We start from the raw sequence: 143,184 nt of genomic DNA, 5'->3' as shown, positions 1-143,184 counted from the left end.
TAAATTTCTGCCATGTGATTGGTCGTATGTGTATCTATACATCATCAAACTAGCATTACTTCCAGCTAGTCCTTAAGTAAAAGTTATTTATTTTAGTATGATTACATAAAAACTTATCAATACAGAATAGGCTTAAATAACACAAACTGTATTGTAAGAAACATGTTCAAAGAAACTGAATAAACAACTTCCAGCAATTTAAAGCAAGCAAGTTTCACTTTACGCAAATGCAGGCAACTGCACTTAAGAAAGAAGCTTGTATCTACTGCGTCATCCCTTAATGCAGCATATTTCAGTTGAACCAAATGTGACATCTCACTTCACCAAAAAAAAACTTTGCATCACTTGAACAGCTTCACCTAAAAAGTATAATTTGTTGGTTCACCCATAAGCAGAATGTCACTTTGCCTCATTAATATATGTCCCTTCACCCAGATATGGTATGTGTTATATCACCCAAAAGCAGAATGTGCCACTTAACCAAAAAGTACCATGTGCCAGTTCACACTAAAGCGGGATGTAACTTCACCCAAAAGCGGGATGTCGCTTAACCAAAAAAAGGGATGTCGCTTAACCCAAAAAGCAGAATGTGCCACTGCACTGCCCACTAACTTAAAAGTACCATGTGCCAGTTCACCCTAAAGCTGGATGTAACTTTGCCATAAAATGGGATGTTGCTTAACCCACTAGCTTGATGTCAGATGGGTATCTTAACCCAAAAGCGGAACAAGCCCGTTAACCCAAAAGTACCATGTGCCAGTTCATCCAAAAGTGGGATGTCGCTTAACCCAAAAGCAGAACAAGCCCATTAACCTAAAAATACCATGTGCCAGTTCACCCTAAAGCAAGATGTAACTTCACCCAAAAGTGGGATGTCGCTTAACCCAAAAGCGGAATGTGCCACTTAACCCAAAAGTGTTATGAGTAGGTTCACCCAAAAGCTGGATGCTACCCAACTGAAAGCAGAATGTGCCACCATAAGTTCTTTGCATCAGTTCACATAAAGCTGTCAGAAGCTTATCTGTAAAATTTAATTGATACATATCTTCTAAACATCTTGAGTACACTATGTACAATTCATGGCAGTAGGTAGTTATGTTATATTCTGTTATATTTGGCATTCATTTATCGCACGCAGCTGGCTCTGGTAACCAGATAAGGTTATTAGGTACCTACTACCTATATCGCCTGTATCTAGGTAGTTGTAACATGTACATACCTTTGCAGCCCTGGAAGTGAAACGGCAGCTTTTCCTGTAGCCAACCTGTAGCAGTTCGTCACTTGCAATATAAATCAAAAGCAGTAATCTAATCAAAGAATTGCGAGATCACACAACCTATCGCATCCCAACCGAAAGGCCTTGATTTTGTATACGATAGACAGCCTTACTACTGTGCGCCAGAAATTGTATTAAGAGCGCAAGTATGTGTTTTGCGCCAAATCCTTCGATCCGGGGTTCTGATTGGTCGACAAATATCAGGAACTTACTAAAAAGAATTATCAAGAACTATACTTCATAAATGTACCGTCCCGTGCAAATGGCCACGGACAAGTGGGACCAAGCTCATGATAAATGGTCTTCAGGAAATCAGATAGTAGGCGTAGGAACGCTCGGAGGCGATGCAATGTTTAAATTGGGTATTCATGTCTTAGCCGAAATACTTTTTAACAATAACAATCTTTTGGATCAGCCATGAGAGGCTCCATAGTGAAAAGTTTTCTCGTTTTGTTCGAAGCAATACGTGACCTAATACTTTTCCCGCTAGAGGGCAGCAAAGTTCCAGCGACAGATTCGCCGGACCCCTAGGATTCCGCTGAAAATCCCTACATAGGGGTAACTTGGGGCGTAGAGTCGCGTGGTGCAATCCGTTAAACCCTACACCTAATACGTTTCCCGCTAGAGGGCAGCAAACTTCCAGCGACAGATTCGCCGGACCCCTAGGAATCCGCTGAAAATCCCTATATAGGGGTAACTTGGGGCGTAGAGTCGCGTGGTGCAATCCGTTAAACCCTACACCTAATACTTTTCCCGCTAGGAGGCAGCAAAGTTCTTGCGACCGATTCGCCGGACCCCTAGGATTCCGCTGAAAATCCCTACATAGGGGTAACTTGGGGCGTAGAGTCGCGTGGTGCAATCCGTTAAACCCTAAACCTAATACCTTTCCCGCTAGAGGGCAGCAAAGTTCCAGCGACAGATTCGCCGGACCCCTAGGAATCCGCTGAAAATCCCTATATAGGGGTAACTTGGGGCGTCGAGTCGCGTGGTGCAATCCGTTAAACCCTACACCTAATACTTTTCCCGCTAGAGGGCAGCAAAGTTCCAGCGACAGATTCGCCGGACCCCTAGGATTCCGCTGAAAATCCCTACATAAGGGTAACTTGGGGCGTAGAGTCGCGTGGTGCAATCCGTTAAACCCTACACCTAATACGTTTCCCGCTAGAGGGCAGCAATCTTCCAGCGACAGATTCGCCGGACCCCTAGGATTCCGCTGAAAATCCCTACATAGGGGTAACTTTGGGCGTAGAGTCGCGTGGTGCAATCCGTTAAACCCTACACCTAATACTTTTCCCGCTAGAGGGCAGCAAAGTTCCAGCGACAGATTCGCCGGACCCCTAGGAATCCGCTGAAATTCCCTATATAGGGGTAACTTGGGGCGTAGAGTCGCGTGGTGCAATCCGTTAAACCATACACCTAATGCTTTTCCCGCTTGAGGGCAGCAAAGTTCCAGCGACAGATTCGCCGGACCCCTAGGAATCCGCTGAAAATCACTATATAGGGGTAACTTGGGGCGTAGAGTCGCGTGGTGCAATCCGTTAAACCCTACACCTAATAGTTTTTCAGCTAGAGGGCAGCAAAGTTCCAGCGACAGATTCGCCGGACCCCTAGGATTCCGCTGAAAATCACTATACAGGGGTATCTTGGGGCGTAGAGTCGCGTTGTGCAATCCGTTAAACCCTACACCTAATACTTTTCCCGCTAGAGGGCAGCAAAGTTCCAGCGACAGATTCGCAGATTCCTAGGGGCCCGGCGAATCTGTCGCTGGAACTTTGCTACCCTCTAGCGGGAAAAGTATTAGGTGTAGGGTTTAACGGATTGCATCACGCGACTCTACGCCCCAAGTTACCCCTATATAGGGATTTTCAGCGGATTCCTAGGGGTCCGCCGAATCTGTCGCTGGAACTTTGCTGCCCTCTAGCGGGAAAAGTATTAAGTGTAGGGTTTAACGGATTGCAACACGCGACTCTACGCCCCAAGTTACCCTTATCTAGGGATTTTTAGAGGAATCTTAGGGGCCGGTGACCAAGTTACCCCTATTTCAGCGGAATCCTAGGGGTCCGGCGATTCTGTCGCTGGAACTTTGCTGCCCTCTAGCGGGAAAAGTATTGGGTGTAGGGTTTAACGGATTGCACCACGCGACTCTACGCCCCAAGTTACCTCTATGTAGTGATTTTCAGCGGAATCCCAGGGGTCCGGCGACCAAGTTACCCCTATTTCAGCGGAATCCTAGTGGTCCGGCGAATCTGTCGCTGGAACTTTGCTGCCATCTAGCGGGAAAAGTATAAGGTGTAGGGTTTAACGCATTGCACCACGCGACTCAACGCCCCAAGTTACCACTGTGTAGTGATTTTCAGCGGAATCCTAGGGGTCCGGCGAATCTGTCGCTGGAACTTTGCTGCCCTCTAGCGGGAAAATTATTAGGTGTAGGGTTTAACGGATTGCACCACGCGACTCTACGCCCCAAGTTATCCCTATATAGGGATTTTCAGCGGATTCCTAGGGGTCCGGCGAATCTGTCGCTGGAACTTTGCTGCCCTCTAGCGGGAAAAGTATTAGGTGTAGGGTTTAACGGATTGCAACACGCCACTCTACGCCCCAAGTTACCCCTATGTAGGGATTTTCAGCGGAATCCTAGGGGTCCGGCGAATCGGTCGCTGGAACTTTGCTGCCCTCTAGCGGGAAAAGTATAAGGTGTAGGGTTTAACGGATTGCACCACGCGACTCTACGCCCCAAGTTACCCCTATGTAGGGATTTTCAGCGGAATCCTAGGGGTCCGGCGAATCTGTCGCTGGAACTTTGCTTCCCCCTAGCGGGAAAAGTATTAGGTGTAGGGTTTAACGGATTGCAACACGCCACTCTACGCCCCAAGTTACCCCTATGTAGGGATTTTCAGCGGAATCCTAGGGGTCCGGCGAATCTGTCGCTGGAACTTTGCTGCCCTCTAGCGGGAAAAGTATTAGGTGTAGGGTTTAACGGATTGCACCACGCGACTCTACGCCCCAAGTTACCCCTATGTAGGGATTTTCAGCGGAATCCTAGGGGTCCGGCGAATCTGTCGCTGGAACTTTGCTGCCCTCTAGCGGGAAAAGTATTAGGTGTAGGGTTTAACGGATTGCACCACGCGACTCTACGCCCCAAGTTACCCCTATATAGGGATTTTCAGTGGATTCCTAGGGGTCCGGCGAATCTTTCGCTGGAACTTTGCTGCCCTCTAGCGGGAAAAGTATTAGGTGTAGGGTTTAACGGATTGCACCACGCGACTCTGCGCCCCAATTTACCCCTATATAGGGATTTTCAGCGGATTCCTAGGGGTCCGGCGAATCTGTCGCTGGAAATTTGCTGCCCTCTAGCGGGAAAAGTATTAGGTGTAGGGTTTAACGGATTGCACCACGCGACTCTACGCCCCAAGTTACCCCTATATAGGGATTTTCAGCGGATTCCTAGGGGTCCGCCGAATCTGTCGCTGGAACTTTGCTGCCCTCTAGCGGGAAAAGTATTAGGTGTAGGGTTTAACGGATTGAACCACGCGACTCTACGCCCCAAGTTACCCCTATGTAGGGATTTTCAGAGGAATCTTAGCTGCCGGTGACCAAGTTACCCCTATTTCAGCGGAATCCTAGGGGTCCGGCGATTCTGTCGCTGGAACTTTGCTGCACTCTAGCGGGAAAAGTATTGGGTGTAGGGTTTAACGGATTGCACCACGCAACTCTACGCCCCAAGTTACCTCTATGTAGGGATTTTCAGCGGAATCCTAGGGGTCCGGCGAATCTGTCGCTGGAACTTTGCTGCCCTCTAGTGGGAAAAGTATTAGGTGTAGGGTTTAACGGATTGCACCACGCGACTCTAGCCCCAAGTTACCCCTATGTAGGGATTTTCAGCGGAATCCTAGGGGTCCGGCGAATCTGTCGCTGGAACTTTGCTGCCCTCTAGCGGGAAAAGTATTAGGTGTAGGGTTTAACGGATTGCACCACGCGACTCTACGCCCCAAGTTACCGCTATGTAGGGATTTTCAGCGGAATCCTAGGGGTCCGACGAATCTGTCGCTGGAACTTTGCTGCCCTCTAGCGGCAAAAGTATAAGGTGTAGGGTTTAACGGATTGCACCACGCGACTCTACGCCCCAAGTTACCCCTATGTAGTGATTTTCAGCGGAATCCCAGGGGTCCAGCGACCAAGTTACCCCTATTTCAGCGATATCCTAGTGGTCCGGCGAATCTGTCGCTGGAATTTTGCTGCCCTCTAGCGGGAAAAGTATTAGGTGTAGGGTTTAACGGATTGCACCACGCTACTCTACGCCCCATGGTGTGTCAAAAGTGGAAATAGCCGCCCGGCTTTAGTTCGCCAGCCTTGTCAATAGATGGCAGTACCACAACATGGACAGCGGATCGTGCAATTGACGTCAAATTTTCGTTATCTGCTAAGAATTGAATGGCGGATCTTTTCATGCAAGAATCATGTAAATCGGTCCACAACTTTTCTTGCAACAGAGATATGAAGTCAAGCACCCTGCCAGAGCGGCGGCGCGCGGCCGGCGGCGGCCGTTACGCGCCGCCTGGGACACTGGCGGCGCTGAACGGTTCCGACTTGGCACTGCACTAAAACCTGTTAACTGCTTGGAATGGTTATTATAGCAAAATTTTCACTTAGGTGAGGGATAACCAAGGGCAGGAAGTATGTATGCTTGTGTGCGTACTGTGTAAGCTAAGAAACTGCATTAGCAGATACTCGCTAATATTAGATCCAGCCAAGTCCAAACGCATTCCAGGGGATGTGTTCCTGATGGGTCAACAATATTTATCGTTCGAGGGCGGATACAGTTTTAGCAATACAAAAAATATTTTTGCACAACTCTATTCCTTGAATAATTCTCTTCAACGCCTCATTCCTAGTTAAGCGAATTAGCCCACTCTGGTTGAATAAATAAGGCGATTTCGCCACAAGGTCGCGGAAAACCGACCGAAAACGGCCGCGCTCAGCGTTAATTTGGGCATGCAGACTCTTAAATACTCGCATTGGGCGGGTAGAGTTTCCCAGGTATTGGCTCCAAAACACCGTATTCGGCTCCCGAATACGTCCAAGTGACCCGCCTCGTTCCTAGTTAAGCTCTAATTAGATCAAGTGACTCTTAAGGAGCGAAAAAAGCGACAAAAAGCATGAATTTCCCTATGGCGGCGGGCTCCCGGGTTGCCAGACGGCGCACCGGCTATTTCCACTTTTGACACACCATGCCAAGTTACCCCTGTGTAGTGATTTTCAGCGGAATCCTAGGGGTCCGGCGAATCTGTTGCTGGAACTTTGCTGCCCTCTAGCGGGAAAATTATTAGGTGTAGGGTTTAACGGATTGCACCACGCGACTCTACGCCCCAAGTTACCCCTATATAGGGATTTTCAGCAGATTCCTAGGGGTCCGGCGAATCTGTCGCTGGAACTTTGCTGCCCTCTAGCGGGAAAAGTATTAGGTGTAGGGTTTAACGGATTGCAACACGCCACTCTACGCCCCAAGTTACCCCTATGTAGGGATTTTTAGCGGAATCCTAGGGGTCCGGCGAATCTGTCGCTGGAACTTTGCTGCCCTCTAGCGGGAAAAGTATTAGGTGTAGGGTTTAACGGATTGCACCACGCGACTTTACGCCCCAAGTTACCCCTATGTAGGGATTTTCAGCGGAATCCTAGGGTTCCGGCGAATCTGTCGCTGGAACTTTGCTGCCCTCTAGCGGGAAAAGTATTAGGTGTAGGGTTTAACGGATTGCACCACGCGACTCTACGCCCCAAGTTACCCCTATATAGGGATTTTCAGCGGATTCCTAGGGGTCCGCCGAATCTGTCGCTGGAACTTTGCTGCCCTCTAGCGGGAAAAGTATTAGGTGTAGGGTTTAACGGATTGCACCACGCGACTCTACGCCCCAAGTTACCGCTATGAAGGGATTTTCAGAGGAATCTTAGGGGCCGGTGACCAAGTTACCCCTATTTCAGCGGAATCCTAAGGGTCCGGCGATTCTGTCGCTGGAACTTTGCTGCCCTCTAGCGCGAAAAGTATTGGGTGTAGGGTTTAACGGATTGCACCACGCGACTCTACGCCCCAAGTTACCTATATGTAGGGATTTTCAGCGGAATCCTAGGGGTCCGGCGAATCTGTCGCTGGACCTTTGCTGCCCTCTAGCGGGAAAAGTATTAGGTGTAGGGTTTAACGGATTGCACCACGCGACTCTAGCCCCAAGTTACCCCTATGTAGGGATTTTCAGCGGAATCCTAGGGGTCCGGCGAATCTGTCGCTGGAAGTTTGCTGCCCTCTAGCGGGAAAAGTATTTGGTGTAGGGTTTAACGGATTGCACCACGCGACTCTACGCCCCAAGTTACCCCTATGTAGGGATTTTCAGCGGAATCCTAGGGGTCCGGCGAATCTGTCGCTGGAACTTTGCTGCCCTCTAGCGGCAAAAGTATAAGGTGTAGGGTTTAACGGATTGCGCCACGCGACTCTACGCCCCAAGTTACCCCTATGTAGTGATTTTCAGCGGAATCCCAGGGGTCCGGCGACCAAGTTACCCCTATTTCAGCGGAATCCTAGTGGTCCGGCGAATCTGTCGCTGGAACTTTGCTGCCCTCTAGCGGGAAAAGTATTAGGTGTAGGGTTTAACGGATTGCACCACGCGACTCTACGCCCCAAGTTACCCCTGTGTAGTGATTTTCAGCGGAATCCTAGGGGTCCGGCGAATCTGTCGCTGGAACTTTGCTGCCCTCTAGCGGGAAAATTATTAGGTGTAGGGTTTAACAGATTGCACCACGCGACTCTACGCCCCAAGTTACCCCTATATAGGGATTTTCAGCGGATTCCTAGGGGTCCGGCGAATCTGTCGCTGGAACTTTGCTGCCCTCTAGCGGGAAAAGTATTAGGTGTAGGGTTTAACGGATTGCAACACGCCACTCTACGCCCCAAGTTACCCCTATGTAGGGATTTTCAGCGGAATCCTAGGGGTCCGGCGAATCTGTCGCTGGAACTTTGCTGCTCTCTAGCGGGAAAAATATTGGGTGTAGGGTTTGACGGATTGCACCACGCGACTCTACGCCCCAAGTTACCCCTATATAGGGATTTTCAGCGGATTCCTAGGGGTCCGGCGAATCTGTCGCTGGAACTTTGCTGCCCTCTAGCGGGAAAAGTATTAGGTGTAGGGTTTAACGGATTGCACCACGCGACTCTACGCCCCAAGTTACCCCTATATAGGGATTTTCAGCGGATTCCTAGGGGTCCGCGAATCTGTCGCTGAACGTCAATGTCAATAATTCGCTAAGTATACAGACGTCCTCCCGTAATCACACAATTGGTGATGAGCCCCGACCGCCGGGCGCCGACGTCTCCCCGCCAGACTGCTGTAAAGTCCAGTGTCGACAACGGCAGACGGGTCACATCAAACGCACGGAGACAGTACGAGAACGGCAGACAGGCAATGGAAGATAAATGCCACCAATCATCGGACGTGACCGAACATAGAGACGGTGGAGGCGACTGGTCAGAGGATGCCGCCAAGCCGGGGTCGGGTGCAAGCCACGGGGAGAGGGCAGGGCGGACGTGCAGACGTGACCCACTGGACACCAAGTTAGATCACTTAGAGTTAGTGGTGCTACCAGCGGGAGCCGGTGACCGGCGACCAGGCACGTCCCGGCCGTTTGGTGCCCGCAGTGGACAGATGGTCACCTGACCTGACCTGTGACCTCGCCATGGGAGACATGGCTGGGTCGAGTAAGGGTCGCTGGGGGGGGGGGGGGGGGGGCGTGCAGTGACGAATGGAAAACATAACTGGGCGAGGCTTGACTGCAGCGTTACGCAATGCATGCTCACTTGTTTAAAAAGTCATTTGCTATAGCTGCCTTCTTGCATGGCAATATCAGCTGGTTTCGATCACCAGCTCCCGTGCTTGTGATATGCAGTGTCCATGCGACTTGTCCGAATCGAATCGTCGAAATGACGAGTGTTCCATGGATATAAAATTCATCTACATTCAACGAAATATACCTACCTATGCACAAATACAATGCATGACAGCAAAAAGATATGGCATAAATAGTAGCGACCGAAAATAAACTCCAGGATTGGGAGCGGAGAAACTTCAGATATCATGTATGTAGGTACCTAAAAAAAAAAAAAACTAGGGGCACCTCACACCGACCAACTATCGACCACCAGACCGTTCCGTGATGCGTCGAACCTCGAAATCCGTAACGAGTGAATCGGTAATACATTCCATTTTTACGGACACAACGCTTCTTGATAGTTCGCATGTCTTGTCCATCTGACGAAAATCCCGGAAATCACATCACGATGCGTAAAGAAGATGCCAAATGCCGATCCTTTCGGCTGTGAAATCCTCTAACCGTTTTAGCTCCTGTCATAAAGGCTGACGTCACCGCCACCCCGGGAGCAGATTTTGTCAGCGTGCGGCCGGCCCAACCCACCAACACACTGCATATTCACAGCACGGGTTACAACTCAGCGGCCCTCCGTTAAAAATCGACAGGCCCACACTATTGGCTGAGCCCATTACCATTGCTGATCGCGAAGGTCGTCAGCGGCGCGCCGCCAGCGCCATCGCTGCGCCACAAACGCCGGCGTCTGTAGCTGCCTTCCGCCGTGTATTTCCAGAGGGCACCGATAGCACATGACGGAATGGCCACAGTACAAACACAGGCGCCGCGGCCGACGGACGAGAAAAGTCGCCCGACGGACGAGAAAAGTCGTCCGACGGACGAAAAAGTCGCCCGTCACTTGCCGCGCCGCGAGACGCTCTACATCGGCAACAAGACTCAACACTGGCGATAGACTGATTCAGCACAAAATGCCACCGTCACAAGGGACAGGAGCTCTCACGAGTACGGCGGCCTGTCGTCGAATTATCACTGGAGCGGCGCCATGCGGCCAGCGCCACCTACGGTGAGCAGTGGCGATACCTTACGACCCGATTGTAGCGCCATTCTCAATCTCGTCCGCCGGAGTCGCAGCTCGGGAACGAGCAATGAATGACTGACTTGGTACGACATCCTGAGCCTGAAAATGAAGCTCGGGCACGCGACTACTAGCGTCGCAAAAGGCTTGACGTCCATCCTCTCTTCTTGAGGAGCGCTCCTTTGCTCTCCTCCTCATCTCTTTGTCGTTGCATGGCTTCTTCTTGCTCCTGAAACGAAGAAATCGACAACATAGGTACTTGACAAAACCTTACTGCACTTCGCACAATAAACCCTTAACAGTCGTAACGCTCCCCAAGTATCCAGACCTTATCATCACTCATTTAGCACAGTTATACCACAAAGACTGACCTGAAGTCGTCGCTGGTTCTCACGGAAGGCCTCCAGCGGGTCATCGAACTGCCGGTAGTGGTCCATGACTTCCCGCACATCCGCCACGCCCGAGCTGGCCACCGCTGTATAGATGTAACGAGGGACGAGGTCAGAAGTTAGGTCACGGCAATTAAGGAGAGTCAGTCAGAGTCTGAAGTCTGTCAGTCACCACTGCGATGGGCCGTCGGCTTCAAAAATTGACCGACAATAGTTCGACATGGACAAAAGTGGTGGCTCATAGTGAGAAGAAAAAGAGTGGATTCGTTATCGGAAGCCAATGTGGTCTGCTAAAACGGCTTTCCACTGATCAAATGCATTCAATTATTCATGCCCTAGCCGCCGTCTTTGGATCGTCAAATGAGCAGCATTTTCTACAAAGGAAACCAATCTCAAACCATCTTTTCCGACTTACTCCGTAAAACGCTTACGCTGCGACACACATCAGTCATCACTGACACTTGACTGACAAGAAAGGGATCTGAGTGACCCTGTGTAACCTCTGATGACTGACCTTTGAGCAGCAGCGCCAGGTCGATCAGGCTGCGGTCGTCGTCATTGCCGGTCCACTTCTTCACTTTGAGGATGTTCCGCGGGTTCAGCTGAACAGACTTCTCGTTAAAGTCCACCATGATCACCTGGTAGAAAAAAGAGGAGCGTTTGAAAACGAGTAAATCACGGTGACGTGACCTGAAGACTGGTCTGGGACCGATCATTGTTAATGTCAAAAACTACATTGTTATGACCATGACCGAAATTTTGACGTTAGCTATCAACATGAGGTAGCCAAATTCCACGTACAAAATCGATGGAGCTTGCACTCATCAAAAGTTCGCGAAAGCAGTCAGCAGATCGGCTTAGGCTTTCCGAATTACGCGCATTGAGCGCACTCGCCACGGCTTATATTCGTATTACCTACCTTGCTGAGGTCCCTGTTGAGGCAGTTCAGGTCTTTGACGTGGTGGCTGTCCAGGTAGCGTGTCGAGTCCTTGAACAGGCGGTACATGATGTAGCCCTGCGGGTCCAGCGCGTCGATGATCGGAGAGGCCGTCTGCCGGAGAGTGGTGAGGATCAAATCAGTAAAGCTGTCCAGCACAACGAACTGATTTTTTCGTGAAGGTAACCACGCCTAGATATTTCCCGTCATGACGTCCGGTATCAATAAATTAGAGAGTCGTCGTTATGGGACACCAGAAGCGCTTGCTCCTTTCAGCCGGTGGAATCAAGTTACTACGGTTCGGTTACTAGCGATCCGCCCTTCCCATTTACTCACGAATCCCTGTTCGGCAGTGTAGATGACCACCTCGAAGAGGGGCGGTCCGACCTGCTGCAGGAAAAAGTCAATACCGGGCCGCTTCTTGAAGCGCCAGCCGGTCTTGTAGGTCCAGTCGGGGTGGACCAGGACGCCCGTCATCTCGAGGACCAGGGTGTAGGGCGGCTGCATGTACGGATACTGCAACGGGTCCGGCAGCAGCTGGTCCCGAGACGGGTCCTTGATCATCTGTGGCACAAGACGGGACGGTTAGAAACGAATCGTCGGACAAGAGACGGGAAATGATGGTTGTAGCGTGCTGCTATTTCTGCTCGAAACAACTTACTGCAATGGATGAATGGCCAAAAATCGTTACTGTTTCGGGAACACACAACCCGCTCAAACATTTGCTTTAACAAAAGCTTACGTTAAAAAGTAACGTAGCAAGATTGTAATAATATAACCGCACTTGTCGCCGACCGTTCTGTAATCGAACCTTGTTGTAGAGTTTGATTTCCTTCCACGTCCTGGCCAGGTACTGCGTCACTATGGACATGTCGGAAAACTCGTCCGGCATCTCATTCCCATCGGGGTCCTTAGGTGGCGCTCCTGTAAATAAAACAGAACAGGAGATCACACAGCAGGAACGTGAAAAATGAAATATCAATAAAGCCATCACTACATATATTCTAATGCCATTTTGAAAACCAAAACCAATAAATGTCGCGATTGTAGGTAAGAGATCGATACCCTAGCAACTGAAATATACGCCCTAAATTGGTATAAAGCACCAGTATAACGCCTTATGGGGCGACTAACGGAGCGAGCGAGAGGGTGCGCCTTGCACGTGCGAAATTTCGAGGTGGTACCTCCAACTGACTTGTGCACGGCACCCTACTAACCGGTCTCTAGCGATGTGCCAAATTTGAGCACAATCGGCCCAGCCGTTCTCGAGATCTGGAAGCGGCACCCTGCACGTGCGCACGTGCAAAATGGGTCCCAACTGACTTGTGCACGGCACCCTACTAACTGGTCCCTAACCGTGTACCAAATTTGAGCGCCATCGGTCCAGCCGTTCTCGAGATCTGGAAACGACCCCTGCACGTGCGCACGTGCAGCAGCACCCCGACCTTAACACATGCAGATGAATTATCTGATGGAGACCTAACTGTGTACCAAGTTTCAATTCAATCGGCCCAACCGTTGTGCCGTTATTGAGGTTGCAATTTTGGGGGTTCTTAAAAAATGTCCAACTTCACCACGCGCCACGTGCGGTGGTTGGCAAGAACGCATGGTGGCCATCACACCACAGAACTTTTACGTCCAAGTGACATTCAGTAAAGAAGACCGCTTGTCAATCGGATGTCCCGTTCCTAAGATATTAGCTTTTGAAGAGCGTCCCCACGGCCGGCCGGCCGGCCGGCCGCTCATACTCAGAAATTTCCGTTAATCTAAGGAAAGACTCCGCTCGCTTCGCTCGCTCCGTAATAACCAGTAAAACGCCTTTTGGGCGACCAACGGAGCGAGCGAGAGGATGGGCCTTGCACGTGCGAAATTGCGAGGGGGCACCTCCAACTAACTTGTGCACTGCACCCTACTAACCGGTCTTAAAGGGACCGTCCCACCTTCAAAAAAGTTTATGAATTGGCATGAAAGTGATGTCGCTCGGTTCAGAAAGAGCGAAAACGAATATCTACCAAATTTCACCGAAAAATATTCACCGGTTTTCAAGATATTAGACTTTTACTTTTGTTTACTTTTTGGGATCTCCGCTGTTTCTAGCGACTTTATTTTAGAAGTGCGGCGTTTGCGGCAGATGTTGCGCGCAAATAGCATATACCACCGCGTGCTACAAAACGTTTTAGTCAAACATTTAAAAATCGTTAGATATCTGCGCTGACGTCACACATTCAGAGGGGTATTCCTCAGCATTAGCCCCTCTGAATCAAAATGCTGCAATTTTGAAATTCAATATTTCCGATTTAAGGCATTTCTCGATGTTGTGAGTGCCGAAACCGGTAATTGTGAGCCAGGGACCCCATTTTGGCTATCTCAACTCAAATCTAATGTTAAGGTGGGAGGGTCCCTTTAAGCGATGTGCCAAATTTCAGCGCAATCGGCCTCGCCGTTCTCGAGATCTGGAAGCGGCACTCTGCACGTGCGCACGTGCAAGCGGGGTCCAAACTGACTTTTGCACGGCACCCTACTAACTGGTCCCCAACCGTGTACCAAATTTGAGCGCAATCGGCCCAGCCGTTCTCGAGATCTGGGAGCGCCCCCTGCACGTGCGCACGTGCTGTAGCACCCCAACCTTAAAGGGACCCTCCCACCTTCAAAAAAGTTAATGAATTGGCATGAAAGTGATGTCGCTCGGTTCAGAAAGAGCAAAAACGAATATCTACCAAATTTCATCAAAAAATATTCACCGGTTTTCAAGATATTAGACTTTTACTTTTGTTTACTTTTTGGGATCTCCGCTGTTCCTAGCGACTTTATTTGAAAGTGCGGCATTTGTTGCGCGCAAAGCAGCATATACCACCGCGTGCTACAAAACATTTTAGTCAAACATTTAACGGACGTTTGAAAGCCTGATGACGTCATCAGATTCCCGTAATGGTTAAGAGATAGGGACCACGCTGGTCCCACCCTGCAAGTAAAGGGAAGACATTTCTTGAACACCATAAAGCTGCGGGGGTTGCGACCAGGATAAATGGTGGTTTCTGAGCCTGGCCGCAAACTTGGCTATCTCAACTCAAAACTAATGTTAAGGTGGGAGGGTCCCTTTAACCCTATTCCTGGCGGGCTCCGCCGGGACAAGAAACTGGCGGGGGGGGCCGATTCGGCCCCCCCCCTGAGATCTCGAGAACGAAGCAAGATAGCGACAAGCGGTAAACGGCATCGGATACGCACGGCCAAGATCTACAATTTTTACTAAGGTCATTTTCAGGTCAGGTCAAAGATGACGTCACAGGGGTCGAAAAAGTCAAAATGGCGGCACTAGATATGGAGAGAGTTTTTCTCGAATAACTTTCGAATTAGTCAAGATAGGAACAAACTAAGGGCATCATCGTGATCCTCTCGTCAATCCGCATCGAATGATATATATGTTGACCTCGAAAGGTCAAGGTCAAAGGTTGACCTCAGGTCACGTGACCTCGAGGTCATCATGTATATCATTCGATGCGTCTTGACGAGCTGAACACAATGAGACCATCCACGCGTCTGTATCTTGTTCCTGTACGGAGTTATTGGCCAAAAACCTTTGGTGACCTTTGATGACGTCACATGACCTCACAGCTGCCCAACAGCAAAACAGACCTCAAGGTAGTGAAGGTTGATCGTATATGAAGTCATGTATGGTATATGGGGCCATTCCGACCCGTTTTAGTGGTAAAAACAGGGAGTTGATTTTTCCCCCATTGACTTACAATGGGGAGGTCGCGAAATTGACCTGACCTTAGGTCACCGATATCAAAATTCCGAGATATACAAATTGCACATACTGGTACTCTAACTAAACCCTGAAGAGAAGAAAGTGATCGGTCAAAAACTCTAGCTCTGGCGTGATTGCAAACTTTTCTGAGGTAGCGTCACCAAACCGCCTCTGGTGACCTGACCTGAGGTCAGATCAACTCAAAATTTTCAGACATGTTGCGTAGAAGCCTTTTAGGAAAAGTCAGAAAATTTGAGCTTCCTAGCTCAACGCGTTTGGGAGATATAACCAAAAAACCTCAGGGGGGGGGGCTCCTGAGGCCCCCCCCCCGCCAGGAATAGGGTTAACACATGCAGATGAATTATCTGATGGAGACCTAACTGTGTACCGAGTTTCAATTCAATCGGCCCAACCGTTATGCTGTTATTGGGGTTGCAATTTTGGGGGTTCTTAACCCGCGCACCGACGGGGGTCTGCGCCAACTTCGCACCGACGGGGGGGGGGGCGGATGACCGCCCCCCCCTGAGATCTCGAGAACGAAGCAAGATAGCGACAAGCGGTAAACGGCATCGGATACGCACGGCCAAGATCTACAATTTTTACAAAGATCATTTTCAGGTCAGGTCAAAGATGACGTCACAGGGGTCGAAAAAGTCAAAATGGCGGCGCTAGATATGGAGTTTTTCTCGAATAACTTTCGAATTAGTCAAGATAGGAACAAACTAAGGGCATCATCGTGATCCTCTTGTCAATCCGCATCGAATGATATATATGTTGACCTCGAAAGGTCAAGGTCAAAGGTTGACCTCAGGTCACGTGACCTCGAGGTCATCATGTATATCATTCGATGCGTCTTGACGAGCTGAACACAATGAGACCATCCACGCGTCTGTATCTTGTTCCTGTACGGAGTTATTGGCCAAAAACCTTTGGTGACCTTTGATGACGTCACATGACCTCACAGCTGCCCAACAGCAAAACAGACCTCAAGGTAGTGAAGGTTGATCGTATATGAAGTCATGTATGGTATATGGGGCCATTCCGACCGGTTTTAGTGGTAAAAACAGGGAGTTGATTTTTCCCCCATTGACTTATAATGGGGAGGTCGCGAAATTGACCTGACCTTAGGTCACCGATATCAAAATTCCGAGATATACAAATTGTAGCTACTAATGACCTAATAATATCCTGCGACTTTCAAAGGCCTCCGACATCTACTGTAGCTCTGGCACGGTGACAAAGTTGCAAAAAAGTGACTTGAGGTTGGGTCATTCAAAGTGACCTGGTGGCCTGACCTTAAAAGGTAAGAGGTTCAAACTTGCACACCATGTGTAAAATTGATGAGGTTATAGTCATACCAAATTTCGCGGCGCGTAGCGCCGCGGTTTTCCCGCTATTCGCGAAAAACCTCAGGGGGGGGGGGCGGATATCCGCCCCCCCCCCGTCGGTGCGCGGGTTAAAAAATGTCCAACTTTAACACGCGCCACGTGCGGTGGTTGGGAAGAACGCATGGTGGCCATCACACCACAGAACTTTTACGTCCAAGTGACATTCAGTAAAGAAGACCGCTTGTCAATCGGATGTCCCGTTCCTAAGATACCTATTAGCTTTTGAAGAGCGTTCCCACGGCCGGCCGGCCGCTCATACTCAGGATTTTCCCTTAATTCAGTATGAGACTCCGCTCGCTTCGCTCGCTCCGTAACAAACTTTCCTAGTTCAGTGGAGCACTCACCGAATACTGCGATTGTCCATCCGCCGAAGCCGGCGCACATGACACCAAACAGGCCGAACGACAGTTTCATGGCGCGCCAGGACGCCTCCTTCCTCCGCTCCTCTTCCCGCTCCTCCTCACTCTTCCCTCCGTCACTCTGTTTCCCGTCTCCTCGCGTCTTCCCCGCGTCCTCCCCGCCGCTCTCGGCCTTCACCTTGGCGCTGAGGATCTGGTCGGCCAGACCGGACCCGGACGAGGGCGCCGACGTGAAGCTGGTGGTGGGCTTGCTGCCCTGCTCGCCGCCCTTCCCGGTAGAGTAGAGCGCCACAGAGGAGGCTTTGACGAGGGTCGGACCGAGCCGCTGCAGCAGCGGTCGGCGCTCGAGGCGGGGCAGCGCGGCGGCGTGACACATCCTCTGCTGTGAGAGCCGCGACACGCTCGGGAGGCCGGAGAGGCCCGGCAGACCGGAGAGGCCGGACGCCAGACGGATGCAGCGCGCGGCTGCCATCGCCGCCGTCAGTCGGTGATGGTGATGGAAGGGTAATTTACTGAGCCTCAGAGCCAGGAGTCAGTCCGAGCTGGAGTCAGTTAGAGCTGCCAGCAGTAGCTACTGGCCAAGTTAACTTGCAGTCCTCTAGTAAATTGCTTGCTAATAACAATATGTCCTCTAGCAAGGTGGCTAAGTGCTCTGGAAGATAAAATGGGTCAATATAATCCATAAATGATTGCACATAATAAATGGAAGGAAAATTATATAAACTGCTCATGGATGGATTTATAAAAATGTATTGTACACTATAAAGGATGCTTAGCTGAGTGGTGACATTCAACATAGTTCAGTACCATAGTTAGCATAGCTTAGATAATAATATCATCTGTGGTCAATAATATAATTCTGTCAATGTTAAAAGAGCATTAGGCCATTAGCCTACAATCAGCCAAATATACCCACTCAATGATTGACCTCACTTACTATTTACTAAGCTCATTAGGCCCTAACATTCAAGGCAGCCAATGTTATACACATGCATTATGTTTTATCCTAGTGGGTTGCAATGGAGTTAAAAGACGCCCTAAATGTGTTCTTATCATTTCCTACCAAGATTAATATCCAACTGAAGAAATCATTGCCTATGACATGGGTCTCTCTTTGTCAAAAATATTGTTAAAATTTTGTAAGTTCTTGTTTTCATATGCAGATCATTATAAACCTATAGCACAAGAAGAGGAATATTGTGAACTCCAAGATAAGAATTTCTAGCATTCAGTAATACGAAAAGCATGAGAATCTCATAGTAACTTGTTTATGGTTCATATTTCATAGGATGATTAGGTTAGGCTATATTGTTATAAATTTGTAAGTTCTTATTTTCATATGCAGATCAATTTAAACCTATAACACAAGAAGAGGAATATTGTGAACTCAAAGATAAGTATTTCTAGCATTCAGTAAAATGAAAAACATAAATTTTAAGGTGACTTGTTGATGGTTCATAGGATGATTACGCTACTGCTAGTAAAACACTCATATTGCTTCAATGGAAAATTGTGGTCCATGAAATGAAGTTAAAGGATGTCCCTGGTTATCAATATTTCTGTACACAACAATGAACATTTCTGCACATGATTTAGAACTGTGAAGGTAGGTGGGCACCAGCACAGGGCATGCCTGTAAACCCACGTGTCCCTGTTGACTCTCTTATTGTGATTGTATCCTACATTATTTTTAAAAAAAAATTCATGAATCAAAGCTGACTAGCCTAGCTTAACTTTACATGTTTTTACTTCGTTGAAGCAGAAAAAAAGACAAAATCGAGCAGTTATCATCTGATTTTGTTGGTGGCAAAGATAACCATTAGTTGCACCTCAATTATGATTTGTTGAGATACACACGAGAGCGACAGCTTGCAAAATTCGCACTCATATGTATGGAAATGGCAAAACGCTCATTTTTTTCCAATAAAGGTTTCATCTTAAAACCATTATTTCTTCAAAAAATACAAAAGTAAAAATTCAACCCTCAGCAATCGCGGCACGAGATGAAATGGTATATAGGGCCTTGATGAAATGAAACTTCTGCGCCATGTTCGGAACCCTATTTGCTGCCATATCGAAAGTTTCGGATTTGGTATTCTTTTCTTTTGCCAGAAACGCAGAATACTTTTACCCCGAAACAGCCTATATAATGTATTAGGCACTTTTTTGTTGCCGATAAAGTTTGGATACTGTTTTGATCTATTTATATAAAAATTGGAATATATTTTATCGCACAAAAGTAATAACGCTCATCATAGATATCATAATAGATATGTTCATTGCTCATGCAGTGCCGAAGTGATTTACATGGGAGAGGTTCCGTTTAAAATTCCTTCACTTTATAGGATACCGAAAAAGGCGTGCATGTGGGGATTGATGTTGGGGCATGTGTATTTTTTTGACGGACGGAAATTGGACGGACGGACTGACGGATGTTCACAAGAGACATAAAATAAGGTGAGTGTTTTATATACCTTGCGGTGAGATAGGTGAGTATTTCATGAACTCAAATTTTATGCATTCATCTACCTTAGGGCTTAGATGTATGAAATGCAGAATGAGGAGCATATAGCAATCCATGTCAGACTCGACCCATTTTAATTTCAGATGTGTAGGTAGATGCCGGTCCCGTAGCTCAGTTGGCAGAGCGTTGGACTCCATGCGGTGAGAGCACACATTCCCGGTTACCAGACTGGAAATAATACACGTTATGCCGAATATGTCCGGCGTAGTGGCAGGATTGTGCCAAAAATTTCAGCGCATGTGCGGCGTAACTTCGCATGCGCCGAATTCACGCATGGCGGCGGAATAATTTTTCGGTGCAGGGCAGTCGCGTAATTTTTTTGGCAAAAGACGGTCACCGAATTCAGTAGGCGGAACTATGGTCATGAGTACCCAAATATAGGAACGTTCCCATTTTTGGGAACGGAGTTCCCAAATATGGGAACGGGCGTTCCCATTTATGAGAACGGAAGGCAATTTTTCGGCCGTTCGCCCACTAAAACTCAAAAGTGCATCACGTCTCAAAAAAGTGCACGCTGATTTAAGTATCTACTAAATCTCCATAAAGTTATCTTTAATCTGACCGTGGAACAAGGAAATTGACCGTGGAATGATATTTTTAATGATTTTTTAAAAATGACAGAATGGTGGAAATATGGGTTATACGACATTTAACATGCAAGTTTAAGGAAAATGAAGCATTTTTTACATTTTGAGGTCAAGTATAATAATTTTCGCCTGGTTATGAAGTTTCATTCTAGCGACACCAGATGATGACATATGCAAGCGAACACGCGGACAGTCCCGAGGTAATATTGTTGACATTTGGTGTCGGGGCGATCGACCGCGTGGAACGTCAGTGATTTTACCGAACTACTGTTGTAAACTCAGTTTCAGTGGTTTAAAATCATTCAGCTGTATTTTATCAGCCCTGAAAGACATATTTTATTTGGATGCTAGCTGTTTAGCGTTGTTTTATAAGCAGTGTCATGAGCGTGGTTTTTGTCTTCGGCGTTTCTAAGCATGATCGGTTGGGGGAATTTCTCTGATATAGGTCGCTCTGTGTGGCTTATTTATAATTTTTATGCTGATTTCGATCATACGTCGTGCCCATCCTACCAGGCCTTTTGCCACTTACACTCATTAAGAAAGGAAAAAACTAGATTTTCATTGGGACTAGGTGTTTTGAGGGTGTAACATATTCAGCGTTCCCATTTTTGGATACTTCTTGTGCTCGTCAACTCTCGGTGATTAGCAGACAGGTGCTTGACATGTCTCCACCCTCGGCGCGGACGGTGGATATAGGTATGGAAGACCTTGTTGAACATCGCTGAGCGTTGTGGATTACGTAATCCTGCAGAGGGGGGCGTGCCCGCTGCGAGATCGACGGGAATAAAAGCGCAGAAGACCGGGCGAAACATGCAACGGTCTTGCCGGAAAGGTCATCTGATGATTGTTGCGTTAACAATAATTTGCGGCGTTGGACGTGATGCTTGTTAATGAAAAGAGCCCCTGAAAGGCGTCGGTGAAATCGTTCCCAATTTTGGGTACGCCGTTCCCATAATAAGGAACGCTTGCAGCGCCAGTGTACGACAGCGTTCCCAAATTTGGGCTCGCGGCCCGGGTGATGGACTGCTTTAGAAATAGGGGAACGATTTGAAACTACGATGGGCCTTACAATATCAAACTCTTTCCCAACAATATTGAGACAACTATCAGGCGGTTCACGATCGTTTTATATTTTTTGGACGTCATTTAACAGTTCTTTTTCTTGTTTTAAATAATGCCTACATGGCGTTCCCATATTTGGGTTTATCGTTCCCAAACATGGGAACGAAAATGCGTTCCCGAAAATGGGTACGCTTGACCATAGTTCCGCCTACTGAATTTATGCGGTACACTGGTCAATCTAGCAGCAGATTCGCCCCGCGGGCGGCTCTGGAGAGGTTTCGGGACGAGACCTCCCCGCCCCGGTCATCGCGTGCTCGAACTGGTGAGCCGTTCCAACCAGTGTCCCAAAATTTGTAGATGTGGGTGGGAAACGACATCCAAATGCAAATCATTTTCCACTCTCACCTCCAGTTTTCAAGCCCAATTTTCCACTCCCAATTCCACCGAGAAGGAGCAATTGCGGGAATGATTGTTTTACATCTGTCACACTTGTAGATAGATTCATGTTTTTGATCATTTTCCCACTCTTTTTGGGCCTTACCTGACCGACAATTTTTCACTCTCATCCTTTTTTTTGGTCTGCAATTTTCCCCTCTGACACCCAAGCAAAAATATGATTTTGGTACACTGGTTCCAACTCAGCGGAGAAGCGGCTGCCCAGGGAGGCCTCAACCCTCGGTGTGGAGATAGGTATGGAAGACCTTGTTGAACATCGCCAAACGTCGTGCAGTGGGTTCCTGCAGTGGGTTCCTGCCCACTGCGGTATCGAGGGGAATGAGAGCGCGGACGACCTGGCAAAACAGGCGGCCGCCCTGCCCTCAAACGCCCACTCGCTGACCAGGGCGGTTCACTGTGCGGCCTCGCATCAATGGCGCGGCAACTGCTCAGAATCACTATTCAAGCCACTCCTAGGGAGCACGCCGTCGCTCCCTATCCCCGGAGAGGACCGAGAGGACGCCGTTTCGGTGCACCAGATGAGGGCGGGCCACTGGGGCCGCTCGCTCCAGTATGTGCACCGAATCGGCTGTCTCCACTCTGCAGCTTGCCAGCAGTGCCCAGACAAGCGGTGCCCCGCGGCGTTCTGCGCCGTGTGCCGATAAGAGGGTGATGTGCCAGAGCATATGCTGCTCCGCTGCCCGGCCCTCGCTGCCACTCCCACCAGCCTCGAACACACTGCTCCGCCGGCACAAATTTGTGGCCCCAGAACCCACGGCTCCAGCTTTGTTTCACGGCATGAAGCTAGAGTGCGCTAAGACTATTGAGGTATTGGGTTTCTGTGGAAATGAAAAACTCATTTGGACGCTCAAACATGGGAGAGCATACAAGGCCCCCGAACACTCTGTCTGGTTCATATAGCCTTGATCGGTACTCGGTAGATGACGTGCACATGTGCTTTATATAAAAAGGGCTTAATTTTCGCACAAATAGGCACCTAATTTTTGGCGCAAATCACACAGAAATTTCAGCGCAAAATTGCGTGCGCCGAATTTCGGCGCAAGAGGGTCTCACGGGCGTCCGGCGTAGTGTATGGATGTTTTCCAGTCTGGCCCGGTTATAACACCTGTAAGCCTCACAGGCTTAGGGGTGATGTACCAAAGATATGTTTAATTAAATTGACATAGGTCAGTACCTGACTTTATTTAGCCTTACAGTATTGAGTAATGAGCAATCGATGTTGATTTTGACAAATGTATTCATTTGATCCATCTAACAACACATAGTTATTTTTCAGGTGCTGAAGTGTCCTAGGCTTGACATTTTCTCAAGATGGATGCAGAAACACAAGCCAGCATTTATGAAAAGTTCCAGAAGGCTATGCACCTTCTTGAGGTGGAGAGCCCAAAGGACCCTGAAGAAGAACCATACAAGTCCAAATATGCTGCCAGGGACCTGCTGAATGAGATCAAGTTCCAGCTGGAACGTCACATCGAGCAGAGTGGTAAGTGCTCCATCATCTGTTACCTACTTGTTCTTTGTCAGGTAATACTTTTTAACTGTTTACATCATCTACAAATTACTACGATTTTTCAGCAGTGAAAATGTCACTGTTTTCCTATATGCTCATCATCATATCGCGGTGTCTTGGTACGGTGTGCATTACTGCCTCCCAGAGAAGCTGTGAATAGTCCTCTGAACTAGCCCCCCCCCCCCCCCCAGACGTGATCACTGAGGCAGGCCACCAGCTGGCGGCCGTGCTGTTCTACCTCGGCTACATCAGCGTGGAGACGGACGAGCCCTCGGCCGGCGAGCAGCTACTGGAGGAGGCCGTGCGCGCTGCGCCCGCGCTCGGCCCCTGCACCGTGCTGAGCACGCTGAACGCGCTCAACCAGCTGGGTCTGGTGTGGAGCCGACGCGGCGAGCACAACCGGAGCCAGCACTACCTGCAGACGGCAGAGACCGTGTACCAGAAGTACAAGGAGCAGGTCACGCTCAAGGTACGGTGACGATGTCCGGAGGCAACGGGGGCGGGAGTTAGTAATGGAAGTGGTCAGCTAGAAAGAGACTTGATGCATGATTTGCATGTCGTTTTTTCATTGGATATTGAGGTTTTAACGTTCCATTGTCACACACCTGATCACTGCTAGGGAGCTTCATGTGACATGTACCCACAACAGCTTTAGCCCCGATCCCAGCATAGCAACTGATCCCTACAGCCTGTGACCTCCGTTGCCCCTGCTACCTCTGCTGACCTCTCTGTGACCCTCTGCTGACCCCTGTGACCCGCTCCGTTCAGCCGGTGGACCTGCCGGACCTGTTCCGTCCGTCCCGCTCGGATGGCGAGGAGAAGACGGACGACTCGAAGGAGGGCCGCAGCGGGCTGACCAAGCTGGAGGAGCTGCACACCCTGACACTCTACTACCTGGCGCAGGTCAGAAACTAGACAGTATAGTGCGCACGCTGACCGTCTACGTACGTAGGTCAGGAAGACGTGGCTGGTGCAGCGTTATGATCCACTCCACACTGTTGATTTTTGAGGCTGTGTCTTGTCCACTAGGTGGACAAGTCTAAGACGTGATGACACCAGCACATTTACTGTATCATATAACCTCTTTTCGGACCTACGATACTTGAAGTCACAATTCTCATTTTGATGCAAGTACTTTTACTGTATTGCTGTCGTGTCAAAACGATCAATCAGGTAACGTTGTAATGTTTCTCCCCTCAGGCGTTCAACAACGTGGGCGAGCCGGTGAAGGCGGCGCTGTACTGCCACAACACGCTGTCCCGGCAGCTGGACAGCAGCTCCTTCGACAGGGTCGAGTGGGCGCTCAACTCGGCCACCCTGTCGCAGTTCTACCTGCCCAAACAGATGTTCAGGTCAGTGGCTTTAATGTGTTAAGGTTAGAGTTGAACTAAGGTTAGAGTTAGAGTTGCAGGTTGAGCTTAGCTAGTTGGTGGTCAGCATAGGCGTCAAATGAAGACTTGCTATGATCATAGTGATGGTTGATGTAGGTTTTATGACGAAGGTTTTACGACGAAGGCAGGACAGAAAGTAAAACTTTTGTAACATAAACCGGCACCTCGGTGTCTGCACTCCATGCAGTCACCACGCATCTCAGCTGACCTGCACCAGCCCGCCCTACTGTGTGCTTAACTGTGCAGCGGCCAATCATGGTAGTTTGGTGTCTGACATGCCTCTATCCCAAGGATGCCCGACACCGCCTAGCGGTGGACACTCGCCACTGTGACTGACTACAGACTCCCGTAATTCCAGGAACGCTCGACACCACCTGGCAGCCGCCATCCAGGTCCTGAACCAGTACTCGGAGGAGCTGGATGCGGCGCCCGACAAGACCTCCGAACAGCACCTGGCAAAGTAGGAATACAGCGCCCTCTGGGAGTGTTGTGGTGGCTTTTCTCAGGGGAGAGCATGAACTGGTTATGTGTTGCGGATTGATGTTTGTTTGGATGCTTTTTTATATGCTATACTCTGTTCCGTTTCAAGTTTGCAGCCGAAGTGCCCTGCTGAAAGCAGTGCGTGATTTCTGTATATACAGCTCTTACATTTTAGACGCAAATTCTGGAGCGGAGGAGCGATCTGCCGAAGAAACTCCGACTGCAAGCTTTATATGGAACAGACTATAGTGCTTTGTTTCTGCAGACGCCCTATGTGGAAGATGTTCATTGTTGATTGTGAATTTTTCGTTTTCAAAGCCTCTGATTGGGTGGACGCAACGGTCTCGCCATGTATCTTACCTATCATCTAGATACCTATTACCTATGTCATACAGTTTCCTTTAAACACTGCCTCTGTGAATTGACATCCCTTACAGAGTAACGTTAGATAACCTCCTTTCCCTCCCGTCCCAGCGTGGAGCGGTTCCGTCACCGCGAGGCGGACGTGGCTCGCTGCTGGGCCAAACTGGGCCAGGTGCTGCTGCAGTGCTCGGCAGAGCGGCTGGTCACCTCGAGTCCGTCGCCGCCGGCCGAGCCCAGCACTGGGCAGCTGTTCTTCCGGCAGCTGGAGCTCGGAGAACTCGAGAAACAGGTGGGTAGGCCGGTGGGAGAGAGGGACCAGATGGGGCGATAGACCGGTCAGACAGGGTGGGAGGCGGGTCAGACGGAGGGAAGCGATTGACGAGATGCAGGTCAGGCCAGTGATCAGACAGGACGGAATACTGGTCAAACGTGACACGAGGATGGGGGACGGGTTGCGAAGGGCCTAAGAACTGAGACGGAGGGCGGAGGACAGGTGTTGAAAGGTCGGACGGTGGACGGAGGAGGTGGAAGGTATTGAGGGTTCGGTCGTAGTTCGACGATAAAGCTCCTGTTCCCGGGGGCTCCTTCCGGCCCGCTCTAATAACTCATCGTCTTTTCCTCTCGGCAGATGACGGACACGCCAGTGCGCGACTTTGAGGAGGCGCGCAAGGTGTTTCTGTGTGCCCAGCGCTGGATCCAGAAGGCCAAACAGTACTACACCCTGGAGGAACACGCGTCGGATCATGTGGAGGTCGTGCGGGAGCACAGCCAGCTCTTCAAGGCGCTCATCTTCTTCGAGAGTGATCTGGACAGGTCAGTAGCAGCCGAAGGGTGCCAAGTGCTGTTCTGCTTTGTTTTGCGCATTTTATTGCTTATGTTTTAGTGTGTATTAAATGTGTTAGCATTGGGTCGATAACTTTGCCTTTATCAGGACTACGCGATGAAAAAGTAATGTATTTCCACTTGATACATCAGTCAATTGTCCTCATAAGTAGGTGCTTGCTCCCGTGTCGCACCTACGATGCCTTTACCCACTGTCCCACCTCAGGCAGTGTAAGATGTACAAGCGTCGCGTGGACCTGCTGGAGCCACTGCTGGCCGAGCTGAACCCCACCTACTACCTGATGGTGATACGGCAGCTGCAGTACGAGCTGGCAGAGATCTACAGCGACATCGCTCAGTGCAAAGTCGAGGTGAGCTATTGGGGGAGGGTGGGAGTTGGAGGGAGATGGCTGACTTTAGATGTGTCGGTATTTAGTAGTGGCCGACTGGAGGAATCATAGACTGGGTTTTGAATATTGTTATGAAATAGCGGACATTTGACAACGCCGCGCAGCGTCAAAGCAGCATAAAACTAAGCGCTGGGAGATGTTGAATTGATGTACAAATATGAGCCATGAGGTGTTCTAGAACTCTTTCATTATGTAGGCTGAATGGTTCTGTAGAAGCATAGAGTATCGAGTTGAACCTTTCTGCTAGCTTTTAGGCGTAGGTATGTATTCGTCAGTCAGTATTTGGCTTTGTTCCGACACCCACTCACGTGTCCTCTCTCCCTGTTACAGCTTCAGAGGGACCGCGACAAGCGCGGACAGCACGTCACGGCGCACGTGGTACAGAAAATCAACCACCTGGCCCACCAGAGCATCAAGTACTTTGACCTCTTCCTCAACACACTCAAAGACAGGTGGGTCATCTCTGTCTGTTTCATCGTCGAGAGCGGGGATGAGAAATGCGTTATGCTGATTGTTACTGCATGCAGCGTCCCGGGTAGAAAAGTTACAACGCGATCCAGTATAACGTTGGGCGATATGGACTAAGCATCAAGGAGTAAAGTGAATATGAAATCCAATGCGTTATTAATCAACTAAAATATGTGGTGTTTTAACGAGGTTGAAGATTATCTCCAGTGTTTTCCGGGTACTTCCCCTAGCCTGCTGACCGTCGGCCATCCTCCCCCTCTCCCCAGCGAGGGTCACTACCCGGACAAGTTCGAGGAGGACCTGACGCGTCCGGTGCTGATCGCCTACTTCCACCTGGGCCACCTCTACAACCGACTGATGGAGATCGAACTGAAGCCCAAGCTGGCCAACGTCCAGAAGTCGATAGCCGCTTACCAGGTGGGTGAGCGCCGCGCGTGCCGGTGGACGCGGTGGGTGCGGGCCAGGTCAGACAGAGTACGCTCGTTTTAGTACCGTCCTTAATTAAATTAATTATTACACAGGAAGTAATACAGAAGAAGAGTTATGTAGCCGATCGTCGTAAAATAAGTTAACTCGTAAGCTGAGCGCATCCTGACATAAAACGTTGTACTTTTTGGTGTATTTGCTGAAGTTTTTTTTTTAGATCTTCCTGTTTTGTCTGAATGGTCCTCGGGGAGCGCCAGTCAAGCGATTCGGACCCCTTTATAATATTGCCGAACAACTGTCAAATAAAAACAAAGAAATGATCCCGGACATTGGACACCGATCACTGTCGCTCTGTATAGTTATTAGTAAGATGCTCATAATGCTGCGCATTCGAGATCTCTATTTTGATTCAGCTTTCATTCTACCTACAAGAGTGTATGACTCAGTATGTACGAGGTCATGTGCTGCTGTTTGTTTTATGTAGTAATTTCTGTCCCGATGACTAACCTTTGGGCCAATTTATTACTGCGTAATTTCTACTTATCTGGGATATTACAGGGCGTCCATTTTGTTCAATCTGTTGATGTATCTTCAGGTACTGTACTGTCCGACGGCGCAGGGTTTCCCGGCCCATGTCAACAGTTTTCCTGCACGCTGCAATGCATGATCTTTATCGTGATACAATTATGACGAAAGCTTTTACAGTCAGCTAGGCTATCGTTTATCGGTCTGGCGGTGCAGCTCGCCCAAAACTAGTTTGGTGGCCTGTTCCGCGAACTGCTATCTGACGACGTCTGTTTATTTAGCAATTGTTGCATAATGCGTTACAGTATGTACAGAGGGCGAGTGCAACATTGCGCGCCGTGCGGTGGACAGAAAGGCTTTTACATGACTGGATCTCCGATTCTTTTGCTTTCGTAGTTTTCACGTTCGCAATTGGCTCACAGTCATCTCGTTAAAATGCCGCTTTGCGCATTCATGACGAACGTTTCAGCTGTTTGTTATTACGTAGTAAGCCTCGCATTAGCAGAGCGGGCTATCCCCGCCTTTTCCTGTCGCCGCTGCCGGTCGAGTCCCACATTTTCCCGTACGTGACCGTCTTTTCCCGTCGCCCGTTTCAGTTCATCATCGACTACTGCGACCGGGTACCTCTGGGTGCGGAGAAAATGGCCGAGGAGCTGTCTGCGTGTCGGGAGATGGCCCGCCTGCTGCCCACCAAGATGGACCGGATACGCAACGCCATCAACGACGGCGGCACCGTCACCACTGACCTCACCGTCTAGGTCAACGACCTCACCGCGTAGGTCACCGACCTCACCGCATAGGTCACCGACTTCTCCGTCTAGCCCGCCGACCTCAGCGTATAAACCTTCGGCTTCTTGGTATTCAAGCGACCTCAGCGACAACCTCACGGTCAGGACTGCGTTTTAGACGCCTCACCATTCACCCAACGTCTGGATACATTAGGAATACCTCCGTGAAAGGCGTGACGGCTGGTCACCCGTCACAGTGATCGGTGAAGTGTCGACGACTGGACACGGGCTGTGGTGGCTATTTCAAGACGTTGTCCGCAGCGGTCATGGGATGGGATAGGACGAGCGATCGTGGTCAGTGACAAAAACGATTGGCGAGTTGCGAGCCCGGCGCGTTGTGATGTGATATTTCTGGAGACGGGATTAGGTGACGCTGGCGCTGCCTGGCCAATAGAAGGTTTTGTGGAAGCCGCTGTGCAGCCTCCGATGTTTCCAGGCCAGTCCAGGCTCGATCACTGGTATCTCCGCACCAGCGGTCGATTTGCAGTCGTTTCCATGACAGCCCGGCGTTCCTTTGTTGTGTATTGTTTGTTTGAGCACAGAGTGTGTTATTCGATTGTGCCCAGCATGTGGATTTCGTTTGTGTAAGTCACATTTTGGTTCATATGAGCATTTGACGTCAGTTATGCACTCCTGCAGGATTTGTATGCGTTATCCAGTAATCTCGTCGGTTACGCCTTGTGCGCGGCCGAGCCCAGCCCGGCAAACTGCCTTCTATTCTCGTGTGTAACGCGGCGGCTGGGAGCGACACTGCCTGAGTCGCTGGTGCTCGCCTGCCCCCGTCGGCACGGACGCGCCGTGCCGGATGACCCGGAGCCGAGTATCGACCCGCGACGGGCGTGGGCAGGCAGTGCGACGCGCTCTGCCCGGCGCTTTCGGCCACTGTAGACCGTGAGCTTGAAAACCGAGGTCTGATGACGTACCCGTGCGTGTTGCGGTCGCGCTGTGGCCGTGCGCTTCAATGCTACGCGCAGAGGTAACTCGAGTCAATCTGCTTGTGTTCCTACCATTGTTTTGAAATGAAGAGCAAGCATTGCTTTGTCGGCTAAATCGAGTTTTACGCGACACTGGCATCGCCCGCCGATGCGTGCCAGACGCTATATGGATAAATCTAGTCCAGCCGCTCGTGACGTAACACCAACAGAGAGCCGGCTCGCACTGGCTGAGGCGGACGGAAAATACGGGCGATCCGGTACAACTAGTTTGTGATGCTCCCCGGACGACGTCTGGGATTGGATCCCATCCGGCAATGATCTGCATCCAGGCCCTAGGGAGCAGCGTCATGAATTCAAACACCGGCGGTTCAATTTGATCGGGAGATCGCCATCTGTACGGACCGAATTGTCACGTCCCAATAGGTTTCAGAGGGTTATTATAACGCCAGGTCATGATCGACCCGGTCCCCTCCGCCAATGAATTCGCTGACGCGGCTGTGACGCGTGGCGAATCGTTGTATCAATGGCTTAGTCATGGTAACGATTCTATACACGAAAGTAGCAATTCTAGGAACTACCCAGATTATCGGCCGAAACTGTGCTATCTCCACATCCCGAACGATAGCAGATGAATCAGGTCCGTCTGTGTGTAATCTCGTGCACGGTCGAAGATTCTGGGTTCCCCAAACCCAGTTCCCGCTCTTAGCCCTTAGGACTGAGGAAGGGGAGGAAAACGAGTCCCGAGACGCCGCTACCACTCAACACATCAGCCGAGCATCGTGAGCTTCGGCCATGGGGATGGGCGACTCCTGGGAACTGCGCCCCCGTCCGGAAACCGCCGGCCTTTCATACCGCCGCGGCGCAGACTTGTGATCAGCTCAGTTGAGCCGGCTCAAAAATCAGCTCAGCTCATGAGCCGGCTCAACATTTTGCCAAATTGCTGAGCTGTGAGCTGAGCCGGCTCAGTAATGCATTGAGCTGAGCTGCTGTCTGAGCTGAGCTGAATGAGCTTGAGCTGAGCTGAGCTGAATGAGCTTGAGCTGAGCTGAGCTGAGCTGAGCTGATTGAGCTGAGCTGAGCTGATTGAGCTGAGCTGAGCTGAGCGAGCTGAGCTGAGCTGAGCTGATTGAGCTGAGCGAGCTGAGCTGATTGAGCTGAGCTGAGCTGATTGAGCTGAGCTGAGCTGAGCTGAGCTGAGCGAGCTCAGCTCAGCTCAGCTAAGCTGTGCTCAGCTGTGCTCACTGGAGCCAGCTGATAAGACGGGTTCCTCTGCGGGTGAATTTTATGTGATATTTAGCCAAGAACAGCACATGTTTCCATTGATGTTCGTCAAGTGCCATGCCAGTCGTGAGTCCACTGCGATGATTTTCGCGAGTGCGCCCTGGAGCCACCTGAGAAGACGGGCTCCTCTGCGCGTAAATTTTATGTGATAGTTACTCATAAACAGAACGTGTTTCCATTGATGTTCGTCAAGACTCAAGAGCCAGTCGTGAGTCCACTGTGATGATTTTCATGCGCACTGGAGCCAGCGGATAAGACGGGCTCCTCTGCGGGTGAATTTTCTGTGATATTAAGCCATGAACAGCAGGGCTGCGGAGTCGGAGTCGGAGTCGGAGTCGGTCGGAGTCGACAGTTGTGACCGGAGTCGGAGTCGGAGTCGATTTTAGAAACCCGAGCCGGAGTCGGAGTCGGAGTCACCGAAAATCTGTCGACTCCGCAGCCCTGCTAGGTCTGCGGAGTCGGAGTCGGTCGGAGTCGACAATCCCGCCCGGAGTCGGAGTCGGAGTCGGAGCTGGTTTTTGAAAGCCGGAGTCGGAGTCGGAGTCCCCGAAAATCCATCGACTCCGCAGCCCTGATGAACAGAACATGTTTCTATTGATGCTCGTCATGTGCCAGTCGTGAGTGCACTGCGGTGATTGTCGCGGGTGCACACTGTGATAACATGTGATAACACTGCCAAGAACAGTCCATTTCATGTAGTCTGAGTCCAAGTAGACGCACGACTCGCAAAGTCTCAAGGTCTTAATGAGCTTATCTCTTTTGCCCATTGTGTAAGTTGCCTCGCTCCTTGTTAGAGCCTAGAGGAGACTTACTTATGTGCCAAGAGTCGGTCTGTTTTTTACCCTTCCAGGCGGTGGGGGGGGGGAATTTTTTGCCCCCCCCCCTTAGTTTTTTTCGATATATCTCGAGAACCGCTGCACCGATCGTCACCAAATTTTCGGTACCCTCCCGTGTACAGCTACTGCACATTGTGACTAAAATTTTTCCAAAGGCTATGATAGGTTGGACGCTAATGACGTCAGAGTGACGTCATTTCTGCCATTTTCGACCTCAAAAAAGGTTTCGCGAGAAGAGCTGTCAGGCCTACAGCTTTAGAGATACAGAAAAATATTCAGACATGAAAAGTGTAGAATTCAAAGGGCTACAAAACTGCAATCTCGGATTTTTGAAATTTTTGGATTTTGACCCCCAAAAATCAAAAATTAGATTTTTTAAATATAATAGCCGAAAAATCCAAAAAGTTTTTTGAATTTCGAAAAAAAACCGTAAGATATGTGATAGTCCCTACGGCCTGCTATCTACATACCAAATTTGAGATCGACACCTCTTTTTTTTGGCCAAGTTATAGCGAAAAAACTTCAAAATTGATGACGTCAAATTTTCAAACTAAATTTTTAGCAATTCTAGACCTCGTAGCGCAAAACAAAGACCACCATTAGACTCCCCGTGACAAGCTGCATCGAATCCATACCCATTTTATGCAGAAATATCAACTTTGAAATTTGACTTTTTTTACCTGACCTTGACCTGACCTCCACCAGAAAGTGACCTAAACCGTACCTGATGGTCTTATAACCAACACCATTGAGTTGGAAATGAAAAACTGGCCATAAAACATGCATCGCACAACCTTGGTAAAGTTGGGTTCATGTGGTGACCCTTGGTGACCTCTGGTAACCTGACCTGTGACCTGACCTGGTATGACCAGTGACCTCTTATAGCAACATATGTACTAGACAACTGACACCCTATCGCTGATTTTCGACAAAGTGCGTTTTACTCGGTGTTATAGCGCGAAGCCCCGTGACCGGTGAAACATTTTATCTTTGACCTGACCTGTGACGTCATCGGTGACCCCGAGGTCAATGAAATTTGGTTTCCTTCAACAAATTTGACAGGGCTATCGAACGCCGTTTGAATTTTCCGGATCTGTCCAGTAGTTTTGGAGATACGGGGGAGGGGGGCAAAAAATGCCCCCCCCCCCCCCCCACCGCGCGGAAGGTGGCCGGGAGGCCCACCGCCTGCCGGGTTAAGCATGTCCGATTTAAAAAGAACGACTGAACGATCTGAGCGTGAATTGAACTGAGCGGAAACTGAGCTGAGCTGAATTGAGCGGAAACTGAGCTGAGCTGAAGGGGAACTGAGTTGAGCTGAGCTGAGCTGAGCTGAGCGGAAACTGAGCTGAGCTGAGCTGAGCTGAGCGGAAACTGAGCTGAGCTGAGCGGAAACTGAGCTGAGCGGAAACTGAACTGAGCTGAGCGGAACCTGAGCTGAGCTGAGCGGAAACTGAGCTGAGCTGAGCTGAGCGGAAACTGAGCTGAGCTGAGCTGAGCGTGAGCGGAGCGCAGCCGGTTTGAGCGGAACGTAAGCTGAGCTGAGCCGCGTTAAACTGAGCGGGAGCTGAGCGGGAGCGGATAAGACGGAGTTGAGCTGAGCGAGCTCACTTTTTTCTTGAGCTGTCACAAGTCTGCCGCGGCGGCTGGGAACTACTGTGGGCGTCCCCGTCAGCGCAACAGGAGCGCTATATGGCCAGGAGCGAGCAGCTGGCTATTCTCAGATGGTGCCGCTGTCTGGAAGATATCGATTTTCGCAATTAATTCCCAGAACGTGACCAATTTGGGTGTAACGGTGCCTCGGTGCACAAAAAGACCGACAGAATTTGACATTGAATTGACTGATAAGTTCTGATAAAACTTTCAAATTGGATGTGAAGCAAACAGCTAACACCTGGCCCTGTGTCACATTTGTTAAATTGTTATGACCAACAGTACCTGGCTGAAAGAATGAAATGAAAGTGTCTGAAAAAGACTTCACTGTAGTGTACTCAGGATCCACTAGTATAAAAAGTTGCATTCATGAAAGTTGTCTTGCATCCAATGTACATTTATTAACAGCTACTAACATTGACCACACAATGTCTGGCTATGTGCCATGATGGTGAGGCTCTCCAGGCCTCTGGGTAAGCATACATGAACACAATCCAGCGAGTGGTGACAAATTTTTAGGGCAAGACTACTGTGGATAGCATTGAAGATGTCACAAAAATATGGTCAACATAAGGCAAACACAGACAACTGATCATAAGCTTAAGGCAAATAAAACTGCCTATAAGAGGCACATTGACAACACGGCAGCAGTATTCAATAAGTTTTAACTTTTAACCTTTGGACCAGAATGCTTCCATGTCGGCCATCACTGTACCTACCAGCATACTCCTGGGGGGTGTTCACGGGCACCGCACACTGCTGCGTGCGGTGTGTGCGGTGCGTCCAGCAGGCGTGGGGGTAGGGGATGGGTAGGCGGCTCTGACGTCACGGCTGCGTGCGGTGGACGGTCCGCTGTGGCCAGTCCCGACCGGCCACAGCGGTCGCTGTGTGCGGTGACGGAAGGCTGACGTAGGGACGCAGTGGGCGGAGCTTGGAGGCTGTGTGCGGTCCGACCGCACACAGGGTCCGTGAACAGCCCTCTGGAATGGAATAAACTGAAACTTCTCATAAACAATGCTTCAAAATACACAGACACATGTGACACATTTATAATGCACACATGATACCATTTCATCGCAGGCTCTTCATATCTATCCCAGATTACAGCAAGAGTTGGTTTTTCTTGCAGTTTTGTAGAAGGTCTTAGACTGTAGACTGAGATCTTCTGACTTAGAAACCAGATCATCTAGCTTCTCCCCTCTCTCCAGAACACTCTGGATTGTATTGTGCAGGATAATCTTTGTCTCATCCAGTTCACTCTGGATCTTGGTCATTGCATCAGCTTCTTTGGGGTTCTGATATCGAGCCAGCATAGCTTCAAGGCCAGTAAAGTTGATGGTTTCTGGAGTGCCTGTAGGCCAGCTCTGTGGTGGAACATTTTCCGTGAAGTCATCCAGGATCTTTGTGATCAGGGTGTGAGCAACACGCTGTGGATACTCATGGTCTGAGATGACGACTCCTGCCAGGTTATCAGACCTCACGTACACATGACACATGTACTCTTGCTCCCTCACAGACTGCCGAGAAGACTGCTGCGATCGTTCTACAAGAATCTTGCTTGTAAATGTCATGAACTCTTGGACACTACCTCTCTGAAAGAAGCCAAAACTTTGCAAATCCTGAGCTGCCTTCAGGGTCTGAGCGACATGAGGGTTTTTGTACAACACAGATACGCTGTAAAGCTTCATGCTTCCACTCCTTCAGTGAGGTTAAATAGTTTGTAAATAAATGCTTCGAAAAGTTAGCAGCGAAATTTTGCCACTTTTTCGCCGTGCAATGAAGATTGTGCAACAAGTTGGAGTCGTTTCTTGAGCCTGTCGGCTGTCTCAGTCTCTGCTCTTCGTTTGTCAGTTCAAATCGCCTTTCGCTGCCAGTTCCTTGACATCATCGAACTGCAACTGCTTCAGTTAATTATTTCTTGACCTTTGAGCCAGTTGAAACCCCAAAGCTTCAAATCAAAACAAGAAAATGCGAAATTCAACCACTAACAACAGCTGCAAACCAACACGGAATGACACGGAAGCAGTCCGAGCACAAACTGGCACAAACTGACTCATATCTGCGTCTTTTTTGTACGCACATGAATGCTTCCATATATCACCTCGATAGCTTCCAAATCCTCTAGCAAAGGGAAACCTGCGAAGGTCAAAGGTGCGGATTGCAAACTCTCGCTCGCTAACGATTCTACTGAAATGTTCTGGGCCCTGCTTCACCGGTGATAGCAGCACGCCGATTTTACGACTTGTCAAATTGGGTTTCCATGGAGACATCAACAGGCCCATTGCTCCAACACTACCACAAGTGTGACGTCAGCTCGCGCAATTTGATAGCAGCGTGATAGCAGCAGCCCGTGAAACACCGCCCTGATTTCTGACCAGATTAGTCCTTCTGGATCGGTAAATAGTGACATGGATTACCTACTACCTGGATCGGCAACTCCGCGGAATTCCCATTGTATTGCGCGACCGCCCGAAAGTGCTGCCATCTATCGAGCAGACTGATCCCTGCTAAGGACAGCCCGCCGCCGCCGCCCAGTCAGACAGCGGCCGATACCAGCAAAGTCCGAAAATGACCGGCAAGTTACATGGCCTGAACCAGCCGCGGCTAAGTTTGGCATAGGCCAACAGTGTCGGGTTCCGGAAGAGCGGTCCAGGGCGGTTCCATAGACTATGTATCGTTTTGGAAAGAATGGTGTGGTGGGTCGTTTACCGAGCGCGACTGGCCGATTTTACCTCAGCACGTCGTATTGTTAGCTCTCATGGCCAGGCCAGGCGCCTTCTGCCAGCTGCCTGAAAATACCTTCGATCAAACGACTTTGTCTATCACTCGGGTTGCCCCTGATCAGCTTGAGCATTCCAACTCAGTCGTCGGTAGACCGCAGAGGAAATGTGCCGTCCGCCGTGAAACATCCAAATCATTGCTACAGCCATTTTGACTGACTTATAAAGATCAAGACAAATGCTGTCATATCGATTAACGAATATCTGCACCACTGACAATTTCTATCAAGAAGCATTCCAGGATTATAAGCTTACCATACACCGTTTCGTTAAAAAACTGTTTCCATATTGAACTTATATTTGCCGTCGCATGAGCGAATTGCCCACTGAGTACAGGCTGAAACCGATTCTTTCCGCAGTCAGAAATCATGTGCGAGACCGAGAGCCTATTCAAATAAACCCCGGTCGCACTCGCATCCATAACACGCACCTCCTTGCGTGCGATTGATGCTATTGCAACTTAATGGATTTGAACAGGTTCTCGTGTGCGATTTCCTGACTGTGGAAATAGTCTGTCTCGGCCTGAAGTTCAGAATTTAACACAGGTTCAATGACAACTAAGGTGAACGATGACACACAATGTATACAATGCATATTATTGCATAGACTGATAGGTAGGTTTCGAGAAACGACGTGCCACATGCCTACTAAACGGTGTCGTAGCACCAAGCTGGTTTCCAATTCACACCTACCACCAGAGTATATCGGGAATAAATGCAAACACGATGCACACGAACGCATTATCCGCTCAATGGGTATGCCCGTAGTGGGTATGTTAGTCAGTTACAAACGCTGTGATACCTTAAACATTTTCGGCCGAGCCAGTTCACAGTTCACACCCCGGCTGCCTGCTGCCGTCACGTCACACGTGTCCGCAGTGGGCGTGCACCTGCGAGTGCGTGCATCATAATTCACATCACAAATCACAGGATGCCAATTCAAGTCAGCACACCGTGGGAACTGAACCCATCTCTTTGATCTGAAACGAAGAGTGAGAGAGGGAAATTAGATACCTGAGCATACCGTAATGAAATGGAGAGTGAGGGCATTCCAAGGCAAACTGTTTCCCCACAACATCACAAAAAGTATTTTACATTGCGATGATGTTGGCAAAAAATAAAATAAATAATACCTTGACAAGATACTCCCAAACAAAAGTACCCAAAAGCTTAACACCTTATCTGCTAGGCTTACATAGTTTAAAATGGCTTTATCTTACTTAAATCTATCTGCTATCTACACACAGTTTGGCTAGCACTCGTTCTAAAAAGGTGATTGTTATATATCATTCAATAGAGGGAAACTCACAAACTTCTTCGTACTACTCTGGACCTTTTGGCTTTGAGAAAAGAAGGAAGCTGATGTCAGGGACCAGGGTCGGCACTCTTTTGTCATTTGTGGTTGACAATGGCACTGGCTGCCATTAGGCTTTCTTTTTACTGTCAAATGGTTCAGTTTTTCAGGCTGAGAACATGATTTATTTAAATGTGTTTTTTTATTCAATATCATTCAACTATTTATGAAATCAGGGCATTGGCAAGCAGGTTATAAAAATTAGCTGAAATGACATGATGCCAGTCAACTGCTCCTGAGTCCTGAAGTGTGTTGCACTCTAGTCAGCCGTTCAGAGAAATACGTAGGAAACTGATATGGGTGAGCAGTGAGTCTGAACAGTGAGCAGTTGACCAATTTATAGGTAGGTAGGTATTGGCACTACACAATATAAAACAGAAACCATTTTCAATAGTTGAACAAATATTGAGTTAAAAAATAATGGCACACTAACTGATTTTGCTAAACTAAAAACTTAACAAAAACTTAAGCAATTCACAACTAACAATGCATCATCCACCACCTATCATGCGCTGCCAAGACCGAAATTGTATCACAAGCAAAACCATGGCTATATCAGCGGCATGTATAAGCTTGAGATATGATGTGTCAAACATATAACAAACATATAGAAACATAAAATTAAACATATAGATAAGTGTAACATTCAATTACGGAAATTATACGATTTTTAACGACATATGGCGAGAAGCAATGTGCGCCAGCATCGTCAACAGCCGCTCTTTACAGTCATATTTTAGGCCACTCAGACCCTCCAACCACAAAAAACCTTACCAATCTTACCTTGCCATCTTCCTCCATCTTCTGAAACCTTCCAATCTGCTCCAAAGGGGCTTAACTTTTCAAAAAACAAGGCAAACGATCCTACGACGCGACGCCGACCATTGTTTTGAATAGCCTCCCCCGCGTCCTTAGCGCTCGACACCACTGCCACCTAGCGGTGGTCACAAACATCGAGGAGTTGCCGATCCAGGTACTACTTCATCCATGATAGTGATACATTAACCCTCGCCGGACCTATTGGTTTTCTACATATGCGCCGGCCGAGGGGGGGGGGGGAGCGGGTACGACCCCCCCCTCGCCGTTTCGCCCCTGGTGGAGCTAGCGCGTCGCGGAAAAAACGAGCGTGTGCGCCGTTACGAGACGCAGAGATTGGTACCCGATTTTGAGGTCCTAGGTCAACCGGTGACCTCTGAGGTCAGGTCAAGTGCCCCAAGGTACGGTTCAGTTTTTGGTGAATAACTTCGCAAAAAACGGCCGCAGAGCGCCGATTTTGGCAGCATCGTGTTCGTCTCGCTCAGGCGCGTCGAATGGTATACTTTTTGTCCGGGTCAGGTCAACTTGGGGTGTTGACCTCAGGTCAAGGTCAGGTCAGCACCCCCAGGTCACGAAGTTGGTCGAAAGAGGTCATCTCGCATATCATTCGATTCGGCAGGTCTTCCTGAGTCCATTGGTGGCTTTTCCGACTCGCTAGCTCAATTTGATCAAGAGTTATTGACGAAAAACTAATATGACCTTGATGACGTCATAATTGACGTCACGCAAGGTCAACATTGCAAAAGTGACGCATCTAACCTTGCAAGGAGTGCATAAAATCACGATTCTGTGTGCTTGAGATAGTTGGAGATCGTTCCCGGCGCCAGAATAGCAGTTTTCATTTTTCCCCATTGACTTATAATGGTGAGGTCACGAAAATGACCTGACCTCATATGACCTTTAGGAAAAATCCGAGATATACAAGTTGTGGGACTCATAATTGATACTAGATCCTGCAAGTTTCATTTCCCTGTGACATCTCCTCTGGCAGTGAGGGCGTTGCGAAGTTGCGACATCTGAAGACCGTGCAGAGGTTCACTTATGACGTCATAGGTCAGTGACCTGACCTGACCCAAAAATGCGGTTGGTGTCAAAAGATGCGGCTTGGATCAAAGGTCAGGTATGCCAAGTTTCAGCTCTCTATCGCCAGCGTGTTCGGAGCTATCGCGAAAAAACCCTATGGGGGGGGGGGCGGCACCCGCCCCCCCCCCTCGGCCGGCGAGGGTTAACCTCTTTTTTCACCGAATTAAAGTAGAGGAACATTATACCGTAGTCATTCCCAGAGGCGGTTTCGACTGAGTGGACACTCCAATTTGACCTTGGATGTGGGAGACAGACTACGAAGACGATGGGGATTGGGGAACAGGGGTTCACTGCAATGCGCTGACTGAAATTACCCCTGAACACCAGTTTACGATACACGGAATCAGTTAATTTTGTCAAACCTAAGGTTCACTGAGGCGCATTATTTTTCCAAATCTCGCAGGGTTTCCGAGACGTGACCCACTCTTCATGTGATACGGTACCATGCCTATGTACTATGTACAAACGACGGACATGTCAACATGACTCCCATCATTTATTTGTTTTCTAAACAATACACATCCGGTCACCACCGACATTCATACTAAACGCCTGCAAGACAGCAACTGAACCAGCCATAGACATTAGACAACCCGACTGTTGCCACAATTCAGGCTTCCGGCGCATCGCTATCGACTATCGTCCAAATGGTACAGTGGTACGGTACCCAACTAAGACTGTGATTCTTGTCGACCTAAAGGTAAACCCTTTGCATCACAGCCGCACACATTTCATCACGTATTCCATCACTAAAAACTCTGACATTATTCAGGCAACCACTGCATCCACTCGCTCCCTGCACATTCAGTCTGACATTGTAGACCTCCTAGAGACTTCAGCTTTGTGGCAAGACCTTCATTCAATCCCTTTCCTGACGTAAAATGCTTTCTAATCGTCAATGTGCCCTTTACACCAATAGATAACTAAATATCTGATGATTGGATATCGATTCGCTTATAACAGCTCGAACCTCTCACAAGGCAAGATAAACCTATCATAGCACTCGTATGAATATAATTACCGTGTTAGTATAGTTACGGACAGATCTGACCAATGGATGAACTACTTGGTTTCAACGGTGTGCTCAAAATTGCTTTCATATATCAATGTTCGATCTGAGACGACAGGCAATCAAAGGATTCCTTCCATGATATCTCAGTCGCACTGCAGTATCCCAACTGTAACATCCCTACTTCCCTATTATTTACTTAGTGTGGTGCCTACACCTATTCAGTACACAAAAATAACAATATTTTCACCGTAGCAAAGACATTTCACGAATGCCTTTAGGCTTTAACCTAATCAAGATCATATGAGCATATTACTCAACAGCATCTGCCTTTAAAGACTTAAGGAAACTTTCGACCTTGGTTTTATCCTTGGGATCCATTGCCTTGCTCTTGGCGTCTGAGTAAGTAGCGTAGATGCGTCGATTTTTCTCATCGATGTACGCCATCGCACTCTGGTGGGAGGCTCTGAAAACAGCACAAAATAATGCTGAGTTCATTATGGTACAAAATTGCCCGAATGAAAAGCCTAAAGCTATTCACATTCTGTTTCAACTCACTTGTATGAAAATACGCATGAATTTCATCGGATCGTTAAAAAAAAACGCAATCACTGCCGCATTATTTTATCAGTCACTTCATAGAATATAATGTCATTATACTTATTTTACGTCTTCAGCCACTCATTCAAGCATTTTTTCGCCGATTTTTGATGGATCATCACATCAAACCGAACACCCCATCACCTCACTAACATAGGAAATTTGCATCTGATCACAATATGCCCCGCGGTCTCAGCCACTGACCTGATTGCCGTCACGTGTATGAAGATGCCCAGCACCATGAAGAGCAGGCAGAACACGGCGATGGGACCGTTGGAGAGCCGCTTCACCCCGCGGATGCCGTAATAGGGCTTGTCGCTGAACTCGCTGTCCTTGCTGCGGTCCCTCATGCCCCAGATGGTGTCGTCAGTGAACCTGGCGAGGCAGCAGAACCCGGTAAGCAGCCTGATACAACACTGTTTCAAAGACTTCCTAAGCAAATATGTTTTCACCAGGATGTCAGACGATGTAATGGATATACCCAAAACTTCCAAAATCAGCAATTAACATACAAAAGTGCGAGCTCGGGCTAGCTTGATACGCCCATTATTTTTACGCGTAACCGACCAGCTCTGACACTCAGTTCAGACATACACTCCAGCCTGATAAATGGTTCATTCATCACCACTCCAGTCCCTGACAATGTCTGCCGACTGCCGCAGCCACTCACACTCGGTCGTGTGTCGACTCGACGTCGCCGTATCGTTTCCAGCTCTGCCCGGGTGGCGGCGCTGCCGTCGTCGGGCGCAGCAGGCTGGCGTCGTAGAGAGCGCGCGCCTGGCGGCGGCTGAGCGTCTGGTACGCCTCGTTCAGCAGGACGAACTCGCTGTGACTCCCCGGAGATACGTCCGGATGCAGCTGCAAGAGGAATTGCATGTGGGGAACCAGGGTGCAGAGCATGTGACTTGTGAGGTGTACACTGAGGAGCAACATGCTGAGAATGAAATAAAAACACCATGATGAATGAAAAATAAATAAAACTGTTCACTCATAATTCCTTTGATCTATTACAGAAGAATATTTTATATGCCTTGAAAATATCAAGAAAACAGTGAGAAAAAAAGTAGGAAGAAAAAGTAGGAAATGCATAATGTTATTACACCATTCACACCAAGCAGGCATAAGGCTAACAAACCTTTTTAGACAGGGTCATGTATGCTTCTCGAATGTCTTTTGTGCTGCATGTTTTTGAAACTCCCAGTACTTCATAGTGAGTTCTACTTCTAAATCTGTAAATAAATCCAAGGTGATGCAAGGTTCATACAAGTGCATCAAAGACAAATTAGCAAATGAAATGAGCACTGAGCAGGCCACAATGTCTAGTTGCCATTATAGTCACATGTTATACAATTGTGGTTAGCATGAGGTGAAAAGTAGCATATGAATAATTACTGCCACTGAGAGAGAGAAAGAGAGAGAAAAGTCTGTGACTGATTTTAAGTTTATGTTTATGATCAGGTTGACATCTATTTTAAATTTGAAAGTTATTAGTTAACTCACCTCAGTTGCTGGCAGATATATGAACCTGAACACCTTCTTAGCAATGTGCTACAACTTGATAATCTTGTAATACCGTCCATTACCTACGTTAATCTGAAAAGAAAAATGCCTGCATTTATGATTGAGAAATGCTTTAAAATTAATTAATCTCCGACCAATTAATCAAACACTGCTGTGCAAAGGCAAAAACAATTTCATTCAGATGAACCCTGGCTTGATGCAATGACCTCTGACCTGACAATCATTTTTGCCATTGCATGGCGGAATAGGTAGCTGTTCTGAATCAGTGTGCTTGTAAGACATGATATTACGATAGGCAGATACGACCAATGCAGTTCAAGGCAAATACAAAATGACTTACTTTCAAAATAGCTTATTTCTCATTATATGCACTCATCCAAAAGTAGGAAGCAGATGGATACCGTTACATCTCTATTGTTTGAGAAAAATGAGATCAATAGGTAGCATCGCAGATTGAGATAAAACAATAGCAATCTTATGTAATTCTGAGGGGCTTTTTTACTGCATGAAATTTTAGCTTTGAAAATCTGTTTTTCATCCAATTTACCTACCAATAACTCAATATAATTTTTAGAAAAACAAATTCATAACATTGACATATGTAGTAACTATTCACATAAAACCAAGGCCACCAGAGAAAAGTTATCCCTTAAGAGCCAAGCAGCAGCAATGTGCAGAAAAACAGCAACAAAAGTAAAATAACAAACCTACCAAACGTGAAACCGTGAAACGAGTGTTTCTAATCAGAAAGCTTACGTAATAGGCGATGTCATGTTGGTGTTGTGAAATAAGAGAATGGAAAAGGGGGATGTTAAGGAAGGACCTCAGTTGTTATTGCTATGAAGTGGATATAATTTCATTGAGCTCCTATGAGCAATGTGATGCTAACAATTAAAATGAACTTTTACTTATTTACGACCTAGACAAAACATTTTTTTTTCATTAGACGAACGAAAGGAAAACACGTACAAATATTGGGCTCTGGTATTAACTGGATAATTCGCCAGCTGACCCCGTATGGTGGCGCTAGTGGAGCAGCACCATATGACGTCAGCAGAAAACACCGTGAGCAGCTATGAAATGGGAGCGAGCACCACGGAAATATCGAAAGGTGATGGACATGTACTGACTTTGGTCATTCAAGTACCACCAACACCATACAAAAACCATATAATATCATCAAGACTGATTCTGGATTCGATTCGTTCGGGTATTTAAAATACATAAAAAATGTTTGTTACCGAATTCTGAAACAGTATAAGGATATTCTTGTTCCTTACTTTTACCTTGTGGAGTACTTTTACTTGCTTTCTAGTGCGCCCATCACTATCTTGAAATCTGGATTGCAACGCTGTAGGAAAACTTGTTTTTTCATTTGTCATTTCTTCCACTTTTAAGCAGTGATAATTTATTTGGTTTTATACATTAAATAATGAAGACGGCTCCTAACTTTTTAGGGATCTGCAGTGGCCCAGAGAGCAAAATCAGACATTTTCTAGAAACTTGAGGCCACTATTTTCTTATATGCTAGATAATATACAAATATTGACATGTAAAGAATGATACGGGTGTATAATTCTGCAGAAATATGAATTCAAAGTATTTAAATTTTTTCAAGAACCTTTTTAAAATCTTCCATAATGACTTCTTTCAATACAAGGTGGAAGCAATTTCAGTTAACAATAAAGCAGCACAAGGCAGTACCTTGAGCTGCGATGATCCATAACCAATCGGCACCTGCAATTTGATTGATCTTCGAGATGTACCCTACCTCTGTTCCCTGACTTTCCCTTTTCGTTGTACCGGGTGAAGTGAATATTCTGTGAATATTCTTCTGACAGTCAGTTTTAAGTCCTACATTATGTTGTCAATCAGATTTAATTGGTTCAAAAACCGTCGTAGTCCGTCTCATTCGCAGTCTACATCTCCACATGAGCACCCATACATGCTCAAAATTTTCACTACGTATGTACTATGTACCCTGCAGCGTATCCTGATGAAAAATGTTTTGTTGAAATCAGAGACACTTCCCAAGGTAGGCCATAGTCCATGGCCATATATTTAAGTCAAAACAGATGAAACAGATAAACACAATTCCAATCATCAAGTCAACCAGCATCGACAATCTGCACATAAGTTCTAAACCTATTGCAAGACTAATTTGCATTCAAACTTTGTATTGCAGAAGGGTGGAAGCTGCATGGAATTATGCGACAATTTCAGCGTGCATCCACGCTCGAAAGAGCAGGGTTAATTGTAACAATGTCAATACCATAACAATAACGTAATTGTAGGTGTTGTGATTCGGTTGTCTCTTGTCTGTGCTGGCCATTGCGCGGGCGGTCCAGCGGCGGAACTCGGCTTCGCCGCCGTGGCGCGCTGGCAGTTGCTTCTTCTTCTTCTTCTGCATCCCACCGCCAACCCGCTCAGGGGGGCGGCGGCGCAGGCAGGTCGAGCGGCGGCTCGGTCCGCCCAACATCCTCGATGAAGGTGACGACCTTCGTCGCCGGGCCGCCGAGGACGTCGACCAGGCGAGGGTCGACACCCCAGCGGCGGCGGCGGGCCACCTCATAGGCCGGACAATCGGTCAGTAGGTGCGCCGCGCTGTCGGGCTCCCCGCACGCGGGGCATTCGTCGTCGGCTTCCGGGCCAATCTTGTGGAGCGTGTCACGGGTCAGCGGTGATGTGCCGGTCCTCAGCTGGGACAGCGTCACTGACCCCAGCGCGCCAGGGAGTCGTGGCCAGGCGTGGGGTCCGGGTGTGGGTGGGCAGCGGTTGCCCTCTGTCGCGACAGCTCCCGGACATGGCGCGTGACGGCGGCCCGCGCACTCGACAGGTCGATCGGTGCGCTGTCTTGGTCGCCCGCCGTGGCCTCGCCAGCCAGGCGGTCGGCGGTTTCGTTGCCGTCCAGCCCGGCATGGCCTGGCACCCACTGGAGCACCGTCTCGGTGCCGTTCTCGGCGATGATGCTCAGCACTCAGCAGCCTCCACACCTCGGCAGCCAGGGCCATGGTATGGTTAGCTGGGCCGCGGCCGAGTAGTTGGAGCCCAGACCTTGAGTCGGTGAGGAGGCGGACCGACTTGGTCGACGCCAACTCCCCGTCCTCCAGGCCGGCCACAGCCGCGAACGCCTCGCGCATGGCGGTCAGTTCTGCTCTTAGGCTGGAGCAGACCGCCCCTGCAGGAGCGCGCACAGTCTCTTCTCTGTTGAGGTGGTGGAACTGGATCAGAGCCTGCGCCGCCCTGTTCCGTCCGCCGCGAGCCGAGCCGTCCGACCAGATAGTGACGTCCGGGTGCGGGAGCTCTGCAATGGCTTGCAGGGCAGCTTCCCTGCAGACTGCAGGCGGGTCCGACCGGCGGGTGGCCACGGGCAGGTCCACCCTGAAGGTGATGCCGCCGCGGTGGCCCAGCCATGGCGGGTCGCAGCTGTAGAGCGCCGAAACCTGTAACACAATAAAATTGCAATTGTAACAAAGACCTGCATGGTCAGCACACATCTGCAGTGACTGTCATCCCAAGTTGGTATGAATTGGCACAAAGTTGGGTCATGGTAGCAGACGTAGCACAAGCTGTTGTGATATGCCATACCGCAGGACTAGGTCGTAGGTTGTAAATTTTAGGTTTAAGGCTGTAGTTTGTAGGTCAGGTTAGGTAAGGTTTGGTTAGAAAGACCCATTCTCATGCATCGGGCAGCTTGTGCTACATCTACCTTACCAATACCCAATTTAAATTCCCAAAATTGATGGCAAACAGGCTTTTTGTATAACAAGTGTGGTTAATTGTTCTAATCCCCGCTGCAATATGAGGGTAACTGCTTTTCTACAATCACAATATTTGAATTCATATATGTAGGTGTTCACATGTTCAGAAAATGATACAAAATATGACACAATTATAGCTGCAACTGGATAGTGGATACCAACCTCAACTTAAAGTTTCTGCAGCCTTATAACCTAACAAATGACTAAATTGCCAAAATAAATCCCTCAGTACAATAGCTTGACTCTAAAATAACAGAAATTTTGCATGCAGACCCTGAAATGGAGGGTTTATGAAAAGTAACAAAAATAAACATTCACTAATATCAATATGTTGTTATAAATTTCATATGTAGCATAAGCGCCAATACTGCCTTCATTTACAATGTTGCTACTGTTTTCCACTCACAAACGCTGCCCTCCGTGGACAGCAGCAGCAGCAGTGAAACGTCACCCGTGGTGTGACATCATCACCCATGACGTAATGGAAATCCAGTTGTTACCAAGGCCCCAAATATTTTGACAGTCCCCTTTCTTTGAAACCGCGCCGTTGTTGTCTCTTCTGCGTCTTTATAAGGCTCATATCTTTTTTAATATACGAAAAAAAATATTTTTCATAACAAATATAAAATATCATGATATTTTATTGCATGCTGTCCTCCAGGCTCCAATTGTTATAAAAATCAGCTGGTATATTTATTCTAAACCATCCAGACTACGAAAACGAAGAAATGTATTGAAAATGTCATGGAAATTCTAACGCGTGAATCTGCTAGAGGGCGCGGTGACTGCAGCCAAGGCCCTAAATACAAGGTTGCACGGACTTATTTCTACTAAACCTACCAGAATATAGTTTCACGGTTGATAATTTAAATTATAATTCAATCAAAATTTCTTTATTATTATCTCATGATCATTTTCAGCAATTTTATAAACCAGTATAACGCCTTTTGGGGCGACTAACGGAGCGAGCGAGAGGGTGGGCCTTGCACGTGCGAAATTGCGAGGGGGTACCTCCAACTGACTTGTGCACGGCACCCTGCTAACTGGTCTCTAGCGATGTGCCAAATTTGGGCACAATTGGCCCAGCCGTTCTCGAGATCTGGAAGCGGCACCCTGCACGTGCGCACGTGCAAAATGGGTCCCAACTGACTTGTGCACGGCACCCTACTAACCGGTCCCTAACCGTGTACCAAATTTGAGCGCAATCGGTCAAGCCGTTCCCGAGATCTGGAAACGACCCCTGCACGTGCGCACGTGCAGCAGCACCCCAACTCTGGCACATGTATATGCAGTGCCTAGTGGGTGCCTACCTACATGCAAACTTTCAGCGCAATCGGCCAAGTAGTTACCGAGATATTGCAACAATAACAAAACTGACACCTCTTCGTTTTGCACGTGGCACCATGGGTGTAACTTTGTATACTTTCGAGGTCCCATGTGGGACCCCAATGCGAACATTTGGGACCCCAATTGTCATTTTGGGACCCCAATAGTGGAGGCCCCCGAGACGCATCAGCTTCTTTGCAAACGGAGGTCCGATATTCATATAAAAGGTTCTCTGTTTAAATAGGAGGCCCCTTGGGCAAATCGGAGGCCCTGTTGGACAAATAGGAGGCCCCCTGAACAAGTAGGAGGCCCCCTGAACAAGTAGGAGGTCCCCTGAACAAGTAGGAGGCCCCCTGAACAAGTAGGAGGCCCCCTGAACAAGTAGGAGGCCCCCGGAAAACAGGAAGTCCCCTGGAGAAATAGGAGGCTCTCTGGACAAGTAGGAGGCCTCCTGGACAAATAGGAGGCCCTAGACAAATAAGAGGCCCCTAGACAAATAGTAAGCCCCATGGACAAGTAGGAGGCCCTCTGTGCAAATAGGAGGCCCCCCTGCAAAAATAGGAGGCCCCCTGGACAAATAGGAGGTCCTAGACCTAGACAAACAGGAGGCCCCTTTCACAAAAGGAGGCCCCTGGACAAATAGGAGGCCCCATGGACAAGTAGGAGGCCCTCTGTACAAATAGGAGGCCCCTGGAAAAATAGGAGGCCCCCTGGACAAATAGAAGGTCCTAGACCTAGACAAAAAGGAGGCCCCTTTCACAAAAGGAGGCCCCCTGGACAAATAGGAGGCCCCTTTCACAAAAGGAGGCCCCTGGACAATTAAGAGGCCCCCTGAACAAGGAGGCCCCCTGGATAAAGAGGAAGCCCCCTAAAAATAGGAGCCCTCTGGATAAATAGGAGGCCGCTTGGAAAATAAGAGGCTACTTTAACCAATAGGAGGCCCCTTGGACAAATAGGAGGCCCCCTGAACATGTAGGAGGCACGCTGGACAAATAGGAGGCCTCTTGGGCAAAGAGGCCCCCTAGAAAAATAACAGGTCCCTTGGACAAATAGGAGGCCCCCTGGACAAATAGGGGACCTCTTGAACAAATAGGAGGCTCCATGGACAAGTAGGAGCTAGAGGCTCTCTGTACGAATAGGAGGCCCCCTGGACAAATAGAAGGCTCCCTTAACAAAAAGGAGTCCCTTAAAAAAAAAAGGAGGCCCCGGGACAAGTAGGAGACCCTTGGACAAATAGGAGGCCCCTGCACAAATATGAGACTCCTAGTCGAATAAAAGACCCCTGGATAAATAGGAGGCCCCTGGACAAATAGGAGGCCCCTGAACACGTAGGAGGCCCCCTAGATAAAGAGGAGGCCCCCTGGAAAATAGAAGCCCCCTGGATAAATAGGGGACCTTCTGGAGAAACAGGAGGCCTCCTGGACAAATAGGAGGTCCCATAGACGAATAGGAGGCCGCTTGGACAAATAGGAGGCGCCGTTAACCAATAGGAGGCCCCCTAGACAAACAGGAGGCCCTCTGTAACAGTAGGAGGCTCTCTGTACGTACAAGAGACCGGCGCTCGACCTGTAGAAGCTTAGCCGTATGTACGCTAGGAGGCTCTCTGTGCAAGTAGTCGAAGTAGGAGGCTCTCTGTACTGTACCTACAATTACAAATAAGAGGCCCCCTGGGTAACTTAGATGCAACACAAATCGGAGGTCACCTATAAAAAAGCGGGACTCTGTTGGAATACCTGATTTAATAAATTATTTTCCTGATATTCAAATTACTTAGGTAATCCTCGTCCGCACATGGGGGGGGGGCAGTGGTTGCCAGACCCCCCACCCCTGGCTGTGGTCATTTCACGTCAAGTTAGGTCAAGGTCAATGATATGTGTTTGTATGTCTGTGTATGTCTGTGTATGTACTGATGTGTGCACAGATCGGTTTGTGTGTCCCTATTACACTTGATCATGAAGTGAGAAGCTTTTACTAAACATACAGTCAAAGAAACTTCACGAAAAGTAAATTCAGCTTGCCTAAAGCGCAATAATTTTAGATGACCTAGGTTGACCTTGACCCTGACTCTGACATCTGTACATCGCAGAACAACATGTTCAATGATAGGTGGGAGGTAAGACTGGCAAAAAAAAGCCGAAATCAGCGTGTCAAAAGCTCACAAGGCCCATAGCCATCGCAAGATATTGGGTATTCGTCATTTAGGACATGACATGACCTGAAGAACAAGGTCATATCTCCAAACCCAAATGCCGCAGAAGCTTGAAATTTTCAATGGACGCTGAGAAAAGATAGAAAAGCAGCTATACAAAGAAAATCAGGTTTCTAGCTTTAAAAATGTTAAGTGTAGAGCAGAAAAACTAGCTTGGGGGTGGCGACCCTCCCCCAGGTGCCGGCGAAGGTTAACCCTCACACTTTCTGGGGTCGGCTTACGGCTAGATTCCTTGCGCAATGCTGTGCCGTTAATTTTTTTTCTATTATAAAGGCATTGTGTTTTATTGTCAAAAGTGAAAAAGCCAGAAATTTTCGTCGATTTCGGATGCCACGGGGGATATTTACATACCTACAATGTCACCCTGCTGGCCTGGATCCACCAGTAGGGTCAGGTGACCTACCATTTCTTTATCGATATTAAAAAAAAAATCATGGCATCAGAGCTGTGACGAAAAATAAGTGGCCTAAATCCGATGAGAAAACTGGATTTGGGGGTACCCCATGTTTGGCTTCTGAGCCTCTGGTCCCCCAATGAAAATTTCTTAGAGGAGGCCCTGGCGTGGCTCGTAAATTACCGCTTCCGCAATTGGAGGCCCCTAATTGCTTGGAGGCCCCCACTAAATGGAGGCCCCCTTGGACGTTTGGGACCCCAATGGTGATGTCAAAGTTTCACCCATGCGTGGCACGTGCATAAGGGGTCACCCACATGCATCGGGAATAGTCCAATACTTGGAAGAAGGAATGAAGCTACCCTACAAAAATTACCGCGTGTAAATCGGTCAAGTGGTTGCTGAGATATAAGCCTCGCAAAAGCGTGACCACGGCCGGCCGGCCGGCCGGCCGCTCATACTCAGAAATTTCCGTTAATCTAAGGAAAGACTACGCTCGCTTCGCTCGCTCCGTAATCAACTTTAAATTTGCTTGCCTTTTACTAGCAAAATAACTTTTCTAGTATTGGGTCAACATAGTGGTGTAGCAGTAGGAAGTAGGAACCACATCTGGCAAAACCCCAATACCTACATACAGGAGAAAAGCAGCCACCAGGCGTCGCTACAGTCGCAGCACAGATGTCGCGCGCGTCGCCAATCGCCAAACTTCCGATTGCCATAAGGATGCATATGTACGGATATGTAACGGAAATTCGCCCTTAAGGATTATGCTTGCATCCTTTGCTTATCAGGTCGATGGTTGGAAATTGGGAGGGTCTCGACTATTTTCGACCACGGATATGCCTTTATCACATGATGAGGAACATGCTGATAAGTGTTTTGTGTGTCATAACAGCACAATGAAAGTATTTTTAATCATTTTTCAAAAATAGCGGTTCTGCCGTATCTTTCAGTGCAAGGTGCCGTCGGTCATCCCCGACGTGACGTCACGCCGGGGATTTCCAGATTTTCCTACTAGACTTCGACGCCCCCTGACTGCAGCTATGTTCCAGGCGTTCCACTTTCCAGGTTCCAGGCGAGGCTCTATAGTCTAGATGGCCTTGGGCGAGGCCAAGGCCATATATATGTAGAGGCTATGGTTCCAGCATGGGTGAAGTAGTAAGGCTGCAGGTAATCCATCGGTTCCAGGCAAGTTCCAGGTGGCAGCACCTTACACGTGATAGGACCTGATAAAACGTCAGCGACAAATGGTTAGAGGGTTTTGCGACGGCCGACGAGTCTGACGCCGAGCAGGGACGTCTGATCCCTCGAGTCCTCGACCCTCATTGCTCATCGGCCATTGCCTTCGGTTTTCTCAGGACTAGCCGGTAGCCCACACAGTCTTGAGTCTGTAGTCTCCTCCCTATCCGATCATTCCACAGATCTGCCCTGCTCAGTCCCAAGGAGCCTGCAAAAAAGACGGCCCTCTGATCTGATCCGATCATTTTCAATCCTCCGGAAACGCATTTCACCCATTTTTCTTAAATTCTTACTTAAGCTACTCTCCCCCTGGTCCCCATCCTTTGAAAAAGACTGTCACTGACTTACCAATGTTACCTTTATATCCAACGTGGAGTGGACTGGTTGGTTCCTCAGGACTGAGCATACTCAGGTGGGCCGGGCGTACGGGGGTAACCGTTGGCGAGTCTGGGTGGCTTCACTCCTCAGCTCACAGCTGCCTGTGCTGGCCTGAGGAATCTTGTCAGGACGAACTCAGAGCTGGAGGCTCACAAGGGAGCTACTACATAGCTGCCGAAACCAATTATTGATATGCATTGCCTAGTGGGCGCCTACTAGAGCACTTCACGGATAGGCTTTTTAGGATCCGGCCCGGCCCATATCCGGCAAGTCATATCCAGATCCGCCCATTATCCGCCTTTCTTTGAATATCAGAATCCGGCCCACCCATGGCCCGTATTGCAGCCAAACTTCCGAAAAATATCCGTAATAATCCGTTTCACCAATAACTGGCTTCACCCAAAACTGGACTAACAAATTCAATCTAAGGGACCAGACAGCCATACATCTCACAGACCGTATACAGACCGTGCATCGTACAAAGGATGGTTTGTATCATGTATGTATGTATGTATGTATTGACGATCAAGAGCAATCCACAATCGGCGTGGCGATTACACTCCGAGTCCGAGCTGGTTGAAGATAACACAAGAAATAGGTACCTACACAAGAAAACGCACACACTTACGGATACGAAATACACAATCATCGGTATTGTATGAACAATTTTCTAGGTTGATGTATAGTTTTTGGCAAAATGGTGTGGTTTTCATTCAACTTTGAGCCTAGGGACATGAAAGGCAAATAACAGGCATTGGCTTGCAGGTGCACAATATTGTCTTTCAAACTTTGAGTTGAGCTGTCATTTGTTAGGAGCTGACTGACGTGTGGACATATATTTTTTTCATTTCGGGATTTCTTGATCCATTTATTACATTATATTGCATACATTATCCACTTGAAGACAAGTCTTGTGACAAGTGAGTGTCATAAAATGATGCCTATTACTTTAATCAAGCCTCTGCTGCCGCTTAACACATTAGGTTAATTTTTAACTTCAATGTTGAATGTTAAAATTTTGATCCGTTTTGATCCGGGTTCAACCTTCAATTCCCAAATCCGGCCCGCCCATATCCGTTCTTTTTTAACAAATTTAGAATCCAATCCTATCCGGTCCGCGGATTTATCCGTGGATAACGGATTTATCCGGCCCATGAAGTGCTCTAGCGCCTACCTACAGGCCAACTTTTAGCACAATAGTAGTTAGTAGTTACCGAGATATTGCAATTGTTACAAAACGGACACATCTTCGTTTTGCACGTGGCACGTGCATAAGGGGTCACCCACATGCATCAGGAATAGTCCAATACTTGGTAGAAGTAATGAAGCTACCCTACAAAAAATACCACATGTAAATCGGTCGAGTGGTTGCTGAGATATAAGCCTCGCAAAAGCGTCCGCGCGGCCAGCCGGCCGGCCGCTCATACTCAGAATTTTCCGTTAATCTACGTAAGACTCCGCTCGCTTCGCTCGCTCCGTAACATATTCTTAAATGTTCATCCGTCTCTGCAATGGCCCTTTTGGGCCGAAAGTCCCGTATCGGCAATCCAAGAGAAAACATACGGCAATCGGGACTCCCCTGTTTTTTTTCATATCAATCTACGGGACGGGCCAATTCATACTTCAGCCGTAATGGCCGGTATGGCGCACCAAACAAGACATTGGCAGCACTGACATGCATTTGATGCGTGCAGATAGGCACACAAGCCTTATGAAATCGCATTAATCGCTCAGACATATATGTGATTCATTTATTTCCTCTGTTAATTTATTCATGAAATAGCACAATTACCTAGTAGGTACGTAGTAGGTACAACCTACCTAGCCCGCGACCGCCTGGGGGGGGGTCGGATCCGACCCCCCCTCCGTTTTTCTTGAATAACTCATGAACCGCTTGCGCTATCAACTTGAAACTTAACATACCTTCTCCCCCATCTATTTGACGTCTCCTGTGCAATTTTTAAGAAAAAAATTCCAACAATTTCTGAGATATATCGATTTTAGTGATGTAACTACATGGCGTTTTCAGTCAAAAAATGGTAAATGTTTAAAAAATCGCCAAAAATCGAGGTTTTAAGCAAATTGCAAATTAAGGACATGAAAAGACGCAGCTCAACGAGTTCTTTAAAATGGCTATCTCGGATTTTCCATAAAATGCGTTTTTCATCCCTAAAAGTTCAAAAAACTATATTTTTTGGAAAACAGCTAATAAAATCCAAAATTTTGAGAATTTCCAAAAAACCAGAATATATGTTATAGAGCTCTATTAGAACATTAGATGTCCCAAATTTCAACTTTCTATCTTGATGTTTGACCCCCAAATTGTAAAAAATAGCTCCAACATGCATAGGGCATGGTGACGTCATAAGCATTTTCGCGAATTAGAGGCACTTCTGAACATCGCATGTGAAAACAAATGGCACCACTAGATTCCTGGGACAAAGCTGGTCTAGAAAAGTGCATTTTTATGTCAAAAATAAAACGTTGAAAAATTGACTTTTTTTCTTAGCCCTCGTTTAGTTATGTATGGTATAAACGATTTTTTATGCTTTCAATGCACACTTATCACCAGCACAGTGACTTGGGGTCACATATAACCAGGGCTGCGGAGTCGATGGATTTTCGGCGGCTCCGACTCCGACTCCGACTCCGGCTTTCAAAACCAGCTCCGACTCCGACTCCGACTCCGGGCAGAATTGTCGACTCCGACCGACTCCAACTCCCGACTCCGGCTCCGCAGACCTAGCAGGGCTGCGGAGTCGACAGATTTTCGGTGACTCCGACTCCGACTCCGGCTCGGGTTTCTAAAATCGACTCCGACTCCGACTCCGACTCCGGTCACAACTGTCGACTCCGACCGACTCCGACTCCGACTCCGACTCCGACTCCGCAGCCCTGCATATAACCATTACCATCGGATTTGGCGTGAAAAATAAGCCATAAAACATGTGTCGCACGCCCATGTAGCAGAAAGTGAAAACCGTGACCTTTCGTGACCTGACCTGACCTTGACCCGTACTTAGTATGACCCCTATACGCACATGGTACCTTCACTAGGTCTTTGAGGTCATTTGTGGTGAGTTTCGAGCAGCAGCTATCGATTCCGCTGTCCGTAAGCCTAATCATGCAAAACCCCTGAATTTGACCTTTGACCTGACCTTGACCCGAAAGTTGACCTCAATCTTAAAATCTTAAGAGTGCTTTGGGAAGGTCTCGTAGAGACCTTTCGAACGCCGCCTCGCGGGGCTCGATACAACCATTGGTTCTCGAGATAACAGGGGGGGGGGGTCGGATCCGACCCCCCCCCCCCCCCCCAGGCTGATGTGGGTACGGAAATAGCCCAGGCGGTGCCGGGCTAGCTTTCCAAATTGAACGATACTAATGGCTGTAGGAACGAGCTTCTAAATAATAAACAAACAACTAAAAAGACGCATGTCGTATGCATCTTCCGTTTCTCAGATACACTACATACACTTATAGCTCCGAGGAATAGAAGGCACGTTCAATGTGGCATTGCCACTTACTAATAAGAGACCACACGATGCCGTATTAACGTAATAGGCTCGTATTACGCTTCCACTAGGACACCCCTCTGGTCAAACACGGGCTGCCGGATGCCCTTTCTCCGTCGCACTCCGTTCTCCTTTTTCGCCGCCAGCCGTCGACTAGTCCTTGTCCTGCGGGCCGGCCGGTGGGCGACGTCCCCATTGCGCCAGAGGCTGATTGTCGCTCGCTTGGGTCTGGTAGGTGATTTTGGTGTCGTTTGGCTGGATCTGCCTCCAACGAGCCCACGATCAGTACCAGAACTGGTGGATTCAATTGTATGTGTTTCATCTCGCGAAATCGTTGCATGTTTCCCTTTTCTGGTGCTGGAGTGAGTCTGGGAATTTTGTGAGACAGCCGGTGTGTTTTCTTCAGTCTGGGGATCTTCAGACTTCAGCAGGGAATAATTAGGTCCTTTCCAGCGTCCGAAGCGACCAAAATCAGACGATCCTGCGACAGGAAAAGAGTGGAGTAAGGTCAACTTTTCCGTCCCGTCATGAACGGTGTCGGGAATCGTCTTCCCGCATTTAAAACGAGTTCAGACAGCATGATTTTTTACAGCTACAGCGCAGGTATGTGCGTGCATAAATGTACGCAATGTTGTACATGTGTGCGAAATGTAGGTACAGACATTTTTTCACGCATACAGCACACCCCGCATTGACCCGGCTTACCGTCATTGAATGCAGGTACCACCGACAGGGCCGTGAACAGAAGGAAGATGATTCCAAACGTCAGCAGAGTTGTCATAGGAAGCACCCCTCGGTCGTTACTCCACAGAGTCTGAAAAAAGAACGACTTCTATGTATATGAGGCTCAGTGGGCTCAAGTGCTCGAGAAATGGTTGAAGGGCTGGCAATGAAGCATGAACAATGAGCATTCATCTTTTTCACCGATGAAGCCAGATGGTAGCACAACGTCAACGAGTAGGTACCGAAATTTCTAAGCAAATGTAATATTTTATTCCTATCATCTTGAACAAACCCGATAAAAACATAACCCATTGATGAACAGTGAAAAATTTAATAACAGGGTGAAGAGAATGGCACGTCCCCTGGTCTCTCTCTCTCTCTCTCTCTCTCTCTCTCTCTCTCTCTCTCTCTCTCTCTCTCTCTCTCTCTCTCTCTCTCTCTCTCTCTCTCTCTCTCTCTCTCTCTCTCTCTCTCTCTCTCTCTCTCACTCTCTTCTCTCTCTCCCTCTCTTTCTTTCTCCTTCTCTCTCTCCCTCCATCTCTCTCTCTCTCCCTCTCGCTCTCACCTTTCTCGCCATTCTCAGCTCCGACTCTCCCGACTCTCCCGATCAGACTTCACGCTGAACCGCGGTGCGACACTTCCCTATCAAAGCGACAAGTGTCCACTACGGAATTTCGGGCCAAAATGCTACCCCGCTGGCAGTGGTGTCCGCTTTTGTGAACACCCCGTGTCAGTGCGTGCGCCCTATTGTTGTTGATCCGGGAGCAGGTGCACTACGCATTCTCACGGCGATGGAATATTCATACGGGACACATCCGTGACCGTGTCAGAACTGACGCACGCTGGACCGTATTGACCTTCGGTCGATGCAGTGGGGGTATGGTGGCCTGTGCTACCGAGCATAGTAAACTATCGCTTATTTTGGTACCTGTTATGGTCCAATTGATAAATTTTCTTAGCCAGATTCTAGGTCTGGTCAGCATTATAGTGGGTACATATAACCGGGGGCTACGGAGTCGATGGATTTTCGGGTGACTCTGAATTATGACTCGGACTCTGGCTTAAAAAATCGACGCCGACTCTGACTCCAGCTGCGACTACGTAGGGGAAGGTGGGGTAAGACGGCCCAGCGGGGCAAGACGGACCACCAGCCCTTCCGGCTGAACCGCTGCTGGTATCTACTGCTTTATGCACTCACTATGTTTGTTTTCCTTCGTAACAATGGCCACCTTGAGCTCATGCTGCTAGGATGCATAGCTTCTGAGTTATTGAGAAAAATGTTGTTTTTCGTCAAACCGATCTAATATAAGAGGTCTACGGGTGATTCAATTACGGCGCCTTTCTTGCATGATAAGTTTCTATTTTGCACTTAACTGTGAAGAACAAAGTTATAAACTTAGTTATAGTCACACTTAAGGAAAGGCAAGGTTTTGCAATGCTGGGCTATTTGACATATACGTCATGATAATGACAGAATTTAGATTTGGGGCAAGACGGACCACTGTGGTCCATCTTACCCTGTGGTGGTCCATTGTACCCTGCATATGGAAAGTTCTTTTCCAAAACATTGACACAAGTTTAAGTAAGCTAATTTTTCAGGAAGGAGTCTTTGTTGCATGTGAGCCATGCATGCAAGTGCTCAGTTAGCATGCATTCATGCCAAACGACAATCAACACACATGTTCCCAGCTTTTAGCTGCACTTCCATCACACATGAGCAAAGAATAAAGGCTCATTTTGTTATTTTACCATTCTGGTTACTTTTTCTTACAAGAGTACAGAGCAGAAGTGTAACACACATGAACGGATAGCAGGCACTGCTGGGTGGTCCGTCTTACCCCACGTTTTTTTCTTGTCTGAGTTTTTGACATGTCCCTCTTTAAGAGCATCCACCACCTAGATGTCTTTAATTTGAAATTTAGTCTTTACACATATCAACAGAGGAAGGATTGAGCATTCCGAAGACTATAAATAATATGAATTACGAGAGCAGTGTAGCAAGATATGCGGCCTCAAACCTTAGCTGGTCCGTCTTACCCCACCTTCCCCTACGTTTCTCTTAAAATCCATATAATCATAATGATGAAGTTCAGAGTGGAGATGTTTTTATTTAGCCTGAAACAATTTTTTTTAGTTACAAGGCCCTGCTTTTCAAATATGCTTTATAAATGGCATGCGGGTTTAAAAGCAGGTTCAGATGAATCCACCGTCTTCTAGGTACTTCTTTCGCTGAAAACTCTCGTCCCAGACAGGAATACGACCTTTCCGACAAAATCTGATTTCGAAAGGTCAGCGAGCAACCAGGTGCAGTGCATGAAGTTGAGTCATGCAGCGTTAACTCCGACTCCGATGAGATTTGGGCGACTCCGACTCCGACTCCAACTTCGAGCAGAACTGTCGACGCCGACCGACTCAGACTCCGACTCCGACTATGCAGCCCTGCTTATAACCGTTTGCCGCTCAACAGTCAACGCACCATGGTGAACGTGCAGTCGGTACACGCCATACTGAATAGCATCATGTAATGCAGACCATCGAACTTCATTCGTCTCGGCCCCGGGACTAAAGTTCATCATTTTACACAGTCCAACTGCTCCGACCGAGCAGGCACATAGCCCTCCCCTTCCGCCCCGCCCCTCTCCCTCCCCCGGGGTGTCAGCTGACGGCCAGGACGGTTCAGCTTCTCCGCCAATCAGCGTCGAGCGCGGGCGCGCAGCAGAAATTTGACGCCGTCTGCTCCTGACCAGCTCAGACGAATCGCCCGAGGCAGTTGTAGAGTATAGAGTACGGCGTTGTGTCGATTAGTGCGTGGGGACGTTTGCAGTGAAAGTGCTTTTTTGTGCAAGGACTGGTGTTTCATTGCGCGGATTATGCATTTGTGTGGGAGTGTAACTTTTTATAAGTGAAACAGTAGGTAAGTTTGGCAGTGCTTTGACGTGTACCATACCAGAATGGTGAACTGACACTGAGTCTGAGTCAGAGTGAATGCATCGGGGCCGTTTCGAAGTCAGTAGCGTTTAGTGGTGAATGGTGATCCACTTTGATCTCGGGTGAAATATGGATGGGAGACGGGCTTCTCTCATGCCAGATCACATCAACCCAACAGAAGCAGCGCTCTTTGAGAGGACGGCTCAAGCCATGACGACAGCTGCCGCAGAAGGACCGGGATCCCCGAGACCTCAAATGGTGACGTACCCAAACTGCTTTTCTCTGCAGACGACCTTTTTTATTTGTGCCGTTACAATTCCACATTTTGTGTACCTAATGTGTTCGAGGTCGATATGTCCCTCTCCCTGTTACGCCCCTGGTAGAGGATGGAAACGAATCGAACCCGAGTAGAGGCGGGATTGGATACGACTGGTTGCATCTGCAAATATTTGTACTTTTATTAGCATTAATGCGACGATTGATGACTAGAGGTACTCAGAGGCGTTCCACGGCCGTGCTGGATAGCGCGAGCGACATCTATAGCTGATATTTCACTGAGACGCGCACCACATGCGGCAGCTCGCCGAAACTGGATAGGAGATGGGAACTGAGAGGGGCGGATCCTGGAGGTCACACGTGACTCACGTCTGACGGGTCACGAGGTCACAAGCCATCCTCGCTACACGAGGCCCCTATATATGTGATTCGACCCCTTATTTACAACAAATCGCGCACCTATGCTGGCGGGTCCAGCCCCAGACTCAGAACTTTTGTGGGATCCCTCCCGTCTTTATGCCTTTGTGCCCCTGACACTGGTAACCCCGTCCATCCGCCCAGCGACACTTTAGCCAAAATACCCGGCCGTGGATTGATCGTCCTCCCCAAAAAAGACGCATGGGCTAGAGTACCCTTTGGAGAGACTGTTGTGAAGCTGTTGTGTTGACTTCAGGCTGTATAGGCTGGAGGTTGGTGATTAAAATCGTTTGGGTATGGCTTCTTTGCAGAATAAATTTCAAGTCTTCTTTGCAATTTTAAAAGATAGTAAAACTGTCAGTGCTTCTTCTACCATTGACAATACCCATTACCCATGTCATCTGCTCCTTCATGGTCATCGTCGACCAAGTTTTCTAGACCATCAGGTGCCGCTCCTTGGACTCTCTGACCTGCTCAGCGTCTTTTCTGGTGTTACTTTGATTGCTCCACCCCCTCTCATGCACGCAGCCTTCGGTCAGTTTGTGTTAGGGAGATGACACCGATAAACCTGCAGTCAGTATTTCCATGGACACTACCCGACTAAGGGCCAGTCTCGTGTCACCGCTCGGTAATGTGTCACTCCGGTGTCGCCGTACCGCTAGCGTGTCAATCCTGTGTCACCGGCCGACTAAGGTGTCAATCTTGTGTCACCGTTCTGCTAATGTGTCACTCCGATGGTGCAGACGGACAGCTAATGTGCTGCTAATGTTACTGAGACCGTGCAGCAAACGAGGTGCCAAAGTGCTCGGCTGGAATGACACCGGGGAATTTACTGCCAGGCCGGGGTGTGTGAAAGTGACCGGTCAGTGGCGGTTACAAGAAGCGAAGGTGTTGTTAGCTATGGGAGTTGTGGTGAAGTCAGAATGAGGTCCAACCTCAGTTGGACGGTCAAACCTTTAGAGCGTACCCCGAAGAATTCGCTCCAGCGTAGCGTCCGCTTTATCAAATAATTAACAGATATGTCGTCGGCTACATCAAATAACTCTTTCTTCTGAGAGGAATGTCTTTAATTGATGCCACCTAGGAAGAGCTGATGTCTCTCAATTAGAAGCCAAATTCTCGTAAAATATCGCTGATTCGGATCAGGCAAAAACATGCTTGTGATATGATGCATTTAATGATAACTATAATAATTATAATAATGCCTATTATGCCTATTATAATGCCTATAATAATGCCTATAATTATAATAACGATAATAATTTTAATAATTATAATAATGTTAAATTCTTGCTTAGGTGATAAGAGCACCGTTAACTACACGTTTGTTTCATCCTCTCTTAATTGTACCACATTGCGGTTTTCTTGTTATGCTATTTGTAAAGCTGTGTAAATAAAAGGTAAGGAGCAGGAAGCCGTCGTTTTACACTAATCATGTAACGATGTTTTAATTTCAAAAAAGGGACCTGTAAACCTCTTTGTTGGGAAATTAATTATTTATTTATAGAGACCACCGACGCCAACTCGCCCTTTAGCCCACTTACAGACGAAAACGAGTTGATTACCCTATTCCAACTGAGGTTGGTTTGTTGTTCTCCCTGTCTTTTTCCCTGCTGTGATTTAGGTCAATTTTAACAATAAACAGTGAACAAGACCAATAAATCGTTTGGGTCTTTGCGCCAAGGCAAGTTTTGACATCCAATGTCGCTTAATTAGTTAACTGCAATATCGAATGCATGTAAAACATTCAATGGCGGATCCTGGGGGGGGGGGGGGCATGGGGGCCATGCCCCCCCCCCTTGGGCCTACCGGGGGGCACCATCACGAGTTTTTTTATTCATCACGGAGGTCACCGACGGAAGCTTCAACCCAGAGGTCTCCTAAGGGGGCACCATCCAGAAGGTCTATCGGAATAGGGCACCGTTTTCGGTGTCTCCCGGAGGTCCATCCTGAGGTCTGAGGGAAGAGGGGGCACCATCACGAAGTCTTCGGGGGCACCATCCCAAAGCCTGTCTCCGGGGGCACCACTCCGAGGTCTCCGGGGGCACCATTCCAAGTTTCCAGGGGCGCCATTCCGAAATCTGAGGTCTCAAAGAGCACTCTCCCCGGGTCTGAGGGGGCACCATCCCGAGGTCTCGGGAGCACCACCCCGAGGTCTCAGGGCCACGGCCGAAATCCGTGGATTTTTTTTTAAGGGGGGGGGGGAGGCACCACAATACCGTATGCTCCCCCCTTGACGAAATCCTGGATCCGCCACTGAAAACATTTCACTTGAATGATAACCAATGAGTAATTGATCATGCCTGTATACCCAGCAATCGTTCACAAGTTTGTCTGTACTTGCAGTACTCAATTTTGTATTGTTCGTTTGACTCGTCAGAGTCGAATTCCAGCACGCATTCATTCCGCTCTCGGTATGCATATTGCATAGTGAAACATCATTCTGTTTCCCGGCCTATCTCACGGACGAGTCCGTCCACAGCCACTGGCTTGCCCTTTCTAACGGCGATGGTATCTCGCAGTGTCTACATGCGCACAATGCAGCGTGAAACGGCACGGTACGCGAGCAATCAGCGCTGTACGAAGGCAACCGGCGATATTGCATCACAACTCATACTGGTGTGAATGTTATCGTGCCTGCCGTATGAATAGAGGTCTGTGACGGACAATCGGGGGATATTGAGCACCGGGGGATGGGGCACGACGCGCCCGATTGGGTGTGCGGCTCTGGAATACTGAGGAGGTCCGTTGGACGATCGACGAGGTGCTAATGATGATCAGTGAGGACTGGAGACGTCCTAGGTGTGAAAAGCTGCATGGATGTCTGTTTTCAGGTGTGACAGAGGTGTTGGCATTTTAAGGGATACGTAGTAGTGCGATTGGTGTTTTGTTTCGTGTCACTATTCTCATCGCTGTTACAAGAGGAAAACTTGAATGACAACTCGTGCTTCGAACGTTTTCAAATGATGCGCTTTCGTACTTACCTCCGTTTCCGAGAAACAGAGCCTCGATTATTGTGTGGAGCGGTGCAGTTACTAGCCGTTTATCGCCGACAAGAAACCTTTTTGTTATAAATCAGTTACAAAAAGGTCCAGAGCATTCTTTCTTTCGGTCGTATCCTTTGTAGCACTAATGCCTCCTGTCTACGATAAGGTCTGACCAACTGTTCCCCATTTCCCACCAGTCGCTATCTAAACTCCTCTGACCTCTAATACGCCTCAGCCTTCCAGTTGTGATAAACAACAAAACCGCCGCCCGCCGCATCTCTGCCCGAATTGATTGCGGTCGCTCGCAGCGGCCGGTCCGGCCGCTGACGGCCGATTGCCATCTCACCAATAAATCCGTCCACAGCCGTCCCCCCGGACACCGCTGACGGACCGACTGACACACAGAGACGGACACACAGACGACAGATTCTCCGCCCGGCCGCTGACTAATTGGCCGCGTCGTCCCAGTGGCTGATGACTGACACAAAACCAACGGGTCCAGCTGATGTAAATAGATTGGTTCAGTGTTCAGATGGGTCGTGACAGGCTTACAAAAGATGGCGAGACGGGGTGAGAACAGACAGCTGAGTCTACTTTACGCATACTTCTCGGTGGTAATTGATAATTTACAAGCACACATTCCACAAATTCTTAAGCTAGATGGAGGAATATATTGTTTAACATTGTTTTCTTGTTTATCTTTTATTTGTGTCCTTAATGGATCGTCGCATCGTTGTAGTGTGGTTGTAATAAGTCTCTTCTTAGCCATAGCTTTGATCTTATTTTGAGCAGCGGCTCATTGATCATTGTTGAATGAATTGTTCAATAACCAAAACGTTTTTCTCTACGCTATTTTCACATGACTAACGTTTTCAATAGCTTGCAAGTTACTCTTGCGAATGTTTGCTCCAGTTTAACTTTTAGTCATTGAAGGTTTCTGGTAGCCTTTCATGTCGGGCTTGTTTAATTTCATTGCAAGTTGCATGTGGTCTGACGATGACTTTTGCCCACAAATCAGTATAATTTGCCTAAATTAGTGGGGAACACATGGACTGAAAACCACAAGGCTGATAACTATGGCCCCAATGGAGCTTGCTGTAGTTTTCTAAGGTATCATTTTGCAGTATCCTTGCTCAAATTGCTCCACAAAGGTCTCAAATGTGCTGAAATTAGTAGCGTTCTTAATCCTCGGCCAATTCGCGACCGCTCGATGTCATTGTATTTGCCGTTATAAAGAGTTAAAGTAGTTGTGTTGTTTTACACACAGTGGTGTACTGACTGTTTCTGTGCAAACTCGCGATTGCAAGCGTTCTAGGTTCTTTGTGAGGACTGAATACGAGACTGAGAAGAAGTCCAAGACTTGCAAACAAAGCCCCAACAGCCTCTCCCGTTCTCATCGCGCCATTTCGTCCCACCCTCTTGGAATTTTATCCCTCCGCCCAAAACCAGCAGCTCGCGCCTCTGACCCATCATTACACGCACTTTCCGGCTCCAAAGCAAATCGGCCGGCCGGCAGCAGTGCTCTGCATTGGTCACGGGCGGCGGTGCGGGACGCCGCGGGGCACAGACGCACGCCTCCAGTGTCGGACCGTGTCCGCGGGCCGCCATCGCGCGTTTAGTCCATCTCCGTGCAGCGGGTGATTAGGACGCGTTAGCGGAGCCCGGTGCGGACCGCCGAGCCATCCGAGCACGCATTACAAACGATTACGATGAAATATCTCGGGGCTATTGACTGTGGTCGCCGCGGTGCGCTCGGCCGCGGCTGTAACTCAGATGAGACGCGCTCTACTCACGTGAGGAGGTGCGGGGGAGCGCGGACGGCGGAAAGAGGGCGATGTTCAGAGGTGGAGGAAAGGTTAGATAGGCGGAAGATAAGGTTCCGAAGGGTAAGACAGTAGACAGAAAGGTGAAGGGAGCCAGGTGTGGTCTTCTTGCCGGAAAGCGAAGGTCTCCTGTGGGTGGGTAGGGGAGAAATTGAACCAGGTGCACGCTTCTTGAGCGGCACGGTTCCACAGGGGCTATAATGGTGGCCAGAGTGTATGCTTACAGCCCTACGGGGACTCAGGGGTGTCTGTGAGCACGGTGTTCTGTGTACCGCCGCGGGGCCGGCCGAGAGGGCGGGGACGGGGGAGGGGTGCAGGCGGCAGGTGTTGTCCGACGCCCGTGTGATCGGGGCCCACCGCCGCTGCACTCTGCAGCCGCCGCCGCCGCTGCACGAGCCGTGGGAACGGGCCGGCAAGGGCGGCTGCCAAGGCCGCCCAGCTCCTGGAAACTGGATCATGGGTGGCGGCGAAGGGGAGTGGAGGGAGGTCACCGGTCGGTCATCGAGCCCGCGGCCCTCCGCAGGTGACCGGGCAACAGCCGCTGACTGCTGCTCATCAGTCGGTTACGGGTTATCCATGCACAGTTAATGGCATGCAGGCTGACGTTTGGTAAATGTGGTCAACAAGAGAATTACAAGGTCCGCTACTGCAAATCGAATTGGTTTATCCAGAATTGGAGGATCAAAAGCATGCGATAGCATGCTTTTGCATCCGGAAATTCCCATTGGTGGGTCGCTGAAGAAAAGTTCGGCCAAGCCTGTTTGTCAGTGAGTATGTGAGTATGTGAGTATGTGAGTGAGTTTGTCCAAGCATTTTTGGACCTGGAGTCAAAATGGGAGGACCGATCGGGACGAAAGTGGGACCGTTCGACTCGTCTCCGGCGAGGTAAACTTTTGGTGCTGGTCTCGGTTCGCTCGGTGCTTCGTGGCACATGCTATTCCGCTTCAAAGTTTCGGTGACACGAATGTTTTGTCAAGGCTACAGGTCAACCCGAGGTCACGGGCAAAGCCATACTGGCGGGACACATCGGTAACACCTTGAACCAGTTTCCAGGGGGGTCACCGTCTGCGAGGGGTGCAGGCTGCACGTGCTGGGGTCAGAAAACCGTTTTGACGTGAGGTCCTCTGGCTCAAAGAAATTTTAAGCTATCAACCTCAAAATCGGTTCAATGGTAGCCCCAGGCAAGGCCTCCAGAATAATGCACATTTGGTTGAGCTAAACTCTGTGGTGCATGAGCTATGCACGTGCAAGCCGATTGCACCCCTTCGTACGTTGCCACGCCTGCAGGGTAAACGGCAGCTCTAACTGGTTCAAAACTTGCAGGTCATAAGAAGAATACATTTGATCACGACATTCCGGCGAGATAATATCCGAGGGGTGCAAGCTGCGCGTGCGGGGGGCGGATAACGGTTTTGACGAGGGATCCTCTGATCCCGGGAAACGTCGAGCTAGCGACACAAAAGTCGGTACACTGATAGAACTAGCCACACGCTACAGGGTGTAATGAAAATGACTGCACTGGGGTGCCTGGGACATGAACTACGCACGCGCAGTTAATTAATATCTTACTGTAGGTAGATATCCACACCAATCTCACGTGCTTCCAAGCATTTTTGGGATGTTTCGGTTGGTTTCAGGTTCAGTCCAAGCCAGGCTGGCACGGTCCGCCGACATCAAAACAACGGTGCGTCAGCTGATTATTGGTCCTCCGATTCAGGAGAAATTATTAACGCGGGAACGCCGGCGCTAAATAAAGGCGGTAGGATTCACGGCTTCGCATGATCGTGTGCAATATTTTTTATAGTATCAAGCGAGGGGTATTGCTGGAGTTTTGCAAATAAATATTTTGTTCTCAGTTTGGCTATGCGATCGTGAACACTTTATTATCATAGATACGATATGAAACAGGATAAACAGGCCAACCCAAGGCTTATGTAGGCCAACCTTAGACTTCGCATAGCCATGGACATTGCGTAGGAAGGTTTAGGTACTCGCCGATCGTACCACGATACCACGGGCAAGATATCAGACTTTTGGGAGTTTTGTGTCGCTGAAATGTATTTTAAGTGCTAAGAAGGAAAATAATTCAATTTAATGATGTCATGGACAATGGACATTTAGCCATTCCAAGCATATAATTTGCCTGGCTTCGACAACCAGATAGCCAGGTTTATTTCAAGAGCTTCCAAAGAGGTAGTGGATTTAATATCGTTTCTATTACATTTATTTGATAATCCTACATATCAGTAATTACCTGCCACGCTATCATTCTCGGCGAGCGAAGCGATTACCGGCACATCGTATCGTACCAATGCCAATGCAGCGTCGAGCGTCCGATGGTTTACGATAGGAATTATAACAATAGTTTTAAACTAGCGCTTTTTAGAACCATGGTCCGAAATGGTAATTCAAAGAACCTCTTCCCCTTTCAACTCACCTGAAAAAGCTGCTTTCGTGTACCACCCAGCACCCGTTTCGTAGATATATCAAAATCATAACCGGAGGCGAAGATTATCTTTATGATCTACCACGATTCGTGGGGCTGACTAGTACCGACGGGGATCTCACAAACACGACGGTCACATTCATTAAGCATGATGTACGGCGTAAAGCACCACAACTCGGCCCCAAAAGCGCAACCTTCTGAGATATCTTATATTTAGTTTCAATGCTGGTACTGGTGCAGTTTCAATGCTGGTACTCTGCTCATTTCTGTTCAATGAAGTTATTTCTCGCTTAAATGCGCCTCACATTAATCGTGTGCTGTGCTCCACAATCATTGCGCCGCGCGCTCTTCCTTCTTATCGGCCCCCTTGAGATCGTATCCATCAATATCTATTTGCTTCTAAGTTCTAATGACTTGTAGAGAAACAATTTTAGAGCGTTTAACAAAATAATTGCATAACGAGCGATGGGAAAAGCCCAATCGTCCAACTCATAAAAAACTTTGGGACACAAACAACTGGAAACTGTGGTATGACGCTTTTCACAACTGGAAACTGTTGGTAGTTGGTACTTTCGCGCATAGGCGGCGGAACGGGGAGGGCACCGGGGCACCGTGCCCTCCTTTGATTTTGGCATTTTAACAATGGGCTCTATGGGCGTTACATGGAAAGAATGGGACCAAAAGTCGGCAGTGCCCCCCCCCCCTTCCCCAGTTGAGCTGGGCGCAGGTACTAAATAGCATCAAAGGAAATCCTATATTCATCTCGCCGCATTTAAGCGCACCAATCGAAAGACGACAGCGTGACCGCGCTGACAGGCAATCAACCTGGCCACATAAAACTAGCTAGTGCAAGGAAGATGTCTATAAAAACAACTGGACCATGCAAAGCGTTCAGTAAATAAAATACGAGTAAAGATGACGCGTTTGAGGGCAGACTGGCCAAACAGTGACGTTACACGCGGATCTCAACACTGCACAACACATTCATCAAAAAAGATCTCGTGGATCCCTATATACGTCATAACTAGCCCTAGTACGGGGGTATATAGCCATGGACGTAAATGGCCGGCTTAAGGCACAGGATCCCAATTGTCATCCCCATTACGTGGTCCCCAGAAGTCGCCAGGCCGAGAGCTAATGGCAGTTAAGCACATCTTACACGTGCCGACAAACGTGACACAATGAATCCAATAATGAGTCCGCTAATAAGCCTGCCTAATTCTGCATGTAGGCTGCTATTTACCACCACGGCGGAAGGCTAAAACGCATCCATACAGCTCAACATAGGTGTCAATTTCCGCCGGGTTGGGGGTGCTCAATCTCTTTAGATTCCCCGCCGGCTCGGCTGGCTTGGCTTTGGAGCCCCAACAGACGGTGCAGGTCAAGGTCACCGCTAAGGCAGCGGCGGATTTGCTGCGCCCGGGCAGTGGGCACCCTCAATTCGGTGAAAATCGACACCCATGCAGCTCAACATGACAAAACGCTGCATACAAGCGCACGTCCTCGCATTTAATTAACGCATTTAACTGCGTCACTAACCTCGTACACTGTACAACACTGGTGAGATGACTGTCCGAAGGAAACTGCCGACTTTGGCTGGCAACATTCAGGGTTGGTGACTTATGTACTGAGTTCGGCTGGCTGACGGCGATGTGACTTCAGGACCGGTTGATGAACGGGCCATCCTAGCCCCATACTACAGGAGCCCAGCTGGTCTTGGCGAGCGGCGGCGACTGGACGAGGCTGGACCCCTACTACACAGTGTTCCATTTTTGGAAATTTTGGGTGGAAAATCACACCTAATGGGTAAAATATTTTCATCCCCAAAACCAGGTAAATTGGAATTCTTTCATCTTTGAAAAATGCTCAACTCATGCTCAACAATTAACAGTCAGATTACCAGATATACCTAGCAGCGCCATATAGACAGAACTTATAGGTTTGCTACATAATACATAATTTCCATGAAAAAAAGCGAAATCAAGGCACAAACCCAACAACTCACCCTGACTGACAACGAAAGAAAATAACCTTGCACACTTCCAGCTGTTAATAACAAAGATGCGTTGAATGACCTTGATCACCTCAACTGTTTGTAAAAACCAGGCTTGTGTTCTGAATAAATGCTTTTGGATATTCATAACAACTATGATTAGTGGTTTGCTGCCAACGCAAAACGGATGAGCCGCTGCTTGCGCAAATTAAACACTACCTCTGCAATTCGCTTTTGACTAAGTTGCGCAGGATACGCCTACAAAATTTTCATCTTTGGACCCGCAGTCAGCTGGGCACACCCTGGCACACCCTAGGGATGAATTTAAAACTTGGTGGGCTCTAACTTCTTTCATATACAAAATAGGGGTATGGGACAGGTACCAACTTATTCTACATTCATTTCTGATCCTGTTGTATCAATTTCACCACAAATTATGTCCGTCAATGGCTTCTAGAGGACTTTAAAGCTCGATGCGTCGGGCCTGGCAGAGGTCCAAGATGAGAAAAGCCACCCTGCGCACACCCTAGGGATGAATTTAAAACTCCGCGGGCTCTGGCTGGTTTCATAGGTAAAATAATGATTTGAGACCGATGCCAATTTATTCTGCGCATATTTCTGATCCTATCGCATTAATTTCGCCACAAATTATGTCCGTCAATGGCTTCTAGAGGACTTTAAAGCTCGAGGCGTCGCGCCTGGTAGAGGTCCAAGATGAGAAAAGCCACCCTGGGCACACCCTAGGGATGAATTTAAAACTCCGCGGGCTCTGGCTGGTTTCATAGGCAAAAAAATGTTTTGAGACCGATACTAATTTATTCTGCGTTCTTTTCTGATCATATTATATCAATTTCACCACAAATTATTTACGTTATTAGTTTTTAGATGTCTTTAAAACTCGAGGCGTCGGGTCGGGCAGGGGTTCAAGATGACTGACACGCCACCCTGGCACACCCTATAAGGGATGAATATGAAACTCTGTGGACTCTGGCAGGTTTCATACGCGAAATGAGGTTATAAGACCGGTAATGATGTATTTTACGTTAATTTCTCATGCCTTTGCAATAATCTTACCGCCAATCATTCATTTCAATTAGTTTCTGAAGGTTTTTAAACACGAAGCGTTCGGCCGAGGGAAAGCCAAGATGAATGAAAGGATACCTTGGCACACCTCTAGGGATAAATTTAAGATACGGTATTCCCAGATCTGCCCAATACATGTTCTGAAGCTGGTAGATGGGATTAAGAAGGCCCTAGCTTTTTAATAAATTATCCCTCGCCCGTATAGGGGGGGGGGGGGTCGAACGAACCACCCCCTCGTTTTTTTTCGAGAATAACTCGCGTAAAAAGCGGCCGATCGCGACGAAACTTTCAGGACCCTCGAGTCAATTAATTTGACACCTACTCTGAAAATCTCATATTCCTGACCTAAATGACCTTTGGCCTGTGACCTATTTCTTGAGGCCATGTTTGGCCGGAATCGTGATTCGGCGAGCCGCTAATGCGTTCCGTTCACTCCCGTTCCGTTTCGGGTGTTCTGGTCAGTTGTGCTCTCGCTTTCCCTTCCGCTTGGGGTGTCCTGATCAGCGATGCCCTCCGTTCCGTTGCAGTTGCTCTGATCAGTGATCACTGATGCCCTCCGTTCTGTTGCGGGTGCTCTGATCACTGATCACTGATCATTGACGCTCTCACTCAGCACTTATCACGTGACATGATACGAAGCTACCGCTCCGTTTCGGTGGCCGGCCATGAGGTCGGTGGCATCCTTTTATCATTGTTTTTTTTTTTTTTTGCATCCCGTTCCGTTCCGATATGGATGCCCTGGTTACTGGTTAGTCGCACGCTTTTTATTGCGATATTGCGTATTATGCTGCGCAGTGCACTTCGTTCCGTTTGGGGTGCCCTAATCAGTGACCCTTTGTCTAGTCTCATGTAGTGCACCGTTCCTTTCGAAGAGTTGCGCTGACACCGTTTCCATTTTCACTATGCGTAATGAGTACCGACTATCGCTGGCCGTTCCGGCGTTCGGGCCGGGAGATTTCCGGCGTATGTCATGCTGCATAGTGCGACTGCAATTGCATACTCAATACTGCGTCCCGTTCCGTGTGCCCAGAGCAAAGGCACCATTTCCAGTATCATCCGGCCATTGTCATATCTGTTGAAAATGGAAAGCTCAAAGCTATACTGCGTACACTGTACGAATATTACCAGATCAGATGCGAACGAAAACTACATACTTATATTGCCGCATATTATCTCAAATATACAGTAATCTTGGTAGCGGTGCTGCCATATTGTAGGCGCAAAACGTCCCAGAGGCCAGAACACATGAGTTATACGGTTTCTGGTTTCATAGCGATCAGTTAGTCAACAAACTGCCCATCAGGGTATCATGATTACCTAAGATTTTATGTCTGACAGTGTCACAGTGATGACCACGCCTCACGCATTACACACTTACATACAAATACACAGTCTGAGTCAACTGCACTAAATCAATAATACAGGACGACAGAATGATACCCTTTGCAACGGCAACGACAGGTTCCTTCCCACTTCCTTTGCTTAAAAAAGAAAGAAAACTTCTCCACATGGCACTAGTACCAAAGCCTGCATATAGAGAGAGCTCCCTCACCCGCCCCTCCCCCACCCTCCTTAAGATATGACAACAGATTTCAACAGAATCATTGCATCTTCTGCTTCTTAAAGACCTAGTTCGCTCGCATGATGGCGACTGGCGTCGCGAGGATGGAGGTCCGCGGATGATCTTTAGGAGAAATATACAGGCAGAAGGACCGTCCTGGATCCGTGCCAGTAAGCATGAGTAGGAACTTAGCAGATGCTGACGGTAATATCTGCTGTCTGCATCTGAAACGGAAAGGAAGGCATTGATTTAAGTCTAGGAGAAGGATGGCCACTGGACAGTCATTCAATTGTGGCAATGCATTTTGACTTGTGAGGAAAATGAAATCTCACTGGTTGAAGTAGGCATTCATTCTTAGCTGTATAAGAGACAAGGGTGATTCTTAACTTCATTAGTCTCAATCAAACACAAAGGTTGGGATAAAATGAGACGGATTTCGAAACACTTGGCGATCAGATGCTAAAGCTATAGTTTTGCCGTATATCATCCTTACCTATTTGCATCGTCTTTTTCGGTTAGTTTTGGTGGTCAGGAATGGTATGTTCTTTTATCATCAGCCAGCGTAGCGTTACGCCTTTATTGCGAAAGTGATGTAGGTTTTCACTGTTTTTTTTTCTCATCCTAGATTTTTTGGTCATCATCGTCACACCCAACCAAAATCCAATTTTAGAACACTGCTACTACAGGAGCCCAGCTGGTGCTGACGAGCGGCGGTTACTGGACGAACGGGTCAGCCTGGACCCCTATTGCAGGAGTCCGGCTGGTCTTGGCGAGCGGCGACGACTGGACGAGGCTGGACTCCTACTGCAGGAGTCGAGCTGGTCCTGTCGAGGAAATAGTTCACCTTTAACATGGGATTTTAAACTGAGATAGCAGTCTGATAGAGCAGATTTGTGTATGCCTTATATTTGAACCGTTTGAGATATTCACCTTTTATCAGTGAATATTGGTGCTTAAATGAATGTTCTAGTGCTCATTTACAGCAAGCAGAAACCTCTTCAACACACACAGTGGCCAATCAGCGATGAGAGCACTTACAGGAGCAGAATCCCTTGCAGCTGATAGGTTGTTCAGCTGTAAGTGTTCATAACTCTAATCATTAAAATAATGAAATCCCTTTAGAAGAAGTGTGTAATTCCAAGTTAGAATACATTTAAATTTTATTCATCACATTTTTAACACACCTTTTTAAATTTTATTTATCAAGTTACTCACAGAAGGTGAACAATTTCTTTTAACACTTACCTTGCTTCAATGGTGACATGTAGCTCTTGCAGCAGAGAAGGCACAGCATTTGGCTGCAACTTCAAATATTTACTTGTTGCTATCAATTATTCAGTTTTGAAATGCATACAGGTAGGTACAATGAATCTTGGGTTCTCCTGTAAGAATGCCGACCGCAGAAGCAGAAGTTCATCCAAAGCTTGCGCCTGAAAAAGGGCCAGGTTTAATTATCATTATACCATAATCACATTTATGCCTAATTTGTAAGAAATAGGTTTAGGTTAGCAGAAATAGGTAAGGTTTTGACTAGACCCCCTGGGCCCTGGGTCACAACAGGAGATGACCCCCGTGATTGGTGGGACCACCAGGCACCAGCACTGGCACAGTCCGTTCTGACCACCGCACACCTATCAGCCACATTTAAAATGCACTACACTACATCCCCCACCACCTGACCACACCAGACCAAATCTGCACCGCGCTACACAAAATCCGCACTGCACCAAGCTAAATCCACGCCACACCAAAGCCTCACCAGCCGGACAAGCCAGCACAGACGAGATCTTGTCGAAATTGCCATGCTTTGCAGAGTGCATACTGGCCTACCTGAACCTGACCTTACCCAGCATATGAGCCTGACTGTCCTTAGCACTGGGAGCTCATTGAGACCAGGCCCCACAAGCCTAGTGGCCTCCTGAAACCTGATTTCCATATGGGGTGAGCTATTTAAGAATGGTGATCGGATATCGAACGTGAGACAAGACAGCAATGAGCAGTGGGCGGTTCATGCAACCATAATCATGTTTCCTTACCACAAGTATCAAAGCAAAATCAAAAATAGCTACCTATCGAATTCAAATTTCACTGGAACCTCACCTGCATGGATCTTAAGTGAAAGGATCTTGATACATCTGCACGAAAGATACATCTTGATCCACTCATCTCAATCTTGTTTTTCTGCATCCAGGGCATGCAACACTTCTGGTCAAGGCCGTATATAGGACATCGCTTCTGGTATTTTTGGCACCACACTCGACTGCTGAGCTCAAATGCAAATTTGGATTGCAATCACGGTCATAAAATACTGAATATTGAATCGCAATGTATGTTCAGTCGATGTACCCCTCGTTCGATGTCTCTCAGACGACGAAGATTGTACGTCGTCCGGCCAATCCCATTCTAGATCAACGGGGGCTCGGCTGCAATTATGGAATGTGATTGGCCGAATGGCGTAGAATCTTTGTCGTCCGGAAAACATCGAACAAGAGTAATGTCGCTACTGCGCCATTGTTGCATCGAATTCGCCCCATAGAAGCACGTGTTAACTCTCTCCCATAGGGCCCTGGGTTGACTCTCTCCATAGGGTCCTGGGTAAACTCTCCCCTTGTCTATTTTCTTTAAACGGGGATAGTTTGGACAGCAAAATATTTTCGACCTCAAAAAAATAAAACTTAATTTTTGATGTACCTCATTGATGCAAAACATCAGAAAAACATTAGAAATTAAGTCAAAGAAACCGATTATTTATAAATGGACAGCTGACGGCATGCCTCCCGTGTCCCCTGGCTTGAAGCTTCGGCTCCGTGTTACCTTAGTATTCTATGACCGTGGTCCAAGCTCAGTCTGGGTTTCGGTGGTTTGGCCCGTTGTGTGCCCTCAGTCCGTTCCTCCAATTCTGGCCCAAGGCAACGCAAGAGCGCTGCCGGCATCTAGTTTTAACTAGCAACCACATGAGCACGTAAGAATATCCCTGTGATGAGTGCTCAACAAATGGCAAAGAGGAATTAAACCTTCCACGAATTGATCATCCATCATCATTAGTGTCAAGCATCATATCTTATCAAAGCTAACAGCTCCGCTGCATCACGCTCTCGGACTATACTATCAGGAAGCCGCTCCAGCAGCTGAAGCCTCTCCATTCCCAGACTTCACGCGCCGGTCGTGCTTCTCTCGCGGAGCATCGCCTCTCCTTCAACCACATCCTCTCGGCCGCGAGCTCACGCGTTATCTGGCGGTCAGCGCGACCCGGTCGGGGTGGCCGACCGACCCCGCTGCTAAGTATCGAACCACAGAGAGCCTGTGGTGTCACCCCCCGAGCTGTCGTGTGGCAGAGGCCGGAGAGACCGGCCCACCGGACCAGCTGTGGTACACGCCATCTAACGGGACGAACCACTGCTGATACAGAGTCGTCCTGAGACTGAGCGGAGAGGAGCGCACAGTTTTATCATGTTCTGGGATGACCACGACACGAAGGACCGGTTTGCCGTTGTGCAAGGCCGTTTCGCGCACGAGGACCATCTTGCTCGCGCGGGGTGCGATCGCGCTCGATTCCTGCAGCGTGTGAGCTCCACGTGTCGCGATGTGTCGCTCTGATGCCGCTCGAGATGTCGGCGCGTGTCATAAAAGTCGCGCGCCTCTGTCGCTTGATTTGAGGAATGGTCTTGTGTGGCAGGTGGTGGCCGTGTTCGTTCTGTTCAAACTCAGGGTCGGGTTCGGAGACAAGGAGTTCGCGTAATTCGGGCTGGATGGGTGTGTTCGAGAGGGCGCTTTTTGATGCTGGCGACGGTTGGCGATGGGGAGCTTGTTTTTGGTAACCAACAAGACAACAAACTTTCGTGACCTACCTGCGTCCCTCCCCATAGTCCACACCTACCCGTATGGCTCGGTTCAATCCGACCCCTATATCCGCCAGCATCCCGTCCCGCGCCGCTGGAGACCTCATCTGCGTCACAATCGCCGAGACGGCCGCTTCACAAACGCGACTGCGCCACAACTGTCCCCGGGAGACAGCCGATAAACTGCCGTCAGTTTGGCGTGAAACGCGAGCCTCATTGGCCTGTCGGTCGCCGTACCGGTCGCCATTGAGGCTGTCCGCCGGCGCCGACTTTGGTTACCCATCTGGTGTCGGGAGCACCGACCTACCGACGCGACGAGCCGGTCGGCCGCGGTTCTGAGGCGCGGTACAATGTCACCTGATTGCCGGGCGGACAGTCAGCCCTGTGCGGGCCCACCGAGGAGCCTCTGAAGCGGGACGAGTAGGTAGTTTGAAAGGCTGCCTCCACGGCCTGCCTCGGTGTCTGTGGAGCTATGTCAGTCATGGGGTTCGGTGAGCTGAGGTTTTTTAGGGAGAGTTTGGGTCGGGTCCCGTTACGGTTTTCCTCAAAGGGGAAGGTTTGATTAGATAAGAATGGAAGCGTGCTGATATAGAACCATTTGTGGCCGATTTAACCCGGGCCTGGCAGGTGGCCGCTCGTCATTTTTTTGCGTTTGAAATTCAAAAAGTGTCTTGAACTTGACCAAGGTTTCAACTTTGCCAAGCATGCTTCTTATTTCATGGTTCGACATTTTTAGGTCGTCGAATGATTCATGCATATATAAAATCATTAAATGAGAATGATCATTTATGCGCGAACTATTTGTATTTCATGAAAGCTGCATTTATTGGTGTTTTTACTGGGTCGCTATTTTTTGCTGATCCATCGCCACATTGTGTGCATTTCGCACATCAACTTCATTGCCAAGGTGTGCCCGCGAATTCCAATATCCACTATATCAAACACACCGAAATTATGTTTATTACCCCAGCTCATAACCGACAGCAGCCTTTCAGCCAGAGGTCAGAGGTCAAATGTCACGTGGCGTGAACCCTGTCCCGGAGGCATGCGGCGGCGCCTCTCGTGTTTAATGAAGGTATCACGTTTTTGCCTCCCGAAAGGAGAGCTGTGTATAAAAAGGCTGTTACTGCCAAAAATTGGCTTCTGATGAGGCAACTATTAGTGTAAACGCCGGTCACGCAGGTCTCCTTCGCACCACCAATGAGTGAGCGGGTTCATTATTTCCAAACATCTCATTTGCCTTCTGCTGCCGCCCGCACAATATAGCGAAGCCATTTAGACATCCGCTATGGTGCATAGGGTCAACAGCGCGTGTCAAATATTTAAATGATGCGAGGGGAAAGACGTCTCAAAGGCAGGGGCCACTGGCAGCAGTCTCGCGGGCAAGACGTATGGCGGCGAAGCGGGCGTTCTGTGTAATCATATGAATTATTTTGCCCGGCAGGTGGCTTGTGGACACATCTTGGCGAAACAGACGAAAACAAATGATGGCGATGATGGCATGGAGGCTGCCGTAGAGATTTATTTGTCGAGCTACTGATAGATGGGTTAATTATGATTACTTGCCAGAAGCCGTCTCATAATTCCATAAGTTACGGCTATTTATCAGGTGTTGCGTATTCACATTCCAAAATGTGTCTGACCTGTTTCATAACCTCGCACTTTGACGTAAGGGTCTGAAACGAGGGCAAAGAGAAATATAATTCCCCCAATCCTTGAGAATCCTTTCCTTCATATATCCCCATTTAGGCCCTTTCAGCAGCCGAAGCTGTAAGCCCGCTGATATCGATGACTGTTCACCTAGCTGACCCTCCAGCTCGCCTTTCTGGAGCTATGTCCGACGGAGAGCGGTCCTCTCCCGTGCCCAGTCGACTCTCCGTCGACCGGCCACCATAGATCAAATGTCGGCGCGCGGTTACTGGGTCGGTCCTCTGGGGAGACCCCCTGCCCCGCCGCCCCCTTTTGCGCCATTGTGGCCGCAGATGGAGCCGTCGCGCCACGAACGTCCCAGTCGCGGCGCGATTGTCCGCCGCGCGCAGTGATTGTTTGGGATGTGGCGAGGCCGACTTTTTCTGCGGGTCCGTGGTGTCATTTATTCTGGGGCGCCGTGTGGGGCGCCGTCGCCTGGAGAGGAGGGAGGCTGGGTGCGTATTGAGGCTCCTTGCACACTCCGGACGGAGGGGCGTGCGGTGAGGCCGTCTGTGATTGCAAAAGCATGACTTTGACATTTGAACACTAGATACTGACGGTGAATTGATCTTACATGTTTGTGAGCTTGATAAATGGCACATATGCGGTTCGGTTTCCAGAACATTCAAAGACATCTTATGCTACATGATATAGGCGTACGCACTCACGGAGTTGGATGCTAGGAGAGGCCATTAGGAGAGGTACGATAAGATCTTACTGTACGGTTTCATGTGGAAGCAGGCAGAAACAACTTTATTTTGTTGGAAATACGTTTATGCAATACTATTCCTTTGCCCGCAGAAAAATCATTTCGTGAAGCCCTCTTTCCACCATGAAAACGCGAAACCTCGCATCCAGAACTATCTGCAAGTCAGAATAGGATTTATCTTAACTATGTCTGCCGAACTGAAGCGACTTTGACTAATCTTTGTATTTTGTAATATGATATAAAACTTCTATCAATAACATCCGATTTGATAAGACTGGCATAGGAGAAAAAAGGACTTGCCTACTAAAGGCGTAGGTATGAGATTCATGTCTTAGAACTATTATGCAATGACTTGAGAGTTTTTCACTTGAATAACTTGATCTGACCGGATTTGACCTGACCTGACCTGACCTTGGTCTTGTGTTGAACATTTGGAGCCTGCCGGTTTGCGTATAGACTATAGGCGAACGAGAAATGTACTTAGTCAAAGTACCTACCTATTCTGATATGGCGATTACCGGGCTTGCGGTCGTCCTAATTACCGAGACATGCGGGCATAGCCCTTGGTGCTGTGACATACCTACTTGTGGGTAGATCCGGGCCTGTGATTTAATTAAAACAAGAGGAAACGACAGCCGGTAGCGCAGTCGAGAAAACCGCCCGCCTCATCGTGACGGAATCGGTGGCGTGGTAAACAATTAACCACGTGCGCTTTCTTCGATAATCACTGATCGACATTCAGCAGTTTAATTACGGCGCACTCGTGCCCGCTCGTGAATTTCACCTCATTTCGGAAATATCCTCTACCAATTCAGACAACGTCGGCGCAGATGTTCTAGCAGAGAAATCTGCTCGCCCGACAGCCGAGGTGTCTTGTCTTCTGTGGAGCGCCGGCCGGGTGATCCCGACGAACACTTTCTCCCCGTCTCTCATTATCGCGGCGGGATGTCAGCGGCAGCCGAGACGCGTGGAACGAGCTGTGTGAGCTGTCTGCATTAGCGCTGCTCTGTGTGTTTGTACTTACTGACCATATCGACTGTCGTATCTCGGTGTGTAGCTGTCCAGTTGACCCGACGTAATCCGTCGAGATGCTACCACCCGACTTCCACAGACTTGGATTGGCTGATGACTTAAATTAGTAACGATACTGATCTTGCAGGTTTAGAAAATCCTTCATCAACACGTAGGTATGTACTGTCCACGTGCTCCTACTTATTCCCAATGCTAGTGCGGAATCTGCTGGGGGAATCTGCTACGAATCACGGAGACCACGGAGGTCAAGGACCACGCGCCGAGAGGAATGTCGTCGCCCGCTGCGTCGAAAGCGTCGCTCCCGCGCGGAATTCGGCGCGCAGGTGTTGGTGGCGCACCGACGGCGAAGTGCGGCGCAGCTCACCGTGCCCCATTAGTCAGGGGCGGCGAGGTTCAATTGTTTCATTATCCCATCCAATCCATCGCCGTCTCGGCGTGAATCCCATCGAATTTAATCCAAATCATCAATATTGTGTCTTAATCCCCATTCCGTCGCGTCGGGAGGTCATAATGAAGTCTTGAGGCGGCTGGCCACGTCAGCGCCGTAAGTGGAGGTGCTGCGGCACAGCCTACCCACCAGGCCAGCTCGGGCGGGTCCCGACGACAGGTGATACGGATCTCGACCCGAGCGTCCGTCGGGAGGTGCTCGTTACGCCGCCGGGAGCAGTGCGCGCCGTCCCGCGCGACCATGTCGGTCCGCGAATCGGGCGTCATTAGTTGGCTGTGCGGAGGCCGACGGCAGCGGCGTTTGACCCGGCCGGCCGCTAATGCGTGCTCGGCCGCTCTGCGTTTAGCCCAGAGTGCGGCGAATATTTCACACCCGAGCGAGCCGTAATTGCGAGCAGAGCGGCGGCCGCGGGCCGACCTCCATCCATCTCGGTAGCTGCCGCGCAGCCGGCCTGTTTAGACAGCAGACTGGGCCAGAGGTATTCATGGTTACTGGATGAATAATGCACCGCCGTGACGGATGGCGTAAATACCGAGTGACCTGACCGGCGGCGGTGCCGGGGGAGCAGGTGCCGCCCGCGCCGGCCGCGTCATTATTAGGACTGTCCCCCGGGGTGGCCTCCCGAGCTGTCACAAACGCGGGTCAGAGCGAACAGAGACAGCGCGTCTTTATCAGCGTCGAACCGGTGTTTTACGGAAATCGGATGCAAGCTGATCTGAAGAAGGCGAATACACAAATTTCCTCAAAGACTGGCGTGATGGCCAGATGTGGTGAAAAAATTATAAAGCAACCGTAGCAAATGTTACACATGCTTTCCATGCCTGCTTGGCTTTTCGTTCACGAATAGTTGCGTCGTTGCGACACATAACGTACGGACTATTTGACCGGAGATGAATGCGTGCGTGCAACCCATCGTCTTCGGCCTGATCCATCATCTCAGGTAATGATACTGCCGTTAAGCTGCGTATATCACATGCAAATGGCGCCTATAAACTGCGATTCCGCTCAATGAATTACCATCTGTTGCTCTTTCGCGGTGTTGTCCGAGTCATGTCGCGCATGTGTAATGCTACGAACCCCGTAAAGAACTCAGCGCAGATTGAACAATGCCACCACAATTCAATATAACGTCAGCGACGCGGGCAAGCATTCCGCACATGCAGTTGTGCATAAGTGATTGCCAATGCATCTTCGGCTCGTGCACAACTGACGCCGCTTTTCGCGCCGGTCGCTCCGGAGGGGTGCCGATTGGGGCCTTCGTCATTCCAGTTGTCAACAGTCATTACACGGTGCTATAAATTTGCATGCTTCTCTTTGAGGCTGTTCTTGGATCAAGTCAGTTACATTTGGATATCTGTGCATCCGAATATTTTCAGGTTTGACCAGAGCTTCACGTGTAGCAAGCTCCCATTTTGTCATTGATTTACATCCGCGGGACCTACGCGCTCAGGACAGCTGGGCGATATGACTCGAATCGAATCGTAGCTCGGTGTGCTGATATGTTCGTACTTCGTATGCTCGCATATGCTCGTTATGTGACTCCGTGTACTAAACAGCGCATTCCTGGCATGATGTGAACGCCTAGCAAACCAAAGACATACCAACGACGTTGTTCACATGAACTTTATGATGAAGTCGTCACTGTTTACCTGCCTAGCGGGTCGGACCTATGACGTATCACTTGGGGCGTTCATGTCGCTGATTTCTCGAATTAAATCAGATTCAGTCCGGGGGCTGTCAGCCCGAATTCTGGAGCAGTCCGGCGGTGTAGCGTTTCTCCGTCCGATATCCCGTGGGTGATTGACTAGCCGTCGCTCTATTTGTACGTTCATTTGTAAATCGTCTGCCCCACGTCAAATCCAGCACGACAGACGCGCATCTTCGGCGGGCTCTTTGCATAATGTACCGTTCGGCTCTGTTCTTCAACAACAGTCTCGGATGCGACGGAATATTCAGTCCACATTTGGGTTGCCAAAAGTGGGCTCCCGAAGAATCAGAGCTCGGGATCGTACATCCACGTTCTATTGTACGGCTCTGCCAGTCGAAATGAGATGCTGCATTAGTTAGCATATTGGTATTTCCGAAAATCGTGGAGGTTCTTATACTTCCAATCCGTTGTTTGAGCAGGTAGGTCGTGACTGAAGTCTCAGAAAACACAGAAAAAATGACCAGCAACTATGACAACCCTATTTTGTGTGCCCAACTCATAGTTCATACGTAATCAATCACATCAAAGTGCCCTGTTACGTGAGCACGGCACCATTGGAGTCCCATGATGAGGTCTCGGCGCGGTCGTCCTTTGTTGGCGATACCATAAATCACCCAATCGAGCTGAGCGATCTATTTGAGCCGGCCGCCCGACCACTGTGTGTGTGTGGATTTTATCACGGATCACCAGCTGCGCCCCGAGATGACGAACGTCTAAATCATAGCCCCTCTCCCTTTGACCTATTTTGCGCACCCGGCTGCCCGGATTGATGAATAGTGTCCGTTCCAATAAGTAAAAACGGCAGCATCACTCTTCCCAAGTGGCGCCGTGCTGGGGTGGGCCACGCTGGCGCTCGGGCGGGGCCACGGTCAGGTCAGTGCGCCACGCGGGAGGTCAGGGGTCACGGTGCGCCGTGCCCCGCGGCTCATCCCCATACACTGCCGATCTGGAGCTAATTCAATCGCCTGTTCTCGAGCGCGCGTCTCCCCGTGAGAGTAAAGAAGTCCCTACTACATGGTCTACCGAGAAACATGATCGTTAACACATTAATTTTGAGCACGCTCATACACACTTATGCTTAGGTAATTCTATCGAATACCGTGCATAGTTATGTTTGAGTTTTATTATCACATCCTTCATGGAAGTTTTAAGAGCTGCGATGCTCCAATTGTATGCTGTCATCAGCCAATTAGTAGAATATCGTTCATAGCCTGATTTTATTTTTCATATCCTGGCTCATATGACACCTCGGCCTGTGAAAATCACGACCATCCCCTCCCCCGCGGAGAGGCATCGTTTTCCCACCGCGGGGTGCCGCCCTCGCTCGTTGTCCACCGCCTCCCGACGCCCATAATTGCCTCTATAAACACACGATATTGGCGATACGTGACGGCCTGGGGCGATTCTGACGCCTGCCGCGGTGGCCGGAGCGTCTGCCGGTCCACAGCAGGTCGGCAGGAGGCGAGCCAACACCTCCTAGACAGCCCCATAGCTGGGATGGGCCACAGCTCGGACCAGGCCGCCTCTCGAACGGAATTATTTCCCGATGTGCCGGCCGGTTCAGTCACGAGACCGACGTATCGCGCCAGTCCGGCTCAGTGACCCGTGGCGAAGAGCCCGTCCCGTCCCGTGTGGTCTGGGAATACCGGTGCTCTTGGAGGTGACAGGAGGACCGTTCAGGCTTAGAAATAGGAGCCACCCTGCTGCGTTGATGGTGGGGGGTTGGGGGGGAGGAGAGGCATCTTTAGCAAAGCGCAGGAAGAGGATTGCGGCAGGCTTTGAGTTATTTGATGTGACGACGGGATGTTGACACGCAGAGTTCTGACATAACGGGACAGTCCATCCCATTTTCAACGCGGTCCTTATATCCCGGTCGAGCAGCAATTGAAAACGAAGAATGCCGTTCTGTCTGCTTGCGGAAGAAGCCATCTTGTTGATTCCGACGGCTGCGCGTGGTTAACCTCCAGTTTTCAAATGTTAAGCGGGTCATCTTGTCCCTCCCTGTGGTTACCGGCTGGTTCCCGTCCCCGTTGACTGCCAGCTCTGTAGCGGCGCGGTCGCGTGTGTCGCCCGGTGAACTGTGCACCTCTGCCGCTCAGAACGGGTCTCCCTGTGATGAGGCCGACTAAGTGGGCTGCTCCACTCCAAATCAAGGATGACGAGCAGCCGAACCGTTATCGCAGACAACCCGTCCGAGTTCAAACGCCCCGACAAATAACGCCAATGAAACGCAGCGAGCGCCGCGTACGCTGGGATGTGGATGTGAGCGATATCGACAAATTATGCAGGCTTTGTAAAGTCATTTTGAAAAACATGCAACGAGCGGTCATTCGTATGAAGGCATCGATCCGACAATTGTGTATAACTCGTGACATTCTGACAGGCTCATGGGACCTTGTAATCCTGGAAGGACCACGTGTTCTAGGCAAATTATTTTGATGCATTTTTTATTTTGCTCATTTTACATGCGAATTAGCCAGTGAGCTGTTTTCCTTAGGATATAAAGCTGCCATGCAGAAGCATTTGTCTGATCACTTGTCTCCTGAAACTGCAAAAGTTAATCTTTTTATTTTGACATATTAGATGCTACTGGCCAAACCCTCTCAGCGTTACTTTCCTGTCGCAATTCAGACATAACTCGTTCCTCTCCTCAAGTGACAACAGCCCGCCCAATCGACCTCAATCTCTTGCGCCACCCACCCTCCATCTCACCCCTTCTCATGTCAAGTGTCTCTCTGGCGCCATCTCCTGTCAAAGGGTCGCCTCCCCCGTGGAGATTCGTCAGTGTCGCCCTTTCATCCGCCGGCACAGGCCACGCCAATTAATTGAACCATTACACTATTGTGGTCACGCAACGGCAGAAAAAAGGCTGACCTTGCCGGCGACAGAGCCACGCCGTCCGTTTTTTATTTGACAGTCGATTTCTCGGTCGGGGTCTCCAATTATAATACGGCTTTATCAGGAACGGATGGCTGTACCAATTCTCGCCCGCTTGCTGGTATGGCTTTGCTCTATTTCTTACAGCGTTCGTTAAAAGTAAGACTTTAATATAGTTTTCAAATCGTGTTTTGTTATGGAGCTAGTTTCGACATTTACTAAGGTGTTCTGTGAATGTTTTTGGTGGCTGGTTTACATTGTGTGAAAAATTAACTCACTGACATATTATCCTCGTGTCGTGCAAATACCATTGCCCATATTGCTCATACACAACAAGTATCGCTAACTTTGACATTGCAGACAATGAAAAGGGCTAATAAAATATGTGTCGCAACCTTTCCCCCATCTGTCCCACCATAACCGTTACGGCGCAGGCCAGCTTGAGCCGGGCCGGACACAGCCGTTTGACACCACGCGTCCGCCTCTGATCCACGGAGCGTGCGGCACGGATTACCTACCTCCTGCTCTCACCCATTAGCTATGTTCGGACTGGTCGTGTTTAAAGCGAGATCGTTAGACAAACTCGTGTCTGAGATTTGCGTTTCTTTTGATTGAGTGATGTCGTAACTCGTAAAGACCTGCACTGAAATGTCAACAAATTATATGTACTTACAAAAAGCTCGTCAAAGTTTGTAAATTTTTATTAAAAAAGCACATTATTTGCAAATTTACGTTGCAGCTTTATCGGTAAAACGTATCATTAAAGATAAGCCACAAGTGCAAGGTGTTGAGCTGGGTACTTATAGCTATCGTTGTAGACATTCTAGCTGGAGGGGTTGTGCGACACTATCACCTTTTTAGCTTCCAGAAAAAATCACGCTTAGGCCACATGGCTACTGCAACAGTCATTTTGTAATTGCTTATGGAAGATGCATGTTACGTAAGTGCTACATAAAAGTTCAGAAACGTAACTCTAGTTGGTACATCGCTTGGGAAACAGCTTGGCTTCTGTTGAACAATTATTGTAGTCAGCACACATCTCAGGTGCAGCCCCATATAGATAAATGGCACCATAGGCTAATCACCTCATTACTGTAAACTGACCACTCAGCGAAAGCACAATGATCAGTTGACGGTGAGTAGTTTGCTAAATTGTTCTGCGAACTGTTCTGCCTCTGCCGAACTGGTGTGGCAACACGTTTCCGGAACACTTTGGCACTGGAGAGCATGGATAAGAAAATTATCGCAAAATGCAAGAGAACAGTGGAGTGTCGAGACCATCATCAATGAATATGTAGACAATCATCCAATAAATCGAGAACGGATAAATTCGACGCACCGAAAAACAAGCCTTGAAAGTAAGGCGACTGAAGGACATTGTTTGCGTGGCCGTGATCCCAGCTCATAATCGGGGTGCACGGCTTCACACCCGGTCCGGTGGCGGCGTTTTTGCGCGAGCTGCTGGCAGTGGCGCGGCCGTGAAACACCCGTGACCAAAGGGTGGAAGGGCGCGCGCCGCCACCGCCCAGCTAAACACCGAGCGGCGCGGCGGCCGCGCCCGTGCACCGCTGGCCGCGCGGACAGAGCGGCGCCAGAGTGGTGTGAGGGAGGGGCGAGACGGGAGCGACTGTGAACGGGGTAGGGCCCGGTGTTGTGTCAACGGGTACCAGCAGAGGCGGGAGGCAAGCACACGATACACATGTCCTCGGCGCAGTAGCTGGTCCATCTCTGGTCATCTTTCTCATTTATATCTGGCCAGTGACCTCACGATGGCGCCCTTGCTCAGGTGTGAACCGCACACCGGGAGGGCAATCATTACCTGCCAATCAGACCGGATGGGCGGGATTAGGGAGCCGGTGGTAGCTGAGAGGAGTGGAGCGAAACAAATGGGAAGACCGGGTTAGGGAGAGCGCTACCTTCTTTCACTCGGCATCAAATATCGCTGCCAACGGAAAAATATGTTTAGTGGTTACATTAGCTGCACTAACAAACATAAAGTTTATTGAAGCGTGTTTCTGGGATCGTTCGATTTAACTTTGCTGTACCTACATTTTTACCTCTCGTCTCTTTAGGATCAACTCCATCTTACTCAGTATAACTGACAATCTAACCCCCTGAAAGTCACCCATAATGACGCGGAAATCACGGCGAGTGCCACCACTTTAGCCGCTAATCGTCGCTCACGCGGGTAGGTATTTACCTGATGAGCGAGCGACTGAGGAAGGTCAACGTTTCTTTCTGCGGTCGGCCGGGGGCGCCGCCACCTCCGACGATAGTCCCGGCACCTGTCCGATGGGGGATGATGTCTGTACTCGGCGGCGGGGTCGGCGGGCTAATGGCTGGACCACCGGGGTGGGCGGCCGCCGGTCCCGCCCCCGGGCCCGCCCCGCCCGCTCCGAGAGGCAAGAGGTGTCCCTCTGAGTCAGCTGAATGTTCTCGGCGAGTTACAGAGAAACCCTGCGCAGCTTTGAGCGGCCATCGTGGTGGTATCAGGCTGAGAGGCGCCATCAAGGCAGTAACTTCTCTGGAATGGCCGCCTTCCTCTTGTCTGCAGATCGGAGGTCTGCAGAACTGTGCGGAGACTAATAGAATACGGTGGCGGCTGTGCGCCGCCCCTGATTGCGCGGCGGCTGTTAGCGGCCATTTCGGGAGCGCGGGCTGTGCAGCCGAACCGCCTCGCTTCCTCCCCCGCCTCTCGTATCACTCCCCCCTCTCTCTCTGTCTTTAGTTCCCCTCCCCTCTCCCACTCATCTCATTCCGTCTCTCTGTGAAACCCTCTACTCCACCCCACCGTCCGTGCCCATCTAACCCGACCACACCGCGCGCCTATAACAGCTCCAAACACCGCACACCGGCCACCGATCCGCGGCTCCCTACCGTTCACCCCTCCCCTTCCGCCGCGCCGGCGCACCGCGGGATAGCGCTGCTTGCCGCCCTGCAATTCAGACAAATCACGGCCACTTTCAGCAGCTTCATTGCCGTATTAGCCCGCCCCCTTGGCGCCGCGCCTGCTAAAGATAGTTTATTTACTGGCAGGCTATTCTGTTGCAGTTTACATTACTCTTTTGTTTCAAGCCGCAAGTGCCCTGATTACTCTGCTGCCTGGAATGTAAATAATGCAGGGTAGGTAGGTACCGCTGAGTTCTAATAGGGAGGTTAATGTGTGTAGCGATAGTAAGGCTCATACACAGTAATCACTTGTCTGATTGCTAGGCTTCTATTCCTGCTGCGAAATAAGTATCCTCGTGCTCAGTTTTGCCTGAAAATCGTCCTTGCAGATCTAAGTCGTAGTTAAGTAATCCCCAAGCATTCATCATGCCAGCTCTATGTGTTCTGCGAAAATGTTATCATTTCCTAACACCGTCCCGTTTCTCCTCAAGGACGGCCAAGTTCAAGGACACCAAGAGCCATTGAGAGGTTTAGTAAGGTTCAGTTCATTCTGAATGGATTACCTACACCGTCTTAGGTCTGAACTGGTGAGATTTTATCTGCATGACAGCGTTGCATAATGCTGTTGACATTTGGAGAGGTCTTCCGTCTTCTACTCATGGTTTTAGTAACTTAGCGGTGCTAAAGCTGCATCTGCAAGTCATAATCCTATCCCAGATTCTGACTGAGAAGTGTTGCTTAGTTGGCTCTCGCTTGTCACCAGCCATGTCATGTGATATTTGTTCAGAAACAGACCACTGTAATGTTTACTGGGACGGGTGCAGTGAGAACTAATCTGTAGATGGATTGATTAATTTCATTTTAAAAACTATGGTTTAATAATTGACTAACTGATTTATCTACTCCTAATTGTTCATTGTAGTTGATTTCATCTGGGTTATGGCCTGGATGTACCTTGCAGAAAACAGGTTTATGTCTTGATTGTTTTTCGCACGCCATTCTTCTCACCTTTCAGCTACGATCCATTTCGTTTTCCTTTCCATTCTCCCTTACCCGTTGTGGGTCAACCACCCGGGACGTTGTCCCATGTTACCACAGCTGGAGCTGGTAGGAAACGCCCAGTTCTCTGGCGACATCACGGCTCGAACATCCGTGACGCTGCGACGTTCAGTCGATGGGCCGTGACATGGTCCGTGTGTTCAGTATCCGTAGATTTGGCAGAGGTTTGGAGACGGAGACCCGAGGTTGGCCATCTGGCTTGGAAAAGGAAGTGATACGCGCGATTTATAGTGAGGAAACAGATGTGCCTGGATATGTAATCGCCGTTTCAGAAATCGCAGAGTTTGCAGCTGGAAATCGACGATTTCGTCGAAACGCTTGCTGATAAAGTGGTGGTGATGCATTCGCTCCATAGATATCCAATATGCTTTTGTGGAATGATTTCATTACTATTTTATGACCAACTAAGCCAATCTAGGAACAGTGGTAGCAGTGGGAGTAAAACGTTCTCACGCATGTTTGGCAGCGTGAATGACCAAACCGATCGGTTCCCGTCAGCGCGAACAACAGCTCATGCAAACAGGTTCCGCATACCAGCATCGACTGCAAGATCGCCGTCCTGGGAACCGAATTAATTCCGTCACCGCCCGTCCACTGTCTGATCATAGCCGCGGCGTGGTGCGCCTAAAGCTTACTGCACGGAGTTCGCACGGGGCTGGCGAGATACTGCACGTGCACAGGCGGCGGCACGCCTTTCACATTGGCTGCGGTTGGGTTCGCCCACGCCCCGCGCGATGACGTGTTTGGGCTGCTGTATACGGCGAACTAAAGCTCGAGAGAGATCTACGTAGAATTCGACACGCACTCCAATGGTTCATGCCAATGGCAGGCTGATTTTTTTATGGCTAAGACAGTTCCCAAAATCACACCTGAAGCTCTTTTTGTGATTTGCAGCGGCAGCTATCTGTCTGTCCCCCCCCCCCCCCAGTTAAGTATCGCCTGAGATTTCTTACTGGATGTCCGAATGAGACAGAGTTGGAACATACCCGACGGCCGGCACTATCTGTCTCGTGGCAGCGGTGGACGCTCACGCTCTCTCCCTGCCAACTGTTCTGGCCGTGTGTCACTGTGCTTCCGACCCAGAATGGATCGCCGCAGGCCACGAGAGAGCTACCGTCGCCCCGACCGTTTCACAGCCCCGGGATGGAGCTAGGCGATTATAGAGTTTTACCGAGATGATCAGATGGTGCTGATGGTGATGATTTCACTCTTCTTGGTGCGCTTTCTGGTGTGATCCATTTTTGCAGCAGATTGGGTGCCTTTGTCTCGTGGTGTTATTTGGTGTTATTTAGCACACTTGAAGGCTTTGGGTTCATAATTTTGTTGATGCTTATAGTTATGCTGGGCATGTCGGTTTTTGATTAGAAGTTTTCTTATGGTTTCACCAAAAGCATGTAGCCATATCATTTCGTAAAGGTGAATTATAAATTTAGTAATTTTCTCTATTTTAGGGAAGTCTGAAGAACTATGCATTTCCTTAGCACCTTTGAGATCTGCAAGGTCGAAGCCCATTGTCGGTAGCTGTGAGCACTGACGTGCTTTAGCATAAAGAAAGGAATAACCAGTCTTGGTAAACGTTTGTTTTACTAAGATAATTATTTTCGACGAAGTCATCAGACATTTACAGAGAAAGCATCACCCAACTGAAACTGAGAAGCCCAAAAGTTTTGAAACTTTACTGGTGTCTGCTGAAGGAATTTGTGGATCTTGTGAAGTTTTCTCATTTGATCATCACGGTCACTTCACAAAGAGAGGCTGCAACGCATTGCGAAGCTCTTTTAGCCTAGAGTTTCCCGTGGTTTTGAAACTTGTTAGCTCTGTGAAAAAGGACTACCTCATCTCTTGAGCCCCCAGTCTCGACGTGACCCTGGAGACGACCTGCGCCATTTGTGTCACCAAGTTTTCGAAATATTTGTGCCGAACTCGGCGAGATAACCATCAACTGACCTTGTCCTGGCCGGTCGGCGTGGTCCACCTATGTATTCCTCTGCCGCAAAACTCAGCTCTGGGGCCACCCATGGTATCTCCCAGATCACTCGGATCGGTAGGTCGCCGCCAATCGCCAAGACGTGCCCATTGTAGGCGACAAACGGCGCATGATGCGGCAAATGTGCCGATCGACGGTCCGCGGCGCGCGTGGCACGCGGCGCCCGCAGCCGGGCGACCGTGAATGGTGGGCCGATCATGTCAGAGGACGCTTGTCCTCCAAGTTATCTTTTGGTAGGCGGCACACACCGGCCGGCCAGGCACGTGGGCCGAACGCAGAATATAAAGATTGTGGAAAATGCCGAGGATTTTACACATTTTACCATTTTACATATTTTGGGGAATGGTGAGGGGTTTGATCGCAGGTAGGTATGTGAAAGGTGAGGCGTTTCTGGTTTCGGTTCACCAGCTGCAAATGCTTGAAATGATTTTCGTGTTTGAATTGTGAGTATGCACGTGATGCGCATACTTTTTGTCAGCTGTTAGGGCGTTGTAACATCGATGTTTGCTTTGTCGGTAGGTAGGTGCTCTATACCTACCTAAGCGACTTAGCAGACAATAACAGTACGAATTACGATCGATGCCAGTGTAAAAACAATAGTCGGAATGCATGCTTAAAAATGTTACATGTGTTTGGATGCATCCAACGACAACCGCATTTTCTGGGCATTGTTAGTCCATGCACCTTTGCCTATACACAAGGATGAGGGATGAATATTTATACTACGCAGCCAGTGGTGCCAAGATTGTTCTATTCTAGGAATAAGGGAATTTGACTGACTACGATTTGATGTGGTTATAAGTTATACGTCGAACGACCTTACACGGGTGCCCTCGTATATCTACAGCGGGATCAGTTATGATCTAGCTGCTGCTCGATGTTTCTTTTATGTGCTTATCTTTGGTATTGATACAAGCATGGCTATAGGCATATATCCACTTGGTAACTACACCATTGCACTGTATCGCATAAATATACGTTACATGATGAATCAAGATTCAGCATGCATTCTTTTCGACCATTTTTGTTCAGAATACGTCCCTATCGGACATATCACTAACACCTGAGCAAACACGTTCAAATGTACACATGTGCGCAACTGCAGACATACCAGGTAAGTACATACTTATAACTTAGCTCTTGTAATTACATCGTCTCTGATGCACATTTGCACTTCCCTATTTCCTTATCACATTAGCCCATCGCCTGAGATTCCACCGTCTTGGTCGACTAAAGGGTAGTCGCTTACGAGTATTAGATGTGCGTGTTCGGTGGCTTCACTTAGACGGTGCAGGATGAAGTCAACGGCTTTCCTATAGGAAAGCCGTGTAAATTTCGCCCTGCACTCGGCGAAATTTTGAAGTAGGACAAGATAGCAACGCACCATGGAGACGGAGGTAAGTTTTTATGTCATTAAGCTGCAGAATAACTCTACCTAAGTAAGTAGCAATAATCACCGGTTGATGGAACCGGTTGGTTGAAATGTGAGTTCCTATAGGAAAGCCGTTGACTTCATTTGCCGGAAGTGTGCCCACGTGGGTGCGTGTGGTGTGAGCGGGGAGAGGAACTTATTTGAATTAACGCGCTTTTAATGTCGCCAAACGTTGTTTAAAGTGTAGATTTACTTCAAGTAATAGTGCTTTAACGATAAACTTCAGATATTAGGTATTTGTAGTTTGCTCAACATGCGTACTTAAACAACGAGGCGCCCTGCACTCGGCGAAATTTTGAAGTAGGACAAGATAGCAACGCACCATGGAGACGGAGGTAAGTTTTTATGTCATTAAGCTGCAGAATAACTCTACCTAAGTAAGTAGCAATAATCACCGGTTGATGGAACCGGTTGGTTGAAATGTGAGTTCCTATAGGAAAGCCGTTGACTTCATTTGCCGGAAGTGTGCCCACGTGGGTGCGTGTGGTGTGAGCGGGGAGAGGAACTTATTTGAATTAACGCGCTTTTAATGTCGCCAAACGTTGTTTAAAGTGTAGATTTACTTCAAGTAATAGTGTTTTAACGATAAACTTCAGATATTAGGTATTTGTAGTTTGCTCAACATGCGTACTTAAACAACGAGGCGCCCTGCACTCGGCGAAATTTTGAAGTAGGACAAGATAGCAACGCACCATGGAGACGGAGGTAAGTTTTTATGTCATTAAGCTGCAGAATAACTCTACCTAAGTAAGTAGCAATAATCACCGGTTGATGGAACCGGTTGGTTGAAATGTGAGTAATTCCTTACGGTGAATGGAGTCACGGACCCATGAGCCTTACGATAAGTTTTCGTTAGATTTCGCCATACATTTCGTGCCCAAATGTTTTGGAATTTATTGTTGCATATAAAATAAAGAATGACATGCATGTATTGTTAATTTGCGTCACGTGGTTAACAACTGCAATTATGACTCTGTTGGAGAGTGTATTTTGATCCCATAAGGTGTATGATTCCGAGAATCATTTGACAATATCTGGTATAAAGACTGATTGAAAAGAAGACGTCATCGTCAATAGATAAAATTGTAGCTGGAAGGGTGAAGACACATGTAAGCTACATTTAAAGTCTCGTTGCAGTCTGGCTAATCGTTCCTATAAGCTTCAGAAGCAGAACATACCCATGGGTATGTTGGTTAGTTGTACCATGCATACTATTGGTCTCAAGATAAGGGCCCAGGCGACCTGTTTTTCTGATGCGATAAATATACCCTTTATACCCTCGCCGCTGCTCGGTTCGAGTGCATCCCTCACCCCTGCACACAACCCAATCCCCACACTCGAATATTACCGGTATTTAATATATACACTGAAAAAAATAATGACACCTAAAAGGAGTGTTTTTTGAAGCGTACCAAAAACGCGCAGTTTTCTGGAGTCCGATTACACCCGGAATCAGACACTTTCTAGGGTATTATGACACTGGTTGAGGGTGTATTTTTACACCGTACGTCGTCAAATGATTCCCGGAATCATACGCCTTATGGAATAAAAATACACCCCAAATCAGAGTCATAATACTCTAGGAAGTGTCTGAAGTGTCTGATTCCGGGTGTAATCTGACTCCTGGAAACTGCGCGTTTTTGGTACGCTTCAAAAAACACCCCTTTTAGGTGTCACTTCAGGGAGTAATCGGATCTTGAGGGTGTATTTTGATCCCACACGGTGTATGATTCCGGGAATAATTTGACGACATGTGGTATAAAATACACCCCAAATCAGAGTCATAATACTCTAGGAAGTGTCTGAAGTGTCTGATTCCGGGTGTAATCTGACTCCTGGAAACTGCGCGTTTTTGGTACGCTTCAAAAAACACCCCTTTTAGGTGTCACTTCAGGGAGTAATCGGATCTTGAGGGTGTATTTTGATCCCACACGGTGTATGATTCCGGGAATCATTTGACGACATGTAGTATAAAATACACCCCAAATCAGAGTCATAATACTCTAGGAAGTGTCTGATTCCGGGTGTAATCTGACTCCTGGAAACTGCGCGTTTTTGGTACGCTTCAAAAAACACCCCTCGTAGGTGTCACCTCGACGGTGTCAAATGACTCTTGGGATGGTTTTTCTATACCGGTGCAGAGCCTGTTCCTGTTAGCGTCATACATCAGCGATGTTCTGCTTCTGAAGCTTATAGGAACGATTAGCCAGACTGCAACGAGACTTTAAATGTAGCTTACATGTGTCTTCACCCTTGCAGCTACAATTTTATCTATTGACGATGGCGTCTTCTTTTCAATCAGTCTTTATACCAGATATTGTCAAATGATTCTCGGAATCATACACCTGATGGGATCAAAATACACTCTCCAACAGAGTCATAATTGCAGTTGTTAACCACGTGACGCAAATTAACAATACATGCATGTCATTCTTTATTTTATATGCAACAATAAATTCCAAAACATTTGGGCACGAAATGTATGGCGAAATCTAATGAAAACTTATCGTAAGGCTCATGGGTCCGTGACACGGTAACTCCATTCACCGTAAGGAATTACTCACATTTCAACAAGTTCCATCAACCGGTGATTATTGCTACTTACTTAGGTAGAGTTATTCTGCAGCTTAATGACATAAAAACTTACCTCCGTCTCCATGGTGCGTTGCTATCTTGTCCTACTTCAAAATTTCGCCGAGCGCAGGGCGCCTCGTTGTTTAAATACGCATGCTGAGCAAACTACAAATAATATCTGAAGTTTATCGTTAAAGCACTATTACTTGAAGTAAATCTACACTTTAAACAACGTTTGGCGACATTAAAAGCGCGTTAATTCAAATAAGTTCCTCTCCCCGCTCACACCACACGCACCCACGTGGGCACACTTCCGGCAACTGAAGTCAACGGCTTTCCTAACGGTTTTCCTGCAAGGTCGAGTTATTTCATCTTCGTGGCGGACCGGCATGGCTTGAACACAAATGACGTCACACGACAATGCAGCTTGCTGATTGGCCGGGCATTGACTCAAACCACTGGACCTGAGCTGTGGTTCGCACCTGGGTTACAGAGTCAGAGTCAGAGTCGGGTGGAGTTGACAGTTGTGGCCGGAGTCAGAGTCGGAGTCGACGGCGACTTTGGAAGCCGGAGCTGGAGTCGGAGTCTGGGTCACCGAAAATCAATTGATACCGCAGCGTATCCGGACAAATCTTTGCATGGCATTTCTTCGTCGCGCAATTCTTCGTCCGCAAAACTTCGTCCGCTCATTTCTCGCCGTACGGTATAAAAATACGCCCTCAACCAGTGTCATAATACCCTAGAAAGTGTCTGATTCCGGGTGTAATCGGACTCCAGAAAACTGCGCGTTTTTGGTACGCTTCAAAAAACACCCCTTTTAGGTGTCATTATTTTTTTCAGTGTGGTTATTCAGGTGTCTCCCAGAATAACTGAGCTAGATAACTTTATATACAAATGTTCCTATATAATACATGTATTGCTATCATTAAATATTTTCACATTAGCATAAGAACGCTTGACACAATATCTATTTCATTCCTTGCATAGAGCTAGCTAAATGATTGCTTAACTTAGCCGTAGAGTAACATAATCAATTATGCAACTGTCAATACAAAATGCTATATTGAACAAATCTAATTAACATTGTGCTTGACGTTCAGGTGAAGACGAAAATGAATTATATCTTTTCTTACACGATAACACACATGTCCTGGAAGACCACCGTATCATGCAGCTACCCTCTTGTTCTGACGACAGTCACATTCAGCGTTGACTAGAGCCGCGGTGGCCTCCTCACAAACTCCCCGTATGAGACATGACCCGCCCTGAAACAGACCGAAGTTATCAGTTTTATGGCAAACATGGTTATTGGTTAATGCGGACAGCTATTTTATTCAATGTGAATAAAGCGCATTGGCGTGATTTTCATTTATATGAAGCCGAAGGCTAACTATGGTAAGTTTTTATTTATAAAAAATATGAATCTATTTTTGAAGAATACCATGCATTTTTATGCTAGGTTTAGTGAAATGCTGGTGTTCATTGCAAATGAATTAATGTTTAAAACCACAAATCATCTGAAAATGTCTCTGAAGTTTGGGTTGATAGTTTTGAAAAGATGCAATATGCATTTCTGATGTTTATACGGGAACGACCAGCGTAAGATCATCTGAAAATGTCTCTGAAGTTTGGGTTGATAGTTTTGAAAAGATGCAATATGCATTTCTGATGTTTATACGGGAACGACCAGCGTAAGATACCAACCATGAAGCAATTCAGTGGTGGACCCGGCATAGCTATTCAAGTGTTTAGGAATAGGCACATAGCTAACCTCGGAGGACCAGCGCGTCTAGGTGGGAAGTCGTAGACTGATTCCGAGACTCCAGAGCAAACAGAGGCCCGTCAGGAGCACGAGGGGAGATACCGCACTGGACGAACCTGTAGGGTACGCAGCGAGCCGTCAACATGGGAGGGATGCAACTATGGCTTTGCTTGCGTGAATGAACCAACAAATAAATCATTTCTGAATTAAAGAATTGTGGACTCAGTGGCATCAGTGGATCAGGACTCAGTGGCTGATGCGCTTTAGCAAATGGTTCATAAGAAAATCATGTTTTATTAAAAAATATATGCGATGTATAAATCAAAGTAACAAAGGCCATATCTATGACAATCAGTAAGTAAATACTTGACTATCTTGTGTCTCAAGCACATGCAACTTACCACTTAGACTGTATCTGCCTGGTTCTGAAAAGAAATAAAAATGATTAAATATTTGCCGTCATTTATAATGGTCATCATTTGTTTCCGTCTTTGGGGAATCAAGCCTCGTAAGATAATCTGGAGGAAACGTTTTCCAACATTATTTAGGTGGTTTTTAACGTACCTAAGCAGCGCCCTTCAACAATTGACACATTAAGAATGATAAAATGCATCGTGGCAGCGGCGAGGCTCTCTGCACGTGCACAACCAGTCCATATCTTTTGAACAGGATTGAAATTAATTGGTCCTGTCCTATCATAGCTTATCTACCCATCAACACTGAAGGTCGAAGTTCCGCGCCACTGATGCACGTGCACGCGTCGAGAAACAGACATGCACTGTGCAGAGTGCGCGCACGTGCGGAGCAGTGCGTCTTTGCGCGATGCTGACCACGCCCCACTTGCCTGGTGCCGATGGTGCTCCGCGAACTGAGGCCAGCGACTGGGGTGCAGTGCCTGTGTGCACAGAGAAACAACACCAACGCGACCAGTGAGCTTTTTGCGCACGCGCCAGGCTGGGATGGTGCGGCGGCGGGCGCGCGCGGCTAGCCGCGACCGCTCCAGTTCATTAGACCGGTGCACAAGAAAGCCTGTCGCGGTGGCTGAGAGCATTCCGCTGTGATTGGTGCAGAGTAATTAAGATGGGTGATGAGACACGCGGTGTGAGATGCAGTGATGAGACACTGGGAGAGGGGTATTGGGCCGGAATGACCGTGACATGAAGCGCTAGCAAAAAGTGATCGAGCTCATGCAAGTGTGCGTGCTTTCTCTGCGTTTTCTCGCCATTGAATGGTGATGTTATATCTTCTTGAACCAGGTCATACTCAAACAAATTCTCCTACAAGTTTTAGGCTAATAAAAAGATAACCTTAGGATCTGGCAGCAAGACAAAAAAAACGACAGCTTTAAACTTCAAAGATTCAAGCTTAATTTAAGTAAAGTTAAAGCCACCACGACCACGGCGCGACGGTGCCCTTCTGTCGTGGGTCCCGGTGCTCCTATTCTGAGGTTAGCGAAATTGCAATGCCCTCTCCCCTGAGGTCAGTACCCGGTGCACCTGTCTCTACATTCCATCGTGTTGGTTAGTGACCGCAATTGGGACCACCAGCGCCCCTCGGAACCCGCTGCACCGGTGTGGGAACCCCGGTCAGTGCCTGAAATCGTGGCTCCCAGGGACAGGGAGAGTGCTGCAACGGACTGACATGACTGCCGCGTAGCTGGGAGAGGAAAGGTGACTGTCACCGGACCGAATCCTAGCTGGGTTGGGAGGTGGAAGCCGTGGCTGAAGGCGAAGGACTGCGAGCAACCCTGATATCGGCCAACCACCTCGAAAAAGGGAACAAAATACTGCGCGAATACATCATTGAATGTCCCTTGCCCCTACTGTCCTGTGATTTGATCCATTTTATCATGACATATTCTATTCTACATATTCATCATCATTTATCCTACAGGATAAACAAATTCAGAATGTCCTTCGTCGCCTCTCTTCCCGGTACCAACCACGCACATCTCCGCGCTGCCGGCCTCTCGTGACCCGTCACGTTGGCCCCGCTCTGATGGCGTTGATCTGTCCCGTATCTCGTGACGATCGGCGCGCCCCGCCCCTCTGAGCGCACATCGGACGTGCGACAGGACATTTGACCTCAGTGGCCCGCGTGCGGCCGAGCCAGTGACCTTGGTCGGCGTGATTCAGTGCGGATCGCGGACTCCGCCCTCTCACAGCGGGATTTAATTGTGCACGTCAGCCGAACGGTGTAGCGGTGTCACTACGCTGCCCGGTATGGGTCTGTGGTGCTATGCGCATCGCCTTTTGTGATGGTGTTTAGGCTCTGTAGGCAATTAGTCGAATGGGCGCAAACTTTTGTGATAATCGTGGTGTGCCGTGATGTTGTAATTAGCATCGCAATGTTAGCTACACATACCGTTTTTATGCACGTGTAAATGAAAACTACCTGATGATGTGCATATTGCTGTGTTTATTAGATAAGGGTCACATGTTAAACCTTATGTTTAGTGTAAAACAGCAAATTGATCAAAGGAAATCCATTTTTGCAGTAATAGGAAGTAACAAACGCAGTCTGTTTATGCTTGTTTACACAACCTAATATTTGTCGCAGCTGACCATGACTAATCGGACACTTCCTTAAGCTTATGTGATTTCCCTTAACCTTTCCTTCTAAGCTCAGGTAAATGACGGCCCGCACCGTCTATACCGTCAACCGTGTTCTGTGTTGTGTACACCCACCGTGGAAGTACATGATCCTCCTGCTGCGCCGGTAGTCGGTGTCGGGCAGCGTGAGCACGCACTCGATGACCGCCTCCGGGGGCAAGTGCCGGTCCTCCTCGAGTTTCTGCACGCGCACCGTGTACGCGCCGTCCTTCCACGACTTCTCCACGCGCAGACCGCGCATCCGCCGCCTGAAAGAGCGATAGAGGAGGAGTCAAGTGGTGGGCGAATAGGAAGAGGGGTGAACGTGATTGGTGGTTGAACCAATGAAGTCACCTACGAATCTCGGCAATGCCAATGTACATATATGAGCCAAGATAGAGCTGATTGAAAGGAGCAAAGTTTGTGACTGAACATAAATGCTGTTATTAGACTAGGACTTGGAAAGTGAAGCTTGAACGTTTTATATTGAAACCTGACGTTATTTCTTAACAAAAACGTCTTTGTCATTATCAGTTATGTTTTTATCCCTTATCATTTTTCCTGCGACTATGCTTTCTCCTGTCCCATCATCCTTCCTCTGCCTATCGTCGCCCATCTGTTTCTCCGTTCGCCATTCCGTGATAAATCTGGAGAAATGGGCGGCTTGTGCCAGCGCGTTCCACAAAACACAGCAATCATCTCGATAAGGCCGCCGTCGGCCAGCGGCTCATCATCGTGGTCACGCAGTGATATTAACGACTGATGCTCTAGCTTCTTCCACTTTCTCTGCGCGTTTCCTCGGGACATGACTAAGCGTGTCTGTAGATCGCGCCCTCATGATGAAAGTGTTTCAATTAACCTAACGCATTTCCGGAATGCGTACATCAATTTAAACATCCAAAGGAGCATAGGACCACTCAAATTTAGATGACGGGCATTGCTCAATTTGTAAATACCACAGCACTGGCGGAAAAACTCAGGCCATGTCCCAACGATGAGCATTTCACGTTGCGTCAGCAGCCTACGCGTCAAACGACATTCAAAGCCGAGTGGACGCCCTGTCACATCTCTGACCTTAACAAGACCGCATAGGTCACCACACGGCCAAACACGGCGGCTTCGTCCTTGCGTCAGGAGCAGGTCACCGGTGTTACTCCACAGTAGGTGGGAGGCGCGAGCTGCGGCGCTTTCGTGCGGCGTGAAATTATTCGGAATCGGCCACCCGAAGCCTCAAATCACCTGGCCAGCGATCAGACGGGTCATTAAAAAGCGCTGATGTCCCATCCTGAAGAGCTGCTTCCAGAGGCGTCTCGGTTTGCCCAAGGGTGTGTGACATCACCTGTCTTATTTGGCACACAAGGCGTCAAAGAGCTCAGGGCTTCTGTGCTGACGCTAATCCCCAGCGCTAGACTGCTTTACATGTTACAAGAGAGCGATTTTGTATTTGGACATTGTTGGATTGCTTTGGCCCGTTGTGATCTCAGCGGCTCGGCTCAGTTCCCGTCGCTCCCGGACCCCGCGGGGGATTACGGCGATGACCGGGCATTACCAACTTGTAATTGTCTTACATTGCTCTAGCATCCGCTTACAGTTGAGTTCCATTGCATTTACGTTTAATGTAATCAGCGTCGGCGGTGCGAAGGCGCGCAAGCTGACACTGACTTGGATAAACATGCATTATTCAAGTTTCCTGCAGGATCTAAAACATCACATACTGCGATCATAAACCGGCAGTTGACCCTCAAGGACGCCTTTGAATTCTTAAAACTTGTCCGGAATAATACCTTCCTTCTCCGCGGAAAAACGGTTCCTAAGCTGTCAAAAGCCTTCCGCTCCGTCTGCGGCCGGCTCCCGCTAATATTGGATCTCTGTCGCCTTCGGACACATCCCATCTCCGGAGGGGCGAAATTAATCCCATCGCCGACCTCTTCACCGAGAATCCCGCTGTCCGGAGATTCGTGAGCTTCCTCACCACCGCACGTGCGCCCGAGGACGTGTCAGACGGGCCGATCGGTATCAAATCGAGGCGACAAGCGCGACCGGAGAGCTGACACGGCTCCCCTTTTTCGGCGCCTAGTATCAGGGTGAACATCGGGTAATTACGCGAGCGGCACCCTGGGCTGCCGGACCCCCGCCGGAGAGCGCCCGATGAAAGGCCGAGTGGCGCTGATGAACGCTGATGAGGCGCGCGCTGATGCCTCGCGGTGCTGACGGCGAGCTGACGAGACGGCTCGACCGCCAACTGAGCACTCTTGTGGTTCTTGTCGGTGACACCGATATACAAAGGAGAGCCTGAATTTACCAAGTGTGAGATCAGGCTGGGCTGGCATTGACGCCCGAGATTATCCAATGCAGCTAGCATTAGCAACAAGAAGACCAAATCAGCTCTGATTAGCTAGGTAGCTACGCACATCTTGGAGAACCTTTTTTTCGAACAAGATGAAACGACCGATCAATTTGAAGCTTCCTTGTCCTCAGAAGAAGGCACGATAAAATCGTAACTCTTCGTCATTCGGTATGCTTCACAACCTTGCTACCAGCAAAACGTGTCAGTGATTAGTCTCTGACCGCTTCCACAAGTCTTATCATCAATATACACTCAGCGAATAAGGTCATACAACGTCAGCGCTGCTGCTAGACATAACTGCACACGCGCCGAGGGGTGTAAGCCTTTTTTAACCTCTCAGCAGGACTTGCAATAAGCCGTTCACCACGCACGCCCGTTTTCTAATTACCAACCATTAATTGGCTAGGGGCAGCGCTTAAGCCGGGCTGACCTGTTGCTTTGTGAGCTTCCTACGAAGATGTCGACCACGGGCTCGGGGTAGACTCCGTTCACCAGGCACGTGATGTTCACCTGGTGTTGCGCCGGCTTGGTGCTGGTGAGGTTCATCCACTGGGCCGGCGCTGGAGGGTGAGGGAGGAGAGGTCATGTGAGGTCACACGGGTCACCGGGTTACGGTGGGTCGTCATTTAGCGCGAAAGTTGGCGAGGTGTTTGTTGATTGGCGAGCATTTTGTTAGCCATCTGCCTAGTTAGCATACGTTGTATGCTGATGAGCGAAGGTGCAGACAGGGTGTGCGGTGCGTGATGATTGGCATGATTCCCATGGCTTGGATGCGACAAAAAGGAAGACGTTGATGGGAGGTGGTCATGGTTAAATAGCAAGGCATAAAACATTCATGTTTGTGGCATTCGATTTCATACTCATTTTTTTAAATCTTAGCGGGGAGTTTGAACCTTCTCAAGTGAAGCTCAGCGTAAGGTATAGGTATCACAGCGTCCCATGTCTTTGAAAAGTTAGATACCCGGTCCCCGGAATTTATCGCCTTCTCGTCGAGAGTTTGTGTGATATTTCACGGACTTAAGCATCAAAGCATGAGCGTTCTTATATCCATATGTCTTATCGCAGCGTAAATGAATGAGAAACAAATGTCATGATTTGATGTGAAATTGGTTTATATGTTATACGTGCTTGGACTTACTATATACTAAGTCGGTAAGTTCAAGAGGCAAAATGTTCCGAGTTTATGTTCATTTTTATGACTAATCAAACGGTGGAAATATCATGTGAATATTCGGACATAAATCTCATTTTGAGATCATGAGTTGCCTAATGATAAAAAATGTTTTATGAAGTCTCATTTTTACATTTACTACATCAAAGGCTGACGACATAAAATATGCATGGTGGAGATGCGATAGTAGATGACTGAAAATTAAAGCACGTTTGTGTTACCCGTGACTGCTCACGACAATATGCACACCATTCTCTCACGGATTGATACTGGCCACTCACGCTGCTTTATCGTCAACCGTGTAGAATATTTACTAATTGATACCTATCTGCAGGCTGCAAAGGATTTCGACAACTTATTTGCGGCATCTAAGTCACCTGTGAGAAACAATGCTGTAACTATTCAGCCCGCAGCCTCTACCACTGGTCCCGTCTCTTGCACAATGCCAATCACACCGCACATTTCTCTGCTCGAACGGGGGTATAGCCCCAGGCTGACCGTAGATGATCATTTTCTTGGTGGCTGAGTCGACCCCTCTCCAGGTAGTGACCCGACAGGTGTAGTCACCGGACATTTGGGTCGTCGGACGCACTATCTGCACGGCGCGGTGCACCTGGCGGAGTGGACAGAAAAATGACGACGCATGATCAATATGCTCAACGGTGTCAACTCCTTGTATTTTTACAAGATTCGTAGGTATGTAGGCAAGCTTCTTCACCATTATAAAACTTCCCCCATTCCTCTCACCTTGAGCGGGTCATCGCTGACGACATGGCGCAGGTTGACGTGCCCTCGGAGCGCGCCGAACGCCTGCGGCCGGTGGCCGGGGATCCACTGGTAGACGGGCGCCGGGCTGCGGTCGCGGTACCACTTGACCACCAGGCCGGCGGCGGTCCGGTCGGCCGTCTCCAGCTCGTAGTCACAGTCGAGTACCACGCTGGGTAGGGAGCCGTTCAACACCACGGCCGGCATACGCACCCGCGAGATGTGCACGTCCGAGTAACCTGCGGACGACAGGGGGATGGAATCATGGCAGCTGATGATACTCTGGTAGAGATCGTCAAAACAAAACTCATGGATGAGATTAGTCCAAAAGCAAATTAGTGTAATTGTTTTTTGAAATCACGAACAGTTTTGTTCAGATGTATTTATCAATGTCTTACCCAAGCTTTTTACTCTTATATCAACCAAATATGAGAATAGACGCATTGTTTGCTGTAAGAAGCGCGACATGGATTTCATATGTCATAAAATAAATTAATAAAATGCATAAATTTCATATATTTCATAAAATGCATTTCGACTGCCCGGGGAGCGCACAGTAGGCATATATGCCTCTCGACTGCCTGGGGAGTAGTGAGGAGAAGAAGTGGTGGTGGGTAGGCGGTGTCTGATGACTTTGTTTACCGCACGGTTTGACGACTGAAATCATTATCCCCATCACTGATCACACTCGCGGAGAGGGGAAATGAAGGCCTTTGTTTTTGGCCAGCACCACCGGTAATGGCTTCATGGTTGAAATTACATAATCGTCTTTGTCTGTCACACCATCCCCTGTGATAACGTTCCAAAGTCAATAAGAACAACAACAAGGAACATTGGAAAAATAATGCTACTGTCCCTTTGTAGGGAGTGTGTCCCAGCTTCCAATAACTATACTCATATTTGGCCGGCATCGAAAGTGTTTTAGTACTTTAAAGGTCACGCATTCTAAATCCTTCGTATAGAAGGCCGCTTTGCTATCCAGTTAATCATGATTTAGACTTACTCCTTACTTAAGACTGAAAATGCAAAAGTTCCCCGGGCCACGTTGAGCTTATATATCGTTATCGCCGCGGAGCTTCTGCACCGAGTGAACCCTATCTGCTCAGTGCTGACAGCTCGCGTCAAATATATCGGCACACTGTGTGTTATCTCGAAGTATATGGTCCGGAGCGACCTCGTTAGCGGATGATTACTGGAAATTCGGCTTGCTGATATCCCATTCAGCCATCGAGTTTTCTATTTAAGTCAATCTCTGCGCGATCGAGGAAGGTAGTTTTATTATCCAGATTGCTTTCGGGAAATCACTGCTGCCATTCCCGAAGAGCAATGCGGCTGTTAATTAGCTGCAGTTTGAGGGCATGTTGTCAGTTTTCAGCAGATATTGGAACGATTTAGGGGTGATTTCAAGGCTGATGATCTGGACGGCGCATGTATCAAGTATATGCTGAAAGTCATTGCGAAGTCCACCGTCCTCTTTTATGCCTGAAACAGTTCGCTTATTTTCAATTAATGAGAGCATAATTCACCGCCTCATAGATAATCAGTTAAAACCTCGCTCGTTTGCCACTAGCTTATCTCGTATCTTATTCAATGAGCCTCATCAATTCAAGTTACTCCTTTTCGTTCATTCATCTCCCTTGTCATTTATTTTATAGCTGACCATGCCTTGAAACTGTCTGAGACCCTCGATTCGATACCAACTAGATATAGATAGCCCCGGGACTGGCCACTGGCACAGACCCCCATTTAACTATTTTAGTATTTTATGTCAATCCCTACCAAAGCTAACCAGCTGCCATTAGCTCTGGTCAGTGGTCTACTTCTATTACCGATGCCAGCAGGGGCGGTCACATGACTCACCAAGTTCACCGCCCACCCTCAGCCGGCGGTCGGCACTTTGGCTAAACACTCCACGCGGCGCTGTTTCAGATCTACCCCTCCCCGTGTACCCCGCTGCTCGCCGGGGCCATGCATCCTCCACCTAATCTGGCTAATTAGACACTCCAGAGTGATTGCCGCCGTCTGCGGTGACGACAATGGCGCTCGGCGCCGTTTGTGGTGCGTCTGCGGCAATTGTGGCGCATGCGGCGCGGCCTGCGCGCCACCCTCAGCCCTCAGCTCGGCGCCCTGCGAGCGGTGTGCGGACGATAATCAGAGGGTGGAATTATGCAGAGCAGACGCACCCCAAGGGGACGTTCAGAGGCGATTATCTCATAACTCGGAAGGCGGTATGGTACGCAGCGCCGCGGCGGTAGCTCTGAGGACCGAGGGGGCGGCGGGTCGGAGGCTGGGGTCGCCAGTAGGGACGGGCTGGGGTCGCCAGCGGAGAGGGCAGGGGTCGCCGGCGAAGAGAGCTGGGGTCGTCAACGGAGACGGGCTGGAAAGAGCAGTGGTGACAGATGGACGTCAAATGTGGCATTGCGGGCGTCTAAGCCGCCGTCACTCCTGACACAATGTAAACACAGATCTTTTCTCCCGAAGAGATCAGCCCACATTGTGACGTATTGTTGTTGATTTCGGTCGACAGATGATTATCTGGTCCACCGGTTTTTATTGGCGTGACTTTCCTCACGCCCCAGCTTACGCCCAGATTTTCTGCTTGGTCGCGTGACAAAACGCTAACGGCGTAATCTTTGTGACAGGAAGACAGACATGTCTGAATGGCATAAACAGCGAGCTCGATGTACCTTAAATGTAAACACTCTTTAACATAGAACGGCGTGTAGCCTGCTTACGATGCCATCGTTCCTAACTTATGCGAAATGCCGCTGGGTGTGATATGTAGATAGAGGCAGTTGGTAAACGTGCAGTGCTGTAGCGCAGAAGAAGCACTGGGTTTGGCCGGCCCGGATGAAAGAAGCCGCCCACTTGGGCGGAGTCGACTGAATGCCAAATGATAAAAACTTGACTCTTATAAAATGCTAGAGCTAGTTAATGGTAAAACAGTCACGCTATAATGCTAATGATGGTTATTATCTAACGTAATGATGATTCGTGGTGTCACACATTACAGTGTATGCGGAATTCTTGGGCAAAGTTATGTAAACGAAAATTGCACCCTTCGCCATATCATGAAATATTTTTGATAAAAGTGCATCTCGTCAACTACACTCATGACCTGTGTCTTAGCTGCTAGTCTCTAAAGTTTGGTGACCCAAGGTGGATGATGTGGTGACATTGCTACCCAGCTAGTATAACGGTTGCATGGACAATTCATGTAATGCTAATGCATGGGATGTATCGTACCGTATTATTGATGGCTTGATTTATCAAATGGCACACAAAGCGTGTCCCGATGTCATACTGTGTTGAAGCCACTTTGCGTGCCGTAACTCCAACTCTACGAAAACCTGCCCCTCCGAGTCCACCTTCGGCTTCAGTTACCGTGTGGTATTCGGTACTCGTAGGAGGCGTCACCTGAGGTAAAAACCGCCCGTCACGGGGTGTGCTCCCGAGTGGCGGTGCTGGATGTCGTGGGGGGGGGGGGGGCTGGGTTTGCTTGCTAGTTGCTAGTTTGGGGTCACTGGATTCTTGGGTCTAAGGTTGCTGGTAGAAAGTGGTGTGTTTGGTGTCAGACACGTACAAGTAGTGGATATTGCATGCAAGGGATGCAAATAATAAAACTCTTGACAAAAATAGTGGGTAACAAAACGGTCGCTATAACAATGTTGTTTCGCAAATCGCAAGTTCAATTTGGCTCTTCTAAATCAAGTTCTTATCATAATTATACCTGCCTTTTAATGTGAGAGTGTGTGGCTGTTACGAGATTCAGCTAATCGTCTCATAGTTCGCAGTTCGCACCTTCCCATGGCGAAACCTGTCGATTAGGAGCTCTGAAGAGGGTGATGTAAGCAAATTGACCTAATGACAGGCATTTCGTTGTTGGTTAGATTTTATCTCGCTACTTTTACGTGGAGCTAAACGCTCTCCATCTCTTCATACAGCAGGTCCGCTCTTTCAACATCGGTCTTTGGCTGCTAATCTTGCATTTAGACGGCGACAAAATAGTGTTCACATTTGCAGATTCCATTTTATCCTAATTTGTCTCTTCTCCACATTCTGTCGACGATGTAAAAGTTCGGTATACACGACGTATTGCAACATTAACTATATCGGCGCTGTCTACATAGGGGAGAGTGGGGTAATTTGGCCGCTTTTTTTAGAAAACGATGTAACTTAAAATTGACGACACATTTCTGCATTTTCTCAACGCTGGCAAGTGTCGCATTCATTTTACTTTACTGGACAGTGAACTTGAAATGATAGAGTAATTACTTATATTGAAATTGTGACGTATTACAAAGGTCTGCAAGGCGGCCAAATTGCCCCACTAGCAGGGTTATTTGGCCGGGGGTGTGGGGCAATTTGTCCGGTGTTAGTTTGCGGTCGGGATTTTCTGTTATATTGCGAGTCAGCTTCAGATTCAGCAATGACGTGTGTCCTATGACGCATTTACCACATTTTGGAGGTTGACTCATGGGGTCACAGGGGTCAAAATAGCCAAATTAGCGGCTCTAGATGCGAAGACAGTTTTTTACGAATAACTTTTGAAGTAATCAAGCTAGGCCAAAACTTCGAGTACCATCGTAATTCTCTCGTCATTCCGCATCGAAACATATATGTGTTGACCTCGAGAAGTCAAGGTCAAAGGTTGACCTCAAGTCACGTTACCTCAGGTCGCTTGACCTCAAGGTCACGTGATTTCAAGGTCATCATGCATATCATTCGATGCGCCTTGGCGAGCTGAACAGAATGAGGCCATTTGTACGGCTGCACCATTTTTATGTAAGGATTTATTAGCAAAAAACGTTTGGTAATCTTTGATGACGTCACATGCTCTTACAGTTGACCAATCGGAAGTAAGGCATCAAAGTAGTCGAAGTTGGTCATGAATCATGTCATTTATGGTACAATTGACCATGAAAACTCGGCCGTCCCAGCATAGTGACCATGAGCGCACCGGCCAAGTTGCCCCGCTAGTCCCGGCCAAATTACCCCATATTGCCATTCTGGAAATTTTTGTGTATTAAGTCATCACGGCTTTATGGAATTAGATGAAATTGCTCTTGGAACCGCTGAACACCCCCAAGAATGGCGCTATAATGTCTGAATTCGTTTTTAGCCCAAATACTACATGTTATACAACTTTGTAAATAGAAGTAAAAGTTACCATTTTCTAATGAAATTAGCGTTTTATTAATTTTGAATAAAACTACGAGGGGCAAAGTTTTGACATTTGTCCTCCAGTTATTTCTACCCATGATAAATGAATAGAGACTAGAGTTATTTCACTCACTTTTAGTAGACATCGTACAGGTGGGGGCGGCCAATTTACACCACCGGCCAAATTACCCCACTCTCCCCTATTTTTTACTGTGTGCAATTATCACTATCGCCAAGGAAAATAAACGACATCTAAAACCACATCGCACTCATTCACAACACAGTCAAATTCAGCCATCAACCATTGAACCCTCGCGTGCGTCCTTCCGGCCATTACGCTGCCGCTTCCCTCATTCGCCACCGTTCCTCCGCCACCGCCCACTGCCCAGCACACTCCTCCACGAGCAATAACTCATATCGGGGCCCGCGCGGACGGCCGGCGGCCGGTGGATGGGCGCTCGGACGCACCTGGATGGGCCGGGCGGCGGGCCGGCCGGCAGTGCCAGCCAGCTGCGCCCCGGGGCGTGTCCCGCGTACCGCCGCCGCCCCACCCCGCCAGCGCAGATCACAGAGGAAGGGCGGACGTCCGGCCCCACCCCGCTTCCGCTCGGCCGCGCGCACCACCACGGCATGTCGACGACCGACTCAAAAGGACGCCACGCAAGCGAGACGCGATCGAATGCGAGGCTTTCTGCATGGGTGAAATCGAACGGGAGTAGAAAGCTGTCATGGTTTGTGTGGAAAGGATAAATGGGGTGCCAAGCTAACTGTCAATCATTCGCCATAGATTGTCAGGTGAAACATTTGAAACCGACGCTGCTCCTACGGTATAATAATTTTTAAATTAATGATGTTTTCAGTGATATGTGCACTTGCTCTAGGGATATAATTACTTAACAATCATCTAAATTAACTCATCTTTTAGAATATCAACATTATTGGACTATAAATCCTCCAATATTTACTCACCTGTTACCGCTCCCATCACAGCGCCAAATATCACGATCAAGATGCACGATCTCACGGCGATCTCCATGCCTCTCCGCACACCGATCACCGCATCACATTCCTATCCGCGTCACTTCTTCCGGTCTCGTGACGTCACTGAACACCAGGACGGTCCTGTCACGACAATGTCACGCACTCGTCACGGACTCGTCACGAAAGCGACATGGATCCCTCACGACACCTTCACGGTCACCGTCACGAACGCCGAAACGGTAATTCGTTCACGGCTGAGGTCGTGATGAGATGTTCGTGATGGCACGTTACGATTGTATCAGTGTCGCATCTGCACTGAAGACGGACTCACAGTCTTCCGTTGCTTCTGTTACTGCTGTTATACCGGCGGATATATTGCCTCCGCCAGAAGTCGAGCTGGTTTTGTTCGTTGTTATTCCTCTGCCGTCCTGCGCCGTCAGAAAAACCGTTGCTGCCGTTTCCGTTTCTGCCTTGGTAATCACTGGCTGCGGTACAGCTGCTGATGTGTTTGCAGCGCTGTTTTCCGGGCACGTGCCGATGTGTTTCAGCTCCAGCGCGCCACTGCCCTGTCAGCACACCTCTTTGGACTGTCGACGGTGAACGGTCGACGGCGGTCGGTGGGCCCGTCGGCCGGCACGTTCCCGTGGTACTGGTCGGTAGCTCGTGCCGGCCGCCCCCGGCTGGGCTGGCCGGCCGCGCCGCTAGCGCCGACCGCGGCCGGCCAATGAAACTGGCCACAGCTCGACAATTAGGGGAGAAGGTGGGGTCAGAGGAAGGGGTGCAGTTTTGTTATGGGAAGTCCTTTGGCGAAGAAGACTTTGCCGTATTGTATTGCATCTGAAAACTCTGGGCGGATATTATGGGTGACACGTGTCTTCGAGCTATCTAGCGATGCAATGCAACTTTTCGTATTGCTATATATTACGCACCGACTAAAATCTATCGCCCCTACGCTAATGAGCTCAACAGTTTTCAATATGTTTTTCGTCTTAAATCGGCCTGCGATATATCACCTTTGGTGAATATCGGACAGTGAGATTGGCCGATCAGTGCGTTTTACTTCAACTTCTAATGTCTATGCCATTTTTGTCACGACGGACACAAAACCATAAAATAATTAGTGCAGAAAGCAATTGCAACAACCGAAAATATTGGTATTCCGTCCTGGATACAAAAGCTGTGGTACCCACTATTCTCAACCTAAATTGATCTTGCCTTCCTTAGGTACTGCCGAGTGCCGACAACATTTGCTGAGCTCATCTGCGCTGGCCGGAGAATGCGGTATCCAAACCGCTAACTGTTCGCTCTAAAAACACCACCGAGGCGGGCCGAACCCGATCTGGGCCCGGGCAAGGCCGGTCTGAAGACAAAAACGGCGCAGACCACCGGCGGCGCGGCGCTTAAAGCGACGCACCGCGGCGCGTGACCGCCTCTTTTGTCACGCGCTGGAGCTCGTCACGACACGGCTGTCCTCTAAGGTGTCCACAAGCACCACGCAGGTCAACACACAGGTGTCGCGACCAGCGATAATTTCTTTGGGGGTGCAAAGTGTCATGCAAGGGGCGGGATGTATTGTGAAGCTTTGGTCCAAGAAGCGTGACTGCGATGCATTATGTTTAATTCGTTTGTTTCTATAATTCGCTTGCATGCCTCGTCTTTTATTTGCATGTGCATGTTATGCTTATTTTTGGCCTGCCATCCCTGCCTGCCCCTTTCATTTCACAAAGTTTTTGTTTGCCTAAGTGGGATGGTGTTTAATCATGGTAATTACCACCTTGGTGATTGCTTACAGTGGTAATTATAGGGTGAATGCTTATCTATAGCGCTAATATACTTGACTAATAAGGTATTGCTTATGGTTGTTGACATTTTTAAAGATAACAAAGGTTGTGAAATTCGTGCTTAAAAATCCATACTGATATGTCGCGTTTTGAGAAGATTGACGCACATCTTTTAACTTCAACCAACAGCTGTTACAAATCGATATACGTACTGGTAATTCGTATTTATTCGCCCTGATCGTCATCTATTTAACAGTGCTTATACGTATTCAAGGCACGTTTGCAGTAAGCTGTCCCCGCCCCTCCATCTGTATAGCTCCCAGCACTTCAACTGGCGCCTGATTGGCGCCTGATGCCACTCACCAACAGTGAAATACCATCCATCCCATGGGACAGGTGCCCCATTCTGGCAGAGCATTCCACTCTGAACGTCCGATCCTACATACGAGTACTATCGGCTCTGCAGAGCGTCAATCTCGGCGCCATCGCTCCATTCAGCACGTCATTGTCCCCCGCTCTGCACTGTGCTGTGCAGTGCACACAGACAGACACACACACAGACAGACAGACAGACAAGGGGCGGTACCCGGCCTGGATTTGGGCCCTGACCGTAATGGGAGGAGGGGTCGGCTGACGGGAGGAGGGGTGCACTGGTTCAGCCGGAGGGGTGGGTGGGGAGAGGGTTTGACACGGGTTAATATTGGGGAGGGGGTGCCGCTGCAAGCCTTTCGTCCTCGCTCTGGTCGTGAACATGAGTTCCTATGCATTTTGTTCTCATGGTGTTACGTTTTTTTCGTGATTTTACTGTTTCATTGGGGCTTATTGCAGTGAATTTACACACTCTTGGTATTGCGAATATAATCAACCCTTCTCACGATTGTAAACTAGAGAGCTCGCACGCTCAATGCCATGAGAAACAGTGTCCGACTTGACCCAGGAATTTACCTGAGATTTTTTTCAATCATGACTCTCCCTGAATATCGAAGCTAATCTTGGGTCTTTGATATGAAAGCATTTCGTCTCTCAGTAAGCAACACTCGCCATTTATCTATCATGCTAATAAACCATCACGGGCCGTTCGTTCGGTAGTTATGCCGGTCCTTGTCGTTCGGTTCCTCTTCCTGAACCCTCAGTCGCGGCCGGCCGTCTCTATCCGTCCGCCGGCCGTACCGGTTCGATCCATCTTGTGCAGTGAGGCATTCACTGCGCCGGCCGGCGACGCCCTTCCGCGACCAGTCATGCCATTAGTGGAGGTCGCGATGGCACGATACTGACGCGACGCAGCACCTCCGCTGGACGAACGCCGGTGATCCGCCACCGGCCGAAGAAAAATGAACTCGGCCGGAAAGAACATGGGAATATCGCTACCGAATATGTACATGAGCTGATTGGGCCTCGGTGGCTATCGAAAAGTGTCAGGTCGACGCCGATAACGCGTTTGTCTTTCGCTGGGCGGGAGGGCTCCGGCCCGGCGGCAGTTTGGGGCGCACTTTGCTTGTCATGGAGGGCGGGGTTGACCGTGACCAAGGCAGCGGAGAAGAAATGTGCAGTCGGGCTGCCGGGGCAGATTCAGTAATGCGCCGGTATCCAATTAGTGGTTGACTGCAGGGCGGCCGTCAATGCATTCATAGCTAACAGCAGTGGCACTGATGCTTTGATGAGGCCACAGTCGCTGATGTGACGCCTAAGGGGCACTATTCAGTGGAGATGGATAGGCATGTTATCACGAACCAAACCGCCCTGCGTAATGATACAAATTTTAAGTCATGAAGGCCAGGGATTAGTAGGTGCCCTCGCTGGAAAGCATGCGCTCATGGCGTTGCGGAAATGCAATTAGAGTTAACAGTTACTCTGACCGATGCAAAATAGGTACACCCGAATGTAAGTTACTGTTTTTTTTATCTTGGCTTGTTTCTGTAACCTATTTGACTGATTTGATCATCTCAGTCTATCGATTAAAAGCGTTGATATGAGGCTGGCTGTCGTAACAAGGATTTGTCGTAATTTATGAAACCATGTCCCGTCGCACTGGCATGTGCTGTCACCAACCGGCAATCAAGACGAATCACCACGACATTTGAGAGCTCAGAGCCGCGGGCCTCATGCCGGGTGTTCGCCGATTTCCCGTCATCCGCGTTTGTCATCTCTTGCGGAACTGCGCACCAGATGGTCGGCGATAAAACGACACGGAGAGTCTCCTTTTCACGGAAAATCGCGACGATTCTTCCTCTCTGCTTCCCCGGGTGGCCGATGGGCGACTGGTCTCTTAGGAGTACCGCTAACCGGTCGATATGTCGTGCGGAATACGGAGTAGCCACCGAGGACTCAACACGAGATTCCAATTACCTTTATGGTCGCCAAAATGCGTTTCACTAGGATGCCTTTGTCGATTGGACAAGAGAATTTCCGCTGGAACATCAAAGAGGATTGCACGGTAGCGAATGGCATGCATGACAAACGTGAAAATAATATTAGGACAGATACACCGTGATCGATTCGCGTGAGGATGCCTTTGCGTTCAGATTAAAATAGTTCGATGACGTTGATATGGTCCTGGCTCGTGCTGCGCTTTGCTGCCCTGCACGTGCCGGCGCGTTCCTCAGTTTTTATCCGTGCTCCTCTGAATAGTGTCGGGTAGCCCGGAGAGTAGCGGAGCGGAGGAACCTCCGGGGTGCCCATCCGGGCGTGACCTGGCTGCTCCTGCGAGGCGTAATTACAATCGAGTTCGGACCAAGGCGTCCAACACCGTCCATAAATCAATTATAATTGGTAATGAGGGAGGAAGTACTTCTGCTTCTGACAACAGGGGGCGCCACCGTCGGCGAAAATGGAGCCGCCGGCCCGAGGGGACGCCCGCGAGCGGCGGTGTTTGGTTGATGAGTGGTCATTGTGTGTTTGGTGCGGAGATCAAGGTCGGTCCTCCCCCACTGTGCCGGCGAGGCCACGGTGCGGGGTCTGGCGACGGTAAGGAACTCAGTCGCTCACATTTGGTAGACATGCCGGTCGGAGCCACGGCATTTGCTAATATCACGTCATTAATCGGAACGACCATAGAGACCTAACATAAGATCTCTATGGGAGCGTTGGGGAACATACGAACCTCCCGGCTATCTATATGCGCTTTACCGTTGCGTGCGCGTCGTGACCCGTCAGGAATCGAGACACGAAGAACAGAGATTTAAGCTGGCCTAATCCTGAGTGATGAGCAAAGTTAGAGAGACGCCCGGTCTCGACAATGATCTGCAGCCTGTGCTAGACATAAAGAGGGTTACCTGTGTTGATCGAAACCGTCTTCTCGACTCCGGACATGCCGTCTGACCCAGAGATCAGGGACAAAGCCTGGCCAGATCAGAGTCTTTTGTTGGCGATTTCCTTTCTGTTTCAGATTAGGCATGCTCCAGTAAGACCACTGAAGGGCAAGGTGAATGGTATTGTTAGACGGCTCTCCCGGATGTGCCAGCTGCAATGTCAAGGCTGCTTTCACTGGGCTGACACTGATAAATTACCCTTGATGCCTTAGCACAATGTTTGAGAGCATCCGCTTCAGTCGCTGATTAAGCGCATCTCAAGGAGAAAATGGACACTCTGAAAGTTGAAACCTTTCAATTCTGATTTCTTAGAACAGCAGTAGATGTGTGGTTGTTTCCTTCGAATACACCTAAATTCAGCGACGGAATGAAAGCCGGATGGAAACCGGAAGCACCGAAAGGTAGTAATAAGTCAAAAATGTATGCGGCAACTGAACAAGTTATAAACAATTTATTGGCAGATTGTCATTTCCGTGGTCAGCCTTTATGTAGGAAATAAGGCAGGGGCTCTGCCGCCGTCTGAAAACCAATATGTCTCTCGCAACCAGAACTCATATTTGCTACATCTGATTACCTACATTTATCCGCAAGCGATCTTTCATTAGCAAAAATGTTTGTTATGATCGCCACAGGTTTCGTCGTCTGTACCCATCACAACCGATCTACCGGGCACACCTATATCCGAGAGGACGCTGGTATCCCGAGGTCACGCAACAGAGGAGATATATCAGACCGCAAATCCGCCAATCGGCTCACCAGTCATTACTCGAACCTGAACCGTTACAGTACCACCGCAGGATGATCAAAGGACTGAAACAGGATTATCGAAGGGTTTTTATGGGTCAAACGCAAGACGATTTCGGGATTGTCGTTTGATTTTTCCAGGTCATTGCAGTATAGGACCACCCCAAGTCAAGACTTCGTAGGATTGTCCTGATATTACCGTCTGTATGACGACCGAAATAACGTCTCGAAACCATTTTAGGGCCACTTGGTCATCAGACCATCATCCAAAGATCTATCATTTGCAGTTCCGTCTGAGTCAGACACCTACCGGAGCGCATCGCACCTCCCCGCGCGCCACCCATCCGCCGGCCCTGCTATGGTGATCAGATTGGCTATTGTTTCACTTTTTACACATCGATCGACGCGCAACAATGGCCGTGGTGTGGCGCCTCGGCTCGTCTCAGTTCGTCTGCAGATTAAAAGCGGACTGATGTCTGCCAGCGGGAGGGCTTGTGCAACGAGCATCCCAGCGCGGGGGGTGGTGGCCGCGGAAATATAGCCATTGTCGGGGAGAGGGAGATTCACGGGGAAGTGCACGGAGAGGCGCGCTAGCGAGGGGAGGTCGGCGCGGAGCAAATACTCGTGAGTGAATTGTGGGTCGAAATCGCGGAGATGCCGTGTCGGTCGATAGGGTCGCACGTGAGGTGGCGGGTAAACTGCGCTGTTTTGAAGGCGCAGTGTTCGGGTGGGTCTAAGATGTGCAATGCGAGTGTGGATTGTTCTGTGCTGTACTCGGTGGAACGTTTGCCAAAGATAAGAGAAATTCGAATACACGAGCAGGTAAATGACGTTTAACACACCTCTCTTGAAGCAGGAGGTGGGCGTAATTTTTTTATGTTATTGATTGTTATCGAATCAAGTGCGAAATAAATGCAGATCCTTATCATGCGTTTTACCACAGCGTGCAAATCGCATAGCGGCTTTATACCAATCAAATCCAACGTGCGGGATTATTCACACCTATGTATACCGCGCCCACTTTCACTGATCGCCCTCCCGCATTTAAAACATGTTGTTATTTAAATACCCAGATGCCGCAACGCAGTATACTGCGTTCCATCACCTAAATCACCCGTCAATCCCCAATTTGAAATAATAAATAGGGCCATAATTTAATTGAGCAGTTTGTTTCAAAGTCGGCCTATGAAGGCGCTGACAATGCGGCAATGTACTGCGATGCTTAATCTCACCTCCATGATTTTATTCCGGTGTAACTTAGGTGTGAGATGGCTGCAAATCGTGCAATCTGTAACTGTTTCCTTCATTGACAGCTGGTCGTTAGCAGTGAACACGCCACCAGGCTGTGAACAATATGTCTACAGAGCTCATTAGCATAGCTGGAGGGTATTCGATGTGGAGAACAATCTTTTGCACGGCGCCATATGTTGTATCTGCCAGGGTGAGCCTAGCAATACAATGCAAGATAGAGATCAGATATGTAATCAATTGATTTCAGAATGACATGACGTTCATAGATCCGTGCGAAAAACGAGGCTTGTAATGGATGCAGATCAAGTTAAATGCGATTCTATGACATATTCAATAGGACCAGAGTGGTAGATGATATAGCCGGTTTGAGTCGTTGGAAAAGGCTCGTCTAGCGTAGTGCTACAGTATGTAACATACATACATAGATGCCTCAATGATCCTCCGAAAATGCATCATGCACAAATTCAAGAGCCGATTCAATTCGGCAGGATTTAGTTCGACGATTCAACATTTTTTGCATTTGTCGTTATTCTCCTTGAGATGATTGCTGTGATCTTTAGACGAAGCGGATGCTGATTTATAGGGGCTAAGACTTTATCCAAGGTCATGTGTGTTGATATCTACGAGTATTGCGTACCAAGATCCTCATCCCAAACGAGGTTCCGGAAGCAATAGCATCTCCCCTAAACGCTGCCCCCCGGGAGATCATACTCGTATATTTTCACAGGTCACCTCTAAATTGTGGTATCTGAATCCAGGAAGCGCCCTATTCCATTAACCAGCAGCCATAATGTACGCCAACTGCCCCTCGTCGTTTTTACATGGCTCATGCCCCTGGTTGCGTGTAATGAATGTAAAAAGCCGAGATCAAGGACAGATGCAGATGGGATTTGATTCAACGCCCCATGAATATCATGCGTGAGTTATCGCGAATAAAGCAGAAACAAGGACGATACGAATTGTTTTCCTCTAAGCGGGCCTATCGCCCCATTAGCTATGGCAAGGAGAGTAAACAAACTAGTTTATGTTTCACATAAATATTTATCTTTTAGATTCTTTTGGTGATTTTAATAATGAATGTGTAAACCGTATTTTATCCTAGTCAAATAATAAACTCATTCAGGCCATTCCATTAAACGCTCCAATTATTTAGTACCATGTTCAAACTATCTGCTCCCCATCCTAATGTGCGGCCGGCGCCTGAGGCAGCCTGACGAGAATTCAGCCCGGTTTTAATGAGCAGTTTATGCAGCGAGGTCATTGCATCAGACATATGGATCAGATCACATGCAAACTGATCGCCGGACGCCGATAAATAGGGGGTCGATGTCCGTGGTGTCAATATTGCTCAGCTTCGGGCGGCTCTGTCGCGTCTGGCCTTTACTGTTCACCGCATTCTGAGCTGGTCTCCATCGTGCCTCAGCCCGGAGGTCAAGTCGGAAATCTGACGGTTCGTCAGCTACCAGATTGGAAATCGTGTCCTCCTGTGACCCAAGTGGCCCCATTCACGCTGGGATATGCGCGGTGAGGTAACGTGAAATCATGCCGGGCAGCGGTTAGGAAACGCACGCTCCGGCACTCTAGCCTTCCCGTGAGCTCCGAGTGCAGGAGCCCTCCACACGCGGTCAAAAAGTGATCTATTGAAACAGCCTCAACTTTCACCAGGTGCCCCTCACGGGGAGATAACCTGATTATCTTGAGATGATCTATGTCCAGCCACAAAACGGTGGCCGGTAGTCGGCGCACGCGAGAAGACCCTAAAAATGAAAGGTGCCTCCTGTTGGTATACGCACACGCGCTGGGCCGGCCTCGTGGCTGCTTGTCACGACAGCACTGCTTACGTGATCCAGGGCAGCAATCCGGCGCAGGGAGAAGAGGAGCGTTGACCATTGACTAGTGGTGTCTGGTCAAGATAGAGCTGAAAGTTTGAAGTTAAATGGGTTCTAAAAAAGAAAAAAAAAACTATAAAAACTGGGCTCGAGAATACCCTGTGTTATATTTTTTTTTTCAAAATAATTTGTATCAATTCCAATAAGAAACTTTCGCTTGTACAGCGCTCGTTTGTACTTTCTCTTATACCATTCCGTATCCGCCATGTCCCGGTGGCGGTGCACCAGAAGCTCCACCGTCGCCTGGTGCGTGCACACAGTTGGGCCACGGCAGTGACGCTGCACATTCCGTGGTCTCAGCGGATCGCCGACATACCGGCGCTTTCGGAGGGCTGTCAGTCAGTGTGTTGGTCGAGCGTCGAGTCTGTCCCACGATAGAAAGCGATGGGACAGCTACCGGATCTCGATGTTTCCCTTTCGTGATCGGTCTTCCATCTCATGGGGAAATCGTGTGTGTGGTGAGATAAGTGACTGGTGAGACCTTATTTGGATGTGTTATATTTTAATTATGAAAGTTTAGAAGACCGGTCTCTTTACGGAAAGGTGGAAGTTATTAATGTCCTCACCTTCAGACACATCACGTATCACCCAGCTATGACACAACTTTTCCAGTTTCGTGGCTGGGCGTGTGTAGATCCGTGCACCGTTTCTAGTTTCACCGCCGGATTCGGGACTGTCTCATCGCCCCCGTCAGCAGTGGGCGAACCAACCCACCGGCACGACACCGGGCCGAGAAACCCGACCTGCGGCGTGGGTGGTTCTCCGTGCTGACCTGGCAGCCGTGATACCGCACAGAGTCAGCGACACTGCCGGTTTATTCGAGTCGTTATGTCTCCTCACAGCCACTAAAAAGGACATGAAAGTGTCATGCTCAGTCTCAGGCTCTAGCCAGGTCTTTGTGCGAACGAGGTGGGCGGTAGATCAACGGTTACAGTGGGATGGGTATGTGTCGCCTATCACAATGTTATGACATGTCTGAGAGGGGATTACTGCGGTTTGTTTACAAACTCCTTGATGGCAATCGTCATAAACCCACGCATAAGGCACACATTCTGGTTTATGGTCGTCAGCAACACTACGCTCTTGACGTTTGTTGTAATCAACAAAGCAAACTAACCCCATTTCTGCCTTTACGACCAGTTTAATCCAAATCAAGCCAATGGTTTTTCTTTCTGGAACAAGCGCGCAACCAATCCAAGAGCACAGTAGGCTGGACACAGCGCAGTACAGACAGACACGACGCAGGTAGACCCGCACGGCGCAGGTGAGACAAAAGTGGCGCAGCCGGGTCGTGGCGTGCGGTAGCTCTCTCACGGTCCAGGTAAACGCTGGCCAGCATGAGATATTGGAAAGTGGTCTCTCACGCCGGCGCTATCTCTCTCACCGAGCATGTGCCCTGCCGTGGCCGGCGCCCGGCGGTCAGCGGCGGTCAGCGCGTGCTGGGGGCAGGCTGGCGGAGCCAAGTGTCAGAGGTGGGCATCCTAAGTGGACCCACACACGCTTGTGTCCCTGCTTCAGTGCTCATCACTACGTTGGTGTTGACAATTACGCCACGCGCGTGAGCCTGACGTGTCAGTAGGCATGCTCCGGTGAGTAATCGACCGCCTCCAATCGGCGTTCAGTGCCCCGGCAGTGTTAAAAATCTTAATTGTCCCCACGACATGATGACCGAAGGTCACGCCTGACCACAGAGATAAAATATGCGTCGAGAAGACCGATTATCGTATTCAAATAGCACTACGAACGTGACAATGCCATTACGGTGGCTGCGTTATAAAAATGGCACGTGATAACGCGGTTGTTTGAAGCTGGGCTTTGATTTGAACTTAACAAACCGCGGCACTAAGCGCTCGCGCTTTGGTCGATCCGCCAAGATATCGAACTCAGCCTGGACACACGCTGGTTGCTGGACGGTTTCGCTTTGGGATGTCGGACGAGATAAAAGACGTTCCCCGGCGCTGTCGCTGTAGGCCTTTTGTTGTCAAACCGCGAAGCGTTATCGAAATGGAACTCTTGGATCCGGCCGCGGTCTGTGAATGGGTATCTTCTCACGGTTCATCGCCGCACTTTGTTTACTATCCAGAATAGATCGCATAGTTTAGCCCGGGACACCTCATGCATATAGGCGAGGTTCGTCCGAAATGACATTTTGTGGTGCGTTCGTGTTTTAAGGAGGGATCGTTTAAAAAGGAAACACGTTCTGCCTATCTACGCCCATCGCATGCCAAAGAAACGGAACACCGCAATTAGACGTGATGTGGGAATAGTGGTGGAGGAAACTGTAGTAGTGTCGTTTCACGTTAATCAGAGGCTTAACACTTGCACAGAGTAGCACGCACGACTGGATTTAAAGGCACGCTTTAACTATAACACCGTAAGTTCGTGATTGTCGTCTGTACTTTTTGTTTTAGTCATTTAAGAACACCTACGTCCTTTTATTTTATATTACCTATTATGACAGAAAAGAGAACTTTGACCTTACTTTCTCTGAATATATTTACGTTTTGATTTACACCACAGCGTGTGCATTCAATAACTATGCAAGTCGTGAAGTTTTGCACAATCCACGCCACTCTAGAGGCTGGGCCTGTTAATGGGTTGTTGTTAGCGCCTGTCGGGGTATATTGGCAACGAGGAAAGTTTCACTCGTTCGCCGTGCATGTCTGCCGCCTTTAGAGTGGGCGGGTCACACGTCTCTGTGGGCTCTATACTCGGTGCTCTGTGCTGATAGGGTCACACCTCCCCCTGACAGCTCGGGGTGCGGACCGGGAGGGCGCGGGGTGCGGGTCCGACCGCCGAGAGCCGGACCTGTCGTGCCGTGCGCCGATTCTCCTCTGGGCGCGGTGATAACGACCTCGCCAGCGTCCCCTCGTGACCCGGTCGTGCCTTCATGTCCATCGTCCCTTCACACGGCGGTTCGGCACGCCAGCGAAAGGCGATAGCGAGGCGCGGCCGGTCGCTCTCCGGCCGTGAGAGATCCCGAGCACGGCCGGCACGTCACGGCGCGGCACGCCCGCTCCGACCCGTGCACGGCCGGGTCGTGACCCCGGTCTCGCCGCTCGTGATTAGTGTCGGCTCCCCGGCGTGTTGCAGCTCAGGTGCGGCGTTGGTGGCGCCCGGTGGGTGCTCCAAACGAGCTGAGCACCGCCTCTGGAGCGGCCCCACTGCCACCGAACCTCACAGACTGCGCCACCGGACAGACAGTGGATCGTTCACCACACCTTCCGCAGCCTCTTTTCGCGTCCAGTGACGCAGCGTTCACTCCCGGAGCGACGACGAGTGTGACTACCGACACCGTGAAGTGATCGTGTCTCTTTTCATGACCGGACCGGAGACGATCGGGCACACACAGCGCGAAGAGCGGCGTCGTGCCGGACGCGCCGCGGTTTCCGCGATGTCGTGACACTACAGTGGCATTATACCGCTGTTGGACCGTTCAGGCGTAGGAGGCAAGTCATCGTGTAAAAATGGTGTCCGATTACCAGAGCGATGTTCGTGATTTGGTCAGTTTGAACTGTGCTGGACATCGTTTCCCCGTCAGCAAACGCAGGTCTGATTAGAATTAAGCGTGTCATCTTTTCTGGCGATGTTTTGGTTGGCCAGTTTCCTCCGCTTTTGTGCGGAGCGCGGAAGTTTCCTGGTAACGACTGCAGCCGATTATAATGAGGGAGGATACTGGACGATCTGATGCGCTTTTAGTGGTTTATCTGGTTTTTGGATCATGCTCACTGAAACCGTGCCGATTTATCATCACTGCAGCGTTTCTCCTTATTGTGAAGGACATGTGCTCACTTCCCGGTCACTCGGGAGGATTAGACTTTACGCTCAGCAATCAATCCTCACTGCAGTGCAGGCTGACACCAAGCAAGGCGGCTTGTCCTGTACAGTGCAAAGCTCATTAGGTTCTGCTTTCATTACCTGATGCTCTTTTATTTGCATAATAGTCCGCTTGTGACTAATGAGTCACAATAATAACGGCATCACTGCATGTTCAATTTAGCTCTGGTGACAGCTTGGAAGACTAAAGCTTGCGTAGATGTGACGAATGCATTTATTTTGGTTTTGAAGTACAAACGATTTTGATTTAATTGAGAATGTATCTGGAATAACGAGGAGATTTTGGAGGAAACTAACTCCCCACAACTATCAATTTTCGGGTTGTCAGGATAGGCTCAGCGTAAGATTTATCGAAAGACATTCTCTAAATGATATTAACATGATTTATGTGGCATAACCCTTCCATTTGTGAGGCAAAGTTGTATCTTTTTGGGCTTTCTGTCCATTTCCGAGAAGTCCGGCTGCTCGTTATTATTTATTTCCCATCTATTATCAAATCATCGCGTCGCTGTTCACAGTTCCCGGCCTTATTGGCGCCCCGTCACCATCGCCCGACATCCTACCAAACAATTCATCAAACAGCCTCAGCACACATCATCACACATCAGAAATCGACATTCCTGTCCACACCCGAGCGGGCGACGGCACCGGACACGCACGCAACGGCGCGAGCGGCCCGGGTCGGCTCGGGTGGAGCTCTGGCCCGTCTCGTGTTCAGCTCGCGTCCTCATCAGATAAGGTGTCCGGCTCTGACCGGGCCGAATGCAAATAAAGCGGACCCAGAGCCGTCGAAATACATCCCCGGGACGATCCTCATCCCAGGCGTGTGCTGAACAGAGGTCTTAGGGATCTTGGCAGAATGGGAAGAGAAGGAGATCCCTCAATGCAAGGGATGGTGGATGAATAGCGTGGATTGGTGAACGGTGAGGGCAAATCTCATAGAACACGCCCAAATACTATTGCGCTGTAAATACATACCTACAAAATATAAACAGGAAAAGGAATGTAGTAGATGTTATGTCAAATGTCACTTGTCCACTACAATTTTTATAGGCGGAAACGTCTTCATATCAGCTCACATGCGTGACGTTCTCATCAAAGTCGTGAGTTCTCTGACCTCACTTACACACGCCACGACTAATCTCTCTGAAATATGACAGGAATCTTCCCATAGTTTGTCAATAGCCATCTCTTTGCTTTCTTCGATCATCAAAATATCCATAACTGGGACACCTTCGATCCCATTTTTTTTTTTGTTCCCATCATCTTGCCGCCGCATAGCGGAACAGGCAGTACACCTGCCTGGCTACCTTGTGGGACTCTCGGGATGCCTCAGCCGCCACCGTCATCCTCAGCCCGCGTGCCCGGTCCTCGGTGGGATTCGAACCTCGCTAATCACCTGCTCACCTGAGGCACGCACTGGACGGCGCCGCCCAGTCGATCGGCTCAGACCACAGCGTCACACGGGCCCGGAGACCAGGACCAGACCGGGACCAGACGACGACTGAGACGACCAGACCAGACCAGACCAGACCAGATCGGGGTGTCCCAATGAACGCCAGTGAGCGACCACAGCGCCGCACGGAGTCACGGACTGAGACGAAATCAATACCATCGAACGTCAGCGACAAGGAAACATGGTGACATCAAGTTGAGCAGTGATCCAGGACGAGCCTGGGAGAATCTGGAACCGGTGTAGTTAGCACTTTTCGGTTGAGTTGATCCAGGACGTAAAGTGTCGGGTCAACCGTGGTCCGTTACCGTTTCTTTTGAGAAAATTGCTAGGTAAACCTATATTTTAAATCTCGGTCATCATTTTCGTTCCAGTCTTTGCACGATTGTATTGTTACATACCTTTGGAAATGGTATCGACTCGAGGTAAACTCACGATTAATAAAACTAAACATGCCCTACCATCTTCAGCGCCACCATCTCTGCAGACTGGGCAGTTGGCTCGGCCGCGTACAACGCGCCGCGCCTTACCCGAAACTACTGCTGCATTTTTTTCTAACAGAAGCGTCTACGGATCAACCGAACCGGACCAGTTGGCCACCGGGCCGGCTGGCGATCTTCACTGCCTGGAAACCAGCCTCCTGTCAATTAGGAGCGATAGGGATCGGCTGCGGGTGACGGACGGCCGAGCCGGCGGACTGGGCTGCCGTCCGCGCGGTGTTCGACAGTGGAACTCACGCGGCTAGTCGCGCTCCACGCGCGCCGTGAGGAGGGAAGGGACAAGGTCCACTTCTGGGGATATTTGTGGATTTTGGGTATTCTTAGCGAGCGGAATTTATGAGATTTTAATCGGTTATTTGATACCTGAGCTTGCTTCTTATTTGAGAGCTTTTAATCGCGGACTGTGATACCTCAGCTATGTCGCCACTAGCCACTGTTTCGAGGCAGGCGCTTGAGAGTGAGCTGATGAGGCATTTGTGGGAAGTCTGTTCACAAAAGGGCATAGTTCACTTAGGTATTCGACTACTTTGCATTCTTGTGTCTGGACATTTTCATTCGAAGCATTTGGTGAGTCTTGAATATGCAATATGCATGTATGCATCCGTGTTGCTTCATTAACAGCTGCCTTATAATGTCTTGTGGAATGCTTTTAAGGGTGCTGGTTGAAAACATCCCGTGGAAACAGGTTTGCTTCGTGATATCACAACTTTCACCATTGCACTGACGCTCACGCTTTGTCAGTGTAGAGGCAAACAGCCGGAACATAGTTCGAGAAATGTGTCGGGACACGGGACTTAGACCAGGAACATTGCATCCAACATGATACTCAATCCTGAATCCTGACCCAGGAACTTAGTTTCCTCATTTCTCGAGACATCGCTCTGTATTTTGGCCCTGTTCCCATTCCGTTCTGCCTTCTTTATAGTGTTGTAAACTGGAAACTTTCATAGCACCGTAACTCGTCTCTAATTAATAACAGCAGCTTGGCCCGCCTCCTGCTCGGTAGTATCCTGCTGCCACCAGCTCGGAGCAGAGTGAGGTAGGCCCTGCCCCTTCCACCCTCCGTGACCACCTTCCCTCGATTGGACCGGCCCGCGACGCCCTATTACCCGCCCTCCTCCGCGATTAGTCGCCGCGCGCCGCCACCCGAGAGCGCCCGCTCGGCCTGCCGGCTTATTATCGCGTTTTTGCTGTGCGCGCCGCGGCTAATCTCCGTGTAGGTGTGCGCAGCTCGTCCCCAATCGTGTTCGTTCGACCGAGCCGGTCACGAGCACTGCCCGGTCGGTCAGCGCGCGACGCGTGGCACGCGGGCCGCTCGGCGCTCGCACACCGTCCGAGCTGTCATTCCGAGGGCGTCACACGGTAGAGTTTGTCCACGGCTGAATGGAGGCGCGGTGTGGCCCACCCCGGCGCTGTGGCGTCCTCAGAAGGAGTGCTCCGTCAGGATCAGAGTGGGCGGAGCGGAGACTGAGGCGAGGCGGGTGTGCCCTAACTGAGCACAGACACAGGGTGTTGGGGTGACCGCCGCGACTGACCCCGTCATAGAGCAGAGACGGGCGCTCAGTACCTACGCGGCACGCCGTCACTGACCGACCTGTGTAGAGGGCGGCGGCCGGGTGACAGAATCCTGACAGATGACACGGCCAGGGAGCCTATAATCGCCGGCCGTCTGCAGAAGAGACGGCGGCAGAACGGGGCACGCGACCGAGCTTCATCACACATTAACATCCACCGCCGCTGCCTGCGACACATTCAGCGAGAGACGTGGGCTTTATGAGCTATCAAAGCAGGCACTGATACAGAGACATTCAGTCTGTGAGGGCTCTCTGCACGCTGCACGCCCTTGCTGAGAGGGTTCCACTGAATTGGGAGGCCGGAGCGGTGGGGTGACTGAATGAGGATATGTTGGACTCGGAGGGGCCGGCTGTTGTTTGTGGTTATGGCGGCTGCATATGCAGCATATTTTGCATAGTGGAACTAAACTTTTTAGCGTTGAAGGAGTTGAAGCGTAATGTAAAGACATGAATACACTTATGTAAGTAGTATCAGAGCTTTGAGGCACATTGAGGCACTCGATTCTGCGTGGATATCTTTTTCAAAAAGTTTTCATCTGAGCTTAGTTCCTGAAGCTAATGCAACAACACCCAGGCTTATGCAGCGCTGGAGCATTTCAATGGCCCTATTTTTCGCAATGTTTTTTTCCTGAGAACATTCTGTTGAATTGAAAGAGGCTGATTGTATGGTCCAGCTTACCAATTTAATTTTTAAAACCAACCTCATCGTTGGGTGTTTTACATAATTGCATCTGCCACCTCCTAACCAACTCACTCAACATTTCCATTCACTATCCCAGACAGACAATAAGTCATTTTCTGCTGCCGACAATCCGTAACCTTGGTATACCCATCTCAAACACTGCTACCACCCGGAGATCCCTACATCTCGCCACGCACAGAGAACTGAGGAGCATACAGAAGCGGGTCTCTGATACCATCTGCTGACATTGAGCTGTTGGTAACTGCGTTACGCGTCCGGTGGCAGAACTGGTCCGCAATACGCCGCAGACTGCTGATAACGCAGCGCAACTAGTGCACCGGGCACTTAGGGAGTCGCCTCGCGACCTGACCATCCGTGAGATACACAACCCTGTCTGCAACTGGTTCAGCTAATTATACAGACGAAGGAGCTTATCTGTGTTGTCTGGGGACCACTCAGCTCACAACTGGAGCTTACTGAAGTTGGAACAAGGCAGCAAAAAGTGGTTTGAGAAATTGACGTTCATCCCTTGTTTACACTGTGCAAATGTTTTTTTTTTCTCTAGTCAACCCATTGTCCGCGTACATCTTCCACTTTTTTTGCACAAGCTAATGAAAACATGGCCTCAGATTACGATGTCCTTGAACAGTTATTGCCCACTCGTGTCGGGTGGGGCACTGAGGCTGCCGGATGTCTCTCTGTTTCATCCACCGCCATGAGGTCGGCCTTCGTCGCCTTCTCTACTCCCGGCCCATGATCCCCGCTCAGCTCTGCTGCAGCCAGCTCCGTCCGCGGTCCATGAGATGAGGAGTGGCTCGGCGGCGGCGCTCCACCGTCCCCGGTCCACGAGATGAGTCTCGCCGGCTCTCCGCCTGCCACCTGTCACCTCCCGGGACCCGGGGCGCCGGCCGCGGCATCCCGGCGAGCCTGGGAAAACGGAACTCGGACCACTCCGGCGAACGGAGCGGGAAACGAGCGGCCAGCAGCCAGGCCACTCGACGAGATGGTGCAGCGGCAATAAAACGGGACGTGAATGTGCATCAACACTCGGAAAAGACAGAGCAATAGGTGTAGGGAAATTGGCAAGGCGTGATTGATAATTGGGACAAACATGCTCGTTATTTGCAGCCGTGAAGCTAGAACATGAATTCAAGTAACGACAGGGATGGGAATGTCATGGGAATCAGAGCAATACAATCTGATGGATTTATCTGTTATGGATCTATAGAAACAATAAAGTAAGGCAACAAACAAACAGCACATGTTTCCTGTGCGACATCGATATCACCGATTCTAATGGGTATCGCTCTCCGGTGTCGTGCAACATCTAGCTGTAGCCAGATGCTTGATATCCTAGAATCATTGATAAGAGTCGTGCTTATTTCGGGGCAGAGACAATGAATGAACGTCTCTACAAGTGGATCTTGTGCAGCCTTCTGTCTGACACGAGCAAGTGTGTGATCGGGAGCGCTCCCCTCTTCAGTCGCATGGCTAAGCACTCTCAATGCCGCCCATCCTCTGACTTCTCCCGCTAATTTCAGCGTCATCTTCCCCCTCGAATTCCTCTCAGGATGCCGGAGACGCGATCTCAATGTCGCCACTCGGACACGATCCCAGTAGGTGCGTCATCGCCGGGTATTGTTGATGTTCGGTGAGCCGAGGCAGAGACAAAGGATGAAATCATTAGCTGGATTCAGACAGCCACCCACTCGGAGGAACGGACGCGCCGACCCGGTGGGTCATCCAGTGAAGGGGCCAAAGGTGGGTGGCTAGGTCGAGTGGGGCTGGGATCAAACTAGAAAAGGATAAGGTTTGCAAGGGTAGAACAATTTGACAGCAGGTGGCTAAACTTTGGAGAGACAATTTGGTCAAGAAACTCATAGCTGTCGTTGGAAGGTGGTAAAATGCTGGGCCTTGATAGGCAGAGCCCGGCCGCCAAGGCCGACTATGAAACAATCGTGAAACAGGGGCTAATGGTGGCTGATGGAAGGTTTCCGCGGAGGGCAGCGTCCTAGTGTCCCCCGCTGGCTACAAGCACTGAAACCTAACGGAATGCGGCTTACACCAGCTCTGCTTGTCCTAACACAGCGGCTGACAGGTTTATAGTCACGTATGCTCGGAAATGTAGTATTTATGACATTTCTTAAATCAAGTATCACCGGCCCCTTTACATTTGCTCGTGCTTTTGAACGGCGTGTTTTCAACGATGCTATCGAAATTACGAGCTGCTGAGTGTTTGAAAAAAAAATGTTGATGATGGATCTGCAGGCATGTTTCAGGTGTTTGTATTTATTTTTTAGACTTCTATAAATGATGTATTCGCATTTTGTTATATGTATGTGTTTCTGCGCCTAAAATACCCTCTCATATCACACAGAAAATGTCTTCAAAGATTTTGTCACAGCACACAAGCCCTTTTGTCCGCCTCCCGTTTATCCTGTAGCTGCATTATCACACTCTCCCTGCATAAGGCTGTCATCCGAGGTCACTGGTAAGCACTGTGGAAATTGGCCCACTGCGCGCGGGGACAGTGAAGTAGCCACGTTCGCTACCGCCCCCGGCCTGGAAGGCGCCTTGACTTGATTCCCATACCACTATCTGTGAATAATTAGCCACAAATAGGTCTGTTGGGCAAGTGGGTAGACTTGACACCGACAGTGGACGCCGTAAGTGATTCCGTTTGGTCATTTCTGCTCATGGCTTGTCTTATTCCCAGCATTCTGTTTTTATTCATGCTGCATGCTGATTGCTGAGCAAGCATTAGTGGTTTGGTGGTAACATTGAATGAAGAACGCAATGTATGCTTCGGTCTTATTCAGACCTAACAAATATGTAACTTTTGTGAATCATGTGTAGGCAATTGCGAACTATGAATATTGCTGTAAAACATTATTTTAATGTTAACGACTAAAATGTATGCTTAATGGTGCTTTGCAGTTTTTTTTTTTTTTGCTGAAGTGAAGCCTTATTTGGCCCAAGCAAGACTGCTACTCTGAAATGATGCTGAAATGGTTCATGCGTGTCTAAACTCAGTTAACCCTATAAATGTAATCGTATGAGCCTTTAGCCTTCTCTTTAGGGTGTTCTCAGCGCAATTGCCATGCGGTAATTTCCATCGATTACGTACAATCTCGCTCAGCGGGCCGGGGCGCGGTTGCGTGGTCCAGGACCGTCTCACGGTAAATTGGGTGGTTCCGGCGGCTGCAGCCGTACACAATACAGCCATCAGCAAAACACTGCGCTATGGCGCTGTATAATGACGTCACACTGTCCCGCTGTATGTGACGTCATCAGAGACGGGGTAAGACTAGTGTGACGGGGTGTACTAGTGTGACGATATTATACGATTGTTTGCAACATTAGGGGTGGGTTTGGGTGTCCCCAGCAGAAGTTTAGCATGCTAGAAGTTTTACAGTATAAAGTTGTGTAATGCGTGCGCGTGCGTAATTGACAGTGGCTTGGCTCCTGCAATACATTTTACAGTGACCAGTGTTTGACCTAGGTCTTAAATCTCCACAGAAGATGAGTGACCTCACTGCGATAGACCTCACTGACCTCACTGACCTCACTCCACAGAAGATAAGTGACCCCACTGCGACAGACAATTTGAACATCCGGCGGCAGCTAATGCCATCAACTAGAGCAACTAGAGCACCGACAGCGGTGATTGCAAAACGGCTGCAGCGATAATAGAGCAACAGTCATGATGAAACGCTCTGGTGGAATGTCCCTGCCTAAACGGAGCAGCGGCAGAAGCTAATTGTCCGTCTGATGGAAATGATTCGTATGTCCACTTACCGGCCAACACGCGATGCCTACGTCAGCTCAAGAGCATTGGTAACGACTGTTGACGACATAGCATGTGATCAATAGCCAATGTGAATAAAAGCCCGGTGGTTATGTCATGAAATGAATGCATGTAAGGTACGAATATTGGCTATCAAAGTCCCATCTCTGTTGTTGAGTAGGTACTCGCGTAAAATAGTTACGTAAAAATATTCAAAACTTGAAGCACTTGAACGACGATGTCGGACGTCGGTATAAGTCCGTTCCCTTGATAGATACTCAATGAAATAAACTACTGGAATTTACCAACACCAGCTACTAATGAAAAGAAACATTGTGATTTGGCAGATGCCAGTTTGTGGCTTGTGACCAGGTAGTGAACGAAAGTTAGCGGCTAGTTGTGGTATTTTTAATGGGAGCTCTTTAACCGCACAACATGTCGTAGGCCATTTTTGACACGAAATTAGAAATGCATGCCTGATATTAATGTTTTGTAAAATAAGTGACCATAACATCAACCTAAGAAAGTTAAAAGCGGTTTTTCCGGACCATTGACATTCTGTGAAGGTCAACTGATCGATTTACAGCACATGGAGCCCGACCGAGCTGACGCGTTACTGCTTATTGCGGTTGAGTTCCTATTCTTGGAACGTCATAATCCTTCAAAGGCGTACATTGAGAACAGTCAGCGATGTAGCGGCGAGTGAAAATCCACCAATATCGAGATACCATTTACAACGGTTGTGGATTTTTACACATGCGGATGTGCGACCAGTGCAGTGGCGCGGGAACCGGGGGGGGGGGGGGGCTAGCGGGGGCTGAGCCCCTCCAACTTTTCGGCTGGGGGGCTCATAATGTATTTGAACCCCCCCCCCCCCCAGCTGGAGGAATCGAAATCGGAAATCTACCAACATAATTTCATAGATTCATACATAGGCGCGGGAACCGGGGGAGGGGGCAGTGGGAGAAGCTTGCCCCCAAACTCTGCGGCCGTTGGGGCGGTGCCCCAGTACTTGTCATGAGGCTAAAAACCGTTGGGCAGCTTGTCCTCCCCAAATTAGGGGTTGTATAGGTCACAAAGGAAGAAAGCATGTAAGTGAAAAATCCACCTCTTTCACTGGCTCGGCAACTCATTTGGCAGATTAAAACCATTATTCCAGGTCGCCAAAACGGTACTTTCTTCACTCAGCTGAGACGGAATACCTCAATGTTTTGCAAATATTTTCCTTTTTTTCGTTGATCTCTGTTATGGTTCAGCCTCCCCCCCCCCGTCTCGAAGAAGTTCCCGCGCCACTGTTTGCGACAATGAAGGTCTTCCGTTTTCGGCGTGTGGATCGACGTGCTTTAAAGGGACCCTCCCACCTTCAAAAAAGTCTATGAATTGGCATGAAAGTGATGTCACTCGGTTCAGAAAGAGCGAAAACGAATATCTACCAAATTTCACCGAAAAATATTCACCGGTTTTCAAGATATTAGACTTTTACTTTTGTTTACTTTTTTGGGATCTCCGCTGTTTCTAGCGACTTTATTTTAGAAGTGCGGCGTTTGCGGCAGATGTTGCGCGCAAATAGCATATACCACCGCGTGCTACAAAACGTTTTAGTCAAACATTTAAAAATCGTTAGATATTTGCGCTGACGTCACACATTCAGAGGGGTATTCCTATGCATTAGCCCCTCTGAATCAAAATCCTGCAATTTTGAAATTCAATATTTCCGATTTAAGGCATTTCTCGATGTTGTGAGTGCCGAAACCGGTAATTGTGAGCCAGGGACCCCATTTTGGCTATCTCAACTCAAATCTAATGTTAAGGTGGGAGGGTCCCTTTAATGCCTTCTGTCTTTAAAGTCGCGCTGTTTTTTTTAATGTACTATAGTATATATCATACAAACAAAACTCAAAGGGAGAATAAGATAGTGTTCTTTGCTCATTGCTATTTCATTTGTGTTTATCATGTTCTCTAGTTAATTAGGTGCGCTCACTGTTCCCTGTGAATGAAATGTGCCACAATGCGTAGTACGCAGCTCTCGTATATCTCACCCCACTGTTCAAATTACTACCGACAAAAGCTGTTGACAAGACGGTACACGTAATATATTTGGCAACAACAATATATGCATACACTCTAACCTACACGAAACTAATCTCACACACTCAACACACAGTAAACAATTCGTAATACACGTTTTGATCATTGATACCACTCTCCGATCAGTGCGCTGAGCCGCGGGTAGGCTCTGAAATCACAGGCACTTGGGACCTCTCGAGTCTCTGACTAGTTGTGTACTATGACGTCACATTGATGACGTCACAGTGGGTCACTGAGCAGCGGAAGCAGTTCTGAATCGCCTCCAAGAAGTCGCGATTCGCTCCGTCGTTTTATCGCAGAGTCTGGAACAAAGAGCATATTTGTTAGCCGTCTAAAAAAATATTAAATTATTCTCAGTATCGTTGAAACTTTATTTTGTATAATGCGCACAGTTTCTTGTATGTATTACAAGGATATATTCATTTATTTTCAATTACGGAGTTTTATAATAGTGTTTTGCGCTGTGAAAAATTGTCGAAATGATTTATTACTACCCCTTCCGTATACTCCATGGTGGTGCGCTCTTACCAGCAAACAAAGTAGAACGACTACGAAGGAGGCGGATGACTGACTGCTGCTGCTTCTGGAGTGGCCCTCAGAGGATTGCGAGTCTGGAAGGAACGAAAACATATTTATACTTTGCTCCCTGTCTTACCAATTTCTGAATTAAAAAAAAACGCGGTACGTACCATCAACATTGCAATGCTTACTGGACAGTTGTATACACAAATACATCATGTTAAATTTCCCGTTCACCAAACATTCAGCCATGATAGGTTTGCAAGTGGATAAAAACTGGAAAATACCCCAAGTCTTAGGAAAATGACCAATAATTACCTGATAATCTCCGCAGTGACCGACCTGAAAGTAAAAAGAGTCATTGTCAATATAATCTCAAGCATTTTAAACGCTGCAAAGTTCCCACAGTGTTTGAGGTCAGAACGACTGGGCCCTTTTTATAGGTGTAAGAACGACGCATTATCTTAGCAAAGGCGCGATGGGATTAATAGTTTATCGGTAAACTTCCCTACTATTCGGGAATACCCCAGAGACTGCAGTAGTGAACGGCAGGACTAACGCGTAGGAAACTTCTGTATTTGAATTACTCATCAATAACAGGTATTGTGCGACGTTTGTCGTTACCTGTGAACTTTTCCTGTCTGCTGAAGATCGGAGTAGATGATCGCGAAGGTGCGCCTGAAACAATAAGAATCGTTCGTTCAGACGTAATTCATTATCACATGGATACAAAAAAAAAATGCAGCACCAGACGATGCTAGGCACTACGTGAGAATGGGATGCATTAATTGCGGACTAAGTCACATATATTGCGGATTTATCCTAGGTGTTTATTGAAGGAAGAGACACAGACACTTCACATCAAATTAATTAACTAGATCATTTCAAACCAGAATCATGTCAGCTATGGATCACGATCATTTTCGACCAACAAAAACCAGACATACAGGCAACGATCAAACTGATTGAGTGCGGCCCAGTTCGTCATCCTATACCGCCTGTCCTCAATACAGTATATATCAATATCTTGATCACATTTGTGGCTTTTTCTGGCCGCGTTGTGGTGAGTTTTTATTCGTCCCATGGATTGTGTGTATCTCTAGCGCTCCCGCTCATCCGGACGGGTGCCGCCGATAACATCAGAACTACTGATGACGACTGTATAAAAACTGGAGCCTTTAAATTACGCCGGCCAATCACGTATACATCATGCGATGGTGGCTGCCATAGGTTTTCTTACGCTGTGTTTTCACCAAGTGGTTAGAGTTTCGACTCAATCATGTATGATGTTCACGCATTCTGTTGTGTAGGTACTACAGCTACTTTTAGACTTAGTGCGTTTCATGCAAGCCTCCAATGGTTTTGTTCCGATGTCTTGGTTTGTCTCATACAATGGGCTTCTGAATTTCAATTGGCATATTACCAGGTCGTTCAATAAGTAAGGTTAAATGTGCTATAGCTCATTAACCTTAACAAGTTAAACAAAATCAAATATGTCATCTGAATCTACGAAAAATTTGCTACACAACGTATCTAACCGTTTTTAGGAGTTTCAAAAATTGTCCGAACACGGTCGGTATGAAGACATTGATGCAGCACCGTTGCGTTTGGGAAGTGCCGTTTTGTCAAGTGAGCCTCGAATTCATCTCAAAACCAGCGTCGGCAGCAAATTGTACCCTGATGACGCCATATGGCCATTAACAATGCTTAGTGGTGGGCAGTGGGTAGTGATACGGCAGTGTAAGCGACTACGGCAGGCAGACCATATGCTTGCAGGACCCTCTGGATCTGGCACAATCCGTGAAGTCAGCGAGGTGATGATGGAAACCCAAAGCATCTGCGTGACTGATTTCATTTACGGAGTGAAGTGTTATGTCGAATCAGCTACAGACATCATCAGATACGTTAAATAATTTCAAGGTCTGCCTGAGATGGATACAGAAAGAGTTCACTCAACAACAGAAGGATGCCCGACTATAGGCATCAGTGCGGGGGCCCGGGGCGGATTCGCTCTGCCAGAGCGCAGGAATGCTGGAGTATAGCCCTGATCTGGCATCGTCCAGCTTCAATCTGCTCGGTTCGCCGGAAGACGTTCTGTTTTTGGGAATAACTTTTTTACGGATGAGGCAATCAAGAGAATGAAAACACATGGTAAAAAACATCAATAAGGAGTTTTCCGAGCGGGTTCTCAGTGCTTCGTGGATTGCTGAGATAAGCACGTGCGCCTGAACGGTGATTGGAAGTAGTTGCGAGTTCTGAAGGCTGGGGTGGTTTACCGATGAGACCTGCTACCAAATGCTTATAGCCATTTTGTAGACAAAATTCCAGTTAACATATGTTGTAACTTTCATGTCGTTACACCAAAGGTGGACTGAAATAAATGCGATTTTACCTTACATATTGAACGACCAATACATATTCACTCATATTTTATTCACTCACTGATAGTTCCAGGTTCTTTGCTGTTTTTGCAAATTTTGTTTCATTGTCTTATGCGAAAAAAAAACATTTTGCTTTTCGGGTCATCTGGTCCTCTAATGCCGGACGTTGTACTTGAAGATATCAATGCCCGATTTTTCAGCATATAAGCTTACCACATGCTGTATTGTTGCTACGTCACTGCTGGCTGATTTGAGCGCTGATCGGGTATCTCACCTCTGATGTGCGGTATCTTCTCTGCCACCTTGTACCCGGTGTTGGGCAGGATCAGCTCACAGTGGATCAGACAGTGCACGGGCACCTCGCGCTCGTCCAGGTCCTTGGTGACCTTGACACTGTAGGCGCCGTCCACCAGCGTTTTGGTGACCTGAAGACCACGCAGTCGCTCCCTGGGGACAGGCGGGGATGTTGCTCAGACTCGGCCAGTGTGCAGCTCCGGAGAGATAAATCACAATCACACGAGTTCACGAGGAAAATCCGCATCCGCTTGTCTTTTTTGACCGGTTCCCAGAAACGGCATTGGATGCTTGTCTTTCACACGAACCGCCCACAGTCTATGATCCGAGTTTGCTGAGCTTATGAAGGCGGTGCCGGTGCTTTATCATGCCATAGCAGAGCTGATACTGCGTCAGCGGACCTGCAATTGCGGCTAACAAGCAATAGATCAGAGCTGCAAACTGCGGTCGTGAATTAACCGAACGGCGTGGATGGGTGGGCCCTCATCTCATCCGCTATTGGTAAACACTGGAGTTCATGCAACACGGGCTGCAAACGAGCAGTTGTGTTTAAATGAGTTGCAGTGCATTATATTTAGAAATGGGTCCACCCTGCCTCGGGGTACTGTTCATGGGATACTAATTCAACTAATATTCGTTATTATTTTTAAATAGTATGTTAGTTGGCGGCTCACGTAATTTCTCACATTTTAATTGCTAAATAAGGCACATAAATGTTACGTTAAAGGTTTAGCCGGCAAATGCATATCTTGACACCCATGTTTTATTCGCCTTTTGGCTGTTTTATGATGCATCGTTAACAAATTATCCAGAGCTGCAATGTTCCTCTCTCTTGTTTTTAACAGTATTAGCAAGACATTTAATGCAGCTTTTGATAGGCGGTATAAAGCCGATCCCAAACGCTGGTTCATGTGCCGTCTTAAACGCCTGGTACTAATCTGACCGGGAAACTGGTATGGTGACGTTTACAGCTGTCTTCGACCGCCACAACAATAATTGACTGTGTAATAAACCACCAACATTCAACCGTTGTCTGTGGCATTAAAATGAGTGTAATTTACCTCCTTTCCACATCACTGGCTGTATGTACAATACGGCCAGCCATTTTAGTATCGTGAGCGTGGCGTACCTTTCGGCGTGCGAGTGCTGCAGTACGATGCTGACCTCGGGCTCAGGGTACATGCCCTCGGCCTGACAGGTCAAGGTCATGTGATGCGCCTTCGGTCTGGAGCTCGATATGCTCATCGATTTGACGGGAGCTGTTGGCAGAAAACAAAGTCGGGTCAGCGTCAAACGCTCGACTTTAGATGACATCATCCCTATTTCCACTCGAGGTACCGATGCTGGCTGAAAATGTCGTGACCGACTCAAATTATCAACCGAACACATTCAGAAACATTTCCGTTGTGTGTTCTTAACACCAGCTAATAAGCCGGGTTTCTGAAACCCGCCACCAAAGAACAGCGCTAGGCGCCGGCTAGTCTGCCTTAATTAAGATGGCACGATTGTCTAATGGCCCCCATCGTATATTAGCGTGCGTGCTTCCAAACCAGTTTTACCCCTTCCGTGCCGGGCCGGCGTGTCAGCGCGTCCTCACCGTAGATGGTCATCCTCTTGGTGGCCGTGTCGACGCCCGACCAGGTGGACACCTTGCACGTGAACTCGCCGCTCAACTCCGGACGAGGGTGCACCAGCTGGATGGCACGGTGACGCATCTGCGGGTCATTGCTGATCACGTGACCCAGGTTGACCCGACCCCGGAGGATGCCGAACGCCTGCGGCGGGTAGCCGGGGATCCACTGGTAGACGGGCGCCGGGCTGCGGTTGTGGTACCATTTGACCACCAGGCCGGAGGCTGTGTTGTTCGGAGATTCAAGGGCGTAGAGACAGTCGAGGACGATGCTGTTTACTGAGCCGTTCAGGACCGTGGAAGGCACCGATAGTTCGGTGATCTTCACAGCTTGCGCTCCTGAAAGGAAGAATATACGAATGGTTAACTCATGTTGGTGTCGGAGACTCCAAAGGCATTGTGCTCGCAACGGTTCTATTTGAGCATTTATATTATCAACGGCTCATCAAAAAAATGCATTGAATACAACACGGAAATGAATCGAAAATATAATGATGTTCATCAAAAGTAAGTCGTGATTCGGCGAAGACCCCAGATTAGATCATACAATTCATGTGGTTGTCAATGTAAAGGTGACAAGATTTCATCGTTCGAAAGTACAACTGGTTGGTTTCCGCCGTGCTCGTCCATTGCGCGATTCTTTTGCCACCTGCAGGTATTGTCAGCTGTGTTGTTGCACCTCCTAACGCCGATCGCGTCGTCCACCACACGACTCGTCTTTTCACTTTGACTTTCTCTCTATTGTGTATGAGGTAACCCGTACAGGTGTATCGTCGTTACTTGAACATTTTCCTGCACGATGGGACAGACTAGGAAAAACGCTGGCCAGGCTGGCGATCTTATCATAGTTTGATCAAGATAGTAGCGTTCAGCAATCATTGAGGAATTGACTGTTGCCGGCAATTTATCCTTTTAATCCGATACCCATGTTGATGGCTTTATGCTGCTTACTATGAAACATAACAAGTGTTAATTCATAACTGTGCAAAGTGTAATTTGTTTTCCGATAGCTCCGTACTCAGGGGATAGAAAGGAGCCTGACGAAAGGGTAAATTGTTCAGATATACTGGTTGGATCCGGTTACAATAAATTTTGGATAACGATAGGAAGACTTGCCAGCTTGGCATGTGATGTTATTCAATTTGTTGCATGTTCTACGTAGCAAAACCCAAATAGTAATTAATCTATCTCATAAATCATACCTTGTACCGTAATTCAACTGATCATCGGACCTTATAATTTTGCAATATGATCTTCTTGATTTACGGAGCATTTACTGCTGAACCGCTTGCAGCTGCTCAATCAGTATTTCTCAGTAAAAACTAGGGCTACGCTCTTTTATGCAAGACATCATCCACCCAGCTACGAGTGTGTTTCCGCTGAAAACACACTGGAAGCTTCGATACAGGCGGTTACAACCGGTAATTACCCGGCGCACTCGCCCCCATCTTTTCTCCCGCTCATCAAACGCTGTCGATTGCAGACCAATACGCACTGTCGAGTGGCCGGAGCCCGCTCCGAGGAACGGCACGCTCTCTGGCCGCGGCGCGGTGGGGCACGCCGCCGGCACAGCCCGGTCGGTCCCTGATACCATCTCAGGCGGCCGATCGCCGCGGCACGAGGGTCGTGCGATAAATTGCGCTCCACTGCAGGTCGGCAGCCCGGCGGCCGTGCGGTGACGCCGCCCCTCCCCTCCCCCCTGTCAGCCTCCCGCTGCCGCGGCGTCGGCCGCCGCCCAGTACAACATACGCTGCAGAGGAGCCACGCTCATGGCAGGGCACCACCTCCGTCGGCGGCTGTGATCTCGAGGTCAGGCGCCGGCCCGGTCGGACGCCGCCAGAGGGTCCGTGGGTGGAGTGCGCGCCCCTCGGGCTCTAGTCATCAGCGGCCGGCGCAGGGAGCCCAGCCGGACCGGCCCCTGATGACCACTCCGGCCCTGACGAGGCCCGATGAGATATGGACTCTAAACGTCCCGGTGATCGGCTGGCCAGAGATGTTTGGGCGGTATAAACCCGTGCGAACGACCCGGCAATGTGATGAAGGGGAGCATGTGCGTATCTATCATGGTAGAGCTGGGGAACGCTGCAAAACTAGGCGTAAATAGAGGAGAGTACAATTTTCTCGCGTAGTTACCTTCCACGATAATAATGGAGATAACTTAACATGTAGACAATTGTTTGCAACATTACATTTTAATTCCACTCTTTGTTATTTTGAAGAAAATTATTAGCTTATTTAGGGCAGTCTCCTTCCCGTGGCCTTTCCACTTCAATTTATGCGCCTGTGGTTTGCTCCTGCGATCGAAAGATATCAGCAGAAACCCGCCGGTAATGCACCGAGAAGCTGCACAGGTAACTGCGCCTGAGTACAGCGCAGCCATGAGCCATGAACTACGGACATCACTCGTCCAGGAGGGATGAAACCGAGCCCCCGCTGATATCGGGTGCACCGGTCCGGTGCGATGACATTTAGTGATTGGCCTGTCGCGAATGATGGGCGACTGGCGTGCGTTCGCAGCGTGTCGCCATGTCGCGCGCAGAACCGGTCTGCGGAGGCTGCGAGGTCACCAGGTCGAGGGGTCCCCTCCCTCTGGGCGGGTGATGGGTCTCTCCAGTAGCGCCATGAGTACTCGGGTGGGATTATACGGTGGTGGGACGCGTGACATAGCGCGGTATAAGTGACGCACAGTGGAGGTCGTTCGTTAAATGGCGGCTTATTCAGTCGAGATGTCAGGGGTGAATCCATGTCCAGTGGCGGTGGGTGCCGTTTTAGGGTGGCGCTGCCTGCACGGTGCTTTCATACTGCACAGCTACACCGCCATCTGCCAACTATAAATCCGTAGTGTCGCCTTCCGATCGTGATTTTAATTTCATTATTTCCTCAAGCAGAGAGATATGTCCTTCGGTTGTGGGTGTACCCGAGCAGCTTCATTCGAGCACTGCAAGAAATAGTTTCTCAGAGTTGTGAGCTGCATGATCATTTTTTTTTCTAGACAAAATAGCGGTATTTTATAAAGGGAAGCATCGCAATTTTTGTGGAACCATGTAATCCTGTTCATAGCAGTTGGTATCTGTGATCCTGGTCAACGAGCCATAAAGTAGAGCAAGCCTGGTGTAAGCCCACGAATTAATTCGGGGACAATCATTGCCTCAAAACATTCCCCTTCAGCGACAGTGATTCATAACAGATGATCCGTCAGAACAATGTATCAAATTTCCGTGTTTACGGCTCATATCATCACATAAAACCCCTATTCGTCGCCTGTAATTGATGTTTGTACGCGTGTAGTTAGTGAAGACTGCGATGCGTTGCATGTAAATATCACCGGAAACTTCAACTCGCCACAGGAAGCTATCACCACGCATGGCAGGTCGCAAATGAGCGCGAATGGTCGCTGGTTGGCGATACCTGTGATTATTTTACAAAATAGGCATGGCAATAGATGATGTTTCATTATCACATATCGAAGGAAATTTGTATGAAATGTCTGCATATGAGTGTGTCGTTTTGCGTACACTTCATTATCGAAAATGGCAAGGATTTCTAGCTTACCTAGTCACTTCTTTCTTCTAAGGAGTGATATGGCAGGTCGTTGCCCGTTAGACTCAAGGAAAGAATTACACTATCATATAACACATAATTGCTCAACACGGATGTCTCATTTTTATCGCAGAAAGCAGCAAGCCGGTTGTGACTTTCACTGGTTTGGTCTGGCGGTTTGATGAACCAACGACACTGGCTACATTGAACCGGCAGCGTTGCGCAGAAGCGAACCTGTTTAACCACATCCCCAGCCGCGTAGCTCCGCGGTCAATGTGAAATGGGCTTTTCACGACCACTGATGGCCCCTCGTAACCCGTCTCTACCTACAGTGACAGTACCAGGCTCTCTGCAGGCGCCGTGACCGCGCGGCGCCGGCGCTCCCCTTGACCAAAGAATTACGACAGTTTGCGCACCCTCTCCACGGCGGGGAGCACAATAAACATATCCTGTCGATTCCCGGGCGCGAATTACGACCTCCCCACGTCGTGAGCGGCCATCATTACGAGCTGTATCGTCGTCGCTCGCGGCGGGGGTCAACACGATGATCGCGATCCCGCCCACCCCAATTTCGGAGCGCATTGAGACGACAGACCGTGGCGACATTTATAGCAGCGGTCAAAGAGGATGATGGGACGGGGCGAGCACGACAGTTCACGGTCGATTTGTGGTGGCAGCGACTCGGGAGGGCCATTTGTCTTACCTTGCAAGCAGACGAGAGCCGCGAAGACCGCGACGATCACAGGCATGGTGTTTTACACACGATGCCTGGCTGGGATGCACGATGCACACGAAGCGACGCGCGCCGTTCCTCGGTGGGGGTCGGGACGCCACTGGGAAAACTGAGCGCACTTCACGGCTCGTGCGCACACCTGACGGGCCGGTGTTCGGTCACAACTGAGCGCGCGCGAGCACCCACACCTGCCTCTGCAGGTGGCCGGACGTAAACTGAAACTGGGACCGGACCGACAGCGGCGGCCGGTCCGACTGCCGACCGGCCGGCCGCGCAGCTAGAGACATCTACCGGCCGAGTCGGGAACTGACGGCGCCCCCAGCGAGAGTGGACGGCCGCGATCGGAATCAGTCGGTCGGAATGGTGATTTTAATTAATGTCCGGGAGTGATTCCTTATTGATGCAGTCATTAAGAGAAGGATGGCAGATAGGATTAATGTCTCAGAAGAAGTGCATGAGGGATTATCGTTTCCTGACCAATGCGTTCCAAATGACACGGTCGTTTTATAAAGGGCAGTCATACCTTGCATCAATATGCATCGAGTTCAATATCAGATGAGCGTTAATTACCACTTGTGCTTCTAAAACATCCGTGTGAACATAGCATCAGGCAAGTTGTTTTGCGTTCTTTGAACGATATAAAACAAGTACCGTGATATATGGCAAGCTTCTCGAAACGAACTATCAATTAGCGTACCTCGAGTGCTCTCTGTGCGTGTTTTCTGTTCATCTATCACCTACAAAGTATCGAAGGTGCGAACCTTGTTCGAAACAGCCATCGTTTGCCACGCATTACGCGTGTGTCTCGACCCTCTGCGCCTGAGTACCGAATTGATAAGCCTGCTGGATGCCTGACCTTACGGCCCCGGAGGTCTAATTAAATTCGCCGTCTTTATGGGGGCTTTTTGTACCGGTCGGTAGACATCAAAGTCGTTAATGAGCCACATATCATACTCCGTGTGCAATTAATGCGGCAAATGGTGCGCGCGCTGCATCGATCATTGGTATCACCGATCACCTGAGCTCCTCGGAGTATAGGCGGCCAGCGGTATCGAGTTATGAGACACAATGGTATATCTGGCTCGCGGTAGCACATCCACATCATGAACTTCTCAGATTTGGATATCCAATGGTTAATTGACGGTTATTGAATACTCTAAGATTAACTTGATAATTGATGAATATTCTACTTTTACTCATGTAGTTATGTATGAGTTTTGAGTTATCTATTTACTTACTCTCGTTAATGCATTTGAGTTCTATGAATGCAGATGCCTCGTTGGATATCAGTGCACTCAGATACCTTCTAAAACAAGCCTGGGCTCACCTTCCATTCCAACTCTCCGGTCGGCATCCTTCAGAAGGCCGCGGCCGTCTCCCGCCGGATGATGTGCGCCGGGGGCGCCTCCTTTCCGCAGATGTGGCGGCTGTGGTATGCGGTAATCCGCTCACCCACGGGGTGCTGCTGCTCATTCCTCTGGTGCACCCACCCGCGAGAGATGTCGGCTGCATTCCTCAAAGGTTCTGAACGATTGGCGATATTTGTTGGGAACACATTCGAGTGTGATTCTGCAAACGCCCCTGCCGAATCGTGTACTGAAAGATAGTGGATAGATGATGGGATACATGTAAATAGTACGTTGAATGCGAACACAGTTTTTTTCCAACACCACCCACTTTGGTCAGCTAAGTGATTTTATTGTGGATTGTTCGTACCAAAATGCCAGCACATGACAAAATTTACACGAGTTGCTTGGTCATATCCTCACATCAAAGGCAAGGACGGTCACGAGACTGGCCTTATGGCTCGACACGTATGCCGAATAGTGTCCATCTGCTTTGCATAATAACTTCATCAAACACTCATCATTCCATGCTCATCCACCGTCAGGTGCGAAAAACGTCCACGTGCCGGTAGTGCTGTGATAAATTGCCACACCTCTGACTTCGCTGTCACGTGATTAAAATGAATGATACCCTGAAAGTGCAGCACACTTGAATGCTGTTTGTAAGATCATAACAGATGAACATGCCGCCTGTACTATGGTGACGGGGGAGTCATTGTCTTGGATCTTTTTTAGCTATATCTCCTCATTGGTTACTGTTTTAATAAGACCGCCATTCTGCCTCAAGTGCGATTAAAACTATACATATTCAACAAGCTGAGCTATGTTTATTTGAGCTTTGACGCAAGTTGCAACTTATGTCAAAGACGTAATTTCTTTTTCAGTGCTGCAGCTCGATAAGAATTGCACAGCCTCCTTAAAGACTCTGGGAAGTCTGTTATAAATACATTTCATGGCTTTTCCGTAGAAACTGATTGCAAGATTGTAATGGGCTGCAGTAATTACAGATAAAATGTCCTTATTTGCACATTTGATTGAAAGTACATGAGGATCATTTGAC

The 143,184-nt window shown here is 48.8% G+C and overlaps 6 protein-coding genes and 2 long non-coding RNA genes across 12 annotated transcripts; 1 reads left to right on the top strand and 7 right to left on the bottom strand.

The window, feature by feature from the left end:
* Positions 1 to 9,883: 9,883 nt before the first annotated feature.
* Positions 9,884 to 19,070, bottom strand: LOC122385851 (mitochondrial import inner membrane translocase subunit TIM50-like). The gene is made up of 8 exons (XM_043374441.1): positions 19,018 to 19,070; positions 17,021 to 17,687; positions 12,352 to 12,464; positions 11,877 to 12,104; positions 11,523 to 11,654; positions 11,118 to 11,241; positions 10,586 to 10,689; positions 9,884 to 10,443 (listed from the first exon to the last, which is right to left on the bottom strand). Exons 2-8 carry the CDS (start codon positions 17,505 to 17,507, stop codon positions 10,345 to 10,347), a joined length of 1,287 nt encoding a protein of 428 aa, XP_043230376.1. The 5' UTR covers positions 17,508 to 17,687; positions 19,018 to 19,070; the 3' UTR covers positions 9,884 to 10,344.
* Positions 19,071 to 19,139: 69 nt separating this feature from the next.
* Positions 19,140 to 29,897, top strand: LOC122385841 (KIF-binding protein-like). The gene is made up of 12 exons (XM_043374425.1): positions 19,140 to 19,492; positions 22,941 to 23,147; positions 23,366 to 23,643; positions 23,943 to 24,077; positions 24,375 to 24,526; positions 24,924 to 25,025; positions 25,520 to 25,697; positions 26,037 to 26,221; positions 26,457 to 26,601; positions 26,971 to 27,092; positions 27,375 to 27,525; positions 28,656 to 29,897. The coding sequence occupies exons 2-12, from the start codon at positions 22,976 to 22,978 to the stop codon at positions 28,815 to 28,817; spliced, it is 1,782 nt and encodes a 593-aa protein (XP_043230360.1). The 5' UTR covers positions 19,140 to 19,492; positions 22,941 to 22,975; the 3' UTR covers positions 28,818 to 29,897.
* Positions 29,898 to 33,925: 4,028 nt separating this feature from the next.
* Positions 33,926 to 35,556, bottom strand: LOC122385853 (synaptobrevin homolog YKT6-like). Its single transcript, XM_043374447.1, has one exon. It carries the CDS (start codon positions 35,235 to 35,237, stop codon positions 34,641 to 34,643), a length of 597 nt encoding a protein of 198 aa, XP_043230382.1. The 5' UTR covers positions 35,238 to 35,556; the 3' UTR covers positions 33,926 to 34,640.
* Positions 35,557 to 36,607: 1,051 nt separating this feature from the next.
* Positions 36,608 to 38,616, bottom strand: LOC122385831. Its single transcript, XR_006257269.1, has 2 exons — positions 38,466 to 38,616; positions 36,608 to 37,308 (listed from the first exon to the last, which is right to left on the bottom strand). It is a non-coding gene; the product is annotated as an uncharacterized LOC122385831 (long non-coding RNA).
* Positions 38,617 to 40,058: 1,442 nt separating this feature from the next.
* Positions 40,059 to 43,713, bottom strand: LOC122385852 (dnaJ homolog subfamily C member 4-like). Of its 5 annotated transcripts, none has more exons than XM_043374444.1 (6): positions 43,468 to 43,713; positions 42,691 to 42,783; positions 42,326 to 42,419; positions 41,861 to 42,048; positions 41,395 to 41,565; positions 40,059 to 41,056 (listed from the first exon to the last, which is right to left on the bottom strand). In XM_043374444.1, the coding sequence occupies exons 2-6, from the start codon at positions 42,768 to 42,770 to the stop codon at positions 40,903 to 40,905; spliced, it is 687 nt and encodes a 228-aa protein (XP_043230379.1). In that variant the 5' UTR covers positions 42,771 to 42,783; positions 43,468 to 43,713; the 3' UTR covers positions 40,059 to 40,902. The 5 variants fall into 5 exon arrangements, with proteins under 5 accessions (XP_043230379.1, XP_043230381.1, XP_043230377.1 ...); XM_043374446.1 differs by having other exon boundaries at positions 43,631 to 43,669; XM_043374442.1 differs by having other exon boundaries at positions 43,535 to 43,555.
* Positions 43,714 to 72,529: 28,816 nt separating this feature from the next.
* Positions 72,530 to 73,931, bottom strand: LOC122385839. The gene is made up of 3 exons (XR_006257274.1): positions 73,865 to 73,931; positions 73,010 to 73,194; positions 72,530 to 72,588 (listed from the first exon to the last, which is right to left on the bottom strand). It is a non-coding gene; the product is annotated as an uncharacterized LOC122385839 (long non-coding RNA).
* A 20,973-nt stretch (positions 73,932 to 94,904) lies between these two features.
* On the bottom strand, positions 94,905 to 109,438 carry LOC122385838. The gene is made up of 8 exons (XM_043374419.1): positions 108,776 to 109,438; positions 102,626 to 102,882; positions 102,377 to 102,491; positions 101,138 to 101,267; positions 98,457 to 98,629; positions 96,171 to 96,194; positions 95,779 to 95,885; positions 94,905 to 95,272 (listed from the first exon to the last, which is right to left on the bottom strand). The coding sequence occupies exons 1-7, from the start codon at positions 108,840 to 108,842 to the stop codon at positions 95,797 to 95,799; spliced, it is 855 nt and encodes a 284-aa protein (XP_043230354.1). The 5' UTR covers positions 108,843 to 109,438; the 3' UTR covers positions 94,905 to 95,272; positions 95,779 to 95,796.
* Positions 109,439 to 131,671: 22,233 nt separating this feature from the next.
* Positions 131,672 to 141,029, bottom strand: LOC122385837. Its single transcript, XM_043374418.1, has 8 exons — positions 140,749 to 141,029; positions 136,473 to 136,844; positions 136,005 to 136,134; positions 134,856 to 135,028; positions 132,825 to 132,878; positions 132,519 to 132,542; positions 132,210 to 132,292; positions 131,672 to 131,983 (listed from the first exon to the last, which is right to left on the bottom strand). Exons 1-8 carry the CDS (start codon positions 140,792 to 140,794, stop codon positions 131,972 to 131,974), a joined length of 894 nt encoding a protein of 297 aa, XP_043230353.1. The 5' UTR covers positions 140,795 to 141,029; the 3' UTR covers positions 131,672 to 131,971.
* Between the last annotated feature and the right edge of the window lie 2,155 nt (positions 141,030 to 143,184).

Source organism: Amphibalanus amphitrite, unplaced genomic scaffold (assembly GCF_019059575.1).
Source record: "Amphibalanus amphitrite isolate SeventyFive unplaced genomic scaffold, NRLGWU_Aamphi_draft 000233F_arrow, whole genome shotgun sequence".
Lineage (NCBI taxonomy): Eukaryota > Metazoa > Arthropoda > Thecostraca > Balanomorpha > Balanidae > Amphibalanus > Amphibalanus amphitrite.
The sequence above is the reverse complement of the archived record's forward strand: the minus strand, read 5'-3'. Positions and strand labels throughout refer to the sequence as shown.

Bases quoted from the DNA above. Each gene is read 5' to 3' on its own strand.
- LOC122385841 (XM_043374425.1), top strand. From the start codon at position 22,976: ATGGATGCAGAAACACAAGCCAGCATTTATGAAAAGTTCCAGAAGGCT. The intron at 23,148-23,365 runs GTAAGTGCTCCA...CCCCCCCCCCAG, and splicing joins ACGTCACATCGAGCAGAGTG to ACGTGATCACTGAGGCAGGC. The intron at 26,222-26,456 runs GTCAGTAGCAGC...GTCCCACCTCAG, and splicing joins TTCGAGAGTGATCTGGACAG to GCAGTGTAAGATGTACAAGC.
- LOC122385837 (XM_043374418.1), bottom strand. From the start codon at position 140,794: ATGCCTGTGATCGTCGCGGTCTTCGCGGCTCTCGTCTGCTTGCAAG. The intron at 135,029-136,004 runs GTACGCCACGCT...GCCTGTCCCCAG, and splicing joins CAGCACTCGCACGCCGAAAG to GGAGCGACTGCGTGGTCTTC. The intron at 132,879-134,855 runs GTGAGATACCCG...TTATTGTTTCAG, and splicing joins GAAGATACCGCACATCAGAG to GCGCACCTTCGCGATCATCT.
- LOC122385852 (XM_043374444.1), bottom strand. From the start codon at position 42,770: ATGGACGGTATTACAAGATTATCAAGTTGTAGCACATTGCTAAGAAGG. The intron at 42,420-42,690 runs GTGAGTTAACTA...ATTTATTTACAG, and splicing joins TATATCTGCCAGCAACTGAG to ATTTAGAAGTAGAACTCACT. The intron at 41,566-41,860 runs GTGAGTGGCTGC...CTGCCTCGCCAG, and splicing joins GAGTCGACACACGACCGAGT to GTTCACTGACGACACCATCT.
- LOC122385853 (XM_043374447.1), bottom strand. From the start codon at position 35,237: ATGAAGCTTTACAGCGTATCTGTGTTGTACAAAAACCCTCATGTCGCT.
- LOC122385838 (XM_043374419.1), bottom strand. From the start codon at position 108,842: ATGGAGATCGCCGTGAGATCGTGCATCTTGATCGTGATATTTGGCGCT. The intron at 96,195-98,456 runs GTGGGTGTACAC...ATTTCTTTTCAG, and splicing joins GAGGATCATGTACTTCCACG to AACCAGGCAGATACAGTCTA. The intron at 95,886-96,170 runs GTAAGTTGCATG...CGTACCCTACAG, and splicing joins AGGCAGATACAGTCTAAGTG to GTTCGTCCAGTGCGGTATCT.
- LOC122385851 (XM_043374441.1), bottom strand. From the start codon at position 17,507: ATGGCAGCCGCGCGCTGCATCCGTCTGGCGTCCGGCCTCTCCGGTCTG. The intron at 11,655-11,876 runs GTGAGTAAATGG...ACTCTCCGGCAG, and splicing joins ACACTGCCGAACAGGGATTC to ACGGCCTCTCCGATCATCGA. The intron at 11,242-11,522 runs GTAGGTAATACG...TTTTTCTACCAG, and splicing joins TCAACAGGGACCTCAGCAAG to GTGATCATGGTGGACTTTAA.